The sequence below is a fragment of the Hemibagrus wyckioides genome, linkage group LG04 (assembly GCF_019097595.1).
Source record: "Hemibagrus wyckioides isolate EC202008001 linkage group LG04, SWU_Hwy_1.0, whole genome shotgun sequence".
Lineage (NCBI taxonomy): Eukaryota > Metazoa > Chordata > Actinopteri > Siluriformes > Bagridae > Hemibagrus > Hemibagrus wyckioides.
This window is the reverse complement of record NC_080713.1, coordinates 16,006,517-16,116,295: the sequence shown is the minus strand read 5'-3', so window position 1 is coordinate 16,116,295 and position 109,779 is coordinate 16,006,517. Positions and strand designations below refer to the sequence as shown.

General features: G+C 38.9%; 2 protein-coding genes across 7 annotated transcripts; one reads left to right on the top strand and one right to left on the bottom strand.

Annotated features, from left to right (window-relative positions):
- Positions 1–1,229: 1,229 nt before the first annotated feature.
- Positions 1,230–15,039, bottom strand: hsf4 (heat shock transcription factor 4). 4 transcript variants are annotated; one of them, XM_058387147.1, is made up of 13 exons: positions 14,184–15,039; positions 12,445–12,553; positions 11,943–12,070; positions 11,698–11,822; positions 10,667–10,742; positions 10,495–10,562; positions 9,596–9,695; positions 8,730–8,848; positions 8,408–8,590; positions 8,222–8,330; positions 7,407–7,472; positions 7,129–7,274; positions 1,230–6,855 (listed from the first exon to the last, which is right to left on the bottom strand). In XM_058387147.1, exons 1-12 carry the CDS (start codon positions 14,307–14,309, stop codon positions 7,176–7,178), a joined length of 1,308 nt encoding a protein of 435 aa, XP_058243130.1. In that variant the 5' UTR covers positions 14,310–15,039; the 3' UTR covers positions 1,230–6,855; positions 7,129–7,175. The 4 variants fall into 4 exon arrangements, with proteins under 4 accessions (XP_058243130.1, XP_058243131.1, XP_058243132.1 ...); XM_058387148.1 differs by having other exon boundaries at positions 1,230–3,779; XM_058387149.1 differs by having other exon boundaries at positions 1,230–3,051.
- An 18,670-nt stretch (positions 15,040–33,709) lies between these two features.
- gnao1a (guanine nucleotide binding protein (G protein), alpha activating activity polypeptide O, a) lies at positions 33,710–108,503 on the top strand. 3 transcript variants are annotated; one of them, XM_058387484.1, is made up of 8 exons: positions 33,710–34,255; positions 34,434–34,476; positions 49,614–49,755; positions 79,721–79,881; positions 89,856–89,984; positions 95,259–95,388; positions 99,854–100,007; positions 106,043–108,503. In XM_058387484.1, exons 1-8 carry the CDS (start codon positions 34,138–34,140, stop codon positions 106,228–106,230), a joined length of 1,065 nt encoding a protein of 354 aa, XP_058243467.1. In that variant the 5' UTR covers positions 33,710–34,137; the 3' UTR covers positions 106,231–108,503. The 3 variants fall into 3 exon arrangements, with proteins under 3 accessions (XP_058243467.1, XP_058243466.1, XP_058243465.1); XM_058387483.1 differs by lacking the exon at positions 106,043–108,503 and adding an exon at positions 100,600–103,559; XM_058387482.1 differs by lacking the exon at positions 99,854–100,007 and adding an exon at positions 103,833–103,986 and having other exon boundaries at positions 33,712–34,255.
- Positions 108,504–109,779: the final 1,276 nt, after the last annotated feature.

The following is a 109,779-nucleotide window of genomic DNA, read 5'->3' as shown; positions in this document are numbered from 1 at the left end:
TTAGCTCTAATACACCAGTGAGTGTCCTTCAGCTGTCAATCTTGTGAAAAAGACAAATTTAACAATGAATTACAAAAATTAATACAGTTTTATTCATATGTTTTACATATAATTGATTGGTTACCAGAAGTTACAACACATCTTCCTTAGTCTTCTAGTATTTGTGGAAAGGGTGTGGCCCAATTCTTTTTCTTTCTTTCTTTCTTTTTTATGCCAACTTGGAAAAATCCAGAGGGAAGCTAAAAAAAACTTGGCCATAAATGTTAAAAGAATTGTCCTGATAACAAATGCAAAAATAACACAACATTTAAATGAAATGAAATACACACAAATATTATACTGGACTTTTTCTAGTCTGGAGGTTGGAAATCTGCTCCAAATCTTCCTGTCAATCATCTCTTCAAAACCTTATTATAGATAGAAAGTGCTAATGTGATGTTCACACTACTGGACCTCACATCTGATCATTTTCCTCATATCTAACCCAAACATCTGTCTTCTCCATGACAGTGTGAACAGCAAAACTCACTGAATTTGACATTTTCAGCAACACTTTGGGCCATATTCATATGTGTTACTAAAATGTGATACAGATCTGATGGCAATTCAATCTCAGCCTGGACTCCACATTTGGCATTGTGATAAAATAAAGCATGAATCCTGAGAGATACTCAATGATATCTAGGGTTAATTAGTGGCATGCAATGTGTTTACAAAGCAGCCAACTTTATTGGTTAAGCTCTCACAGTGATCAGCCAAAAAAACAAGATAAGTCTAGGAGTGTTGAAAAATTGGTATGTAAAGCTTGAAAAGATCATTTTCACTTTTTCAGCACTTCACTTCCTAGGATCCTCAGTGATGTCCTGCATCGGTCAGTAACACAAACCGACTTATGAACTATAGACTACATCACGTGTTGACACATGACCAGTATCCCTGTTTGGAGTTTAATAATCACACTACCCTTTACATAACCCAGACGTTGTACAGTTCCTTGCAAAGTCTCACTCCTGGTTTCTGCCAGCACTGATGTGTAGTCTGCAAGGTTGCACTAGTATTGTGAATCCAATCTCCAATCACCCGAGCATGCATACTTCACCCTCTGAATCTTTTGTTGCACATTCCATTAAAATGCATTGTGTGTTTTGACTAGTGTTAAAATAATGCATATTCACAAGATACTGTGGAAGAAACGTTTTATTTCAATAATTAACATAACATTTCGAGCCCAAAATAAGTGTCTGTTACAGTATGTCGGTATTGACATATCTGTTTTTTCATGTATAATGAGTACATGGCTCAGATGTTTAAACACAACACACTTTGCTGATGGTAATTACAGACGGAAAAAGTGCAGTGTGAAAATATAGCAGCAATAAATGATCACTTTTTTAAGCAGTCCTTTCATTAATGAATCCGGGAAAAGTGCATATATGAAACCAGCAAGCAGGATTGTTGAATTTCTGACCATTTCATTACAGTAGAATACATTTATCAATTACACGTGCAATTCATCAAATGAAAAAGAAAGGAAAATATCAACAGTGGATGGAAAGAAAATGAAAAAGAAAAACACTCTCTTCAAAACCAGTGTAAAAAGCATCTTAAAGTAGAACAGCTGTAATAAACATGAAAACAATCCATGCTATTTCTAATACAGTAACCATTCTTAGTGCAATTATTATTATTATTATGCCAGCCATTTTTTTAAACAATTGTTTATCTAGGTAATATAGCTGGACTACTGTGTGTCTGTCCATACATACCCGTGGTTACATATGTATTGTGTCTTTGGCAAATAATACAAATCACATATCGCACTTTTCAGAAATAAATACTTAAAAGAAAAGAAAAAAAGCTTGTAAGAGATCTAGGGTTTTCTAGGATTAATAAGGCTGCCTAGGAAAGATCCTTTTTTAGTAGCAAACACTTTCACTTTAGACTTATTCAGATGGGATTAGTTTTACTGGTTGATGGCTATACTAATTTTTAATCTTGTGTCCAGATAGCTGTAAAACCTCAACATTTCTGCCAGACTGGAGTTGTATCACATATGATCAGATGTAAATGGAGCTGTAGTTATAATTGATCCTTTAATAAGCTTGTGGGATTGCACTCTTTGTGTGCTGTTCTGACTTTTCTGATTTTATATTCTTTCTCCTACTAAAACTACGTTCACACATCAGTGGGGGCGCAACTAGCATTGCAAATGAGTTTTCCTGCTGCTAAAATGAAACATTCTGGAGGAAGAGTGTATATAAATTCAGCAGTGTATGCATGAATCATATCATACAAGATAATGAAAACTAAGCTGAATTTTGTTCAAAAAATGAAATCAGAGCTTTTCCTAACCTGTGAAGTTTTAAGAATAATAACTTACAAAGTCACACAAGTACAATGTTAAATATATCACATTCAACTGTAAAATCTTTAGTATATTAATTGATTTTGAATATTAAGGGCTTGGAAAAACTGTTTCAAGCTAAAATAGAGTATACTGTATCACTTATCAAATAGAGTATACTGTATCACTTATCAAATAGAGTATACTGTATCACTTATCAAATAGAGTATACTGTATCACTGTATCCAAGACTAACAATGACATGTACCATAAAATGGAGCTGAAATGGAGCATACTGTATATCATAGACAATGATGCCTCTGTTGATTTCAGATATAGTTTGCTAATAAGTAAAAAAAACAAAATGTATTTGCATGTATTTCACACTGAAAATCCCTAGACCTCTTACGATAATATAGACAAAAAAGGATTGTATCATTGATTTCTGTAAATTCTATAAATATATAATTAAATACAAATACAGAGTATATGAAATGGAAAAAAAAAGAAAATATATAAATTTATATTTACAACTAAGTAATATTAAGGAAAAAGCCAACTCTACATACAGCAACTCCAACACATAGTAAAGTGCATTCAACTTTGGACCACATTCTTATACAATAATGCATATCTCCACACTGGCAGCAATGTGGTTCCCTCAGTGATAGGTCCTACCACTTGGGGTAATGGAACTTTGCTGCTCCCTAAAATACAACATGGTGCTATCAATGCCCTGATTGCTTTTGGCCTTGTATTATAACTGCATGTGGGACAATTTGCTATTCAACACCAATGAATTAATCTTGATCTGTCCTGGAGAAATGCACCTGTGCGTTATTGCTGTGTAACTACGATATACTATGAGAAGAACAAAGTATTTAGGCACTTTTGTTTTGGTTATTTAATATATATGTTTAGTGCATATATCCGGTAAAAATGTACACACACTTTGTACTTATAAATATAAACAGTAAGGTATGTATGTATTTGTAAGCATAAACAAAGATATGTTTAAAAATTGAAATGACAGGTGAAAGTATTTTGAGACTGATTTTATAATATATATATGTAAAGGTCACATTAATATAAAATGCAAATGCTGCTGCTGCAAATAAAGTTCTCACAAATTATACTGGGTGTCTATTAAAAACTGGTCAGGAAGACACAAAAAGCAACAATCATGGTAAAGATTAAGGAGCTTCCAAAGGGACAACAACCCTTCAGTAAAAAACCCTACAGAGCCATAGCCAAGATCCTAAACATCCATGTCAGTACGGCTGGTTCAATAATCTGCAGATCAAAATCTTATGAAACCACAGCTAATCATCGCGGGATAGGTGCGCCATGCAAGATTTCACAACACGCTCTCACACTAATGATAAGGAAGGTAAAAGAGAAGTCAGCAGTCACTCAGAAAGATTTGCAGGATGACCTGAAAGCAGCAGAAACAACAGTTACACAAAGAACAACAAGCAATGAACCACACTGCAATCATCGCTGTTCCTAAACCCCACTTAAAACTCCTCTGCTAAAAAAGAAGCACAGAAACGTGCAGCTAATGTTTGCACACAAGCACATAGACAAATCGGAGCATAGAATCCAAATAACACCATAGCCACTGTGAAGTACAGAGGAGAGAATCATGATATAAGGCTGCTTCTCTGCAAACTGGACATCTTACATCATGGACACATGGATGGAATGATGTACAGGAACATATTAGAGGAGAATTTAATTCCAGTGTCCAAATAATTTGGAGAGAAGAAGAACTGTTCAACAAGGCAATAACCCCAATCTTACAGCCAAAATGACTCAGACTCATTCATCAAGAAAAAAGAAGAAGCTTGCATGGCCTAACTAAGACTTATGGAGGATTATGAAATCGTGAGTCCATCACTGGGCCCTTATAATCTTGGATATTTAAAAGACAATTCATCAAAAGACATGGGTCAAAACTGAAAAAAATCAATTACATCTTACCAAAGAAATCTTGAAGATGTAATTGCCAACTATGGCTTTGCGTTGTCAGCAACACACTCTTTAAACGTGCCCCTTTCATAAAACAGTGCCTCAAGTCACATTTCTCTGCTAGCTCTACTCCAGTCAACTGTAAGTGATGTTATGATGACATGGAAGCATCTAGGAGTGATGTAAAGCTGGTGATGTAAAGCTCTGGACTCGGGAGCAGTAGAAACATTCTCTGGAGTGATGAATCACGCTTTATCTGGTAGTCTGCTAAACCTACCAGAATGTATAGTGCCAACAGTAATGCTTGTCTGGGCTGTTTTTAAGGGTTTGGGCCCCTTAGTTACAATGAAGGTAACGTTAATGCTACAGCATACATTTTAGTGTGCTGGCAATTTATGGCAACAGTTTGGGGAAATGGACATCGACCCCAGTGAACAACTTGTGGGATGAATTGGTTAATTCAATTACAAGCAAGGCTTGCTCATCTGATCAGTGCATGACCTCACAAATCTTCTTTGGACTGAACGGGCCAAAATTCACACAGACACATGCCAAAATCTTGCAGTAAGCTTTCACAGTAGAGTGGAGGCTGTTACAGAAGCCAAAAGAGGCCCAACCTGATAATATTCTCAATGGTTTTGGAATGGGATGTCCAAAAACTCATAACTGTGACTGTCATGTAGTTTGTAGTTTATAAATACATCTTTTTCATACACAGTCAAAAGATATTTTGTGTGCAAATTATAAATAAATATATAGATACATATACTGGAAGTACATTGAAATAAACAAAAACAAAAGTGTGTACTTTCCCCTCAGTGTATACCCTAAATATCTATAAAAGTAGTTCTGGAAAAGTGCAAGTGCTAGCCAGATGAATTTGCACAACATGTAACTCTGCAAAGGACTGCCCAGTGTTTCAGGACCAGAACCCTTGTCTCGATACTGTCCATGAACTACACTGCACAGTAAGCTGTCTGTCTGTTCAGATCTGGTGCTCTGATTTAGCAGAACCATCTTCGTGTGGATTCAACTATCCACTGTCCGTTGGCCTCTACCCTCAGTACTTGCTTGACTACCTGAATATAATTTGTAATTTTGTGCCCCCTTGCTGTTTGAAGTAGAACACAATCCTAGTATTGTCTTTCCATACTAATATATATAAGCGACTTAGAGGTTCCTGGAAATGGCATTAGCCACACAGCACAACAGCCACACACAATGATATGCTGATATCAAGCCCTGTTCTCCTCTATCCTTCACATTCAGGTTTTTCCACTCAAGACTGCACTGACTTTTATTAAAATTTTCTTGTGATTGCTTATTAGCCATAAATCCTCTATATTTAATATCGGGAGCTCCATCTGTCTTGTTACTTGTGCTATACTGTCAGTATCACAGGCAATACAGATAGGAAGGTACACATCCACTTAATTAACATCTTGGGCACTAGAGTGAAGGGCAGGTCTCTGCATGGTTATATCACCTCACTTATGTTGAAGAAGAGATGTGTGATGTGAAAATATGTTCCACAGCAATTAATGTGGAAATATGCACCATTCAGCTGAATGGACATAAACGTTTTTGTTCTAGTTTACAGCCTGTATCTGGTGTGCTCAGGATATGGAACGCCATTTTAAGAAGACATGGTCTTCTTAAGGTCTTCTTCAAGGTCTCTATGGGATAGAATTTGACTCCTGTATTTGGTGGTGGTGGACAAGGCAACTGTACACAAAACCCTGTGGACAAAGTGCTCAGTAGCCACAGATCTGTTGTTACAGAGCACCACTGATTTAATTTTAAAGGGATAAACCATCCTACCACTGACCACATATTTTTCAAGACTCCAGCACTTCTGGTGAATCATACTTTGGAGGTTTGGTCAGTCTGTGTCCTGATTTAAACATAACTTTGTGTTTTGGTGCACTAAAATGTATCCTGCATAACTCCTTCTGTCTATCTTGTGGTCTTTGAAGACCACTTCTTTGAAATAAATTAAACTTAGTAAAGACTCCCACCAATATTAACCAAGGAAAGGAGATCAGCCAATGCTTCCTGAAACTTTCCCAGGTGGTTTTATGAACCTGGGCAAATGCATTTGAGAAAGCTAAGCTTCCCTTCCCATTAGTTTCAACAGACCAAATCATTTCATGCTCCATTGATATGGCTCCTATAACTAGAAGTCTGTAAGATCTCTGTTCCCAGGGAATCTCGTGTCATGGACATTTTCTCTTTAAGGGCCAAAAGCAACTGCACCATGGTGTTACAAAAATGACTTGCAATATATTTCCTTTGCAAACCTTTGTTATAGTTCTCTTTTATTTGGATTTAACCACAATGCTTTTCCTACTGTACTGCTATCAAAGCCACCAATTTCTATACTGGTGACACTGATCTCCCACTGCAGCCATTATCCTTTGCACCTTAGATCACATAAACAATTGTGCAAGAAATGTATGAAATTGGTACACTGTGGAATAATCCAGTGTTATACCACAAAATCGGTCAGAAATACTCCAGAAGGAAACTCCCCCAGCAGCCTGGAATGTATGGAATTAGAACTATGTGAAATAGGCATCTTTTTCTACCAGCCACACAAAAATATGTTATTTATACCAGTAAATCCAGACCCATCATGTCACTGTGGCTATTTTATTCACTAGATAGAAATGTTTGCCTTAAACTTCGCAGATTCCTCCCTTCCCCAAACCAGAGCAGCTTATTTTAGTTTTAGTGCTGCTGCATAGCTAGACAATGCTGTCAGCTAGAATTAAAGCTATCCGAAATAAAATGTTTTGAACTGCAGGTAATACCTGACGGTCCAGGAAGAGGAACTTGTGCCAGATGCAATGTCAGGTTCTTACTGTTCCTCACAGCCATTAGTATTGCACACTTCACCCTCCTGACACTGGAACATGTACTGAGACATAGCAGCAGGGACAAGGATGTTGGCCAACTCCTACACACACAATACACAGACAGACAGGGTAGTACAACTGTCTAGCTGAATTCAGTAGGAACAGATTTTCAAGAGCCTTCAGTGGTGAAAGCTAATGTCTTCAGATGATCTGAAGTAGAGTAAGTTACTCACTGATTTGAGATTTGGGTCCATCTCTGTGAAGTTCCACTCATTCATGGGCATGCTAAATGTGAATGTCTTTAAGAGAGCAAAAACAGTTCATGATTTATTTAGATTCAACAGCACTCATATATATATTTATGTAAGCATATTATCACTAATATACCATTTACTGTAGCAAACAAAAACAATAGTAATTAGATGTTCAAGAATTAAATAAGGGCTGAATAATGGCTGAAATTTGTATGCAAGAATACAGCAAGTGAGAGCTGTGAAAACAACAGTCAGTGCCATCAACCTCCACAAGGCAGGGGTCAGGGTATCACTATCCACTGTTAGAGGAAGACTTTGAGAGCAGAAATATAAAGGCCAAACAAAAAGATGTAAACCGCTAATGAGCAGTAAGATCATATTATGAAAAAAATACAGAAATGAGCCACAAAGATTCTGGAAACAAGATTAAACTCTAGCAAAGTGATGAAAAGAACAAAGTGTGGAGAAAGAAAGGAGCTGCTCATTTCTGCTGCTCCAAGACATACAAGCTCATCAGTCAAGCAGGGTGGAGGTAGTGTCTAAACCTGTGTATTGGTGTGGTCAGTGAATTCCTAGGGCATTTATCACCATTATATTTTAAAATACTAGACTTGCCTCAGATGGCTAATTTCTAATTAGTTTTTCTTGCCTAAACACTTAAAGTCTTTTGAATGAGTATATAATGTACCAGGCAAGTTTTCAGCAATATTAACAATGAATTAATTCAAGTGGCCATTAAGAGTTTTTTATATCGATATTTAAAGAGCATTAATGTGTTTATATGTTGTACCTACATCCACACTGGCAGAGCTGGACTCTATACTATGCTGGTGGTTTCTCAGGAGCAGCTGTAGTTCTTCAAAGCTCATGTCCACATTTTCAACAGTTTCAGAATTTTCTGGCCTAACACATAGACACAATATTAGATCATACATAAAAATATAAAATTCAAAACAAACATATCCATCCACTACACCTACCTGTCCATGGTCCTCTTGGCCCTCCTCTCTGCAGCACCTGATCCTCGGCCCTCTAGGACGGATTGTACCATGGCCAAGGGGAGAACAGGAGGTTCAGTACACACACCACAAGAAACCTCCTCACTCCACCTGTGCACACCTGGACTCACTGGCTCTTCCTTAATAATCATTGGACATCTTTCCCTATATGAACAGGCCATATTGCAGTGTATATTACTGCACTATTTATTTAATATAAAATAAGAACATGTGATTCTTAAATAATGTTTATATCAAATTTTTTCACAATTTTTTTAAATTCAAAAACAACAAATATGTGTACCGTGCTTCCTCCATTTGAATAGCCATGGCACTAGGCTGTGACATGTCAGTAACATCAGAGATGATCGGCCCTACTGTCAAAGTGTTGCTAGTGGAACAGGAGACAGCTTCTGTGGATGGCTGACAGTGAGAAAAAAGGAATGAGATGCCTTAAAGGAGAATGTGAAATTAGCTTTTGTCATCCCATGGTGACAAAATGTACAATATGTATTAGGTCCACACTTTATACTTAAACTCATACTTTAAAATGCTCTAGCTATAATGATCTATTATTCCAATGTCTATTATTACCAAATAAAAGAAATGTGAAAAAAATTAACATAATGAGTTACTGTTTAATATTATTAGAACAAAATACATTTTTCAAACAAATAGAGGAAATATTTAAAAAAAAATTTTTTTAAATTGTTTGTCACCCTCTGTGTCCTGTAATTCAATTTTATTTGTATAGCGCTAAAAGCTATAGCAATTGACATTGTCTCAATGCAGCTTTACAATAATATAAAAATTCAGAATAAAAATGAAGGTAAATTTAAATAAAATTTATATCTATCACTAATGCAGAAGCCTGAGGTAACAGGGGCAAGGAAGAACTCCCTGTAATTTTGAACCAGAGGCATTCCTCCACATCTCAAGCTTTTATTCCTAGGTTTATGCATGTTGACTCTTAGCTCCTTACAAAAGAAGGACAGATGATGACTCTGGAACTGAGATCTGAAAACACACTACAATGACATTCAGGCATTGTATTTCTGCTAGGGCCTCTTTTTGGCAAAAAAACATTAAAATGCACTTCACCATACAAAGAATGACTTTCCATAAATCCTTTAAATATTGTCTATTGCTCATACTTGTATTCTGTCTTACCGATTGGATGTAGAAGGCCTCTTGTATTGACTCCATGGAGTGGCTGTGACTGAGTTTGGAGATAGGAGGAGAGGTGGAGCCATCATCCAACATCAGGGGCCTGCGGAATAGAAGGAGAGTCAGGAAAAACACACAAAATACAAATCTATGATTCAAGTAACATTATTATCCCAACAGAGTTTTGGACTGATGATATTTTTAGTCTATGACCTAATGAACCAGTATGAGAATGTATTTATTAATAGAGACTGAACAGCACTTCTGCTAGTCGCTTAGGATAGGGGCAGCTTGCCAAATGGCTAAAATGTAAATGTATTATAAAATATAGAATACATTATATATTATAATACATTATATAATATCATATATTATACATTATAGAAATGTAGTCAGAGATATTTCTTTCTTGGCATATAATCGGGATAGTGTTTCTTAAATGTTAGTTTTATGTCAGCTTGAATTTACTTGTATATGCTGAATAAAAGTTGTATTATTTTGAAGTATATTATTAGACCTCGTCCTCCCTCTCACCTGATTCATTTTCACAGGTCACCCTAGCTGACAGTGCATTTCTTCATAGAGGGTAGAGGGTCATGCGCTGTGGTTCAGTGGGTTGGTGTTTGTGTGTGTGTGTGTGTGTGTGTGTGTGTGTGTGGGCCATAGAGCTCAGTAGATCTGATTCAGCATTCAGCCCCATTCAGGGCAGCCGAACCAGTGAATTGTGTCACTTGACCAAATCCAGCTGAGTTGGCCATTCGCACAGCTGTGTTTATTAGGCCAGTATGTGTTGGTTTGCGATTTTCTATTCCTTTTTTGTTAATATGTGTGTGTGATAATCCAAGCACAGCTGCATCATCGTAGCGTGGGTAAGTAAAGTCTAGGTGAGAATGTGTACTCACAATTTTCTCTTCATTCCCACCGTGCTGGGAGGGCTCGTCTGCATCTGGCTGACCAGGAACTGTATCAGCTAATAACAAAGCCAGAGAGTGATTCAGCATTACCGAACTGCATCAAATGCCAAAATGTCTACATGCTCATATGTGGTGTTTTCATGTTGTTGTTTTTTTTTACCTTGTTCATAACTTTCTGCTGCTGTGTGTGGTTCTGTCTCAGTGACACCACCTCCCTCCACAGTACTTCATTCTGCCTACACAACCAGAGAGATGTCCTATTAATGCTTAAAGAAATTCAAATTTATCATAGCTTTGTCACAGTCTATTGTCACTACTGACACACAAGCCCATTGATCTACCTGAGGGTCCAGTACATAATCAATGCACATGACCTTCACTGCAAGCCACTAAAAGGTCAGGAGAGTTCTATTCAAACAGCATGCACAAAGCACAGGCACAGAGAATAGAGACCAAATGTAGGTGAAGAATGAGAGTGAATGTAGGGAAAGGGTCAAATCATTTAGGGTTGAGAATGCTTTCTGTTTGTTATTACAGTGGAGAGCACAAACACTCACTCAATTCTCATGTAGAAGCCTTCACACCTATATATAAAATCATTAGTTTTAGTTAATTAATAGTAAATGTACTACTACACTTGTTAAAAACTACCACGTTGGATAAAAAATGAAGGTCCCAAGATAAAACTGTGCAAAAATTCATTCATTTTCTTTCTACTTTTCCTACTGGGGGTTGCACTGGTAGCAGGCTAAGAAGGTAGGCGCAAACTTAGTCATCCCCGGCCTTACATTCCAGCTGTGAGATATAATCTTTCCAGTGAGTCCTGGGTCTGCTACAGGGGGGGTCTGTCTCAGTCCACTGGAATGTTCTAGGAGCCAGAACTAGGGGCAAACGTGTAAGGTGCTGGAACCATGTCATCTGGCTTCTCCTAATTCAGAGGAACAGTAGCACTACTCCTCGGCACTCCCAGATTGCAGAGCTCCTCACCCTATCACAGAGAATAAGCACAACTTCCCTGCAAAGGAACCTGACTTCTTCTTCCTGTCATCTTCACTATATTCTTGTCACTATCCACAGCTCAGGACAAGGATGTAGAGCTTAACTTTAACCCAGCTCCTGCTTCACTAACACTGCAAATAATAACAAATTCAAATCATGTATAAAATGGGTGTGAAAAAGTTGGGCTCTCACTGTTTCATATCTTGCATCTGGCACTCCATGTTCTCTTGTTGGCTGCGAAGCACCTGTACTTCATACAGAAGCTTGCTTAAATCCTCCTGCCTGAATTTAGTCTCCTCAGTTTTTACTATAGACACCTGAGAGAGAACATATACACAATCAGCTGGAAGAATCAGGAGGACATGCATGCCAACAAAACCACTGTGACTAAGTGTAAGACTAAATTGTGTATGCATACAGTCATGCATTAGTCATACCTTGCGCTTGATGTGCTCTAGCAGATGCTCATGGCCTTGGAGGAAGTACAGGTGCTGAAATTCTGTATCATCTCTCTCTGGCTTCACCAGCCCACTCTGTTCAATGTTCACCACCTTCCTGAAGCCATCTGAAATAATAAGATATGATATGCACATATACTTACATATACATAAATATACATACATACATGTGCAGGATCCCTACACATTATTAGTTTAATTAGAGGTTTGAGTGACACCTATGCTACAGCTTGTGTAGTAAAAAGCTACAGAATCAAACTACTGGGTAATAGTAAGAATATATTGTGATACAAGCTGCTGTTGAAAATGAATAATGGAAATTATAGAAAATTCCCCACATTTTATTAAATATGAAGGATGTTTTCAGTTGCTATAATTTTAGTTTTAACATGGCACCATGGTTGGAATTATAACTAAATACAACTCAACCTTTCAAGTGTCAAATAGCTTAATTTCTGCTATGTTGTGTACCAGTACATACACATGTTGAGTTGGCGCACAAAGCTGGCCATGTTGTTGTGCTTGAAGTACTTGGGCAGAACCTCTTTGGCAAACCTGCCTTGGTCAAACACATGGAAGCTGGTACCAGTCTAGAGAGAAAAGACCAAGCAAAAAATAAGTCTGTGTTTTAATGGAATATCAGATATATTAAATAAATTATATTTATGTAGGCAAATGTCATGGGTTTTTTTTTTTTTATATGTAAACAAGTAGTTGTAGTTTAAGTTGTAGGGTATATGTGGAAATCTAAAAGTGGAATAATTACATAAGATGTAATTTAGTGTTCAGGTGGCAAAGAGAAAGAACACACAGAAACGCTTCAGGCAGCTGTGTGAAAGTTTTGATGTGTCACAGAGACCCACTGCAGTGAAAATAACAGTTTCTTTACTTTGAAGGGGTTGACAAGCAGTTTCCTTTGATTTACAGGGTTATTTATGCTCAAATAAATTATGTATAAAGTATATGCATTCTCAAATATTTCCAAAATGCAAGAAGAGGTCTTAGATTATGCTTGTCAGTTGATCCTGGAGATTAAAAGCATATATAAAAATAAGCAAAGGACACAGCAAGAAAGAGGACTGTGTCAGGAAATCTGGCATTAAACGAAAGACTAAAAAACCAACACTATTCCGGTTTGCTTAAGTCTCAACCTGTTCTTATCACATTCCCTTTCTTGTTGGTTTCCTTAAAAGCCCAAATAATGAAAGAGAATTCTATAGTGACCTTCAGGTCAGAAAGCAATGACCCAATACATTTCTTTAAGTGTCTCCTTCCTCTTAAAAACATAAATCATTAACCCATGACTCACCTACCACTAGTCAACCTTTAATCTACACCTTGGTTAATACTGATTATATATTAAATAGCATTTAACCAATATTAGTTGGTTTGATCTTAATATCTCTGTTTTTATTGCACATCAGAGTGAATCAGGATGTCAAGGCCCAAAGATTACCTGAAAATTCTGAATCTCTTACATGTTTAGGTGTCTATTGCTGACTATTTATTTATATTAGATGAGGAACACAGACTTATTTACTGACCACATTGGTCTATTCATGTAAAAATGTATATTGTACATAGTACATCACTCATTAACATTAGAGATTTATGACCAACATCCTCATAAAAATTCGTTTTTTATGTAAAGCAATGTAATATTTTTAAGGGTTGTGGCAGGATCTCAGCTTTTCTTCCAAGGCATAAATCTTTAAAAAATGCCTCAAGCAAAGTTTTAATGAGATTTTTGCATAGTCATACAGAAATACAAAAAAAATCTCACCATGCAAACACAGAACCTCAAAAGTTTTCATTATAATAGCAGCATATAATAAACAAAGTCGCTACTAAACCTTTGTGAACCGCATTATTAACATCTGTAAGGATATTGTTCAGCGTATTATGTATGATGTATCCCATTTAATCCATATGATGTGATAAGACTATCTGTTTTGACAATAACATCATAAAATTTTTCTTGTCCTTAAAAATGTGTAATACATTTTTAAAAAATGACAGCTTTGTTTTACGAGAAAATTCTACATATACATTTTTAATCCCTCAGCAAAAGATTTTTACTGCTAGACCTATCCAATGCCTACATGAGGTTTTGGTTCTTTAAATAAAAAGCTGAGCTAGAGAATGTGTTATTCAAAAAAGATTGAATTTCGGTGCTTAAATGTACTCTTAGCTCAATAGGAAGCATAACAGCTGACTCACAGTGCTCCAACAGATGAGATGGTTGGTCTCCGGGTCTTCCACCAGTGTCCACAGCTTGGTGAGGAATGCTGGCACGTTGTTGGCATAGCCTCCATCCACACCTATGGAACCTGGTGACTCCTGCATATCTGTTCTCAGCCCTGGGCCTGGGTTTCTGTACTTGAGATGTGTGTATATAAATGTACATTTGCTAGCCAAGACTGCTCAGTCCATTTCTGGTCTCTGCCCTCCCGAGCTCCTGATCCTGTTCCTCTCACGTTCTCTGTATCTCTTGCTTGCTCCCTCTCTCTGGCTCAGTCATCTGGCCATATCAGGCTTGTGTCGTTCATGTAGGCTTGTGTCAGCATAAAGAGAGGATGCAGCCTCATCACCACCTCTCCAACAAAAGAAGCCATAGGAACAATACATGGTCGTACAAAGCCTAGAATAATACTGCACTGTTACACCAAACACAATGCTCCAACAAAACCTGTGCATGAGTGTTGTGAGTCATACGCGTGTTTGAATTGCTTTTTCGTCTATTGTTTAGCTATATGACTGCAGATATTTGAATTCTTGAAACATACAATTATATTATATTAATAAAATATCAGTCTACCCACAAGTACATGTTTTTGTTCTTATTTGTTTTCATTGTTTTAATAAATTATGAAAAATGCAGCTTGAAAAAACTACTTACTAAATGTAAAATGACTTTTTAAATCAATATCCATAATAAAAAAGTGAACATCAAAATTTACACAAAATGCACAAGGGTACAAAACTCCAATGCTGGCAAAATTATATATGCAGTGTATAGAGTACCATATACAGTGCTGCCTCTAATAATATAAGCATCATATTGAATGTTTTTTGGACATTACTGAAATGGAATATGAAGTGATAAAGCTCCTGATATACTGTACATAAGGATTGTGCATTTTTGAATGATGTACATGTATAACAAATATGTCCATCGTCTAGGACTGCTGTTTCACTGTAAAAGTCATATTAGTGATTAGTTATAGCTTGATTGCAGGCAAATTGAGTACTTTCCCTTATTAGGTTCTTTTTACACAAACATAATATTAATACAAATTCTGGATATTTTTATTTGAAGCTTGATCTTTCGAGGAGCTTTTTCTTTGACATTGTCTATTTGCAGATAATCTTGCTTATTTCAAGCATTTATTTCTAGTTAAAAAAAATTAAAAAACTTTTTGCAAATGTCCCTAGAGATAGATTAATGGTCTTAAATTGGTTACAAAAAATATTACCTATTCAAAATATCTTCATGTGCACAAATCCCACTTTACAACTCTGTATTGAACATTGATCTCATTTGAAGAGGCACTGTTCATCATGAAAGCATTTCACAAGACAACAAGCAGAGGGAGCCATCCTCAAGGTTGATATCAAACACTGTTCATCCAATAGTGAAGCACAGCTCACTTATAGAAATAGTGAATCTATCAGGTAACTAATTTTTAAGCCTTTTCTATACACATCTCCTGCCAAACTGCTGAACTGAGATCTTCGCTTATTTGCATGATTATTAGGTACACCTTGTACAAACTCATGTATACTGTATGATCAGTGTAAATTTTATCAGGTAAACTTACTATGCGGTGAGGTGCGCACTTAACACACAGGTATAGAAATAGTGACAGCAGTCCACAGAGCCATACTTCAAACCCACAATAAAACAATAATCCAAGAAAAACCATGTGACCAACAATGTGCTGAGTTATAACTCGTAACCAACTGGTATTTTTATTTGTTTTTATGTACAATAATGTTTTAATGTTGATATATTATTAGATTGTTAGAATTTGTTTTAAATAACCTAGTCAGTACTTATCTTATAGTCTAATAAGTGTTTAGATGAAGCGAGCTGGCAGCATGGTTACAATTAAACCATTATACATATTATATTTACATGGGAAAGGAACATGGGATAGAATTAGCCATTTCACTTTAAGTCCATACGAACCCAAAAGTTTACATAGTTCCAGACAAAAGGAATTCAAACTCACTTTCCTATCTTAAATCAATTACAGCATTTCCTTTAATTGCATAAGAGTTTATTTCAAAATAATAGCTGAAAGGCATATTTATTTGAACTTTTATTTACTGCATCCGTCTTTTTTCCACATACACTTTTATAGTATTTGATAGCATTGCCTCTTAATTACTCAAACTTGAATTAAACACTTGCAGTAGCATTCCACCAGCTCACCACTCACAATACTTTGTTGGAGTTTTTTTTTTTTCATAACCATTTCTCCTAAAGAATTGGTGTAATTCAGTCACAGTTTGTGTGCTTCCTTGCCAGTATTGCTTCAGTATTTCTAGATAATCTTCCTTCCTAATGATGACATCTACTTTCTCAAGTGCATCATTCCCTTTCCCAGCAAGACACCACACAACATGATGCTGCCACCCCTATGCTTCACAGCTAGGATGGTGCTCTTCAGATTAAAAGCCTCACCGTTTTTTTCTCCATGCATAGCACTTATCATTATGGCCAAACAATTAATTTTTTTTTAATCAAAGAAGAAAACTCCTTCAAAATGCTTGTGATGACCTGCAAATGTCAGTCTATTTTTTATGCTGGTCACTCTTAATGGTAAATATTGTACATACACTGGTTCCTCTGATGTCTACATCAGTTATTTTATAATTCTAGAATAATTCTGGAATAATTCCAGAATTATTTTATAAATCAGTTATTTTATAATTCCCTAATATGGTGCTGGTAGCCACTGAAAAGCAGTGGAGAGAACTTAGCAATGAGGTTATTTAATATTACTTGGGATGACTGAACACATGCCTGTATTCTAGCCTGTATTCTAGGGAGTTTCAGGGGAAGACCTGCCAAGAAGCACTGTTCTAATTTTGAGAAGAAGGACCTGGGTGGCCTTCATTGACAGAAATAGAGAAACGCTTTTAAAGGAGAAACCTACATGACCTAAGAGTCAGATTCTTTGACCAGGGTTTGGGTCGTTGAGGCCCCTGCCCATGACTGATACCCAAACCATATTGCACCGACCCCTTATGCTCCTTCCTGCGAGTGGTGAGCCTGGTTCTTGACCGGAAAAAGGTGGCTTGTCCCCTCCAGGTTGGAGGGGTGTTCCTCCCTCAAGTGGAGTTGATTAAGTATCTAGGGGTCTTGTTTATGAGTGAGGGAAGGATGGAGCGTGAGAAAGGACGAGATCCCGGATACAAGTGGCCGAAATGAGTTTCCTCTGTAGGGTGACTAGGTGCTCCCTTACAGATAGGGTAAGGAGCTCTGTCTCCCGGGAGGAGCTCAGAGTAGAGCCACTGCTCCTGGATGTCTCCCTGGGGAGATGTTCCGGGCATGCCCCACCGGGAAGAGACCCCGGGGAAGACCCAGGACACGCTGGAGGGACTATGTCTCTCGGCTGACCTGGAAACGCCTCGGAATCCCCCTGAAAGAGTTGGAGGAAGTGTCTAGGGAGAGGGAAGTCTGGGCATCCCTGCTTATACTGCTGCCCCCGCGACCCGGCTCCGGATAAGTGGGAGACAATGACATGACATGACATGACTTACATGACCAGGTCAGATTAACATCAATAGCAGAGAATGATAGTTAACTGTTGAGAATGACAAAAATGGTTTGTGCATTAGATGGTGTAATTAGAGAGCTCTCCTGGGACACAAAACCTTGATGTGGGAACCTTATATTGCCAAAGATTTTGGGACACCCCTCCATATAATTGAATTCCGGTGTTGTTTTTTAGGGGTTGGCTTGGCCCCTTAGTTCCAAGGAACTCTTAATGCTTCAGCATACCAAGACATTTTGGACAATTTCATGCTCACAACTTAATGGGAACAGTTTGGGAATGACCCTTTACTGTTCCAACATGACCGTGCACCAGTGCAAGGGTCCAGAAAGACATGGATGAGTGAGTTTGGTGTGAAGGAACTTGACTAGCCTGCACAGAGTCCTGACCTCAACCTGATAGAACACCTTTGGGATGAATTAGAGTGGAGACTGCGAGTCAGACCTTCTCATCCAACAACACGCCTGACCTCACAAATGCGCTTCTAGAGCAATGGTCAAAAATTCCCATAAACATACTCCTAAACCTTGTGGAAAGCCTTCCAAGAAGAGTTGAAGCTGTCATAGCTGCAAAGGGTGGGACAACTCCATATTAAATTCATATGCATGTAAAAGTAGACATCCCAAAACTTTTGGCAATATATTGTATCTCCAGGAATATACAACATCTTAGCCTTGGTGAGATTCAGGTGGTTAGTTGACATCTATGGTGAGATTACAACCAGACATGCTGAGATACAAGTCTATGAGTATCTGAGAGAGTGAAGGTGAAGATAAATCTGAAATGAACTTCCATCCAAGTAGGTACTACAACTGGGTCTTAAAAGCAGAGCTGTTATGAACATATATATTACATACAAAATAAATGTGTACATGTAAAAATGTGTGATTAATGTTGGCCACAGCTAAGCAGGAAAATATAAGAGTAGAATACTTGTAACTAAATAAGCCCAGTCAGCTGATATGGCTCCACCATGTCAGTCCTAAATCATGCTCCATAGACTGTTCAAGCCACAGTCTATCAGCATTAGTGCCACTACAGCACAGAATACATAATCCTAGTAGGTACATTTAGACAGTGTCGAACATTTATAGTTTGTTGTAATTATTTTAATGTTGTAAGTTGTAATCTATCTATCTATCTATCTATCTATCTATCTATCTATCTATCTATCTATCTATCTATCTATCTATCTATCTATCTATCTCATAGTTGTCTGACTCTTTTTTAAAACCTAATGATAACTGAAATCAGCCAAACAAACCTGATGAAATGTTTACACAAAAGTGAGTACACCCCTCACATTTTTGTAAATATTTTATTATATCTTTTCATGTGACAACACTGAAGAACTGACACTCTGCTACAATGTAAAGTAGTGAGTGTACAGCCTGTATAACAGTGTAAATTTACTGTCCCCTCAAAATAACACACAGCCATTAATGTCTAAACTGTTGGCAACAAAAGTGAGTACACCCCTAAGTGGAAATGTCCAAATTGGGCCCAAAGTGTCAATATTTTGTGTGGCCACCATTATTTTCCAGCACTGCCTTAACCCTCTTGAGCATGGAGTTCGCCAGAGTTTCACAGGTTGCCACTGGAGTCCTCTTCCACTCCTCCATGATGACATCACAGAGCTGGTGGATGTTAGAGACCTTGCGCTCCCCCACCTTAGGGTTTAGGTCTGGAGACATGCTTGGCCAGTCCATCACCTTTACCCTCAGCTTCTTTAGCAAGGCAGTGGTCATCTTGGAGGTGTGTTTGGGGTCATTATCATGCTGGAATACTGCCCTGTGGCCCAGTCTCCCAAAGGAGGGGATCATGCTCTGCTTCAGTATGTCACAGTACATGTTGCCATTCATGTTTCCCTCAATGAACTGTAGCTCCCCAGTGCCAGCAGCACTCATGCAAGCCCAGACCATGACACTCCCACCACCATGCTTGACTGTAGGCAAGGCACACTTGTCTTTGTACTCCTCACCTGGTTGACGCCACACACGCTTGACACCATCTGAACCAAATAAGTTTATCTTGGTCTTATCGGACCACAGGACATGGTTCTGGCCTTAGTCTCCTTATCTTCAGCAAACTGTATGCGGGCTTTCTTGTGCATCATCTTTAGTAGAGGCTTACTTCTGGGATGACAGTCATGCATACCAATTTGATGCAATGTGCGGCGTATGGTCTGAGCACTGACAGCAGCCTTCAACCTCTGCAGCAATGATGGCGGCACTCATATGTCTATTTCCCCAAAGACAACCTCCGGATATGACGCTGAGCATGTGCACTCAACTTCTTTGTTCGACCATGGCGAGGCCTGTTCTGAGTGGAACCTGTCCTGTAAAACCGCTGTATGGTCTTGCCCACCGTTCCACCGTAAGTTTCAGGGTCTTCTATCTTCTTATAGCCTAGGCCATCTTTATGTAGAGCAACAATTCTTTTTTTCAGATCCTCAGAGAGTTCTTTGCCATGAGGTGCCATGTTGAACTTCCAGTGACCAGTACGAGAGGGTATGAGAGCGATAACACCAAATTTAACATACCTGATCACCATTCACACCTGAGACCTTGTAACACTTACAAGCCACATGACACCGGGGAGGGTAAATGGCTAATTGGGCCCAATTTGGACATTTCCACTTAGGAGTGTACTCACTTTTGTTGCCAACAGTTTAGACATTAATGGCTATGTGTTGAGTTATTTTGAGGGGACAGTAAATTTACACTGTTATATACAGGCTGTACACTCACTACTTTACATTGTAGCAGAGTGTCAGTTCTTCAGTGTTGTCACATGAAAAGATATAATAAAATATTTACAAAAATGTGAGGGGTGTACTCACTTTTGTGATATACTGTACATATCCTTGAATGTTTGGCCATTATTATTATATTATAAACACACAGGTTGACAGACAGAGGTTTAAATGGCTATTAGCACCTGTGACTCATTGTAACTGTAATTAGCGTCTGTGCATAAATAGTCACTGAGTTTCTCAGCTCCTGAGGTAATACACTGACTTGGCTGGATACCGCACCATGGGGAAGACAAAAGAACTGCCAATGGACCTGCAAAATAAGGTAGTTGAACTTTATAAAGCAGGAAAAGGACATAAAAAGACATATCAACTCTTGAAAATGCCAGTCAGTATTGTTCAAACTCTGATAAAGAAGTGGAAAATGAGAGGTTCTGTTGATACTAAGCCTTGGTCAGGTAGACCAAGAAAGATTTCACCCACTACTGCTAAAAGAATTGTTCAGGATGCAAAGAAAAACCCACAAACAACTTTGAGAGAAATACAGGCTGCTCTGGAAAAAAGTAGTGTTGTTTCAAGGAGCATAATAAGGAGGTACTTGAACATAAATGACCTGCATGGTCAGGTTGCCAGGAGAAAGCTGTTACTGTGCCCATGCCACAAAAAGGCCTCCTTTCAGTACACCAGACAGCACCTAGACCTTTAAGTCTTACAGTTTTCTGGAGCAGAGTCATTTAAATTGATGAGTGCAAAATTGACCTTCACAAAGTCGAACCATAAACACTATGTTTGGAGAGGAGTCAACAAGGCCTACGGTAAAAAGTACACCATCCCCACTGCAAAGCATGCTGGTGGATCTCTTATGTTTTAGGGCTGTGTAAGCTCCAGTGGCACAGGGAAGTTAGTCAAAATTGATGGCAATACTGGTAGACAATTTGCATTCTGCAGCATGAAAGCTGTGCATGGGAGGCCCTTAGATGTTCCAACATGACAATAATCCATAGCACAAGGCCAAGTTGAGTGGTCATCACAGTCTCCTGACCTCAATATTATTGAGCCACTTTGGTGATACCACTTGAGAGAATTAAGGACCTCATGCACAATTATTACAAAAGACTGCATGCCATCATTGATGCTAAAGGGGGCAATACATGATATTATGAACTAAAAGTATGCAAACTTTTGAAAAGGGATTTGCACACTTTATTTGCACACGTGTGTGTGTGCAAATAAAGTCACTGTTATGAGGGTACAGCTGCATTTATCCCTAGATTTATGCTAGATTTGCACTGGCTTATGAGCAATTCTCATTACTCCTATTATGGCAGAGGCAATGATGTATGAAAGTAGTTAACGAAAGTTGTTAATGTGGCACCTAATTTTTCTATGAAAGTAAAAAAAGATGTAGATAAGTGTAGAGCAAATTTTCTTTGATAATGTACATGGAGCTACTGCGTTTTAGAATTCAAAAAGTCCACATTTCATTCAGAGAGATGGAATGGCTTATATGTTTATGCTGGTTTTGTATAATACAACCTCTCAACAAAGCAAAATGTGACTGTTTTAAAGGGAAGTAGATTTCAGTATTGTATAATTAAACCTTTACACACTACATGTTAAGAGCTTTCATTGCTGCTTTGTGCTAATGCATTGCCCAATTTGGCCTTTTCTTGCTGCATTACAAGTCAAATAAGTAATTCTACTGTGCTGTGTATTTCAGCCAAATACAGACTCTATTCCAAAGAGTGTGTTACTATCACAGTTGAACTATCCTGAATGTCCCTGTAAGGATGCAGTTACACAAAGACAGCATGCCCTAGTGTCTCTGATGGGATTGTCATTCTTTACTGCTGAACTGAAGTGTGCCATGGGTCTGTTTTTAGCCACAGTCTAATGGACAATCTTCTATCCGTCAGCAGTGTGGTAAGTGAAAGAGAGAGAGAGAAAGGGTGTGTGTTTGTGTGAATGAGTGAGAGACAGAGAGAGGGGGGGTGGATAGGGTCAAAGATTGGTTGGTTTAGCAAGCATTCTTAGCACCACTGAAACTGCTTCTCTAATTTCTCATTCCTTCTTCTGCTCTTGTCAGGGAACAATTGTGACATTTTCAGTGTATGACTTTATTTTAATGTCATCTTAGCCTTATTCACAGATTGTGCCTCCAAAAAGGTGCAGACAGTGTCAGTTCAGTGAAAGCAATATACAGTACAAAATAGCATATTACATAGTACACATAGTACACACTTTTTCATTATTTCATTTAATATTAAAACCACTGAGAGGTGAAATAAATAACATTATTATTTCATTATTTTGGCACCTGTCAAAGAGTAAGAAATATAAGTCAGCATGTGAAAAGTCACTTTTCAAAGTTGATGTGAAGCAGGAAAAATGGGCAAGTTTAAGTATCTGAGCAACTTTGACATGGGCCAAATTCTGCTAGCGGTCTGGGTTTGAGTGTCTACAAAACAGCAGGTGAACAGGGTCATGGTCGCCAAGGCTCAGTGATTCGCATAGGTGGCAAAGGCTATCCCGTCTGGTCTGATCCCACAGAAGAGCTACTGTAGCATAAATTGCCGAAAATGTTTAAACAGTATGTTAGAACACACAGTGCATCACAGTATCACAGCATACTGTGTATAAGGCTGCGTAGATGCAGAGTGGTCAGAGTGCCCATGCTGACCCTTGTCCACCTCTGAAAGTGCCTACAATGGACACATGAGCATCAGAACTGGACCATGGAGCAATGGAAGAAGGTGGCCTGATCTAGTGAAGCACGTTTTCTTTTAGAAATAAAAGACAAGAAGAATAGAAGATGGCAAGCCAGCTGAGGTAATGTGATGGTCTGCTGGGAAAACTCAGGTTCTGGCATCCATGTTGATGTTTCTTTTACACAAACCACCTACCTAAACATTGTTACACACCAAATATCATCAAAGCAATAGTATTTCCTAAAAGCAGTGCTCTCTTTCAGTGGGATAATGCACCCTACTGCCGTCTAGTAAAAAAATATTCAGGAATGGTTTCAGGAACATAACAAAAAGTTCAAGGTGTTGATTTGGCCTTCAAATTCTCCAGATCTCAATCTGATTCAGTATGTGTGGGATGTGCTGGACAAACAAGTTCAATCTGTGTAGGCCCCTCCTAACAACGTACAGGACCTAAAGGATCTGCTGCTAACATCTTGGTGCCAGATACCACAGCTCAGCTTAAGAGGTCTATGCCTCTAAGGAGTACATGACTGATAGGAAACTATTGTCTGCCGGATTCTGCATGCATGACATACTTGCCTATTGTTGATCTGCTTGACAGGAGAGATAATAATGGTATTAATTCATATGATTTTCCATTCAGTTTATTTCTTGATTAAGTAATTTAATCACACAAGTTCTGCTAATTTAATATTATTGCAATATTTTTTATTTTTGATGGTTGTGGGCATAGCCCATATTATGTGCGGAAGACCTAAAGACTTGCAGCAGTTTATTGGTTAGCTGTAATGCATAATCTGCAGTTGAGGATGGTGTAGCAGTAGAGGACAGGGCAGTGCGTTGGTGGATAACAGTATGTTGGTGGGCATTCTAGTTTCATGGCTATGTGTGAGGAAATAAAAGAACAGTGAATGCTAAGCAAAATACAAATCACTTACCCCAGTCAGGGGCATAAATGACCAGTGGCACATTTGTTGGGAGACTTGAAGTCTGCAGAAAGATAACCAACAACATGGCCTGCACCCACTGAAGCAGTTTGAGTACCTTTTCCTACAAAGCAGAACAATCTTATAGTCAATGAGCTAGAATATGTACTAATTACTATTTTCTGAGCAGAGCAGACCAGGTAAGTCAATTATTTTCTTTCCAAAATGCTCTGTCTATAAACAAATGCTTTTGCATACACAAATACTGTGGTTTTTGAACTCAAGCGTTCCTCTGTCAGGAATGGGTCTCCTTGTTTCCGTATTGTTTTGTGAGCTAAAATAAGTAACAAACTGAGTTAAAGCCAGTTTGCTGTTTAGTCTGAGTGAAGATAGTTTTAAAGAGCTTAGAATCATTAACATGAACATAGATGTGGTGTGATGTGGCAGGACTTCAATGACAAATAATGCCAGATTTATTGAACATAGCCATTTAAGTGACAGCAGATAATTCATTGCCTTCAAAGTTGGCAAGTATTTTAGCTGAAACTGTGCCATTAGTCTATGAGTCATATGACACAAAGGAAGAGTTGATAGTATGATTGTGTGGCTGACCATGTGCACTTTTGTTAGGGTTCAACTCCCTGACTCTCCATGAAGCATGACTGGGACTGCATTGCAGACTGTCACCCTCCACATGTAGATTAGAGAATAATGTGTGCTCTTTAGAATAGTAGCAGGACAGTGCTTGTGGCAGGGTTCGGATGTTCTGGCATAATGGTTGTTAGGTGAGTAAGCCTCATGAATGATGTGTGCTATCTGATTTGGGGTCTGAGGAAAGGTTAGCAAGAAGAATTCAGCTGCATTGCAGTGCATGCTCTTTGGCTTGGGCTGGCAATCATAACAGCTTCTTCAGTATAGTTTGCACCCATCTCACATACCTTTGACTGAAAGACTAGATCTAACCTGGCTCTTACAAAACATTTTTGTGTGTTGGATTTACACCAATCAGGCATAACATTATGAGCACTGACAAGTGAAGTGAATAACACTGATTATCTCCTAGTCATTTTTTAAGGCTATATTAGACTATATTATATTAGGCAGCAAGTGAACATTTTGTCCTGAAAGTTGATGTGTTAAGATTTGAGCTAGTTTGACAAAGGGCCAAAGTGTGATGGCTAGATAGAGCACCTCCAAAACTGCAGCTCTTGTGGAGTGTTCCCGATCTGCAGTGGTCAGTGTCTATCAAAAGTGGTCCAAGGAAGGAACAGTGGGGAACCGACGACAGGGTCATGGGTGGGCAAGGCTCATCGATGCACATGGGGAGTGAACTCCTGACACAAAGAAACTGGATGGAGAAGAACTGACTTTCAGCAGGTTACTTTATGGGCTCCAGCTACATGTATGCCATACAAACAGCCCCTCTGTGTTTCCAAATAAAAACCTGGATTTGATGGATCTAAAATGTCCTCTAACTGTCAAATCAGAATAGAGAAAACAAATACAAAAGTTAACAAGGTTATTGGGACTTGTGTGTTACTGCCATACAATATATAAACTTGGCTTTTTTTTTTTTTTTGTTTCTTTTTAAATGTTTTTAGTACCAGGCATAGTGGTGAGATATTTTAAGGACTTGAGCACTACTGATGTTAACTCTGAATCCTAATCACAGGAATTTTGGGTAATGAGAGCAGCCTCATGCAGAGTAATTGTAGCTCTGTAGTCTAACTGGCACAAAATTACCAATGACTGCTGGGAATAGCCTACCATATTGTCCAAGACTAAACTAGTCATGATAGACAAAAAGGTGTCCTAATAATCATATTTCACAGGCCTATTCAACTTATTTATGGCAAAATGTAGCAAAAATATGTATTGTATATTGATGTTAGGTTATATAGCTTTCTGACAGTTTCTCACTTTTCATGAATTTCCTGGCACAACAAAATTTTCTAAAATTAACTAAAAATTAACTAATTGGCATTAACTTTTCCTGCCCTGCTCTTTGCATTATTTAGGTGACAGTGATTTTAAGAGCCTTATTTGACTTTCCTTCTGCTTCACAGGGCTTTTTCAGTCCCCCTGCATCCACAACCACCACTAACACATGTGCATACAAAAATACACAAAGCTCAAGATCAACTAACATGAAAAAATAGTTTCCATGCTCTTTTATTCATATTGCTAGTAAAGGGAGCACTAGGAGACTTGTTGAACCAAAATGTTTGGACAAATGTATTTACTGACGGCATTATATACGGCATTATATACAGTATAGAGTCATTTTTATTTGTTTTAGTGACCATGTTGAAGCAGTGGGGATATTTGTATAAAGTGGCTTCCTGTGAATCAACTAGAAATCAAACAGGCTCTAAGACATCAGCAATAGAGCCTTTAAATTCGTAAGTTGTGAGGTGGGGCCTCCACTGATCAGACTTGTTTGTCCAGTGCATCCCACTTTGAGATCTATGGAATTTGGAGTCTAAAAAAACACCTTGAACTCTTGTCCTGTTCCTCAATCCATTACTGTTGGTAAACCTTAAGTCTTGACATTCATGTCAATGTTACTTAGAAATGTATTTCTAACCTAAATGTTGCTGCAGACCAACCATATCACTTTATCGCACAGACCATGTACATCGCTTCAGATCCCCTGAATGTCACCTGATTTAACATCCCTGGTGGCAAGAAGCAATCCACTGCCACACTGATGAAATATAATGTTAGGCTAAGGCATAGGGCTAAGGCTATGTGCCTCAAATTTGTGAGCCAAGTGCTTCACCTTACAGCACTCTACAAAGGTCAACCTGCAGAACATTCCCTACTGTGCCCAGTACATGCCTTATGGGTCTGTTTGAACTAAACAATAATATTCGTTCATTAGACCATCTGTCCTGGTGCCACGACACAAGGTGCTTCCCTGAGAGACGCTGGTTGACAGGTTATCACCATAGCCTACCAAATGGGCTGGAAGCCCAGTTCCACTGTGATATGCTATTCCATGAAGAGTGTTTTATCCTGGATGTTCCCATTTAACTCCTCAAGCTCTTCCTTACCCCTCATAGTAGTGTGAGCATGGTGATCATCTCAGAACACCTTTCCAGTACGCAATTGGTGATTAGGTTCCTCATTATCATGTTCCAGGGGTATTCACGTGTTAGTCACCACCCCTGTCGATTAGAAGCGATGAAACAAAAATGTGATTCTTTGTACACCGAAAAACTGCCAGTGTTCCCAGTCATTCAGCACTAGCAGCAACCACAGACACTTAGCGAGAAGGAGAAAAGTGATGAGATGTGAAAGTATTTGTAACAAATACTATGTCACTGTTACTTTGTGGAAGGTTTTAGCACATATGCACTTATGGACATGGGAAGACATCAGTTTGCTTATATATGAAATTCATCCAGATATACATATAAAAATGAATAAAACATCAAAATATAAAAGGCTCTGGGTTACTGATCAGGCAGTCATGGGTTTAAACCCCAGCACTCACTGTTAGGCTCCTGAGCAAGGCCCTTAACCCTCTCTGCTCCAGGATTAAGATTCTGTGGTTGGACCCCAACTTCCTAATAAGCTGGGATATGTGAAGACAATAATTTCACTCTGACCTAAGTAATGTGAAAAAAAACGGCTTTTACTTTTATTTCAAATGACTGAATAAACAAATAATGCAAAACAATATAATAAATGTGTTTTCCTGTCATCTGTAAAGTATTCTCACTGTAGTTGATTAAGCTTTTTCTTTTCTTTCTTTTTTTTTTACAAATTTGTAAAAACTTGACTTGGATTTGAAGTTATGGTAACTTCAAATTAAACTCCTTGATAAGGAGTTTTTTTTCCAGATAGTATCACTTCTTTTGCAGTCCACATTATAAGCAGTTTTGGAAAGACTCTTCAGCTAAGCAGTTCCATTAACCTTGGTCACAATTTAGATAAACAAAGTCTCATGAAATTAAAATGCATTCAGTATGTATTTTGGGCCTATGTAGTCTTGACTCACAGTGTATACACTCACCACATATGACTTGAGAACTGAATAACTGCATCATGTGGTGCAAAGCATGCTGAGAAATTAATGATTATTCAGCTAGGAGCTACCAGTATGTTTATGTCTCTGTGATTCTAGCTTAATCATAAAACACCAGATTCCTTCAGCCTATGAATATGAAGAACCCATGAACTCTGTCTGAGGACAGACTTTTTTTTTTTTTTTCATTAGTCAGTATTCTGGTGAGTCCAGAATGGTTTGTGTGTGCAATCAATCTTGCCTGAATGGCAGAAAGGTCGAAGACAGGCCCAAGTTTATTTCTGTATGTATATGAATGAACACCATGAGAGGGTGCATATGTAATTACTCCTTTGTGGTTTTCAGGGGTTGGTCTTTAAATTCCCTTGCTTGCAGCCCCACTCAGACTATCACCTATGAACTGAAATAAAGTACAAAAGTGTGAAAGCCTGTTAATGTAGCCTGTGACTTGTGAACATTGAAAAGGAGTGTGAATTAAATCCTGCCACGTCTGCCAACGAGTTGGTGTATACACTTTTTTACTGTACATCTTTCTGCAGACATTTTTTCGCCTGTTTGTCCATCTCTCTCATGTCACAGACTGGCTGCATTGCTAAAGGGGAAAGAATGTGTCCGTGTCCATTGTGTCGGGAAAAAACCCCCAAAACAATTCCAGACCATTTCACCCTAAGGAAAACATTAGGTAAATTAGGAATTGTAAACACTGGATTCCTAAACAAATTATCATTACCCAACCAAATATAGGACTGAATGTAATGATCAGGTTCTGTTTCTCTGCTGTTATAAATGCTCTCTCAATGTGGAGGAACAGCTCGAGATCTCTATTAATGCTCTGACAAGGAATAGCATGAAAATTATTGCTTATAAAATGTGAGAGTCTTCAGCAGGAATGGCCTATGGATATAATTTTGATGTTATAGAACATAGATGAGTTAATGACAGGTCGAAGGGACAGTAAGATGATAAAAAGGAGCTTTTTAAAAAACTACTATATCAGTTTTTGCAGGCACACCTTGTCACCATGTTTAAGATGCTTTATTTAGCATAGTGCTAACAACCGAGGAAGTCACCATGAGATCAAGCAAATGTTTTGGGTTAACCTCCATGGTTTTGCTCATGCATTCAATAATAAGAGTTACCAGGTCTCCAAAATCTGTCTGACAAAGTCCACCCAAATGTCAGGAACAGAAAAAATTGGTGCTGGAGCAGACATTGCTAAAAAGAATCAGATGACAGAAACTGTAAAGGTGATACTGGTGAGAGTGATGTTCATAAATCATCTTGCTGTCTTTCTTTTAGCCATATCATTGTGTACACTCCACTCTCTCAGGCACCACACCCCGGCAGTCATTAAGGCCAGATCACTGCAAGCAAGACATTACAGCTAATCATGTGCATCACTAGTCAACTGAAAAGAAATTAGACAGGAAAGTGAGAGAGAGAGATGTCGCTGCCCTTGTCAGCAACAGAGGCTGGAGCAATCAAGGGTCCTTTTTCTGATCAGCCCATGCCATCTGCTAGGCTGGATGTCTGTGTTTAATTGGCACACTAAGTAGATCTCTTTCTCTCATTCTTTGTTTTCACAAAATGCTTGATGGAGCTTTTTATCTTGCATCTGTATTTTTGTAATAGCCGGCTACTTTGGATGAAATAAACAAATAATAAAATGAAATTAAAAAACATTAATTAAAGTACAGACATCGTATACAAAGCTATAATGCACATCATTTAATAAGTGCCATATTACTACCACCACCACCAACAACCAGCACAAGCATTGCTACTGGATCCCATTATTGCTGCTACAGAATAATGACCATTCGAAAATTTTAGGTTTCTGCTTAAAGAAACATGAAAGGCACTGTGCATATGTCATGCTGACATGCACCTACCAGTGGTCTTAAATAAAAAAAATTTTCTTCCAAAATCCTCAAGCTTTGATAACATCAGTAGATGCCACTTTTCTCAGCTCTAGTGTAACATTAATGGCATGAGTGTGCAATTTCCTTCAACTTTAGCATCAAATCTTACTAAAATTTTGTGTGCATTGAAGAAAATATGGGCCAGTATACACTTAGCCCATCAGCAAATCAGACACACCTTAATTTATTCTGCAGTATATGTGAGTAATATAGCAATGACAGTGAAATGAATATGTAAATAAAACAATGAAAATGCACTGAGGTGTAAAAGAGTTCTACATTTGGGTCGCCCATAAATTTTCATTTACATCTAGTATGTGGGTCATGACCTTCTATGGCCCTTTCCTTTTAACCATAATTATAATAGTGTCCATAAGTATTTGGACTGTATGCAATCAAGATGTGATTAAATTGAAGACTTTTAGAATTAATTCAAGGGGTTATATTGCATTATAATTATATTTAACAGTTCATGAATTATAGTCATTTTTACAAAGTCCCTCCATTTTCAAAGGTCAGTGGACAAACTAACAAAAAATGAACATGAGGACTATTTTTAATATTTGGATGCAAATCCTTTGCATTCACTGACTGCCTGGAGTCTGGATCTCATGGACGACATCAAATGCTGAGTTTCCATCCTTGAGATGTTTTGCCAAGCCTTTACTGCAGCAGCCTTCACTTGTGGGTCTTTCAGCCTTCAGTAAGTGAAAACATGCTCAGTTGGGTTGTGGTTAGATGACTGACTCACTTAAGAACAGTACATTTCCTTGCTTTAAAAAGCTCTCGGTTTGCTTTCACACCATGTTTTGAGTCACTATATCTGTACTGTGAAGTGCCATTCAATCAGTTTTGCAGCATTTGACTGAATCTGAGTAGAATGTATAGCCGTATAGATTTTATTTTTGCAGTCACATTATCAGTAAACAGCAGAGACTCAGCTCAACTGGCAGCTATGCATAACCATGCCAAAACACTTCTCTACCATGATGAAAAATGATGTATGGTTTGGATCATGAGCCCATCCTTTCCTTATTCATATTCTTCTCTTCCCATCATTCACGTTAATCTTGGTTTCATTTGTCCATAGATAGATAGATAGATAGATAGATAGATAGATAGATAGATAGATAGATAGATAGATAGATAGATAGATAGATAGATAGATAGATAGATAGATAGTAGAAATTGTGCAAATGAACAAGTGCAGATAAATATGTAAACATGTAAATATGTATGTTACATGTTTTTACATGTTTACAAGTCTAATTTGGCTTTTCTGGTCTTGATGGTTACCAGTGGTTTGCATTTTGAGGTAAACGCCTTCATGTATTTACATTCATGAAGGCGTCTCTTGATTGTAGACAATGATACACCTACCTCCATGAGAGTGTTCTTGACTTTGCTAGATGTTGCACACAGGTTTTTCTTCTGCAAGGACAGAATTCTACAGTCATCCACTTGAGTTGTCTTGCATGGTCTTCCAGGCCTTTTGGTACTGCTGCTTTCTTCTTTATAAGAATGCACTAAGTAGTTGATTTAGCCATTTCTATTATATCTCTATTTTGTTTTCTCAGCCTAATAATGACCTCATTCACCTGCATTAACATCTCTTTAGAAGACATATTAAGAGTTCAGATTCAACATTTGGTGGACCCCTTGAATTAAAGCTGAAAGTTTATTATTCAATCCCATTTTGATTGCTTCATTTCAAAGACACCTTGGTGGTTTTCAGAGGAAAAATGACAAAATTTCACTGTCTGAATATGTATGGACCCAACTATTTCAATAATCATTTCAATATTTTGATAATCTGGTGACATACACAGTAAAGAGGCTGATGCAACTGTATCAACTGCAACACAGTGCACAATATAACGGTTGTATTAAGGCTGTAAATGTACATTTCCCTGAAAGAGGTCAAAGTACCACTTAAAAACTGAACTGAAAATGGAAAAAACTTCATATGTTTTGTCACAGCTGCTGAAAGAACTTTTCAGAAATCACTGTAAAATGAAAATAACACATAACAAATCTGTCAGAATAATGAAAGTGTTTTAACACTGGGGACCTTTTACTTACTGCAGCTTTACTTTTAAAACATTCATGCAGTAATTGAAAGTCACCTGTGGTTATTAAGCAGTTTGTTGTCATTTCCGTTATAAGCCACTTTCAGCTTTTGGTTTCAGCTGTTTTACTCTAAGTGAGCTGGGATGTTTGTGCTCATGAGTTTTCCCAACCTATCTGTGACAGCATGACAAATTCCTAAAATTTGTCCCAACATGGTGAGACTCACTTCAGGCTAAAAATCAATACCTGCTACAGACTATTGTTCCCTCTTTGGCTTTAGTTCAGACCTTGGGTTACAAACATAAACTATTAAATTAATGTTGTGTAACATTACGGGCTAATGTGTGAGAAATACTCAAATACACACAGGATCCAGTAATTGCATGTGCAAGAATGGTACCCAAAAATGGTTTCGATCCATAATGATGGGCATTATCTGTGAAAACACAAGCTCAGGCTGACTGGTGTAATGGAGCGTGGGTGTATTCAATCAGCTCTTTCCAGTCTCGCTTTGCTCTCTGGCCTTTCCATATCTAGCACTCCCACCAGGACAGTAACATAGGTCTTTTAGGCTGCTAAACTTTCAGCTTGAACCACATTTTTTTCATCACATCTGCTTTATGCATGCTGGATTCATCACCTGACACTACAGCCTAGCAAAATATTTTATCTCAAATTTAAACAAAGTCTTTCGGCTTAGCAATTGCGTTTCTTTTTTTTTTTTTAAACTCATTGTGGAGTGTTTCTAACCACAAAAAGGCTAGTTTAATTTGTATTTAATATAGTGAAAGATTACTAGGGTTTATTTGACATGTCTGTCCCAGTTTAACCTTCTGTGTGCTCTTATTACTTGGACATTATTGATTTCTGTTCCTTATTTCTACAAACTCTTCAATATTTACTGTATATGGTGCCACACAGAAATAAAGTGACTTGCTTCAGAAAAACATTCAAATCCAGTATGGTACAGTAAAGTGTGTTCATGTGAAGGTCCAATTTAATTATGTGAAGAGTTCATTTCCCTGCATTATCAACAAGTGTTCTAATTGACTGTGCAGCAGGAAGTCAGGTCCCTTCATCTAATGCTTTTTAGTCTCTAACTGTGGCTCCATCACGTGAAAGCTTCCTGATGCTGAAACACAAACGCTCCTTCACATCGTCAAAAGAAGATACTGCACTTTTTTTGCTAAACGAGATGATCAGCTGTCGAATTTAGGGTAATTTTTGTTATTTCTGTTTTTGTATATTGATGTTGCGGGTTATCAGCGCCAGGCTAGCGACCACACCTTGCTTGATACTGTTCCTCTGGGAACCAACGGCCTCAGTGACCACACTCATCATTTTCCTTCTGCGGTGTTGTCAAGTGAAACATAAGACAGCGGCTTACTCATTTGTATAAGGAAAACAGGATTCCGTTTGTATGTCCGCCGTGTCATAAATCCACTTTGTAGGCTGCTTAACGCCGCGCGCGCGACTACACCAGCCAGCGCGCTCGTGCCCTCCGGCGCATGACGTCAGCGCGCGCACAATAGAGCGGAGAGCCGGCGACGCGCGCGCGTTCCCTCCGACGCCGAGCCTCCATTTGTGAGCAAGCCGAACGATGCAAGCTCTCGCTCCTGCTGCCGCCGCCCAGTAACGAGAACCACTGAGAACCTAGAGAGTTCCCCGTTTACTTGACAAACCCAGGACCGTACCGAAATTTCGCAGACAACCCCCAGAGAGGGAGAGAGAGAGAGAGAGAGATACACAAGCTCTCATTTCCGATTTGTTCTCTCACACCGTCGCTCGCGGGATTTAATGCTCTAGCTGTAGTCGCCGAGAGAGAGAGAGAGAGAGAGAGAGAGAGAGAGAGACAGCCTAGGAGAGGGACAGGGAAGAAGAGGTAGCCTTTCGAAGGGGGAAAAACGGATTGCTCGCTATTTCCGCCGCACCTTTTCACTATTTTGGACGCGAAGAGCCGAGGTTGGTCTAGTCATGGGATGTACACTGAGCGCCGAGGAGAGAGCGGCTTTGGACAGGAGCAAAGCGATCGAGAAGAACCTGAAGGAGGACGGAATCACTGCGGCCAAGGATGTGAAACTGCTCCTGCTAGGTAATGAAAGCACCGCTTCCCACGGAGTGGACATGATCACTAGCCACCCGATGGTTTTATCTGTAGGGTTAACCTACACAATTCTCATGGCTCATTTTTTCATTTATAAAGCAAAGAATCGTGCTGGACTTCCATTACAGCAGACTGTCTCATTCCCTTGTGTCTCTTGTGTCTGCAGGGGCTGGCGAGTCCGGGAAAAGCACCATCGTCAAACAGATGAAGTAAGTGTCACGGTTTCTGAATGCGATTTCTCGGTTAATGTGTACCGATCGCTACGTGTACACACGCACTCTCGCGCACACACTTCTTGCCCGATGGCGAATCCTAAGGTCCGCCATTTTTTTCAAGTAGCTAAGGGGATGATGCTACACGGTAGCTGTGCCACGATCCATTTTGACTCGATCGCCGGAGCGTTGCGGTTTTAATGATCATGGACGTGCTGTTCATGAATATGGTGCTGAAAGCCCGGTTCATTGGCGTTCATTGAGCGGGACCGTGTGACCCCCTTTTATAAGCGGTCCTGGCTTGCCAGAAATTTGCCTTTTTACGTGTTAAGTAACCGTTATGGCAATTAAATTTCCTTACAGATCTGCACCTCCTGTCCTAGGGTTTGGTGAAATGTAGCCTATAAGCGGCGCCTTGTAGCTTTGAGATTTTCAGTGCGGCATTTTAGATGGCCGTCGTTTCTTGTTCTTTTCTTTTTGAACCATAAGCTTAATGTATTTGGGGTCCTTGTGCGTCAGTATTCCCCTGTGATTTTTTTTAGATCTATAATAGCAAATCTCTACTAGACATAATGCTGCAGGCTCAGGAGCGTGAGCCAGGCCCTGTATGAGCAGGTTATAATATCATTTTTTTTTTTGGGTGTGGAGGGGCTGGGATGGTGACAACACCCGAATTTGTTCATCCATTTCTGTTTTCGAGTAGCCATTACAATAAAAAACATTTAGCTAGAAATAAGCCTACCCTTAAATCAGAAATGCTATGGAGTCCTAAAGATGATGTGTTATTGCATTTTGGGAGCATTTCCTAGTCCCCTCCCTCCATCTCCATCTCCATCTCAACGCTGTCATGTACTGAACAGGTTTCAATAGGCTGCTGCAATAAACTGGATAATGGGCTCGCAAAATGTACCATTTCCCATGTTTATGGGTCCAAGTAAAGCGCTTTTAGTAGGCCGTCGTTGAAATGCACAGTGTAAGAGAAAGAGCTGGTTAAATGTTTTCATCTGGTGGTCAAGGTTCGCGGGAAGCTGCCATTTTCCAGTAGTAGCCCACGCTGTGTAAAACAGCCCATGGGTTTTGCCGGGCTTTTTAACACGATTCTGCTATTAAAACACGACTGTTTTAGTGGCCACATCGTTTAGTGGAGTTCACGTAACCATTTTTGCAAATGTGTGGAGATGGTCAGCTTTAGTGAATATGCGAATTTCAGGCGCCTTGGATGGTGGACAGCGCCCAGTAGCGCCTCGTCGTTTTCGTGCTCCTTCGACTCTCTTCGTTTGTTTTCGGCTTGTCGGGTCTTGCCGTGTACGGAATTATTGGAAAGAGAGAGAGGAGTGGATGTCCTCATCACTTCTTGTCGAGCATGTTCAGCGATGGCAAAAGGGAGGGTTTTCCTTCCGAGATTTAGATATTAATAATGTAAAAAAAGAGAGAGGGCTGGGTGGGTGGGGGAGGAGGAGGATGTCTTTAAAGAAAAAGCATGTGGCCTCTAGCATGAGAGCAGCCTGGCTGACATCCAGGCATACACTGTGAATAAGAGAGTAATCTTATAAAACACAAAATTTTATATATATATAAGTGTATACTTTTCCAATAAATATTTCTATAATTGCCTAAACTGCATCAGATGTTATAAGTCCAAGGGATGCTCATGTGAGTGTGGCTGATGTGAAAGTTATTGTTATATAAAATGAGAGTAACGTAATATCTCTGTGAATCTGTTGTCTAGGGCATGTGATTGAATTTGCAGTCAATTTCAGCGCTTGGCAGTAAGTGACAAGTCAAAGAATGAGATGTGATGACTTGGTTGTTTCAGTAGGAAGCAGAACTGTTCATGTGACGTGTCTGTGTGCAAGGCAGTCATGTTGGTAAACCCTGTGATTATGGTGCATTTCTCCAGGCAGCATGGCATCCATTTGCTTTATTAGCCCAGCATGGGACAAGAGTGTTTAACTTGAAACTTATTCTTACTTATTCTTACAACTTACACACACACACACATACACACACAGTCCATATTCCTCTCTCTATAGCTTTTTACATAATTATTGCGTTTCCGCATATAGTAATCCGTGGGGAGTTAAAACTCATTATTATACACACAGTATATTCCTTGTAATATTACCACTGCTACCATGGGAAAATCAAATGTCAAATCATCATATTCTCATCTCAAACCCTATCTAATATGCTATTAAGCCTTTTTTTGCTTTGTCATCTATATGTCCTTTGCCAGTAATCTAGGTCTGGTTGATTTTCTGTCCATTGAAAGCTGAACTGTGTTGCTCATTTAATACAGTAGGCTAAAATTTCAAGTGTTTATTTTCATAAAGCAGCTTGTATATCATGTGCGTGTTTTAAACACCCGGCCTGTTGTGGCCTGGTTGGGTTAATTGAAGTAGCTCAGGCTCTGAGGAGGACCCAGGTGTTCGACTAGCATTTATTTGCACGCCATTGGATATCGGGTCTCTCTATGAACTGAGATTTGCTTTCATTTGCAAGTTGTTTAGGTCAATGTTAGCATGTAGCAAGCCATTTTAGATGCTAAACCAGAAATAAAGTATTATATTTAAGTACTTTTTTTTTTTTCCAGTAATCTAAATATAGTGTTTGTGTTTGCTTGTGCAATGTCAAAAAGCATTGTTAAATGCAGATGCTTGCCACTCGTGTGACAGTTTGGCAGACTGCAGCTTTTGTCATAATTAAATAGCCTTTGGAGGTCAATAGCATGACAGTCCTGGGCACATGTGATGTGAAAGCACTTTTACTTGAAGCCTATTCATATGTAAGAAGGCACTGAGGAAAGGAAGACCGCTGTGAAGAGCCCTGACGCTGTTCTGTCGTAAAACACACTTGGTATTGTAATACTGTGATGTAACAGCAGCCACAGTTATTTTAAAAAGATACGAGATTTTGGAGTACACTTTTTCTGTCAGAAAGCAGAAGAGTAGAATTGTGGTGTTGAGGTATGACTGAAGAATGTCTAGAGTGATGTGAGAAAGGCAGAGACGTGGTAATTTCTCATTTCCCATAACTGTCTCTCTTTCTTTAGTGAAATTTGTGAGTAAATAGGCAGAAACTCTATATTTCTGCAGATGGCCATTGAAGCTGGTTACCTTTGCTGTTTCTGTTTCTCATTTATGAGGAAGTGTTTTTCCCAGAAGTCAGCATGTCAATAACCACAATAATGATACCAAGGCATGCAGCACAGTAGCATGCTGGGGAGCCTTGCTGTAGCAGGTGCACTCCAGTGGGTTTTTTTTTTTTTTGTTCATGTGTGAGGGTGCATGTGCATGGGTGTGTGTGAGAAGAAGAAACTGAGAAGAAGAATCATTGTGTAGAAACAGAGAAGGAAGCAGCTGTATGATGAAACATCCAGCTGTTGTGAAAGACAGGGCCACTATCCACATAACATTGACAAACGAATGGTACTCTGTAGGATGCTTTGGTCTTTGTCTCTCGCCCTTCCTCCACCCACCCTCTAATTTTGGGGGTTTCATGTGCACCCTAGTTGATGTAATTGGATTTGATTAAGCCGAAGCAGAACAAATGCCTCTGCTGTGTTTTTCCCCCAGACCTTTATTGCAGTATCCTCAAACTGAACATATCCTGCATGACACTCATTCTCTCTCTCTCTTTGCCCTACTCTGGAATGTGGATTAACACAGGGACACACTACTCACTGAACTTTCTAGAACATATGCTCCTAATGTTTTGCATTTGTTTGTCTGTTATCTGGAGCGTTTTGGGCTTTCTCATTTACTAATACAACTACACAGAGGTGTGTGTGTGTGTGTGCACGCACACGTGTGTATATTGTCTGCTTCACCTGCCTTTTTGCATTTACTTTGCATCAGGAACAGTTGCTCCCAGGGATGCAAAACGTGTACAGTAACGGTGCTTCATTTACAGTGGAGTGGTGTGAGATGAGTGTAGATAAAACATGAGTATTTATGTACAGATACCACCAGTAAAAATACCTTCCATGATCTATGGATACATTATAAGAGGACACTAACATTTTATAGGTAAGAGCTTATAATCTTATTAACCACTGGGCTGCTGCTTTGTAGATTATTAGCTAATAATAGCTCACTTTGCTTTCTTTAAAAACACCCATGGTCTGTGTAATCGGTCTATTCAAGCTTTGGGTTATTTGCTTTACTTATATATGTGCCTCTCTGTTTAGATTTAGAGTATTTAGCAATCACATACTGTGGGAGTTCATTTAGGGGGATGAGTGGTGTGGATTGGGTTGGGGGGTTGGGGTCCTTGTTATTTTCTCTGTGGTAGATGATTTGTCCATCCACCGTGCGCGTTCTCTCTCTGCTGGTCCACATGCTTTCGGCAATACAAGGCTCCTTTGTCTAATTGAAGTGTTTGTGTTGGGTGGCATAAGCAGATCTCAAACCAAACCCACACAAAAGTGCTTTATTTATTGAGGAGGGTACATGTGTCTGTTCACTGCTCTGATTTACGTCTGTGATGTGTGAACTGTGCAGTGTCTAATCAACCACGACAGACAAAATGCATCTCTATTCAGTCGTTGTGGAAATGTAATTTTAACATAAAGTGGTATTCAGGACTGTACAAATTTTGTAAGCCACTTTGAGAGTGTCAGAATAGCATAAGCTAATGTAAGTACACCCTTTGTAGTGCTAGTGTGCCACACGGTGAAGTGTAAATAACAGGTTTGCATGTGGGTGTTGACGGCACCTGTTAGCTGGTATTATATGTGTGCTGCTGTAGATGTGCTGCATGGGGGTGTTTGAAGGGCGTTAATTGCAGCAAGTTGTGATTGTGTTTTGCTACGTGTGTGTCAGTTACGTTTACCTGGAGAGCATGTGTGTGGTGGTAATTTGGACCTCATATCAGCTGCCTCCCAGTGGCTCTTAACCCTAGGGAAGCCTGCCTGTGTACATATACAGTGCCTACACACATACACGTACACAGACACAGAATAAATTAGGCTTAATTGAAGTAAAACTACTCTGACTACTTAACTCTAAAATGCATACACACACATTCTGTGTATTAGACAAACACAAGCTTAAACTGATTAAAGCAGAATTACTTGTCATAATACTTTGCTATTCTAAGCCATTGTTCTGAAGGAAAAACCAAAAAGAAGGCTGAGATGAAACATTTCTGCTTTCTGCATCTTCACTTCTCTATTTTTGCAAGAGCCAAAAAAAAGTCAGCTCCACTAAGCCCCAGCACAAAAAGTGTGCACTTTACAGGAAATGGTGTGTAAACTGTGGATAGTAGATAAATTAAAAGAGATGGTACCTGCTGCTCAAGCAGCTTGCACATTCTTTTGGGTAGTGCTGAGGGGGTGCCTTCTCAGCCCATTTATCTTCTCTCGTACTTATGCTGTACATCGACTCTCTGCGTCCATCTTTACTACCCCCATCCTCTTCCACTTGCTTGTTGTCATGGAGATGAGAATGTCTGCTGTAACTGCTGGAGGATGACAGGTATGCAAAATGTGTATAGGGGGAGCAGTAGAGATGGAATAATGTCAATAAAGGATAATTTATACGTCCTTCTGAAATAGCCACCACAGCATTTAGTAGGTTGGAAATACTTTTTTGGCAGTTAGAGGGGATGTGACTGACTAGCAGTGATGTAATTTACTGAAAATATTCGGTTAACTGTGTTCCTAGTAGTGAGGTGTTGGCTTCATTTTGTTTTGTTTTTTTTTTTGTTTTTTTTTTGTTTTTTTTTGTTTTGTTTTTTTTAAATCAAGTAGCTTATACATTACACCACATTGTATTCTGATCATTACTGCCCGTTATTTGGAGGAACTTTCCTATTTCCTTTTTTCTTTTGGGCAACTGGTAAAATTTTGCCCAGTGAAATTGTTCATTTAGTAATAAAAATGCTAACATTTTTGTGAGCATTCTGCTTTTTAGTAATTGTGTAGAATTAGCAGAAAATGTCCCAACATTCTGTCGTACCACTTTTTTGATTAATTGCTGGAGGTTTTAAGGTACAGGATCTTGCACAGCACTGCCTGTGTGATAGTATATCTTTGTCAGATGACATGCGTCCAGCATTTGTCTCCAGTGAAGCATGTGGCCAATGTGTGAACAGGAAACAACCCCTTGTTTGACAGCCAGCCAGCAAATAGCTTGTATCCTCCTACTGTTTGGGGGAAAAACAAGAACATTCCAGGTTTTTAGGAGCTTATTTTGGGGTCATTTTTCCAAATAAAAGCATAAGCAGGCTTAAGTGCTTAAAGTGGGCGTGGCTGAGTGGATGTCTGTGTGTATGAAATGTGTCAAGAGTTGAACATGACTGGATGAAAAAAAATATACAGCTGACAATTACAGGTTTGAAAGACTGAGAATTCTTAGAGGAATATATATAATACTGTATATGAAGTGTATGGAGCTTTTCATATATCTAGAGTTTTGAATACTTAAAATGCCATAAAGGTAGCACAGTGGTTAAGACTTTGGGCTCCTGATGAAAAGGTTGGGTGTTTGAATCCAATTTTAGAGCTTAGCTTTGGAAGAATATGTAAGCTAAAGAAACATAAAGATGTTCCTGAAGTACATGACCCAGTTAACCAGGTAGTATTTCTGCCACCCCACCAAGAGGGTGCATGAGAATCACATGCTATGGGTCAACGTGATGTAAACCTAGGCTTGTGGTGTGGTGGGTATAGCCTAATGACCTTCTTTGACAGTCATGCCACATGTTCAGCTTCTGATCAGGACATATTCAGCTGCTGTGGTTTGCTGACCATCCAACTTCTGATGGCTGGTATATTGGTCGGTAATTCTGACCACATGAGTAGCGGAGGTGGATGGCCGAAGATTTGTACATAGCAGTGGGTTAAGATCCATCGAGGAGTGTGTTCAGAAAGCTGTTTTAGTGCTAACTTGGCTGTTGCTTTGGGTACAGGGCAGCAGTTTTGGAGTTCTTGATATCAGGTCTTTAGCTCAGTGTAGGAAACGTATGAAAACCCATTAATGCAGTGTTGTCATATTTTAGGATCCGGGGGGACCATGAAGTAAAGCCAGGAATAAATCACAGAAATTGGCAACAGAGGTTTGGGATGCAGTATTTCAGCAGCATATAAATTTCACCTGGGTTGTTTTTTTTTTTTTATAATGAAGAATAAACTGTCTGCAGTTAATGCACATATGTGTACCCACCTAAAATTCCTAATAGATAATTCTGATTCTGGTTCATCATGATTCTGGATGATTTTTCGTGACATGGTTACTCTTTTATTAACAAGTTTAATGCACAGTCCCACAGCAGATATGTTGATAGCTTGGCTGCTGCGGTTTTACTAAACCTTTAAAGAGAGCTTTTATATAATGGAGCAATATACACTGTCCATTTTAGGGTCTGTCTAACATCACATCTAGTCAAACGCAGGATTATAGGATAAGGCGAGATGAAGTACTGCAGTGTGCTGATGTGGCAATATATCCACCACATGGAACACATTCCAGTATCCAGTATATATGCAGCATAAAAATGACATATCATTAAACAGTACACTATTTATATAGAATATAATTTACACATTTGGGTAAGGATACAGTGTTTGTACAATGTTTGAGCTGAAATGTATTTACATAGCCACACTGTAGATAGATTTATAGCATTTCCCCATAAGGGCTGTATAACTAGCTTGTCTGCTCTCCTACCTCATGGTATTAATACTCACTGGTCTGTTTATCATTTTTGCCTTCACACAGGATGAGGGGAAGTGAGGGTAAAAATGAGTGCAGGTATACTGGAGCCTCCATGACCCTGGTGTTACATAAGACACCACAGAGCTAGGGGTTATAGAGTCAAAAGAAACTTAACCTATTGACATAAAGTGCATGTGTCGCGTCTAAACACTAATGCTATGATCTATACTTTGTGGCTGTCCTGTTAACACAGTCCATTGCTTTAAAGTTTTACAACTTTCTAATTACATGTAAAATGGATTTTAGTATACTCATAATACTCATAGTATCTTATGTATATGCCATTTATTAGCAATTTAAACAGTGTATGAAGCATTCACCTATTAATAAAAGGTGGAGGAAATTTAACAGGTACTAAAAGAACCATTTTTTTTGTTTATAATGTATGTCTACAGATCTTTCTACTAGGACACAGTTCTCACATTTTGTTAGCTAGCAAACTAACATGAGCAAACCGGACATGATTTTTGGGAGTGTTTTTAAGACATGTTCTTAAACTGCTTAGAGGTTATCACATTTGCCTTGTGCTTCCGGGGTTGGAGGTGTGTGTGTGTGTGTGTGTGCGCGCGCGCGCGAGTGTGTGATGATTGCGAGTGAGAAAATGGATGGATGATTTTCTACACATTTAACATGTTCACCATTGTTAATGACAGGAGTCACTTCTAGCTTTGCACTTAACAATAGACGTGCTGTTAATCAAGGCAATGTATTTAGATTTTAAGAACAGTACAGTTGTGGACTCTGGGGTTGACGGAGTACGTGATATGGAATATTTTCTCAGAGACTCAGATTGAGGCAGTTATTAATAGAAGCACTGCCCTTATGTTCGGGCGGAGCAGAAGACAAGATAAGTAGCTGTGTCCTGTGGGAGTGATGACAGGAGTAATGCTCAAACAGCCACTCAGGACAAAGGGGGTTCTTACCAATGCCACATACCAGTGGCTGAGAGATAGGAGTGTGTGTGTGTGAGAGAGAGAGAGAGAGAGAGAGAGAGAGAGAGAAAATCGTTTGATATTCTTTATTCCATATACTGTACATCTGTAAATCGTCACGTTTCAGGTTTTTGCCTGCTGTTTACACTGTGGCTTTCTGTATGGAGGTGTTTTATATAAAGTTAAATTAACCTCATATGAATAATTCTGATGTGTGCCTGACTATTTTCATATTGTTTTTTGTTGTTGTTGCTAGGTATCCATACAGAGAGGCTGAAATAGGAGGTTCAAGCACTGTGTGTCTTAGTGGTGTGTGCGACTCACTATAAGTGACTTTGAGAGTGTGTCTGCTCATGCAGCAAAACACAGTGCCACTCTAATAACTCTTTGTGTTTCTTTAGTAACTGTCAGCAGGATATCCCGCCAGTCAGCTTCTGCTCTGTTTGGGGGACAGATAGCTCAGGGATGAGGAAGATGAAAGTCTTCATGAGTGAACAGGCTCTCCAAATAATCAGAGATAAATAAAAAAATCTCTCTCTCTCTCTTTCTCCCCATCACAGACACCTCATCTTCTTTTTTAAAGACCTGCTCAGTAATAAGCTCCTTTGAACTGGAGGTAGCAGTAACGATGTCTCTCATCCACCCACATGTCACCATATTGAGATGCCGCTTCCTCTGCTCTCCTTTCAAAGAGAAAAGAGTGAGAGAGAGAGAAGAAGAGTGCTCGCTATACACATACTCCCAATGGCCCTTAAAGAGCTCCTGCGAGCCTTGAGTGTGAAACTTGTGGGTCGATGAATGAGGCGAGCTCAGTTGTGCGCAATTAATTTTCTGTGAATCATAATCAAGATATTTGCCTTCAGAAATTTGAGAATACAGCTGAACGATCATGGCATAGCAAATATCTGAGCAAACAAAATGTTGGTTAATGTTACATGAGTGATTGGGTTTGTGAATCACAGGATAGCGAGATGGGAGTGCACATGACTTCTGACGGGTGTTGCGGCAGCATTAATTTCGGTTCCTTATGTTTATAATTTTCTAATCTGTTGCTTTCTTGCAAAATTTCACAAAGTTTTTTTGGGAGTAGATTCTTTAGCCAAAAAAAAATAGTTTCAGTGGAATCAGTAGACTTTGACTGTAGATATTCAAATACACTTTAGTGAACACAGAAGCGCTTCGGCTTCGCTGACCTCTGAAGGAGGTAGTCTTTTATACTGCAGTTCCATGGAGGAAGCACTAATGTTAGCAGTGTGCAGGAATAAGATTTTATGTAATAATTCCCAGGACCACTGTAATATAAAAAATGCAGTATAATATAATCCTGCTCTTATGTGGTTTTACTTTTTTTTTCCATTTATGGATGGTGGTTTAGATATTTTGCTAGTAGCCAGTTCAGTTGGCATGCAAGGTAGATTGCAGGGAGGAAAAAATTCCCAATGTACAAAAAACATGCACAGACTTGATCAAATGCCTCTAGATTCATTTAGGAAAAAAGGAACAGAAAGCAGCCACAGACAACTTGTAAACCATCCCGAAATAGAGGACTTTTCTTTGTCACCAGGCTGCAGCTACCACGTTGGTCATGCCTTTTTAGGAGAAAGATGTGAACAGTACATTTCTAGAGTGAATGTGACTTTATGCTCGGTTTTGCTCAGTTTTTGGAGTAGACATTTGAACGCTGTCTTGTTGGCTTGTGTTTGTGTCTATTGCTAGAAAAAGCAGTAGTGTCTCATTCTGTTCAAAAGCATGCCATGTTATAACAGGAAACCTTCTGTGCCACAACCAGAGCAATGGGGACATTTCGGAAGAAATACACTATATTGCCAAAAGTATTTGCTCACCCATCCAAATGATCAGAATCAGGTGTACCAATCACTTCCATGGCCACAGGTGTATAAAATCAAGCACCTAGGCATGCAGACTGTTTTTACAAACATTTGTGAAAGAATGGGTCGCTCTCAGGAGCTCAGTGAATTCCAGCGTGGAACTGTGATAGGATGCCACCTGTGCAACAAATCCAGTCGTGAAATTTCCTCGCTCCTAAATATTCCACAGTCAACTGTCAGCTGTATTATAATAATGTGGAAGTGTTTGGGAACGACAGCAACTCAGCCACGAAGTGGTAGGCCACGTAAACTGACGGAGCGGGGTCAGCGGATGCTGAGGCGCATAGTACGAAGACGTCACCAACTTTCTGCAGAGTCAATCGCTACAGACCTCCAAACTTCATGTGGCCTTCAGATTAGCTCAAGAACAGTGTGCAGAGAGCTTCATGGAATGGGTTTCCATGGCCGAGCAGCTGCATCCAAGCCATACATCACCAAGTGCAATGCAAAGCGTCGGATGCAGTGGTGTAAAGCACGCCGCCACTGGACTCTAGAGCAGTGGAGATGTGTTCTCTGGAGTGACGAATCGCGCTTCTCCATCTGGCAATCTGATGGACGAGTCTGGGTTTGGCGGTTGCCAGGAGAACGGTACTTGTCTGAGTGCATTGTGCCAAGTGTAAAGTTTGGTGGAGGGGGGATTATGGTGTGGGGTTGTTTTTCAGGAGCTGGTCTTGGCCCCTTAGTTCCAGTGAAAGGAACTCTGAATGCTTCAGCATACCAAGACATTTTGGACAATTCCATGCTCCCAACTTTGTGGGAACAGTTTGGAGCTGGCCCCTTCCTCTTCCAACATGACTGTGCACCAGTGCACAAAGGAAGGTCCATAAAGACATGGATGACAGAGTCTGGTGTGGAGGAACTTGACTGGCCTGCACAGAGTCCTGACCTCAACCCGATAGAACACCTTTGGGATGAATTAGAGCGGAGACTGAGAGCCAGGCCTTCTCGTCCAACATCAGTGTGTGACCTCACAAATGCGCTTCTGGAAGAATGGTCAAAAATTCCCATAAACACACTCCTAAACCTTGTGGACAGCCTTCGCAGAAGAGTTGAAGCTGTTATAGCTGCAAAGGGTGGACCGACGTCATATTGAACCCTATGGATTAGGAATGGGATGTCACTTAAGTTCATATGTGAGTCAAGGCAGGTGAGCGAATACTTTTGGCAATATAGTGTATCTACTGACATTTAGCAGATACATGAGCAACTGTCTATTTCAAGCATGAATTTAATGTGAGGTAATGCTAACTTTAAGATAGCTTCCGGCTTTGTCTTAGCTTTTTGTCACTGTTCCAGAAGTCCAGAAGTGATGATGCCCACTGGATTACTGTCTGGATGATAGATTTATTCTTCTTCGAAGAAAAGTGACATGCTGAACTAACAGAGTAAAAAGGCTGAAATCACACTACATTACTTATATTGGACATTGTAGTGTCCTTCATATCCCTACATGACTTTTTAACAGTTCACTTCTCCAGGCCCAGGCATATTTTGAGAGAATCAGGGCCTGAATGTTGACTGTAAACAAATGATGGTGTTCTCAGGAAGTAGGGCTGTAAATATAGAGGAGTGTGTTGTGGCCCTCATAGGAAGCTCCCACACACAAAGTTGCATAGTCATAAAAACGTGCATGGCGTGTCCTCTAGGAGTAGTGACTAAATGTGTGAGAGGACAGGACCGGAAACAAAGCTGTCAGTGAAGCTCTTCATTCTTTCTCGTATTTAAACCAGATCGAGTTTCTCCCTTCGTCTCCTGGGACTGTAAAACCAGTGGCTCTGTGTGTTATTTATATTTTGACATTTTTAAAAAGCTTTAAACATCCATTTATTTCAGCTCCTGAATAATAGAAGAGTTACCTGAGAAAGTTAGCATTGCTGTACTCAGTGAGTTGAGAGGAGAGAAACGGAGACACTGGCAGCTGGAGCTCATGCAGCCATCTTGGCTCTGATCTTTTCTCTGCAGCTTTGATTGAATACCCAAATGCAATGTATTTTGTTCAGAGTAGAATGTATAAAATGCTAATGTAACTCTAGTCATTTTTCATATCATGTCTTTAAAGTGTGATATAAAACCATTATGCTTTTATTAAAAAGGAAATTGCATTGAAATTTGGCCTAAATAAATTGCCCTAGGTCTCAGCTCTGCTGGTTTTGCCTTAAAAATAGAACACACAGTTTTAAAGTATGCTTTAAAAGATCATTCAGCACATTCTAGTATAAAGTTGATATCGATAGTGATGTTTAGCATTGATTTTATTTTCATCTTAGAATTTCTGTTAGTTTAAAGAATGATGTACAAGACCTGTGAGACGTGGAACATCTGGATATCAGAAGCACAGTTATCTAGGCTTGGGGAATTCATGATGTCAAGTCACATCATGTTCACAAGTCATCATCAGTTTCATCTTCATTTCTTACATTGCTCCATTCACAGAATGTGCCAGAGATAGTTGCTGTTGTATGAAAGCAGGCCAGCGCTCAGTGGAAACTAACTGGATGACAATTATTATAATATTGTTGCTTTTTTTTCATTTTCCCTCCTTTTTTTCAATATACTAAGGGGCATGCATTAAAAGTATGACAGAATTTGAGAAGGTTGGTTGATATTTAACTTGTCCTTTCTGATTATAACTTGTGCTAATGTTTACGTTTTTTTTTTCTTTCCCTGAAAGTTAAAGTAAGGCATAGAAAGCAGCATCTTGTAATCTGTATGGCTTATTGTGTAGCATGGGGGCTACAATGTTAAAAACAACACTGATTATGAGACTAGACTTTCCATGATTAACACGCGTATCTTTCACATCTTTACATCTGTACTAATCACTTCTTCTTTGACTGTCGTCTTCCTGCAACTGAAGAACTGCTGATGGAAGAAAAATCTACCGATTATTCTATGCCATGTTGGGTGTCATGCTCATGAGGATGAGCGCAAGTGTAGACCAGTGCGTTTTACGCACCACCTCTGTTACTGACTGGACATACAACCTTAAATAAATTTGGTCTCGCTTTCTTCATCTAGCTACACCCCCTGCATTAGTTTTGGCCGTCGCAAACACCTCAAAAGCTGGTGATGTGGCTGGCAATTTCCACCCCACACCCGCGCATCCCAGTAACAAAGTCTCTGATACGATTTTCTGGATACCCCAGTTGGTTTAGACGAGAGGGAGGTAATCCTCTTCATTATAGACAGATAAAACCATTATTGGATAATGGCACAATTATTAAATCAGACAGCAAGGGAGAGAAAGAGAGGGAAGAAGAGCGTGAGAGAGTAATGCACTTCAAGTGCAGTGGTGTATTATGTCGAGCTATGCAAACTAAACTCTATAATCATAAACAGCCTTATAAACACACATGCTGCGGATCTCGCTGACTTGCATCATTTCTCTGTGGTAGATAGGTGCTTTTAGTGCTTTTACAGATTATTATCAGAGGTCACAGGAGCAAATGACAGCTCAAGCGAGCATTTCTATCTCACTTTCTTTCATTTTACTGCCAATTTTGTTCAGATATCCTCCCAATAACAGAAAGATATAGGGATGGAGACCTCCCAACCTTTTCTTTAATTCTTGGATTGCCTAAGACTGAACACACACACACTTAAACACTATCTGGCTTTGGAAGAATATTTGGGCTCATGAAAGGTTAATGCTTTGGATCCCTTTCCTCAGTGAACATCAGATCTTGTCTTATTAGCAAGAACCAACATTCTACATTGTTACAGGTCTGAAATTACAACTTTTCACTATGTAGTGGAATTCTGGCATGGAGCCGTGAATGCAAACAATAAGCAAAAATCAATCTCATACAAATGTAATCCGTGCCTGTCTTCTCCTAGTGACATTTTAATAAAATATATCTCAATTTAAGCAGCAGGTCACTATACAAGGGAAAGTGAACTGATATGCAGAAGAAACATAACAAATAATTAGCCCCAATATAAGGAGTTAAGACTGGGAACGTAATTTTACTAATCTTTTCATTCATCATTTCATTTGGCTAGTTTTTGGCATGCCATTGACATCAGAGTATCTGTCGATACCAGATACTGATCTGATGCTGACTTCCCCTAAGCAGTCATGATGATTCTCTGTAAGCGTCTGCCATCATATTGGGGATATTTTACAATATGACATCCATCAAGATTGCTTGTGTCCTGTGTTCATGTGTCAGATCCATGTTGTCAGACCATGTCCCATTCATTCATGTATAAAATGTAGAAATTCTGGATTTCAGGTTAATATCCAGTGCTGATATTTAACACATTTGAATATCCCTAGTAAATTGAAGTGCTGCAATAATATATTAATGCCATTTAATATCTTGTTTGAGCTAATTTAAATTAGTGTAGGAATGCTATAGACCATGACACTATCTTATTAAAAAGATTAGGATTAGCATTGTTTTTTGTTTCGTCTTTGCTTCTGTCTTTTGCTAGAGTACAGAATCTCGGATGTCTCAGTGTTCACATGGCCATCGCAACCAGGAAAGACAAATACTGGCAGAGAAATAAGACATTAAGAAGCATTGCTATATCCATGTATCTCCTGGAATGTCTGTTTTCTCTAACGTGTGTGTTTGTGTGTGTGTTCGTAGGATTATCCATGAAGATGGCTTCTCTGGAGATGACGTGAAGCAGTATAAGCCTGTGGTGTATAGCAACACTATCCAATCCTTGGCTGCTATTGTCCGTGCCATGGACACCCTCGGCCTAGAGTATGGGGACAAGGAGCGCAAAGTGAGTGTGCTAAAGCTAATGCTTCCACAAATACGCACAGTACAAACTATTCACAAGGCATAGAGAGATGGAAAACTAAAACAACATTACCAAACAAATGAAATTCATTGAAGCTAAATGCATTGATTCTTCAGATCTGTCTCCATTATTAGTCCGTTGTCATGTTTGTAGCAATAAGAAGGTGTTCAAGTAGCAACGCTGAATCTTTTAAGAAATTGTGTTGTAATGTTTAGATAATAGAAAAAGAACAATCCACATACACTGACCACCCTTCAAACTATTCTATCAAGCCACACCCACTCATGCCACGCCCATCTCACATTACATGCCTTTAGACCAAAAAGGTATTTAACATCATGACCTGGTGTGAATATTTTTCAAGGTCTATAATTTTTTATCTCTAAAACGATGAACTCACAATGTGAGTTTTACGTTCTTTCTCTCCAAGAATGAATGAATTACAAAAGACTCTCTTATTAGACACATTGTACACTAAACAGGAAATATGACATTATTTGATGCATTCTAATGCACTTATACATGCATTATAAGGCCATTTGGGATTCAGCCTAAATATAGATTTAATGAGGACAAAGCTAGCCTACATTAGCCTACAATATGCTACAGAACTGTGCTGGCATTGTGCCTGATCTCTTAACCAACTATAGGCAGCCGTGTAGTGAACTGGGAATTTAGGGTTTTTTCCCTATTTGAATACACATTGACAGCTGCTCTCTTCTGATTAAATTCAGCTGTAGGCTAATAGTTTTGCACCAAAGATAAAGAATTTTAGTTCTTCATATTTTTTAGGACCAGTTCATTTTTATGACCTATAAAAATAAATAAACAAACAAAACAACATAGCCATTCTGTAATAGAAACTAATCCACAACAGGATGGCATGATGCAGCTCAGTGTCTAGTGAGCTGACCACCTCAAATTTGATTACTTTCCATTAAGAGTTCTATTACTCTTATATCACAGTGATTTGGCAAAAGTTTATTAACAGATGTTTATTAATGATGATTAAAATATTAATATATAAAACACTTTAACTACTGACAGTAACATTACATGCTATGGAACATCTTAGAGACAAGTTAGTTCCTGTTATCACTTGCATTAAAACAGCTGTAAACTATCCAGGCTTTTTTTTCTTCGCTCCATTAAAGTTAACATGATAAAAAAAAAATGCATGTTCATGTTACCAAGAAATCTGAAAGCAAAGATTCTTCTGTCTTGAATAGTCATCCATGACTGACAACTTACTGACTATGACGAAGGTCTGTCATCTAAGGCTCCTAACATAAATGTGTTCATCAGAAAACTTCACTGTATCAACAATTACCACTTTTTCTTTGTTAAATAACAGCCCATTTGGATCAAACGACAATAAAAGTCTCTGCTAATATGTAGTTACTATACGAATGATGATGTAAAAGAATGAGTGAATTAATATAGAGTTATGTTACAGCCTGAACTACTGCCAGAGCCAAGCTGATTCAAGAATTAAACAGCACTGTGGTATAACAATCTATAATACAGAACTTATTGAATCACAGTTTATATTATCACCTGCTATGAACATGCATGTTTACAAAAAGTCCAAAAACCTACCAAACATGGTCAGTGTGTTGAGTTACAGGGACAGCAGTGAGGGAGTATGTTATGTATGTAGTGTCTTTAGGCCACAAAATGCCTGAATATGGAAATGGTGACCTTAACTTTTCCTCTGCCCTTCAATCTTCAAACCCAGATTTAACCTTCTAATACTAATATTATTAAATATTTGCACTTCAAGTTCAGTAAATAATATTAATAATCAATTTAGACAATTTCTAGAAGTAATACTTTATAACATTCTGACAGTCTTGTGAATGTACAAAGTGTATAAAATTTGATGATTCATATCTAAAGGTTTAATGACTAGATTTCCACAAGTTATGGTTGTCGCATGATGAGGACAGTATGACACACAGAATGACACTCATCCATTATCTAGCTGACTGCTGAGGTACACCCTATAAGATCTGTCTGCTTACCCAGTGCCGATTGACCAATATAAAGGACAAAGGGCAAAGTTCAAAGATCACAAGCCAGTATGTGGCACATTGCCTCCAGCATTGATTAAACCAACCACTGGCAGGACACTTAATCCCATAATTTCTTTCTTGGAGAGCCATACTGCTATTTGAGTTGAGTGGCAAAGCCCTTGTCTGACCTGTGCAGGAAGCAGCAATTTATTTTAATCGAAAGCGGTATCCAAAATATCTTGTGGTTATTGACCAAGAGATATTTTCTCTCAGGAAAAACTAAAAGTAGAGGTTCTTTAATTCTGGATTAGTTTACTGTGTTATAGCGAAGCTTTGATGGACTCCAGAGCCCTGAACCCCACACTGTGATGTGACTGATAGCAGTAGCATTGTGTGTGTGTTTCATTGCATCAGGAAGTGTTTAAGTGTGAATTTATGCAGCCATGAGCAATTGTAAATCTCTTCACACCATTGTTATCAATAAAGAACGAGTGTCACAGAATTGTAGCCACATAGTTCCTCTATGTGACACTACAGATTCCTGGCTCAATGAACCAAAAGTGAACAATACACCTCCATCAGCAGCAGTGTGTGTGTGTGTGTGTGTGTGTGTGTGTGTGTGTGTGTGTGTTTATGTGCATGTTGCTAATTTAGACAAATGTAGTCATCAAGACTAAAGGGAAGCAAACCCATGCTGACACGGAAAGCACATGTGAAACTCAGGAGTTCAGGATCGAACCTGGGACCCTGGACACTTCCTGTTGCACCACTGTGCTGTTGAGGAATAATTCATTTATTCATGCCTTCATCTTCAGTAACTGCTTTATCGTGATTAACGCTGTGGTTAAGACTGCTGACTAGCCACAAAAACCCCTGCATTTAACTCTGTAACACCTGACAGTGAGTAATTGTGGTGGTTTTAGGAAGATTTTTACTCCATCTGCATTTGAGCAGGAGTAGCCATTAATCAAGGTTTTTCAACAGGTGTGGGGTAGCCGCAATATTCAGAGTGATGGTGAAAAATCTGCCCTCCTGCACTCAATACTCTCCAATATGAGTAGTTTTCCACCAATTTAGTAAAGAGTCATTGTGCTAAAGGACACTGCAGGGTGAAAAAGTGAAGAAGCTTGTTGGATGCGTCAAGTGACTCTTCACTGGTGTTCCAAGTTTCGTGTCAATCAGATGTACGATGTTTGACAAAGCAGCAGTCTTAGCTGTGAGGTTGCAGTGTCTATTGACACAGAACACACTACAGCTTTTAAGGCCAATGGTCTATGGCTGTGGTGGCCAACCGGCTTACACCTCTTTAATCAGGTGTGAAACTTTCACTGGCTCTTTCACTGACTCGCACCATTCCTGTATTCATATGACTGTCTCTCTCTCTCTCTCTCTCTCTCTCTCTCTCTCTCTCTATCTCTCTCTCTCTCTCTCCGTTTCTCCCCCATCCCCCAAGCACCCGGTTTCCTCTTTTTGCACTTTTTATACTATTTCTTGTTTTCTATTGAGTAACAGCTTATTCTATTACAACCTGCTTAAGGAACTCAAGGGAAATGAGTTAGAAGCTTGGTGGTCCAGCTCAGCTGATTTCTTTAACATATATCTGCAGTGTGTATACTCTGCCATGGAAAATTGTGCATTTAATGTAGGTAAACTATGCTATCGCATAGCGACTCAAGTGGCTAGAAGTGGACATACCAGACTGCCATGGATGGGGTGGTGGGGCTCTGTGCCCAGCTCCTGGCCTGCATGCCACACCAGATGGGTTTCATCACGCTAGCCCTCGAGTCCTACTGAAGCTCTATGCCAGAGGACAACTCCAAATCCTCCTCAGTGTCCCATCTGGGAATAACTGTGGTGCTTATTAGCCCAGTGCAATTGTGATACAAAAGTTTCCCAAAATAGAAGTGAGAAATGGTATAGGGAAATGATCCTGTTGTGTGAAGATTTTTTAATTAGTGTGTGTGTGTGTGTGAGAGAGAGAGAGAGAGAAACAGAAAACTAGTGAGAGGAGGGCAGGTGTATAACAGACTCCCAAGCTTTATTCTGTTTGGGGCCATTTTTTATCCTAAAGGAGTAGAGTTTTCACTTATTTTTAATACCTTGGATTTTTTACTTCAGAAGAAACAAAAATGCACTGCTTAATAAATGAGCATTTTCACTTTGTCTAGAATTCCCTGTATTTTTACTACAATCTCATCTGGCAGATGTCTTTGCTTATTCACTTTAGAGTACGATTCAGGGAATAGAATAAATAACTAGTCCACCAGGCAACCACCAATTTTACCTAAAAGTATGATGAGCTAATTATGATCATTAATACAGACTATGGAGAATATGCCCTGTAAGTCCTGAATCTGTGGGATTGGTGACCTTATGTAAGCCATTCTCTTCATCCTCTCCTGATGTCACTGGTGATAAAACAATTGGGACATGTTATGTTTAAACCAACATATGAGTCAATAGGAAGAAGCTTTCTTTGTGGATGGATGACTGAAGTTTAAAAAATCTAGCTTTATAGAGAACCTGTCTGTCTTCCTAATTACGTATGCTCTAGCCTTTAAATTACAGCACGGTCCTATAACTTGTTATAGTTAGGTAATGAGCACAGGTTTCATGTATTCCAACATGCTTAAATGTCATGATTTTACCAAACAGATCATAGCCTAGAATTTTAATTTTACCAAGCTTTTTTACTTGAAGTGTGTGGGAGGAACAGTCTCCCCGATGGAGAGTCAATTTTTTAGTTTGTTGTTGAGTGATATGGCAGTGATGGATGTGAAAATAGTGCAGTCATAGATATAGATTTTTTTTCTTGCTCTGTTAGCAGCATGAGCCATTTGAGAAAGAAAGGAGTGAAAGCCACCAATGTATTATGCATCACTGGTTTGTGTGTGTTTGTGTGTGTGTGTGTGTGTGTGTATGTATGTGTCAGTCGACCCCCGAGCAGCAGCAGCACACAGTATGGTATGTGTTGCCATGGTGATCCTTTGTGTTTGGTGTGATTTTTGATTTGGTGTGTGTGTGTGTGTGTGTGTGTGTGTGGTTTGGTGTGAGGTGTTTGCTTAAGCAGTAGAGGGAGAGCAGTCGGTGTATTGAGTAAAGGGTCTTGGTGCCAGAATATTCCCCGCAGTCCAGGCAACGCCCCAACTGCATACCCTCCTGCTCGTTACAACCAGAATCTTCCTCTTCTTCCCAAGCTGTTCATCGCTACTCTGTGGAAAAACACAAACAGGCAAACAAAAAACAAATACAGTGCTGCTGCTATTTTTGACAAAATATCTAATGGAAAAAGTCAGCTGCAATAAAAGAGGTTGTAGGTTGTAGCAGGAAACCAGCATTGTGGTTTCTGCTGCTTGCTTATCTGAGTATGCATATGTCAGTGTGATGTATTCCACACATGTGAACTTAGCACCGTGTGTGGGGGCATGTGTGGCTGTAGGTCTGAAACTTATTGATGAGAAAACACAATGCTTTGATATTGTTTTTTTCATGTTTTTTAACCTACAGTGACCTTCAAATCAATGTAAGAGGAAATTCATTCTGCTTCCAGAAAGTGCACAGAAAGCAGTATACACACTTCAGCTCATTGTACATTAGTTGGAGCTACAAAATACCAAATCTAACAACATAATAAGATGTGAAGAGCGAATTGTAGGTATAAATGATTCAATCATGTTATAGATTTACAAAATCGATTAGGAATATGTGATTCATAAAGTCCCATCTTCAGCGTTGCATTCACACATGATTGCTTTAAACCACAGGTGACAAATTTGCTGTTGTCAATTTCAACCATTTACTTCATAGTTTATGGAAGGAAGAGTTTGTTACAGGTATGAGAAGAGGAATTTCAGACATCACAGAGAACATGAAATCATCATATCTCATATCTCATACCAAAGAGTATCTGGTATGAGGTTGTTGTTTTTTTTCAATGATAAAAAGGCAATTTGAAGAGAAGCCATATGATCTAGGATTGTAAGAATAATCAGGAATGATCAGAATGTTCGCTTAAGGCATTTAAGCACAACTGATAAATCAGCTTTGACCATTCTGAAAAAAAAAACAGCCTGCCCTCCAGTGTTTTATTTATTCATTCTATGAATATAGCTAATCTTGATACAAGATAAATGACACATGCCGTATTTTTTGTCTGTGCAATGGTATTGATCCAGGAAAATACTGTATTCCTGAAAATACAGCACATTTAAAGCTATTGCTTAAAAATACATTCACATTTGGCTGTACAGAATTGTCAAAAATTGATTAATGAAACTCGCAGGATTTGTGTGTGCTCATTTCATGCTCACAGATGTGATGATTACACAACACCGGTACAGCTTTGATGAATGAGGACTAAAGTGTTCATTGTGCTCAAATCAACTTGGATAACCTCCCTCAATTATTTATTAGGAATATACAATCCAGTATTAGTAGAGTGCTCTTTTTATTTTGCCGGTCGGACTAAAACGTAAGCACCCAGGGGCTTTATCACTCTGCTAAATAAATATTAATGGAAAAAGAAAATCCTACAGGAGTATTAAAAGACTTCTATAAATGAATATCTCTAGCATTCTGGCTCAGGCCAAATGACATTTGGTCCCTTTTCCATAATCACAACCATTTTCAATCATCTGCACACAGATAATTATTTCTGCTATATCATTCATTATGTTAATCCAAACCAAATACACTTTTCAATCCATTTTGGTGTTCTGCAGAGCCGTTTAGATTTTATCTATTGTTGTTGGTATTTTTTATTTTTTTATTTAATTTAATTCCTTCCACTTTTTTCTCCTCCATGCCACCTACATGATTCCTTGTTTGCCAGGAAAGGATGAGTTAGCTAGGTCATACAAATGACCAGCGATGCATTGTGTAATGAGTCAGTTCTGGCCAAAACTGCACCGCTGCTACTTCCACTTTCCCTGAGACCCAAGTGTCACGTGCTATTAATTAAATGGCCAAAAATAAAGTGATCAGACTAACAAACAGCACCTCAGCCAGATGGCACCCTGTTAGCCTGCTCTTCCCATCCTCACCACCCAGGACTTTGTCATTGTCATTTGTGTGTGTGTGTGTGTGTGTGTAAGAGAGTGAAAGGATGACAAAGAAGGGCAGTGTGAAGTGCCTTCATCCAGCTGACAGGTGTTTGATGCTGTGAAAGCCTTATAACAGGAGAAAGCAGGCAGGCCTAAAGACAGTGACAGATTTTCCCTGACAAACCATGACTACAGCTGAGACAAACCCTTACCATTACCCTACTTAAATTGGTTTGTAGGGGTCAAAGGTTAGACATATTTGAGTGTTTCTTTTGTCTGCTGATGGAATGGAACATTTTGTGCTCTCCAGAATTATTGGCATACTTCATGAAAAAAGAAAAAAAAATATTGTGTGTGTGTGTATATATGTGTATGTATATATATATATATATATATATATATATATATATATATATATATATATATATATATATATATATATGTATATATATATATATGTCTATATATATATATGTATATATATATATATATATATATATATATGTATATATATATAAAAAAAATATATAATCAACTCCTGACCTTTTATATCCTTAAGTTGTCGTGAAATAATGAGGAAATGGGCCACACCCGGCCATGAAACTGCTTATTGGGCAATTGTCCAATGACTTTTGAGCCTGTGAAAATGTAAAAACGGCTGCAATTCCTCATTTTAAAGAAATATTTTTGTTAAAGCCCTTGGATTTAAGCTGAAAGTCTACACTTGTGGACTTTCATTTTAATCATTTCATTTTAAATCCATTGTGGTTCAGTGGTGTGTCACTGTTCATAAATACTTATGAAACTGACTATATATCAAAAATCAGTGATTTTTTTTTTTTTTTAAAGATCACAGACATTGTATAGTGGGTGGGTGGGGGGGTGATTTAGACAGATAGCACTGTTGTTGAAAACCCTGTCCCAAATTTAAAGTGATGTTTTAATTGGGTTTTCAGATCAGATTTCCTTGGAAATTTTGGACTGCTATTAAAATATGACCACTTGGTAGGCTAACTTTTCTTGTAGCCACACATGCTTGGCCATTTTCTCAGGGCCAGTTGCCATCAATAAGCACTGTTCTAAGATTATGATTCCTGACTCTAGCTCATCTGTTTATACTCTAGTGAAACCGCTATTAAAACTCAATGGAAACAGACCTCCATAGAGCCACCGCAGACCAGTTACTTCTGATCAGCTGGGCTGAGAATCCTGCCAGAACTGTGCTAAAGGGCTATAAGCTACTTATACCCTAGATATATCTATCTCTCTAATCATATATTAGATCGGTAATGCTTTTAGATAGTACTTACTTATTTAACAATAGAGATTGTTAAAATCCGGATGTGGATTTAGCAGATGTACCAGAATTATGCTGACTACTGCATCTGTGCATCTACTGCTGCGGTGCCAAAAATGATCCGCACCTCAATTAAGTCGTTACGTGTTGGTTATAGATTTTGCTTCCAGATTATGAATATCAACATGGGTTACAGTCAGTAACTCCAACCTGCGATAAAAATTCACCTATATGGCATATGCACCTGATAAAATGGCTGCTGAGTAATGCATGTGTACAGAATACAGTCATCATTGAGGCTCTGGGTTCTGTGTTTGTCCACATTCAATCTCCTGCTATGTTTGTGGATTTTTGAGAGTGCAGGATTTTCTTGGCTCTGTTCTCACTTGCAGCCTTTAAATACCAAAAGCCTTGGGGCCAGTGTTTTTTGATTTGAATGAGCTTTGACTTGTTTTTGAAAGTTCCTTCTTCACTGCTCCCTCTAAGCTGTCTTTGTCTTGGTTGCCAGTACTGACCCCTTGGCGTCATATGATCCGCTCTATGAAAGTCAGAGCTACTGTCCAAAATGGATGTTCTGGCTAAAAACAGGTTCATCACACCCTGTTCGTGTCTGATCTCGTTTGTCAGAGCCAGTCTCCAGTGGCAGGTTGTAAGAGGATGAACCAGAGTGATGGTGGGGGAGCAGCATTCAGGTTCTGACATAAATTGAATAAATGGCCATAATGTTCATGAGAAACTGTTCTGGCATTTAACAGTGTGAATGATTGGAAAGCTTGACTCTAGGATAAGTGGATTGTGCTCTGAAAGAGAGACATGCAAATTGTGGCCCACTGACAGGAAAAATAAAAACTATTTCTGACAGAGGGAAGCAGGGTCATCATGCAAACTAGATGGACACAGATCACAGATTCTACTTTTTTTTTTTTTTTTTTTTTTTTTTTAAATATTTGTATTGAATTTAAAGTTGACTGGCCTTGTTTGTGTGTTTAAGAAACTTTTTAATGATGTGCCAGTGTGTTAGTGCCAGATGGCTGATGCTGAGATGCACTTGGAAACCTCCTCTGCATTTCTGCCATCTTGCTGTGTTTCTGTCTCGTTGGCTGTCCTCTGACGTCAGAGGAGCAGTGGCTGGAGGCATGAAGGTGAACATAAGAATCTCAGCTTATGACGTTGCAGATGGCCATCAGATCTGCTGTTCAACCTATATGAATAGCAGTGTTGGTGTATGCGCTTTAATGTTGACTAAGATGGCATGAACTTTCTATACTACCATCTCCATATCTGAAAGGAAATATCTTTTATTATAGGTGTGTTGTATGTAATATGTTTTTGTCAGAATAAGCAGGAAGGTGACTTAGGGCATACTCACACTAGGCCCAGTTGCTTTTACCATGCCCAAGCACTAAAGTCCTGCCTCACCACCCCTCCTCCAGCAACAGTCAAAGCTCTCTTGCACAGCACAATGGAGTCCATCATTGTAGTGTCACTTATTGTGTTGCTTATTTGGAGTTTTTGAGTGCAGTGACATGACCCTCATTCAAATAGATTTGATCATTTTTGCAGCACAGAGAGTTTCACGTTATCAGATATCAGAAGAGTTATATGGAGACAGTTGCCCCTGGCTGCTTGAAGAGGTGCAGTTTATAGTAATCAAACAAGTCGAATGAACTGAACTTTGGTGTTCTAATGTGCTTGGACATGGTACAAATCACCTAGTGTGAGTGCACCCTTAACCTTTGCATTTTTCCCCAAGGAGGCAATTTCTTCATTTGAAGATTTTATTAACTCAGACAGCCAAGTGATGTTTGTGCCTCTCCTTTCTTCATTCATGATCAAAGTCACAGGCATTAGCCATCACTATCTATCTTCACTTTGGTGCTGGCTAATGCTTAATTATCCACCAACTCTTCCTATCTCTACAAGCATGAGGAGGCTGTGAGGGTTTACAGGACACTCTGAGAAGGACATTAATAGGAAAGTGTGTGTTTTGAAGTTTAGTTGACATGACGGTATGTTTTTTGAGAGCTTCTGTTGACATGGCTGTGTTCTTGCATTTTATTTTATCCTTATTCCCATATTTTTTTTTTTATTTTGTTGTTCATGCAAAGCTGATGGAATGTCAAGGGAGTCCTCTTTGGAACAGCAGGCTGAGGAATCAGGAGGCCATTAAAGGAGTTTTTTCCTCTCCAGTTGAGAGCTGAAAAGCCACAAGCAAACAGGGATTCTAGTCTTACTTGATGTTGGCTGTTAGTCTTTGCTGTTATTGTGAATGTATTGATGCTAAGCATGATGATAAACACTGGAAGTAGGCCTTGATTATCTGTTTTTTGTGGGTAACCAACATCATACAATCTCCTATCTGACTTTTACCGAGGTGACAGGATTGTAAGGACTGTTATGTTGTGACAAATACTTGCAGGAACAGGCAATGTCCTCTCCTGCTCATTGGGGATTACAGAAGAGCTTCAGTCTCTTATTTGTCTGAACACACGCCCATGTTTGTAGCAGCCATAGCAATATCCTGCTGCATGCCTGGATTACTACTGTGAATATAAGCAGCATCTTTCTCCTCTCTCTCTCTCTCTCTCTCTCACTCTATCTTTCTGTCTCTCAATTGGAGCCAAAACTGACAGGTCAGTGAGAAGCAGTGTGTGCGGTGAACTAGACTAATCCCTCTAGAAAACAGCTGAGGCTCAGCCGTGCTTCTTCACCAGAGCCGACAGGACAAGGGGGCCACAGTGCTCTCTTAATGGACATGCCATGCACACACACTGAGACTGCAGCACTGGCTCTGCTTCTGAGTATGGGAGTGAAATGGAAAGCAAAGGATAAAGAGAGTTAAGGGACAAAGATGCGGGACATGAAAGAGGGACAGGGAGTGAGTACGGCCCATAATGAGGAAGGAATGAGATTGAAAAATTAAAGTACGTGATGTGACTGTGAATGTACTGTACTTGCTGCTGAGGGGGAAAAGCATCGACCGGGCATACTCATGTGGAACGTGTGTGTGTCTGTGTGTGTTGTGCTATTGTACATCTGTCAAGTCACGAAACATTCCTACATGTGTATTAGGATTTTTTTTCCTGCCTTCACTCTCATTGTCAAAGTAGTATAGAGATTGAGTGAGAACTGACGTAGGTCAGAGATGTGTGTGCTGCCTCGAAGATCAGTTCAGCCCCTAGCTAGCTTGCACGTTCTAAATATAAAAGCGGCATGTCATTATGAGCCCCAGTTGCAGTCTTTATTTATGAGCCCTAATGATAACTTTCAGCACCTCTGTGTGTGTGTGTGTGTGTGTGTGTGTACATATGTGTGCACGCATTTGTAGAGGAGAGATAACATGCCGTGCTGTGGACATAAAAGTATAAAAGAGGTTTAGAAAGAGCTGCACTTATCTTGCTCCAGGCCCAGCATAGAGGAGAAATGAGGGGAGTGGCGTCCCCCTCTCCTCCTCCTCCATCTCTCCCTCGGTGAGTGTTTTGTACAGCCAGAATGGACCAGAAGGAAGCGGCGGGAAACTTTCTCATGCCGCCTCTGTGGGCTGCCCTACTTTCATCATCAGTAATGCATTTCTGCCTTCTCTTCCATGTTTGTTTCCTTAATAAACTGCCAGAGGAAGAGCATTTTGAGTGTAGCTCTAAATAATAGAAAAAGATTGCATTTATAATTGATGAGACACTGTAGGACTTGGCTAAAACTTTAGGGAATAGTGAAAGAAGGGTTGGGGGAAAGGGTGGCTGGCAGGTTGGTGGGTTTACAAGGATGATGAGGGATCAGCATGAGGGATTTGATGAATCAAATCACCCAGGAAAAGGGAGGTTAGTGGCTTCATATTTTTTTGATAATCAGCCATGTACAAGTAAATGTGTACAGTGTATGTTTTAGTATAACCTTTTGGTAAAAAACATAGCAGCATAGTGCATGCGTGTCACATTTGTGCGCAGGATTTTAGCCCATTGTGCGCACCATATAGCCCTATAATAGCAACACATGACAGTTTTGATATGGGGAGGACATTTGCACATCATATAAATATAATGCACATTAAAAATGTTGTGTATGTAAAAAAAAACCAACAAAAAAAACCAACTAAATCTAAATAACATTTTGATCTAGATACACATCTAGAGGAGGCTACAGTAATATGCAAGCAAATGGAAATGGCTTACAAAAATAGTAAAACCACCATGGGAGTGGACACATGAGGAGCGCTGAAAAAGCTTCTCATGTAGTAAAACAGGGTTGGACTGCTAAAATGACTTTGAAAAGGATGCTGCTGATTAAGACTTTGCTGACAGGTCCTCATTTGAACGACTATATTTTCTTTCTGATCTTTAGTCCTTTACAAGGACAAACCTATCATGATCTTAATAGGTCAGCATAATCTTAACCTTTTCCTGCCCTTTTGAAAGGGTATCTTTAGTTTTTTAAATTGATATGCCTGTTAGAGCAGCAAGTCCTCTGTGCCTCTCTGATAGAACTCATCCTTTCCATTTAAGCTGGATTGCACAGCCTCACTCCTTTTCCCACCAGAATCAGATTAATTAAAGTTACCTTAAGTCATTTTTAAGACTGAACATGTTTTGTACTCTTTTAATTTCTCTTCTCATTCTGGCTGAATAAAATATCTGGTGTCTCTTATGGTAAACAGGTATAAACAAACAAACAAACAAAAAAAAAAAACAGTAGATGTGGACTAACATCAAACCAATCATGGCAAGGATGTGTATCTGCATGCCTGTCAATCATATTCCTATCCAGTCAGAAATCATTCAGATCTTTTCATTCAGATCTTTTCACATAGACCGTGTATGTGTGTGGTAGGTGTCTTTAGATGCTCACTATCTTAAACCATTCAAGTCAATCATGCTACTTTAGTTCCTAGCAGCACACCAACACTTGAACAGTACTGACGTGATATCCTTGTGAACACTCTATAGATCAGATGGCAGCAGTGCTGAACACGAAACTGATGATTAGATAATTAGATGATGAGCCGAGTTGAGATTTTACCAGCTGATATGGCTGCAGCTGTCTGTAGGCTAGACGTAACATGTACATGTATAAGATATGTACATGTACTATCTGATTATTAACAAACCATTTACATTTCTTGTATGTAAATAGCTTTCATTACCAGAACAGAATTAGTCATTGACATTGGCAATCTTAGTTAACTAGCTTAATCCATTTATGCTTTGGTCATCTGTTGGTTTAATTAATTTTAAATATTTATATCTCAGCCGTACATTAAAGACCAAATTGGATGCTAATTAAAGCATACAGGATGAAATGTTTTCATTTTCATAATTAGTAGGCTTGGTAATGAACGTAATGCTAAAAAAGCTGCTACTTTTCTCTCTCCTGAGCCAACTAACTAGCTAACCATCTGAACAGCAGCCAGAACACCAAAATACCCTTTATCATATAATAGTGCTACATTTTTTCCCTTCCTTTTCACAGTTCCCTTAATTTTTCTTTATTATCAGTTTCACATTTAGAATTAAATAATCACCACTGAAAGGTTTTTTTTAATGAACCAGGAATAAAGGCTGTGAGTAAAGGCTAAGATGATCATCAGTTCATTAGAAAACAACCAATTATCAGTTATCAATTCTTTTTTTATCTTAATTGGCCATACTGGTGAGATCCTTAATCAGATATGTTGCCCATGATGAGTCCTCTGCCGTGGGGATCCAAGCAGCCACTTAGTTCACTTAGTGTAGGGCCAGCCTTGTGCAGGTAGCTGCAATTAAACTGAAATACACCTGAGTTCACAGAACTTTATCCATCATAAGACAAACCACAAAAAAGTTCAGATCTTCACACTGTCTAGCTGGATATTGAGTGTTGGCAGATTGGCATAGAATCAGTGATCGGTCATATTAAGAGAGCTGAGAGTGCTTTTTGAGGCTTACTCACCAACATTTTGAATAATGTCCCTTGTAGCTTGTAAATGGCAAAAACCCATCTTGCGCTCTCGCGCTCTCTCTCTCTCTCTCTCTCTCTCCTCCCTTCATTCAGCTCCCTTGAGCTGTAGCCTTTAAACTTCTCAGAGCTAAATTTAGCCTTGACTGCTGTCAGAAGCAAGATATTTAACAGAATACATGAAAAATACGATAAGAGAATCATTTATGAAGACACGGTTCTGAATTTTATTCATTTATGCCTTTGTGTTCATGTACACTAGACAATGTGTAGGAAATGTGTGTTAGAAGTATATATTAAACTAAGTAAGGAAGTGGAAGGATGGACTTTAAATTCAGGTGTCCATAAAGCTGATTGTAGATTTATTTGTGTGTGTGTGTTGAAGTTTAATGGACCATAGCCACTGCCATTAATAAAAAAAAATCTAACACTGTCTTTTGCAGGCGCAAGCTGCTGCTCTTCTCTTTCTCCATCTTTGGTATGTTGTGAGATATAGTCCAGGACATCTTGTAAATTTCCAAGCCTTCTCTGCAAATACTGACAAAGCTACAGAACTCGATTGAGAGCATGGCTTACTATAGCTTTAGATAGATAGAATCTGATGAATCTGATAATTAAGAAATAATAGGGGGTATAGCATCCTGTGTTTGAGATACACATTGTACTCTAATCTGGGCAGATCCCAGCTTCTTCATTAGTTTGCTGATATATTGTGTGCTTTTTTTTGGTTGTTTGGTTGGTGTGTGTGTGTTTTCTCCAGATGTGTGTGGGTGTTCCTTCCCTGCTGTCTGTGAGCTCTCCTCACTGTAATTAGCCTGGCTGCTCTTCAATAATGCATGACCTGACGATGAGGTAGCATAGTGTGTGTGTGTCTGTGTGTGTGCATATGCTGTGTGCAGTGTTGGCATTTAGCGCTTAATCAGTGCCCAGCACTGCCAGTGGCCTCTAATTGAAGGTTACAAGCAAACGGCAGTACTGACAGAGCAGCGGGCCATGCCTTTCCCCTCACCGCCTGCTCTGTAATCCTCTTCTGAAATCAATACACACCCAACACTCAACCAGCATCTACCAGCATCTGTGCTTTGGGAATTGGAGCTCAACTAGCACTATCTAACGTAAGACAGCAACATAAATCTTACACCCGCACTATAGAAATGTCGTGCTATGCCATGAAACAGTGCTCTATATAAATAATGTACTGTAGAATAAAGTGCTATACCATAAAGTGTATGCAGTATGCAAGCATTTTTTCAAAACTCGATGTCAGGGAGAAAAATGTCAACCAGACTGAATTACTCGAACATTCGCTTATCAGACATATAAAGTGCTCACTTCCAAAGGAACAAGTTCACACAGATGTTGCTAAAATTCTGAGAGAATTGTGTGTACTGTATCAGTTTCAGCATGTGCAACAGATCATTCTATATCTTTTTTTTTTTAATTATTATTATTAACTATTCCAGAATTTAAACCAAGGCTTTTAGTTAAGGCACTTTCTTCTGCATTTGAAATGGTAGTTGTCATTCTTAACATGAGGTCACATTCATGTTCAAGTCAGTGTATAGCACAGGAGTACAGATGAGAGAGAGAGAGAGGATAGAGATGGCTGAATTTCAAGGAGTTCATCCCTTTTTATTCTATCCTCCTCACAAAATTAATATTTTAAGTACATTCTTTTGTGTTCTATATCCGTTCTTGAATCATGCTGTAATTCGATTTCCAGGTCAGGGGTAGTTAATACAAATTAAATAAAACCAGTCCTGAAGCAAAAGACGATTGACCGGAATATGATGAACTAGATCAGGCTGCCACTCACACAGTACAAACTATTAATATCCGTGTCATCTTGGGAAAACTACAACATGTGTATACTTTTGCTATGTTACTGAGACTCTGGCCCTCGAAACATTTTGCTCTTTCTATAAATCTCTGCTAACAAGTGCAGTCTTATGGAAAATGCCAGTGTTGCATACCATTTTGGCATTCAGAGCCTTGTATGTTAAACACTGGAAATTTATGATTCTAAGATGTGTGTGGTATTTCTGCACATGCTTGAAAATGCAGTCTTTTGACAGGGCTATCGTGACAAAGCGAGTTTGTAGAAACTGCTGTTTATGCATGTTGTTGGATTTGTGTGAGCGTGGGTGAGAGAGAGAGAGAGAGAGAGAGAGAGAGTCTGAATTATATGAATGTGGGTGTATCGCCCTTGAGTGCACAGTTATGTTTATACACACACATTTGCACACACTTGTGTGTACACTCATCATTGTGACTCACAACACAAAGCCCTCAAGCTCACTTGCTTGAATCAGCAGAGTTTGACTAGGAAACACTCTGCACATGAACTGTTGTGTGGTGCAGTCCCACTGTGTGGAAATCTCTCAAATCAGAAATCATGTACCTTCTGTGAGAGTTGATTTACTTCAGTCAATGAGGTAGAGCACATCATGGCCCTAGGGAAAGTCGATTACCTTCGCTTTCTCACATGGCTATGCTAGTGAGGCGACCTCCCTGCTCTGACAAACCCTGATCCTGCTTTCAATTATTTACTTGATAAAAAGCTGCATCTGCATGTAGATGAATTATTTAGCCTTAAAATACATCTATTTCGAGGGCAAGAGGGGAGGAAATGAAGCATTGGCTGTTCCGTTGGGATCAACCCCATATGCATCTGAGTGAGTCCTGAGATTGCACTTCACAGCTTCTGCATGTTCACCAGCCTGTGTTTCCCCTCTAAAAGAAGTACAGAATGTTCTGGAAATTCTCTCTGGGAGCTATGCACAGAGTTGTTTAGCAATCCTATCCCCTCTTTAGCTATATGTTCCTCATAACAGATATTAAATTCTTCTAAACCTTAATTGAAATTTGGTTTTGGCTAAATGCTGATAGTAAGTGAGGGTGCAGGATCCGATGTCATGCTCAACAGTCCCTCGCTGGCTTTAATAGCTGTTAGAGTTCAAATCCTTTAAATTCCCTTTTGGTGCAAAACATTTTGTGCTTCCTTCCCTTATATTCCTTCCCAGTGTATTGGAGGTGAAACATGGCCACATAATCCCTGGCTACATTCACATCATTCTGTATTTTAACTGTAAATGTGTGTGTTTCCCCATTGGAATTGAAACTGGTAAGATCAGTGTGTGAATGCAGCAGCAACAGCAGCAGCTTGTGTGAGATGGAGAGTGCTCCCTTTGCTAGGCCCATTACAGGCCCTAATGAGCAGGCCTCTGCTCACCCCCTAAGTGCTTCTCTATTGATTAGAAAAACGGAGAGTGAGACGGGAGGGGTAGCATGAGATGACATAAGTAGACGGCCCCAATGTGTCTGGACTCTTAATGGACTACTCCTCCATAATCTCCCTCTCATTCCCTCATTCTCTCGTTTACTTTCTTGCTCTTTAGATGTCTCAAAACCTCACTAAACTTCTCCCTCACACATCTCTTGGTCCTCTCTGTCTGTCTGTCTGTCTGTCTGTCTGTCTGTCTCTCTCTCTCTCTCTCTCTCTCTCTCTCTCTCTCTCTCTCTCTGTTTTCTCTCCTATATGACTAATGCATAAGCACAGCATCATGCATGAAGCAGAAACCCTAAGGTCTGTCGAATAGACACTTAGAGATAAGCAGAGGAAGAAAAAACACAATGAATTACAGAAGAACCATGACATGGCAAATACCATAGTCACTTTTAGTGTTTAATTAAAAAATGAAAGTGTTTTCTTATATTTGCAGAATGGTACAGAACATCCTTTTTTATTTAAATATCTGATGCTTGTATATTCCACTTAAAACACACAGGTCCATAATCTTTCCGATTGTAGCTGTTTCTATGATTCTAGAAAAGGCCATAAAACACCCTTGTGTGTGTGTGTGTGTGTGTGTGTGTGTGTGTGTGTGTGTGTGTGTGTGTGTGTGTGGCTCTTATCGCCATCCATGCAAGGGGCTATTGTGTGCTTACGCACATCTGAGGCTGAATTGCCATGGGGGGTGTCTCAGCTACATGGAGTATGTATAGGACCCTTGCTAGTGGCTGTTGGTTGGTGCACTTTTTTCTTCTTTGTCCACTGTGCACTGTGAAGAGCTGGGAAGAGAAAGGAGGTTTGAATAGAGAGTGGTCCTGAATGCTGGTAATGGTTTGGGGGTGGGGATGAAGTAGAGGACAGTGGAGAAGGAGAAAAAGATGAAGTGGGAAGATGTGGTTGGAAAGTACCTTCATGAGGCAACTAGTACAGCACAGCTTTTACAGCTTTTACTTTTTACAGCGTTTACAGCACACAGAGCTAAGTACACAGCTGTTCTTCAAAGCGTATCAACTCTCCATCACTTTTTTCCCAATACAAACACTTAAAATCCATCTCATCTCACACTGGCACATCTATAAACAGCATTGTATTAATGGAGCTGTATCATCTGTTGATGTCATTATTCCAAATGATCAAACCCTCATCATTCCCAGAAGAACAATTACATGAAGACATCAGGGAAAACAAGTGAAGCAGTCCTGATTGGTATCATGGCAACCAAAGATCCTCCCACTATTCAGCAGCTGAAAGAGTCTGTAAACCGGGAAACGCTCTAATCCTGCATTCCATAAACCTATTGATTGAATGGATGAGTCCGGCAGTCGTACTTAATCTGGACCTAACGTAATTTCATATAATGGCCTATAATTTATTGAGCTAGATTTCCCAGTTTAAACATAGCAGTGCAAGCTCAGCATGTGTACTGAGTGCAGCGTGGTGTCGCTTCACTGACTCGTAGACCAGCAGGTCCGTTTTAATGGAAAAATGGAGTGTGCCTGTGTGTACAGTAGACATTTACTAAGTGGTTGAGTACATGGACTTTCTGCTGCCGCACTGGTAAACACGAATGCACATGCAGGAGGATAACAACACATATATAAGCAGGGTGTGCTTTTGGAAATGCTGTACCATGCAGACATAGCCCATACACATAATGTACACCATTCAACCATCATTTGTTGTGAGTCTGTTGATTAGATTTGACTGTATTTTGATTAGCTTGGTTATTGTTGCTGGCTTTGCTACATGCAAACTGTTAATATTATATAATCTAATTTAGCAAGTCTTATTTTACCAGCTGTTCTCATCAAACAAATGCAGCCAGATTTTATATATAGAGAATCTTTTATATTTAGATTATCTGTGGAACAGGCTGCACCTCCCAGGCAAGGTGTGTGTGTGTGTGTGTGTGTGCGCGTACGTGCGTGCGTGTGTTGTGTGTTTCTGCCTCATTCATATTCCATTTGTCTCTAAATGAGGAAAGAAACAGACTGTATCCTCTGTTTCAAAAAGCTGTGATACTTTTGCCTTGTTTTAAATTTCTAGTCTCTCTCTGGGTGTTTTGTTTCTCAATTTTTAAACACCTTTATCTTCAGGAGACACTTTTTACTGGTCAAGGTGACAAAGATGTTTGATTAAATAAAAATTAATCACCATTAGACCAACTTTTACACCTTAATAAAAAAAAATGTTAAAAAGATTTTAAATTGTAGGATTTTATTTATTTTTATTTTATTTTATTTTATTTTATTTTATTTTATTTTATTTTATTTTATTTTATTTTATTTTTTCTACTTTAACAATCCACATAAAGCTGGCTAAAGAACTGCATACTGTGTGTCTTTTTTCCTCTTTCTCTCTGGGAAGATTTTCATTCATTTTTCCATAGGCTGTGTTGTGCTGCTAGGAAACCATCAGTTGCCACAGAGACAGCTCATTGGCCACTTGGACAGAAGTAGTGTCTTGCCCTGTGCATGCATGCCATTTCACCGCACCTCCTGTAGTATTAAACACATCGGTATCTATGATGGCCTTAGCACATCTAGCACACACTGTTTCAGTTCACTACCGTAGTTTGGGGTCATTTTTACAATTAGGACAAGATCAAGCAAATGATGTCTGGTAAAGAAAGCAGATCTAGTAGCCCAGTTAACATGCATTGATTTAGCTCATGATGGGAAATGATCTTACTGTGGCAGTCTAGAGTGGCTCACCGGCCTCTGTATAGAAACCTTTCTTAGCTCTTCTTTTTTTCCATTTCCTTTACCCCTGCATGTATGTTGAAATACATCAGAAAAGGAACATTTCCACAGCTGATGGTGTCATACTGGCTTCCACACTAAAGCAGGTTTACTGTTGCTTTATCACCCTATCCCTCTCCACTTCCGGCATACTTGTACATTATACTTATACACTTCACTCCTCACTATAAGTGCACATTTTTCTTTAGGAGAAAAATTCTTTAGGTTATTACAGTGCTTCAGAATGAACACAGAATTGTTATTCCTCATACTATCACTTACTGTGCTTGAGTTAAATCAAACTTATTACATACTGGAGAATTTCATGATATATATACTAGGCTTGGAAGGGAGGAAAGAGGGGAAGGGATCACACAAAGCGGATTGTGGAAGATTAGAAAAAAAAAAGACTTCTTGAGCTGTCCAATTCCAGTGAGTCTGTGCCAGTGATGGTATCATATTCTTGTTCTTGGGTGTCAGGAGTGTACGTTATTCTACTGACAGACATCCAGTTTCATTTTAATATTCTGTTTGGCTGAGTGGGTGTGCTCTATGGCCAGGAAAGTGAATAGATAAATATACAACATCTGGTCCATTATCATTCAAATAAAGCAGTTTGCTTTGGTAATGAACTACAGCTTCCATATGTCAGGTTCATCCAGTTTAATCATGGTCTAATTAATGGATTAATTTTTGAACTTAAAAACTGACATTGTTTTAGGTAAATATTGGCAGAACTAATATAGACAGCAATGACTATGATCCTAGTTAAGGAGATGCAGGATGGCCTTGATCCTGTCAGAGAAGCAAGCACAGAACTGCACACAGATATTAATGGTAGGACTCAGCATACTCCACAGAACCCACATACCACAGTGGGGAGCTGCTGATATGGACTGATGCATCTGCTCTCTCAGCTATACCTAGTCTGTTTAATTCATCACCCAGGAAAAAAAAAACTAAACTTCTTTTTTTCCCCTGTTCTCTGTTTCTGTTTGACACAGAAAAAAAGGCAACCATGAAGTAACAGCACTTTTTAAAATTTTCTTCTTCTTTCTGAGGAAGTGTCTTACAGGGTTAATGTTTGTTCTCTATTTTAGATCTTAGACATTCTTTTGTCTCTATGAGCTTTCAGGCAGATTTGTATTGTGTGAAATAGACATTAATGATAAGTCCATTTTTAATGTCATCCCATTAATGTACATCTATACAATGAGTTGAAATATATAATAAATATGCTTATAGGGGCAAGCGTAAGATAAAAGAAAATGTACTGCACACTAGAATAAATAAAGCATTAGTAGAAGCAGCAGTCTCAGTATCAACATGGCACCATGCGTCACGGGAATATTATGTTGGTTGCTCAGGGTGGGCGTGGTCCCCTGATGATAGGTGGTTGGGAGGGGGTGATTGAGAGGGCACAGACGCCTGGTGTACCCTCTGGGTTTCAGGGCCTGCCATTAGACCACAACTGGAGTGCTCAGCGGTCTAGCAGAATAACAGCTAAATATTTCATCAAATCAATAATTCAGCAGCTGCCATGGAAGGGAGAGAGCAAATGAAAGGAGAATATGATGGTTAGAGTGAAAGACGGAGAGAGGGAGATGTGCAGAGATGGAAAGACAAAGAGAGCTGAGGAAATTGAGAGAGTGGAAGAGCAGGAGATGAGAGATTGAGAAAATGTAAAAGAGAGAGACTGGATGATGTAGAGAGAATGTGACAGAGAAGGAAAAGAGAGAAGAAAATGGGGAGGGAATGTAATGAGAGAAATGGAAAGAGAGAGCATCAAACCCACAATCGCATTTCCCAGGAAAGTCACGGTAACCATAGGAACTAGAGCTGACTGTCACATGATGCGGAGGAGTGGTGAGCAAGCGGGGGAGGGAGGCTAGTTGTGTGAGAGTGAGTGACAAAGCGAAAGAGAGCAAAAGAGAGATGATCATCAAGAAAGGCAAAGACAAGACTTGTGTTGCTTTAATCCCGTTTCGCTTGAAAGGATACATGAAGCCTTTCTATCAAACGTCACATCTGATTCCAGTGTGTGACATGAAGAAAGCAATGAGGGGAAAGCGAGAGCAACGAGGACCCAGTTGAACATGAGTAAGAGATCTGCTGTAATGAGATTTTGTGGAAACGGAGGTCTGGCCTTTTCCTCTGAACATGTGCGGTATTGACTGCGTACACTGACCAACACAAACCCAGCTCTGGTTTCAAGAAATATTAATAATAGCCACAATGTATAACAACATACCCTATTGTATTCAGATCATTCAGCTGTTCTCCTGTCAAACCTTTGGAATATGATGCATTAAATCCTATTACGTTGCATTTTTTTCCACTATGGAGTTCCTCTTATTCACACTCATTTTACTACCATTTTTTTTTATGTATTGATTTCTCTGAAGATTATTTTGCTTCTGCAATTTTTTAGCACAGTGTGTATAGGGTGGCTGTGTCCTAGGAGACGGTGCAAAAAAGAAAACGTTGCAGAGGAAAAAAAAAAAAGTCAAAAGTATAAAAAAAATTGCAGAAGAGTAATTTCCAAAAAAACATAAAAAAATAAATACATTTCTGATTCTCACACACTTATTTATTTTATTTATTTATTTTTCAAAAGTGGTAATTAATTAATATTTTGCTTGTGGAATTGTTTCATGGGCCTAAATTAATTCCATAAACTTTCCATTGGCTACATTTTGTGAGTTACAAGCAGATTTTGCTTGTTCTTCTAGACACACCTTTAGCTTACTCATTACATCATTTTTGGGCTAGTGTGAGGATATGTTTAAGTAGTGGTTAAATTGGAGAAGGCACAGAAGAGTGATGCCACATTTAGTTTTATATAAGCAGCAAGTGGAGCTGAGCTCCGGGACTAGATTTAATGGAAATGTAAATCATATAGCATGGCATAATGAAGATGAACTGTTTTCATTTCACAATTGTAAAATGTATTCCTTCAGTCACATCAAATTGATGACTGATGTGTTTAGCACTTGATCATTAAAGCAAAATGTCTTTAAAGGTGAGGGAACCTTCTGATATACACTCACCAGCCACTTTATTAGGAACCATGTTAATACTGCTCTCAGAATAGCTTCAGTTCTTCATGGTACAGATTCGACTAGGTGTTGAAAGCTTTTCTATGAATTTCCGGTCCATGCTGACATGATTGCATCACGTTATTTCTGCAGATTTGTCAGCTGTATGTTCATGCTTCTTCTCAAAGCTGCTCTGTTGAATTTAGATCTTGTGACTGAGGAGAGCAGTGATGTACACGGCATTCATTATCATGTTCATGGATCCAGTTTGAGAACTTTGTAACATGCTGGAAGTAGCCATTATAAGTTTGGTAAATTGTGGCCATAAAGTGATGCATGTGGTCAGCAACAATACTCAGACTCAGTAGACAGGCTGTGGCATTCAATCAATACTGACTTGGTATTAAGAGACCCAATATGTGCCAAGAAAACATACCCCATACCATTACACCACCATCACACCACCAGACTGAACAGTTGAAACCAGACGGGTTGGGTGCATGGATTCATGCTGTTGAAGTTGGAACCTTGAGGAAGGAACCTGGTGTGGTTTTCTGCTGTTCTAGCCCATCCACCTTGTTCTGCATGGTGATGTTATGCTAACCACAGTTGTAAAGAGTGGTTATTGGTTACCAAAGCCTACCCATCAGTTTCAACCAGTTTGGTCATTCTACTCTGATCTCTCTAATCAAGAAGGCATTTCTCCCTTTAGTAGTGTGCTCACTGCATGCTTTTTTCACAGTTTTTTACTCTACAGAATTTTGCCTGAAAATTCCAGGTGATCAGCAGTTTCTGAAATACTCAAACAAGCCCATCTGGCACAACCAACCATGCCACAGTCAAAGTCACTGACATCTCATTTTTCTCCATTCTGATATTTGGTGTGCACATCACCTGAAGCTCTTGACCTGTATCTGTGTCATTTTAAGCATTGAGCTGCTGCTTCAGGATTGGCTCATTTAATAATCCCTTGAATAATCAGGTAAACAGGTTTTCCTAATTATGTGGTCAGTGTATTTTGGATGCCTGGAATCATCAGAAGTTATGGCTACCTAGAGAAGATTAAATTGAGGTTGTAACACAAAACAGTATCTAACTGATGTAAATTTGTTGGAATTGATCTATAAATTTTCCACATTATTAGTATTCATGAGAGAATTAGGGCTCCCCCAACTCATAAATCCTAACATAACCCTCTGCCTTTAAGAATGCACGGCTGTAGAAAAAATATAAAATAATAATGTACAACAATGTAATATCTGCTTAAATAATGGTGATTATTTTGTTTCTGGTCACACTGACATTGATGTTTTAAAAATTTTTTAAATGATTGTTCTCTTCAGTCAGCAGCATCTTTGGCCAAGTAACAACCAACAATGATGTGGTGGTTTTTTAAAATGGTGTGAATGTGAAATCAGTCTATTTCAAAGCTGAAACATCTTGGTTGCTGTTCAGACCTGGTTTTAACATCCATCTCGGGTAATCTGAACTGATCAGATTGGAGAGGAGAGGTGGGCTGGGACACACATGACCACATTACATTTGTAGTTTGAATGTCAATGAATCCTGCTGCATCCCTGATAACATCAAGGTCCCCGATCTTTCCCACTTCTTGCATACACACTTTCTCTTACTTTCTATAAGATATTTTATGTTACCTCATGAATGTCGGATGTTTGTGCCAGTAAATTGCTTTATTGGTCTAATCCCACAGCTATGCTTTATTTATGACAACATATATAATAGTAAGGGAAAATGTCAGCACGGTGATGAGTAAATGGTCTCTTAAATAAAATTTGCAGGTTTTAATACTGTTTCATTAAATATATGGTACATGTAAAGTGAATGTTGTATGTAATATGGCATGTTTCTTTTAAACGCATTTTAAAGATTTTAGTGTTAGGCTTTTAAATACAACATAGCATTTGGAAGGGACAGATTTTGAGATTGGCAGTGTATATTCATCTGTCAGATGGATTTGTTTTAGAAAGATTACATGGCTGGATAGTATTTGCTACATTTAAGCCATCAAATGCAGTCAGCAAACACACAAATAAATCTCTACACTTGAGGTTGAAACTGCTGTCGTTTAGCCATGTTACACTACTGTCCAAGCTGTGCTGAAATTCGTCAGCACACTGAATCAGATTTGGGTATTCAGCAGCACTGTGTTGTGTAATTGACAGTGTAAACTTCCCTTTCTTTTCATTTGTGCCCTTTGTTGAAAATACATGAAACATGATTAGATAAGCAAATGCTGTAGACAGTGCCACACATCCTGATGACAGCATTTGGTTCAATTCAGTTTTATTTGTATAGCGCTTTTCACAATGTGGCTTTACTTCTAGCCTTATGATGAAGTCTAAAAGCCATCTTCATTGTGCCATCTTCAAGTGGTACCATTCGCATCTTGTGGGCCCATGTCGTCAGCAGCAGAGAGCAATTTCCAAGTGATGAGACTCCCACCACAAATATAGACCGTCAGGATTTTTTTGTCAACTGATCTGGGTGCCTAACAATTTAATTAGGTGAATATATCTGATGGCTAAATTTAAACAGTCACTGGTCAATGGAGATGCTTTTGATACAAGAATAAATGTCTTGACTGGTTACTTGTGATGACCGAAGAAAGATGCCAATACCAGTCCTGAACAAGGTTTTGGTTTACAATGCAGACCAAAACACACCATGATATTGTACACTTTCACATACGCATATGGTCTAATTGCTGATTATGTGATTTGTGATGAGGAAGGAGTTGGAGGTCAGTCAGGTGCCTCCAAGCTCTCTAACTACAACCTCCTGGCTAATGTGTGAGTGAAGGCAATCTTTTTCTCACTGCTCTCCCTAGCCAGCCATTTTCATCCTGATTTCCAGTTCCTTTATACCCACATCAGAACTTGTTTCTGTAGAGAATGGGCATACAGCCTTATTCATTTTCCAAGTGCTTGACCTGTATCAGCACCCTTAATTAGCTTGTCTCTCATATGGGACTAGAGTCGAGGATCCTCTGTAAAGGTACTGAGAGAGCATCAACTGTGACAGAATTGACTTGGTGATGAGGATTAGTGGTGTAATGCTGAATAGATTCTGTAATCCTTGTCTGAGTAGTTTGGACTCACACTTTTGGTCCAATGGTTGCACTGGACTCATGCATATTAGTAAGTCGAGCATTTTAGGCTTTGTTGGAAATAAATCACTATGAACAGTGTTAAATTATGACCTACTGCCATATTGTTATACCCTGCTGGTCACAGACATGGAAAATTCTGTCATTCCTCGGAACAAACTAACTTATAATAGACATAACCATAAATGTGTCCTTTTATATATATATATATATATATGAGACAGTTCTGTAATGGCAAGTCTGATGTGACAGCCAGCTCAGAGCTGATATGTATGAATACAGAAGGATAATGATGGCTATGAAGAGTGAATTGAAATCTCTGCAGGCCTGTAAGTGCATCCAGCATCAGATTAGTTTCCATTGGAGACACTTGCTTCCAGGAAACTGAGGGTAATATCAGCTCCATATTGCAGCAGTAAAAGTCATAACTGATTTCATGACATTATTGAGTTCCCCAGCATATAATAGTACGTAAATAGGAAGTGTATCAAAGATCATGGGATGGGTTGTTGTAAAATGTATTTTTCACACATAGCAATTATTACCCTGGTTGTGAAAATCTGCTGTGTGCTGAAAGCCGAGATAAACAGGGTAGGTTAGCGCAGTGCTACTAGTCTCAGGGATCCAAATCTCTAAAACCATGAAACCTCTTACGCCTTGAATAAATGAATGCTGATGAAGGACAGGCTCCATTCTCTCTTTCCTGCGCTTGGCCCTTGAAGAGCTGTTACATGTTTTACTAGAGCCTGATCACAAATTCTATAGACAATCACATGCCTGATTCTTCTGTTGCTTCAATGGCATGCTGAAGAAAGAGGCGTGGCTAGGGTCCTAACAGCAACAGAGCCAGCCTTCCTGCAAGTTGAAAAAAACCTTTTTGCTACAACCTTTTGCTCTGGCCCTGATAAAATTGTTAAAAAAGATAAATAAATGAAACACCTATGGATATGTTTCCATTTCAAAATTATGTGAAGAGAATTTTGTAGTCATTATTTATACATTATTTGCATTTGGTAACATGAAGACTATGATTTGAAATTGTTTGTACACAGCATTGACTGAGTAGAAATTGATTTAGCTGATTTCTAGTGGTATTGACCCATTCGCTGGAGAGAGGTGCTGTATTAAAGTAAGGAGCAGAAGCTGTATTAAGAGCAGGCTTTAGTGAAACAGAAAAATAGTTACATGGTCTACACGTAATAGTTACAGAGGTCAGTAGAATAAATAACCTTTAATTATTCTCTGTTGTTGCCCATTATTCCACAGTACCAACACTGTTAAGTTTTAATCACTCAGCCACAGCCTCCACATTTACTATTTATAGATGTTAAAAGCACCTTTATAACACCTTCATGTTTTTGTTAAATTATGTTTGCTGACCTTGTGAGTGTATTACAGTAATTACAGCTCTACTGTGGCAGCTGTTACCGTTACTGTTGTGCATTGGACATGCTGTGTGTGTGTGTGTGTGTGTGTGAGAGAGAGAGAGAGAGAGAGAGAGAGAGAGAGAGATACATAGGAGTTCTAGAAGGTTCAATCCTGCTGAGTTCAGAGGACCTCCTCCCAAAGGTCACTCTCACCAGGGGAGGCGGAAAGAGAGCCTCGCCCAGCCAATCACGCGGGCTCCTGCTGACCATGCCACCGCCTGTGGCATTGCTGTTGAGATGGTTGCTCTATCAGAAGCTGCTGATGACTAAAACGATGGACTCACTTCTGGTCACTGTAAGAGATTAGAGCATTGAAATGATATCATAATCTAAGGATTTATCAATTACTTTAATGTTTTACATTAATGGTAATTTATTCAGTGAGAACTGTATGATTCCCATCCCCTTGTCCTCCAGTCCTCTCTTTCGTGTTTGGGCAATCCAGTTTTTCTCACAGAAAACAATGGAGAAAGCAGAGACTTCCAACTCCCCATCCTCTCTCTTTTCTTGCCTTTCAGTGTGAGGCACTCACCCCCTCTCCCACTCTCTCTTTTCTACTGTGTGTTTCTCACACTCTTTGCATTGGTCTCTGAATTGATGGTTAGATTTGAGGAAGGAGGCTCAACCCCTTGATCGCAATCCCTTGAGGGCTGTTCTCATCTTATAGCCACACAGAAGCTAAAAGCTAAATGCTTCTTTCATGGGTCAGGGTTGTACTAAAGAAGAATAGCAGAAACTAAAGGAAGTGTTGCAGCAAAGCCGCAAAGTGTTATTGAGTACAACCCAGGATATGTGAGTGGCAGTTAATGGAAGCAGGAAGTGAGGCAAAAGTTTAAGAGGTGAGTATGGATAATATACTGATTTTACTCACCTTAAGTGGCTTATGTACACACACAGGGTTGTCAGTGATTATACTGTATGAATCAGTAGATAGAGGTGAGTTGAGAACCTGTGTTGACTTTATTCCTCCTCTTGTCTACACCCCCTGACCTATCTGCTGCTGGTAACTAGGCCCCTGGGATTTGAGTGGCAGGTAGGAGGTTATAGCAGCAGGGTGTTGAGACATCCAGCATAAAATCTAGTAGATTGTTTGTGTGGATCTGCAGAGCAACAGATTAGGGAATTAGTTAAAAGTGACAGGTCCTGGATTCCTCTGTTCAACTTTCCTTTCTTTGGTCTTTTTTTATACATATAATCAGAGCAGACTTAGACTGACATGCTCAGCCTTTTTTTTTTTTTTTTTTTTTTTTTTTTTTGAGTCTGATGGATTGTGTGTGTGTGTGTGTGTTTATGTACGTGAATATGTATCAGGTTCACAACACAATATGGGCCTACAAAAAGCATGTGGGATTAGTGGACTAGAAAGTAATGACAGGCATCTCTCTCTCTCACACACACACACACACACACACACGCGCACACACAGGGCGGTCTTGGCTTTAATTGCCTTAATTCCTGGTGCTGCCTCTTCTTTCTAGTGGGACTCGACACAGAGCATTAACGTTCCCAGCAGCCATGCTAAAAGGGCAAATTTATAATGATGATTGCTGAAATCTGTTCTAAGCTCAGCTGTCCCTGTTCTTCTACTGCAATCATCTTTATGTATGAAAAGACCACACCTGATCCAGCATCAGTGGGTCAGCATGTGCTGTACAGTGTTAAAACCATGCCCTCTTTACTGTCTGAAATAGAACAAGAAGGGTGACGTTGTGCCCGGTGCTGAGACTGCTGTTCATGGTAACTCAGTCAGCACTACCTGATAAGATCTGTGTTATATCCAAACAGGAATAGAACCGTTGTATTACTTCTTCCAGTGATACGGGTCTTTGTTTGGAGTAATCACTGTTAGATGTGCAAAATTGGCCATGTAAGGCATTGTTTGTTTAATGCAATCAGTTTCTTTTTGTTGTGTGTAAGGACATTAACCATTTCCCTCTCCATTTCTAGGTATAAAGGGGGCTATTCATCAGGTTGTAACTAGGTTGTGCACTGTAATGATCACCGGTTTAAATCTGGGTGTTTGTGTGTTCTCTACAGGCTGATGCAAAGATGGTGTGTGATGTTGTGAGTCGCATGGAGGACACTGAGCCCTACTCTCCTGAGCTCCTGACCGCCATGATGCGCCTGTGGGCTGATTCAGGCATTCAGGAGTGCTTCAGCCGCGCCCGTGAGTACCAGCTCAACGACTCAGCCCAATAGTGAGTATTTCCCTTTAAATTCTCCTAATTAATGATTTATGTGCTGAATAAGGACACCTGTTTTCAGATAGAAATGAGCTATACCAAACGTCTCAAATGTTTAATGGGCTTCTGATTTCTCAAAGCACAGATCATGCACACTTCAGTTAATAGAGTATGGGCTAATTGTGATCTTGGCTGTCGCCTGGCATTAAACAGCTCCACAGCGAGAGATCTGTGTGTTAATGTCAAAACAGCAGATACAATTACATCCTGCGCTGAAGAAACCTGATTTAGTGTGCATGTGTAGGGCAGCGCGTTTGAATAGAATAGTGCTGAAAGATGTGAGTCAGCAGTAATTTTCGATCAGGCGCTGTGGTCTGCTTTAATGGCCTGGGAAGTTGGTGCTTATGGAAAGCACTATTTAGAAGAAGACAAATTACTCCTTCATAAAGATGCCGGCTGAGATGGTGCCGATAAGCAGGAAATGGGCAGAGGACCAAGCATGGGTGTTCAAGATTCCTAAAAAAGGACCTTCATTTTTCAGCTTTACGCACATGACGTTCGCACCAACCATTCTTCAGAATCTAATCATTTTTTTCTTTATTGTGGTTCATTTTTTTGTGTTTTCATCATAATATTTAGGAATAAACATTTGTAATGTATAATTTTTCTCTGTTACTCTCTTCTGAGTCACCTAAACATACACTGTAGCTCTCGCACTGCAATTGGACCTCTAAAATGATCCTAATTAAGGATCAGTGTTCACTTTGTTAGTTAGCTGTAAACTACACAGTATTAGATGTTATGAAAATTGTAATTATGTGCAAAACAGCAGCTTGTGTGTCCTTGACAGATCTGTAGCAGTGCAGTGGCAATTAGCAGCGATAAAATTGAGATAATGGTGATGTGTAAATTATGATCACTAACACCATCCAATTCTGGAAATTTCCCTGCACATTTGCACAATAGTGAGCTGTTGAAGGTGAAACCATTTGATATTTTTTTTAATCCAAAGCATTTGTTCACTTTAGACACAGTTGCACCACCATACAAAAAGATGGTGGAACATTATATACTGACTAAACGTGTAGAGTGCAGCCAGGTTTCTGATTGGTCAAGTGACACTGACACTGACACTTGCCGGCTTCCTGTTTGCTTTTTTGAGTCGGGTGAAAATAGAACAGAGCAAAATCAATGATGAGAACATAATAGGGCAGTGCATCTTTTTAATGCAGCCCATTTTAGAGGTAACAGCTACCCAGTATATTGATTGACTTCTATTGTAGATGGAATTCTTTTCATTCTGGTCAGTGAACATGGACATGTTTCTTCGAGACAGAGAACACATTCAAATAATCAGCTTTCAAGAGTCCTAACACTGTTCATGCTTAGCTCACTTCTACAGATCTACAGGATCCTTATGAAAAGTTAACACTAATTAGTTAACATGAACTGATTAGTCTAGTTTATTTTTATTTCTTCTTTTATCTCAGACAGGAACCAGCTTCTGTGGTTACATGTCTGGTTCCCTCTAGTTTGTTGACACAGAATTTTCACTTTATGCAAAAAACAAACAAACAAAAAAGAAGGTCATGTTTCTGAAATATGCCATATTCAGTATATTGTGCATGATTGTGTTTTCCAAAAACATGTTTTTTTAAATCCCATAATGCACCATGATAGGCAATATGAAAGGCAGCCACCGATAATGACCACCCCAAATGCCCATAATGCTTTAAGTCCTTTATATTGATTTGGACAAGCCTTCACTGAAGAATACAGAGAGCAAATATGGCAATGCTCTTTATAACTTCTCAGACTACTTACAAATGCAATAAAAGTCAATTAACTGCATGAAAGTATTTTTTTTTATTGTGGCACACAATCAGTTTATAGTTGTTCTTATATTTTCATACAGCTGATAGTTATGTGTACTTCTGAGATGGAACATTACTGCTGTCACTGAGTGGTGAGCAAACCTGTGTAATCTGTACAAAATTGTTCACATCACTCACCACAACGGTTTCCTGTTATAGTCTTCCATCTAATGCTCCTGAAAATGCTCAGTGTAGGGGAATAGTGAGTAGGGAACAGCTTTAGAGTCTGGAGAGTGTGTTCTAGGACAGTGAGCCTATGAAAGCTCAGATTTTCATCATAGCCAACAGCTGCGTCTTATAGATACTGTTGGCACTCTTAACTTTCAGCAGTCTGCATTTCCTTAATAAAAAACAGACATGAGTATGGGACTGAAAGATGATGAAAAAAGCAATCAATTTTTGTAAAAATTTTAGAAATTTTGCTGTGACTTAGCATTTAAATGGTGACTGATGTTGCCAGCTTTGTAAAACCAATTTGTTCATTTATCTATCTTCAGTAAGCGTTAAAGGGCCAGGGTGAATTCTGCATGAGTAATGGAAAATAGTACAGCAGTCCATCACAGAGCAGCATGCACACATACATTCACAAGGACAATTTAATATTAAAACCATATTCACATGTTTTTGGGATAATGGGAGGAAACCAGATGAACATGCAGAGGAACCCCTTGCAGATATGTGGAGAACATGTGAAACTCTTCACAGACCCAAGCTTATGATTCTTCAGTTAATTTATATGGGTAATGGGTCAAGTCAATGTGTACTCAAAGTTTAGCACATTCATAGATGGCCTTGCCTGTCCCTCGCCTGAGCTGGTAGCTATCCCTAGTTTATGAAATAAGTCCTAGTCGGACTGATGTTAAAATGAATGCTTCCTCCATTCCATACTTGGGTGCTACAATACAAATGATAGCTACCTCAGATTTTAATGTATTTGAGCCGGAATCATCATGCAAAACAAAACTGCTGCTTATGGCTGAATTTCACTGAACTGAGTTTCATTTTGCTTCTGAAGTTTCAAGAATCATGTTAAGCAGTACATCTATAGGTGCCTGGAAAATGCTACAGCCAATAGATGTGTAAATGAGAGTATGGACAATGTGTACACACTGTCAGGAAGGTGCAGAAAGTGGTCTTATAGAGAAATGAGTGCACACAATTTTCCCCTTCGGTGTCTTTCTGGCTTAAGTGCATGGAAACATAGCATATTTCTCCTGATAGTCCATTTAGTCACAATGGTCAGGTTACACTCTACTGTACGTTTGCATGTGTGTGTGGTGAGGTGGTCTTTAAGACACGGTTGGTTGAACCTCCATTACATCCACAGGATGGCCAACGTGATTGTGACAACCCAGTCTTTAACACTGACCTTCATATGACCCCAGTCTGTGAGGCCCTGTATAGAGGTGTTCCTCCTCCACTACGAGGCTCTAACATTTCTGCACCTTTTCAACTGGAGCTGTGAAATATGGTTGAAGAAAGTCAGTAGATGACTCGGGCTTGCAGCTGATTTCCCATTTCCCACAGGATGTGCTAGAGAGTTCCAACAAGATGTCTCTGGCTTGATGCCCTATTATCATTTATCCTCCACAGTAACTTTCCATTGTTATCGGCAGTAGCTCATCTCCAGCTCTGTACTTCACTTTCCATTTGCACCTTTGAGGCTCTGCTGTCTCTTTTTGTCCCATGCTATTCTTGGTTCCTCTTCTGCTTTCTTTGGTATCTGTAACCAATTATCTGTCCATCAGAATAACACTGATATGGAAAATCTGGAACGATGCCAGCATCTGAGATTCGTCATGTTTGTTCAGAACAGTCCAGAAAACTTATGTTTTGGACAAATTTTGTAGATGTATTTTTTTGTAGATCTTTTATATAATTGGTCAGTAAGCATTACTTTTCAATCCTAAAGGATTAAATGTTAAAGAAAAATCTTTGTGTGTCAGTAAAGATAGCAACATATTACATAACAGACCACTTTCCTGATAGGAAAAAAATGAGACTCCTGATGCTCCTGAGACACAAGGATAATAGTTATTTTTTCTTTCTTTTACATGAACAGGGGTAACATAAATGTTCACAAATGCAATAGAGGTGTGATCAAATACTAAAATTTATATTACAGGTTAAATTTGTTCTGATTGGTGGACTTAACAGACTTTGTATTGTTTCCTATAATTCTTCAATGTTTTTGTGCTATCCTTTCTCATTTCAGCTTCTATCCAAATCTCGTCTGTTGCTAATCTTTTACTCCCTGATTCAATAATCTGCTATTTCTCTGATCTCAGGGAGTGCTCTCTCTCTCTCTCTCTCTCTCTCTCTCTCTCTCTCTGCTGATGGGAAGCAGCAGACAGCAGGCTGGCTCCCGTTAGGTGTTGCCAGGCAGAGCACTCAAGAGGCAATAGAGGGAGGGAGGAGGTAGAACAGAGAGAGACTGAGAGAAGAGAAGTGTGTATGTGTGAGTGTGTGAGGGGGAGGGGTAAGTGCTGGCAGGCAGCCTGACTGGAGAGCCATACAAGCTTCCCATATTAAAAGGAGCGGGGTCAAAGAATAAGCACTGCACCCAGCCCCTCCTCTACTCCACATCCCTGCTATACCCAAAAACCATCAGCATGTCCTCCAGACTTATAAAGTACAAAATAATGCTGTTTACACCTCAAATTCAAATTAATCCAGGATGTTTAAAATGTACCCAGGGTTTCTTATAGTCAGGTGATGTATAACGTAGCATGAGATCAATGATTTCTGATGGTTGGTTATACTTGAAGAAGCTGTTAGGTTGTTATTGGGCTGTAAGTGATGTCCGGTTTTCCACAAGAGCTTGGAAAATTGAATTGAGTTAAATATAAATATACAGTATATACTTGATATTGGATTTTTGAACCACCCAAAACATTGGTCCATTAACTAAATAGTGTTATATCAGGCCATAATCATGTATTACAAGCTCAGTAAGAGAATGAGTGGCCATTGTTGACTTGACATCAGTGATGAATATCATCAGCTATGGCCCACAGCCAGCCTTCCACAAATGCTGCATCATAGGTCAATCCACTGTCTGCAGATGTTTCTAAAAAAGGCATTTGGTTTTAATCTTTTTTTTTTTTGTGTGATGACCAAAGGCCCATTGTTTAACAGGTCGTCTGGCGAATAATTCAGATATAGCTAAACAATCAATACTGTGCAAGACCACAGTGCTGGAAACAATACTTGTACCTGGTGGCATGCATGAGTGTCATTGTAATTGGTCCATTAGTTTTAACGTGTAATCCATCACAAGCATTCACAAGAGCAACAACATACCATTTACAGAAGCATCTAAATTGCAAAGATCTTCATTGTTTCAGCTTGCCTCAAATCACTGACCTGAAACATACTGTTGAATTTGTTCAGGGCCAAAAAAAGTAACATTGTTGAAAGGCTAAATCACCTGACCTGAACTGCACAGAGTGTGTTTCACTGGAGATAGGGCTGGAAGGATAAACCCCTCAAAACAATAAACAGTAACAAACCACAAAGTGCATCACAGAGCAGGCTAAGTGCCCACATGTGCACACACACACACACACACACACACAATGACGATTTTTGCTGACAGATTATGCTTAAGGTTATGATGTGAGTGATGAGGAGGAGGGTGAGCCACACATTAATCAAGAGTATTAAGATCTAGTGATCTAACAGACAATATATTATGTTTGTGCATGAATCTCATTTATCTTCTCAGCCTAAAAAAAGTGCACATGAGAGAAAATCCAGCCAGCATGATTTTTTAATAGTTACATTGCATTTGCTGTGAATGTAGGTCTGACCAGTGCCTACAAGGAGTGAAATTTTGCATACTATTTCTTTAAAAACAGAACATGACCCATAGCATTATTGCTCGTCTGTGTGTGTGTGTGCGTGTGTGCGTGTGCGCGTGTGTGTGTGCATAAGATGATTGGTACCTGTGTTGCCTGTTGTACTGATCTTTTTAATTTATCTTGTGAGGGATGCACTGACCAATTTGCTAGATCATATTTAGCACAAGCAATGGCCGGAATGCATTTCATTGCTAAATAAATATGATTATTAGCAAATAATTGAAGATGGGTCTTCTTAATTATGGCTTTGGCAACTCTTTAAACTGATATTTATTCACATAAATATGAAAATGCACACACGTTGTGCATACTGATAATTTTCTGCTGGTCATTACCATAGCATTTCTGTGTCACCTCAAAACAGCCTTGGTGAATCTTCTCTGACCTTTCTCATCAACTAGGCATTTCCGCCTGCAGAACTGCTGGCCACTGGATGGTTTTGTTTTTGCACCATTCTGTCTAAACTCAGCAGATGGTTGTGTGTGAAAATCCCAGTAAGTTCTGTCACCAACAGTGATGGCACAGTCAGTGAGACATTTCTCTCTCTCATTCAGAATTTTGATGTGAACACTAACTGAAGCACTTGACCTGTATCTGTATGATCATATACATGGTCATGCTGTCACATGGTTGGCTGATTGGATATCTACACAAAGCTGCAGGTGTATGTGTTCCATTAAAATGGCTGTTTAGTGTGTCTATACAGACCCCATAGCAAACCATGTTTGACAAGTTGATTTTTTTGTTTGTTTGTTTTTCACAGAATTGTCCTCGGCAGCACTCTAAAAATAACTCTATTCATGGAAATTCAGTATGAGTTAAAGGGTTAATATGAATGACCAAATACCTCATGCAGAGTCGAAAATAGCAGCAACCAGAACAAAGGGCTTGCTGTCTTTGTAGTACAGTGCAGTGGAAATTTGTCTTTGGAGCACTTATTTGTTAATAAAAAACATATGCTAAATGACATCAACTTCAGGAAGCCCTGCCATAAATAGAGTAACAAGAATGCAAAATAAAAAGGATCAGTGATCTAAAGGACGTGGAACAGTCCTGTCGCTGTCATTAATGCTGGGATGTGTAATGAGGAGCAGAAAGGAGAAAAGTGGAATACAACACACTGTGCAGTCTTAGGCACTCTCATTTCTTTAATACAATTTTTTCTTAGCTGTTTATTTAATGGCTTCTGCATTATCAGGCCAGGAAAAACATTTTTGATTTCTGAACTTTACTTTTGCAACAAAAAATAAATGTTGCAGAAAAGTATTTGCCTGCCTGAAAATAATGCAGCATTATGCAACAGATGACTTTACAGACAAAAACGCAATGCTGGCTGTGAGGGATTACCTACAAAAACAGAGGTATGCAAAGTCTCCTGAACTCTGCAGGTTCAATAAGGCACTCAGTAAAGCACTTCTAACTCTGCAGAAAGTGGACCTGAGACTACTGATGCAGTTAAAGATTTCATGTCAAATATTAACTATATAGTTTAGATTATTTTACTGTTTGCTGCTTTTTGCAGTATATTTTCTTAATGTCAAATACATTAAATGTACTTATTTTTAAAGACATCTTTGTGTTATAGCATTTCTTTACAAGACTTTTGCACAGTACTGTATGATATGACAGCTGATCCTCACAGTGTGAAATGCCGTGTGTTGTGGGCGTCCAGCTTCTGTCATATGAGCAAACTTCATGCTGCAGTTCTCGGGTAGACATGAAAGAGCCTGTGCCCTTATGCAGCCCTTTAGGACACAAGCTCACAGATTAAACATTAATGATTTCAGTTTAGTCACAGGCACACTGCCCTCTGTGGTTGTTGCAGTGCATAGCAGCGCTGATTACGGTTGCTCAGTGGAAGGCTATTGCATTTACAGGAAGATTTTGCTCTGTGTAAGCTCAAGGCCTTGGGCATCAAAAGAACCTCCGTCAGCCATTTCACTCTCTGCCTGCTTCTCCTGCCCCTTTTGCATTTCCGTCAATCTGCTTTTGTATCTAGGCAGGCCAACTCTTCAGGGGCCGAAACTAATGAGCTGCAGTGGGGCTATTGTGGCACGGTGCAGCTGCAACTGTGGCAGCATGTCATGTTACCATAACTGTTATTAAACAGTGATCACTCATTTATTAATGACTGATATAAACACACACTCCCATAAGTGGCATTGGGTGTTGTTCAGCTATGCTACACATTACCCTGGCATTTTTAGGGCAGGGTGCAGGTGGATGAGGTGTCATTTTGAGACAACGGTGCTGGTGGAATGTTAGCACATGCCTGCCAAATTCTGCATCTGCCCCAGGAGTGCATGGCTTTAAAACAGAGAACGACACTAACAGATGGAGAAGGAGGAAAAGATGTGTGGATTGCACTCTGTGTACACTGCTTGATGTTTGATACTGTCAGTCTTAAGTATATACAGTATGTTTGTTCATCTTTACTGCTGATGGGAATGTGAGGCTTGCCAATTTAATCCTATTCAGTTTTCCATCACCTTTCATAATGAGTGAGATACCAGGCACAAATCCAATGAGATGGACATAATTTCAATAATTATACTTTATTTCTTTAATTCTTGAGAACTGTTGTAGGATTTATAACCAGAATACAACAGAATGAATATAAATATATATATATATATTTTGATCCTCCAATTATTTGTTAGAAATTATCAAATATTTTCATAACAAGTTTTCACTTCCCATATTTAAATTATCAACTCAATTCTACACTGCTATCACTTTTGTCATTTTTTCTTCATATATTAACTACTGCATTGAACATAAAGATCCTGAGATCATGAAAAATTAGTGACTAATTTAGTGTTTTATTGTCAGAAGAAAAGGTATGAACATTAACTGTGCCCTTAATCATTGCCTTATCCATCATCACCTTTCATCCACATCATTCTATGATTGTTATGAATTTCAGTGTAGTCTTTTCAGACTAATTTCATTGAAAACTTTTTAATGAATGTTTATACACAGTATGCTTAATCACTTTCTAATTATTATCATCATTAACATTATTTGTGCTTTCCATTTGACACTTGTAGGTATGTTTAATATACTTGGGTCAAATTCTCAGCAGTTTTTTTTCAGTAGCATCTGATGTGAAATTGTATATAATTAAAAATTTACACTGAAATGGTAAATAGAGTTGTCTAATGTTAGCTGAATTACGAGTCGAGAGCACATGAGATGTGAGAATTGTGAGCTTCCAGGAAGTGTTGTTTGATATTGGAGAGTTCAAAACATCTGCAGATTTATATGTGGCTCATCTCCTGTTTTATGGGGAGAAAAGTGCTTTTGCTTTTTGAGTGATAACCCATACTAGTGTGCTCCATGGTTGGCAGGTCTGGTAATCTAATATAATTGGCATAAATGTCACTAGATACTGTGGCAGTGTAATATTGTGTAGGGATGATAATATTGTTATATCATACAAACCTTGGTACAACACTTCTGTGCCGATTATTCTTAGGCTGTAAATGTTGATCGTGGCATCCTTCTCACAGTAAAAAGCAAGTCAATTACTTTATTTTGCAAACACTACAGAAAGTTGTGACTATTTGTTAACACCTGAAAACAGAATTAAGGATATGATAAATACATTACTATTTTATGTAACCATAGTTATGATCTTCAGCGCTCTTCGATTTGTCAATATTGTTTTATTAAGAAGAAGCCCTTATCACCACACATAGATTACAGCACAGTGAAAATGTTTTCTTCGCATTTCCCAGCTGAGGAAGTTGGGGTCAGAGCGCAGGATGGGTTAAGGACCTTGCTCAATTGCCCAACAGTGGCTCCTTGGTGGTGCTGGTGCTTGAACCCTGACCTTCCGATCAACAACCTTAACCACTTAAGTCACCACTACCCCTAAAACACCTAACCGTCTGCTGGTCATCAGTTGCCTGTTTTTTAAGGCTAAACCTCTACATCAATTTTGTACCAGTCCTATAAGTCAGATCTCCCAATTTTGTGTAGATTTGTCTGTAACTTACTACTGTATTCATTCTCAAACACTGCATTGGAAAGTGATCTGTTCTATTTAGTGCAGAGATTGCAAAGATATGGGCCATCAACAAATGACTGTTGTAAATGGGAATTTAAAGATTGCATAGGGATATGTGTCTCTCTAAATTGATGTCTTTTAGAGTCAGTCAAGATGCGTGTTGTAATTAGTGCCATGTCAGAAGTCTGTCATGATTTTTGACACCTCCCTCTTTCTCTGTGTGTCTCTGTCTGTCTACAGTTACCTAGATAGTTTAGATAGGATTGGTGCTGCAGACTACCAGCCCACAGAGCAGGACATTCTGAGAACCCGAGTGAAGACCACTGGAATCGTCGAGACCCACTTCACCTTCAAGAACCTGCATTTCAGGTGTGTTGCTCCCTCTGTTTCTCAAACCGTATTATCTAGCCTTTATAACAGAAAGACCCTAAATTCAGTAGTTACACTTATTAACAGTTTAGCTTATTAAATGCTGACACTGTCCTGTTTGCACACTCTAAGCTCCTTGTACCTTCAGTGAGCTGGACCAAATTTGTATCTTGCCATTTTATAGCTTTTCCTGAGGGCAAAACAATAATCTAAACTAGGTGACCATAACGACCTGGAAAATTGCAAGCTTTTGTATATTAGATCTTGTTAGACTGAAACTGATTTGCTTCTGAGTTACATTATATAGATCATTATAACCCGCCCAACAAACCCAAAACTGGGGTATTGTACAGCACTGCAGTGCAAACTTTCTTTAAGAAAATCATTGCATCAGATAAACAAGCATGCAGAGGAGACTTTCTGTTTATGAGATCTTTATTACCACTGAGCCAAAAGCCTCTAGAGTGCAGATCACTTGTCTTATTAACAACAGCTCTGGGAAAATTGGAATTAAGGGCTGTAAACTATACATGTACTCAACTCATTTTTTTAAATTCAAATGATGTGAACCGTAACACATGCAATGATAAATGCTTGCCTGACTAAAATGGACACTCGGCTTATTCCTAAGATCAATCTGTGGCCAAGACTTATCATCCTGCTAGCGACAAATAGTACTTGGACTAAAATATCATGGCAATTGATAAAAATCCTGATCTCATTGGACTCTCTACTGTACAAAGACCCTAAAACACTTTGAATTGATTTGAAACAAAGTAAATTTAAATGTGAACAAACGAAAGTGTGTGCTTATTACAAAAATGTGTGTGCTTATTACAAATTGTGTGTAGTCTTTAAGAAAGCCAAAATGTTTGCATTATTAAACACTAAACTCTTAAGGAAATTTAGGTTAAAGGTAAGTTTCATTTCACAGGTTTCATTTCAACACGCTGTTCCTAGCGTCTAATCCAACATATGAAGCTTGGTTCACACTTTGTTTTGGTTCAGACAAAAGTTCTTTATAAGCTGTGCAAGTGCTTATATTGGCTGTGTATATGACAGATCACTCTTATGACTATTAACAGTCCCAGAGTCATAGGTCTTATGGCAGTGTTGGTAACTGTTACATTACATTTATTAACACTTGTTACACTTTACATAAAATAGACCATTAACCTCAGCAGTAACAATGTGAATATCATTGCATATACATTACTGCTGCTTTAAAAAGCTTGTAGGCATTAAATACAGTATTATATATAACCTAATGTAATGCATTTTATTAGGAACAGATGTACACCTACACATTCAGGCTGTTATTTAATCAGCCAGTCGGTGTAATGCATAAAATCACGCCCAGCAGCTTCAGGTAATTGTTCATATCAAATATCGGAATGGAGGAAAATGTGATTTTCACTGTGGCATGATTGTCACACAGACTGATTTGAGTATTTTTGTAACTGCTGATCTCCTGGGATTTTCATGCACAGCAGTCTCTAGAGTTTACACAGAAAGGTGGAGTAAACATCCAATGAGCAGCAGTTCTGCTGATATAAAATCCTTATTGATGAGAGAGATCCACTGAGAAGAAAAACAATGGTTGGATCTGCCTGAAAGGGTACAGTAACTCAAATAACCACTGTACAGTTGTGTTGAGCAGAAAAGCATCTCAGAATCTCAGTATTCACAACACATTAAACCTTCATGCGAATGGGCAACAACAGCAGAAGACCAGGCTGGGTTCCATTTCTGTCAGTAAAGAACAGAAAGCTGAGGCTGCTGGACAGCCGAAGACTAAAAAACGTGCCCTAGTCTGATAAATTCATCCTGAGGCACACAGATAGATGGTAGGGTCAGCAGCATGAATCCATGGATCCAGCCTGCCTTGTGTCAACAGTCCAGTCAGGAGGGAAGTGTGTGATGGTGTTGATGACCAAGTGTGTACTTTCATGGCCACAATTTACCCATCATCTAACGGCCATCCTGTGTAATTCTGACATGTCAGAAAGCAAAGTCACATCAACCTGGTTTCATGAACATAACAGAGTTCTAAGAACAGGAAATTCAAAGCATAAAAGTGCACCTAAATAATCAACAGGAATTACATGATATCAGCATTCACCAGAATTTCAAAGGAATATTTCCAACATTGATAGATAGATACAACTTTATTGTCATTGCAAAGTGCAGGTACATAGCAACGAAATGCTGTTTAGCATCTACCAGAAGTGCAAATAGTAGAAACTGTGCAAATGAACAAGTGCAGGTAAATATGTAAATATGTACGTCGATATATAAGGCTATGTTAGAGTGGAATCCATGCCATGACGAATTGAGGCAGTTTTAAGAGCAAAAGGAGGCTGAACCCAGTGTTAGTTTAGTTTATACTATATCATCAAACTTGCCTTTGTCTTATTTATCTATGCATAAATAAAAAGTTAAACCTGAGTAAGTTTGTATGAGTAATAAGTATGCAAATGTATAAGAAGAGAATAACTGCTCTATACTGTATTTTATTTGTAGTCTTTAATCTAATGAGTCTGAATACAAATATCAATTTTAGTTAGTTATTTTTAAAATCTTTCCTAAACTTTCAATATTATGCAGTTTAAACAGTTATAATATAACAATATAAATAAAAACGGTGTTCCTATTGCTGTCTACTCATGTACCTTATTATTTTGTTACATTTTCATACTTTATTGATTCCAGCACATGTTTAGTCATTGATCCATTTACTAAACTCTGTACTGCCTTTAGGGTAATGAGAGGGGTTTGTTTTATTTACCCAGGGAGCGTCTGATGCATTATTGGCTAATCAATGTGTGTGTGGTTATATTATTTTATTGTGTAAGAACATGGCACTATTAAATATTAGTGAGACTATAGGTGTGACAAAGTATTTTAGAAATGCTGATTAATTAGCTCAAAACATATCTATATGCAGTGTAGTTTTGTTAATTCTGTTTAATTAAGCATTGAGCAACAAGCGCTATTTCATATAGATCGTCCCTACAAAATTGGTAAAATAGAAACATGGAATAGGTACACAACATACACCACCTGCATATTTAAGTATTACTTAATACTTTATTAATCCCACAGCATTCATAAAGCATGGCATTAAAGCACTTTCACCCTGATTGCAAGAAGTTGCAGAGCCACAGCTCAAGCCAAATCTGTTTGAACCAGAATACTGTATATTCTCCGCAGTCCATATCACTTTATATGTAGTCCAGAGCTATGTTTTAATACTGCAGGATTACTCACTCACTTGCAGTAATCACTTTATCCTGGTCTGGCTCGTGGTGGATCTTGGAAACTCTGGGCATCAGGTGGCAATGCACCCTAGATGGGACACCAGTTCATCACGGAGCACAGTTATTCATACCTTCAGAGGCTTTTTATTTCAGGGGCAATTTATCTTAGTGAGTCTTTAGCCATGTTTTTAGGAGGTGGGAGGAAACTGTAGACCCAGAAGAAACCAACGCATACAGACAGTAACTCAAGCTCAGGATTGAACTAGGGACCCTGGAGCTGTGAAACAGTAATGCTACTCACTGCTCCAGTACACCGCCCACTGTAGGATTACTAGGCATTTAGGCACCTAGTTAGAAATAAATAACTAGGTTATTTATTAAGGCATTATAATACGTCATGTATTATGAAGGGGGAGACAAATTATGAAAAATTGCCAGCAACTGGCAAGATACTTCTTAGACATCTTTTTTAAGAAACATAAACATTTTCACTAAAATGATGCAGAAATGTCTTTATCTAGGTTAGCTTTTATTTAGGTTAGGTTTTATTTAGGCATTCAACTGCTGGGTAAGGAGCTAGTTCAACAAACACAGTGATAATTACAGCCAGTCTGATAAAGATGTCAAAAACTGGTTAGCTATGTTCAGTGAACTGAGCTGGCTTGATACCATAGCAAAACAGACATACAGTAAACCTTATCTGTTTGTAATCAGTCTGCTTGTGATTCTCCTGCGCAGGCACATCATCATCAAAACATAGAAGACTCCTTTGTAAAAAGCATTACAACAGACAAAGTAGAAAATGTTTAAATGACCTTATAAAAAGATATTTTTTACAAGAACTGTATTCAACAGAACAAAACAGATTGAATTAATCAGCAGTTTCCCTACTGATGTTATTCTGGACAATTGAGTGAAGAGAGTGTTTAAAACCTCAGGTGATCAAAACAAGATCATCAAAAACATCAAAACATAACTCATTTCCCATCATTCCCATTATTATTCCTTAATATTTGGGAGAAATATTGTTTGTTTTCGGTGGAATTGGAATAAAATCTTTAAATGCTATAACTTTACTAAAGAGAAACATATTTCATTTCAGGAGACCCAGTTGAAACTTTATATAATAAAAAAATGTTTTCCCATGCTGTAACAAGTATTGTGTATTATTAAATAGTTTATTAGTAATCCCACAATAGTAGAGCAGCATTAGTCTGTGCGAAACACAAAATCATCAAAGTCAACTACATGTTACTGCTCTGTCCCTAAAACTTGTGAGGAAATGCAAAACGAGGAAATCATCCTGCATTTTCTGATAGGCGTGACGGCGTGCAGTTTGTCTGCACACTTTTAAGTCATAAGACATGCCCCAGCTTTTCAGTGCTATTTAATACCGCTTTAAAAATGGAGGAGACTGAAATAAATCTGTTAATTTATGCAAAGACTGTATCCATGCCACAAAACCCTTGCTGCAACTCTGAAATGCTGAGATTTCCTCTGTATGGGTGTAGAATTAGGCTTAGTGTACCAGATTGTCTCCACTCTGAGAAATCAGATACGCTTTTCATCAGTATGATATTGATAATGCTATGAAAAGCTGTTATTGGAAACAAAATTGGTTGGGATCTAATTAGGTAAATATGAACTGATTTGCCATCTTCAATACATGTCTGTTAAACAGTATCTCAGCGTCTTATTAAGTATAGAGTAAATTTCTTAATTGCTTTCTTAATATGCTGGTTGAAACTTGAGTTGTGTTAGAAGCTTAGTTACGTAGAGGTTCAGATGAATGACTCTGATGTGATTAAACTCATCATGTAATTATGAAATCCTTTGGGAAATGAGTCACATGTATGTGGGAAATTACACAAAATATCCCGAAGATTGTAAATGATCCGCATTAGGTTAGGTCTTGTTGTAACACTACCAATGCTGAGATGTGTATAAATGCTGGAGCTACCATGTACAGTTGTTGTGGGTGAACATGAGCTCATGATGTGTCATATCTTCACAGGCTGTTTGATGTGGGAGGTCAAAGGTCAGAAAGGAAGAAGTGGATCCATTGCTTTGAGGATGTGACTGCCATCATCTTCTGCGTGGCTTTAAGTGGTTATGACCAGGTGCTGCATGAAGACGAGACCACGGTGAGCGATATTCTCAACACACAGACACTTCAAGCACTCTCCACTATATTCACAGCTACAGATCAAAATTCTGTCCTTCCTTTACATGTTTTACAAGACAGACTACCCCGAAGCATGCATTATTTGATTAAAATAGTTATTTCAACCAAACAGATAACTCCACACTAACCAAAAACACCTGATTATTTTGGATTGGCTTCTGTAATAAAGTATTCATTCATGTTAAAATATAGTACTGAAACAAAATATATCCAGTAACACATATAAAGGCATGATTCAGCCACAATACATTGAGAGTTATATAGCTGAGTGCAAAAGTGTGCATAACCCTATGTTTTTTAAATAGAAGGGTCTCTAATAAAAAAGTCAAATGGGTATATTCTGTAAATTGACAATTCAAAACACAAAACAAAATCAACAGTGGGTCATTTCATAAAGATGTTTTGTTGGAACCTGTTAGGTGACAGGACCTGATTTGTAAAAAGGAAGAACACTGATCAACCATATTAAAAAAACTGAGAGTTTAAGTGAAGAACATTGAATAGCTCTTTACATTAGCACCAGTTGGAGAAGAAGGGTATATTAGCAGCAAGTGAACAGTTAGTTCTCCAAATTGATGTGCTGAAAACTGATGGAAAAATGATGGCTAGATGACTGGGTCAGAGATTTGTCAAAACAGCAGGTCTTGTGGGGTGTTCCCAGTATGCAGTGGTTAGTACCTACCAAAAGAGGTGAACAGAAGAACAACTGGGTGACAGGGTCATTAGTGCCCAAAACGTAATGATGCACATGGGGATTGAAGGCTATATCATCTGGTCCAATCCCACAGAAGAGCAACTGTAGCACACACTGCTGAAGAAGTAATGCCTGCAATGATAGAAAGATGCCAGAGCAATTTTGTTTAGAAACAGTTCGAGGAACATGACAAAGAGTTTGAGGTGTTGATTTGGCCTCCAGATTCCCCAGATCTCAATCTGATCAAGCATGTGAGGGATGTCCTGGACAAGCAAGTCCGATCCATGTAGGCACCACCTCACAACTTACAGGACTTGAAAGATCTGCTGCTTAGGTTGTCTTGTCAGATACCACAGCACACCTTTAGAGCTCATGTGCAGTCCATGCCTCGACAAGTTAGAGCTGTTGTGGTGCCACAATATTAGGCTTCGAATATCAGGTTTAAATGTTTTGGCTGATCAGTGTATATAGCAAATTTACCTGCCACAATCATAACAGAGATATGTCGAGAAGACTGGACAAAGCAAAGTAGCAGAGCTACAAAATGATATGGATCAAAAAACTTAAAGGATAAATTCAATTGGTGAGCATAAAAGACATTAAAGATAAATTAAATTTGAGACACTCCTTTTCATCAGTTAAAGACAGACGTGTACTGTTTAATAATGCGTAATAATGGTTAAATATATCTAAATTGGGACTTGGTGAACATTTCTCAAAAGAATGATAATGATCATTGTTTCGGATTAGATATTCCCTTCACATACACAAACCCAGTGTCGGTATTTAAAGTCTTTGGAAAGAATTGCATTTACATTTATCTTATGAAAATAATGCACCCTCATTTATTTATCTTTTCAACCTATGCCTTTTGAGCCATGTCAGTTGTATACTCGAGTTTCAGGTTTTCTTTATCTGTTCAGTTTCTGATATCTGAACTGACTGTGACCAATGGTAACATTTAGTGCACACAAAAATCTCGATTGCATAATGCTCTCTCCCCAAACTTTGCATGTGACATAATTCTCACAATTATTCTTTGTAATTCCCAAGCAAACTTCCCATTAACTTCTTTTATTGCACATGTGACTTAGCGCTTGTTATTTACAATCTTAGAAAATCTGTGCCTGTCTTGATGCTATGAATAAGATTTTACTTTGTTCTGAGAGTATGCAGACAAATATGAGTCTATATCCTCACACTTAGGCAAGCAACTGTTAGATTAGTTGATTTGGGAGTTTCATACGTGTTAGTCAGTTTGCTTATTCCAAATCAGAACCACACTTTCTAACTTTGTTTGCTCTTTGTTTTGGTTTCACAAATCCAAATAAGCAATAAAATCCAAAAAGCAAAACAGAATTAGCTGAGGCGTGTGTAGGAGATGATGGGGCTGCAGAGCTACAATGCTATATATATATATATATAGCTTAAACATGACTATGTAACATATCCAGGATTTATTTTATTGTTTTGAATCCAGATCTCCAGCTGTGTTTCTGTAGCACTTTAACACTCTTCTTTGGCCTGATTTGTGTCTCGGAAATCAAACACACAGCCGTGTTCAGTTCACTTCCTGCAGCTGGGTCAAACTAGAGTTGCATCATGTGCAGTTATAACACACTAGAGTTCATTGGGAAGTGGACCTTCCTCAAGCAAAGTCAGAAATGTTATTTCGTTCACACACTAAGGTTTGATTTAAATGGAATATGCACTCTAAATATATTCTATATATATATATATATATATATATATATATATATATATATATATATATATATATATATATATATATATATATTTATATATATATATATATAGTTATATATATATATATATATATATATATATATATATATATATATATATATATATATATATATATATATATATTCATATATATATTCATATATTCTGTATGAAAGCACCCTCAATTATATGCTGCCTTGATTGAATCCTTATAGACCAGTCTTCAGATGTCAATAATAGGCCAAAAGGAAAAGAAATGAACTAAACAACTAAATAAAAATGTAATAAACAACAATGTTTTAGACAACAACTGAATAAGAAAATGAAATAAAACCTCTTTCCTTAGCATTACTTGTGAGCTTTTACTACTCATTGAAGGCATTAAGTCTATATCAAGTTCAATCTAGAGTCAGTTTTTCTGCAATCTGAAAATTCGATTTATATTTATTGCCCTCACTTTCAGGGAGAAAACAGATTGATTGTGTCAAAGCTACACACGCCTTGAAGGCACACATTTTGATGACAGAACATCATAATATTTTAATGACTTCTGCTGCTTAAGGGGAGGAAAAAAAACACCTGAATTTATGACCTAATGGATCGTAGCAGAACAGCATAGAGCTGTCCATTAGTCATAATGCTGCTGTATTAAAGTGGTGGATAGAAGCCGAGACCATGCAGGAGATGGAGCATTCATTATAAATTGTGGTTATTTATACAGAGATGAAAATGTAGGGTGTGGACAAACATCTCTCATACTTGTGCTCACATTATGCAATTGTCTTTTATTTCACCTTCTGTATGAACCTGATCCCTGGCTACTGTCACAATCTTATCTTCCTTTTTCTGTATTTTCTCTTCTTATCGAACACACACAAACATGCTCAGCTACACCGCTTCATACACTGACACTGTAAACTCTTCTTCTGCGATGTGCACAAGTCTGTGACTTTTGCGCTGTTTCTCTGTGGAACCATGCTGTTCCTCACACTTTGGTGACTGGATCTGCTTAAGCTGTTTTTCACGCCAGCCATGCAGTGTGTGTATGGTTGTGACTGTGTGTGCGGGTGTGGATGGGGGAGGGTGGGGGGCAGAGCTGTTGTGAAATGACGCCTGTCTGGTCGTGCTGATCTTCTTCAGTGGCCTCATGCCACCTCCTCTGCGTGTGCGTGTCTCCCTCCGACCATCTCAGCTCCTCTTCTGCCGTCTCTCACCACGGCTCTGCTATCTAACCAATCGTCAAATGCTAAAAAGCAAAACTGGCTCTTCAGATGGCCCATCCACCAGAACATAACCACAGGTATGAACCCCAACACCACCCCCACCCCCACTGCCACTGGCAAAGAGCAATGCAACAAAGCAGCACTTTTATTTTGCCCATGTGTGTGCACATCCTGTTTGTATTGGTGCGTTCTGTTCGTTGTAGTTCCCTGTTCAAAAGAAAGGGAAAAATTAATTTCTCCTTAAGATGATTGTAAAAAAAAAAAAAAAAAAAAAAAAAAAAACTGCTGCTCTAAATCATATCCTAGCTGGATATAAGTTGTATCCTCGCTCATTTATTCTATTACTACTGAAATTATGGTCAGTTTCCAGCTATCATTTATCTGAGAAATTGTCCAATTCAGTAACATGTACTTAACATAGACACACATGCTGAAGAAATAATTATTGTAAATGCTCCCACTCTGTCCTCATTATGCTGTTATAGCTAACATGATAATGCATCACTTTGCCTGGGGATGTGGCTTTCTCATTAATTAATTTACTTGCAAACTGGAACATTTCCTCATTTTTTCTGATTTCCTTTCTTTCCTTTCACTGCTTATACTGCCATATACAGTATTATAAGAATATCCTATAATAGCCCTGATAATTGTTTCTGATGATGATTATAGTAATGTTTGATTTTCCGTGTGTGTGTGTGAGAAAGAGAATGTGTGACTCTGAGCAGACAGTCTGACACATTGTTTTTTTGATTTCGCAGAACCGCATGCATGAGTCCTTGAAGCTGTTTGACAGCATCTGCAACAACAAATGGTTCACAAACACCTCCATCATTCTTTTCCTTAACAAGAAGGACATATTTGAGGAGAAAATAAAGAAATCACCCTTAACTATCTGCTTCCCTGAGTACACAGGTAAAATTGTCACCCTGACAACATGCTGTTCTTTCATTCTGCTGCGAATGGGACTTTTAGGCGAAGAAAACTACCCAGGAGTCAATAGGTAAAAAAAGGAGTACAATAATAATTTAAAAAAAGCAATAGAATTGTAGGGAATTACTATTGCTAATCTTCCACACGATGTTATTTTATTCAGATGGATAGTCCTCTTTTAGCTGTAAAAATGTTTTCAGTTCACTTTTGGAGAAACGCAGCCAAGTCCAGTGCCCTTTCTGCCTATCCATTTTCATAGTATACAAGCTCCTTCTCACTTATCTTGCCACAGCATCAGTGTACTACCATATTTCATCAGATGGTCACAATATCAGGCCTTTAGCCCCACTATGTGATCACTATGTGGCTTATATTTTTACAGCCTGGTATTTCATTACATCCTTTTTGTTTCCCTTGCATTGCTTTTTTTGCTGCTCTTTCACATTTGTATACATCCAAACTTCTGCTCTTTTGCTGTCTGCTGGAATCTGACTTCTCTGTCTTCTTCATCATTTCATTCTGTGCTTCTACACTCTACCTTTGCCTTCGCCTCCTGCTTTGTGTTGCACTTCAGGGCCGAACACGTTCCTGGAGGCGGTGTCTTACATCCAGTCGCAGTATGAAAGCAAGAACAAGTCCTTCAATAAGGAGGTGTATGCACACATCACCTGCGCCACTGACACCAACAATATCCAGTTTGTCTTCGACGCTGTCACTGATGTCATCATCGCCAACAACCTGCGTTTCTGTGGTCTTTACTGAGCCTCAGGCCTGTTCTCAGATCAGTTATATGCCCTTGTTTTGTTCTCTATGTCTAGCTCTCCAGTGGTGGACAACAGAATGAAATCTAACCAAAGAGCATCCTTCCTCTACAGTCACAAACAAGGGGATAAGCTCAGTTTAAAGATTAAGACCCAGCTATTAATTCAGACACAGTGTGTTGTGAATTCTCACATCTCATTTTCTTACATAATGTTTATTAAATGTTTTAACAAGCTGGCACAGGGAAGAGATAAAATTGAATTAATTTAAATACCTGACTATCTTTATCCTGTAAATGTTGCCTTTTCTGTCCCTGTAGTTATTTAATTTTAGAATGATGTCCATTAATATTCAAAGGCCAAGTTAATTAAGTAAAACATGGACAAATAATCAGTAAAATCTTGCTGTCTTGAACTATTTTTCTTTGGCTATTTTTGAAACACAAAGCTTAAATGCCTTAAATAGGCATTATTGCTGTACTGCATGTATATTACAGTCTTTCAAGACTGTCTCATATTTACAGTACCATAGGTAACATTTTTATATATTGTCAAGACTTGAATTTTGATTAAACTCATTAACTAAATGGCTTTAAAAGATGCATTGAGTATCTCTATTGCAGGAATATTGCTGTCTCACATTATCAAAAATTATTTAAAAAAAAAAAAAAAAAAAACACCTCGAATGGTTATGGTTACACTATCAGTTTACACTATAACTGTTTTTCTGGTTTATTGTATTATTGCATTCAAGGTCTAAACTCTAAAAATACAAGGTTTTATTTCTAGCATGGGACGAAAAAAAACATTCATTTGTTCATGGTGTATATAGTCAAAACTGTAATGACACATTGATTTATTCAGCAGATCACAGATATTAACAGAAACTGAAGATTAATTAGGAATGATCAAACCACTTTTTATTGTCCGGTGTTGTGCTTTAAGCTTATGCATCCAAAGCAGCCAATGCATTGGCCGTATGTCATTCTGTACAGTTTAATCATAGTGGCAGAATTGCTCAGCTAATACGCCTCAGGTTGTTTGCTGTTAATTTTGGCCCTTGTCTGTAATTTAGCGTGCTGAAAGCCTCCAATCAATCTCTCTTTTTGAACCCCCCTCTTCCAAATCTGGATTTGCGGGGGCTGCTTTAAGAAAGTGGAATACTGAATCAGAAGACACTCTGCACATACAGGACTTCTGTACCTATTATCTGCATGGATGTGTGTCAAGATAGGTAGCTGTTTCACTTATGGATGGCCTCAGAGCTATATTTACCATAGATGTTAGGTGTCCTAATTTTCCCATTACTCCTTGATTGTACAGCACCACTGGGAGTATCATCACTGGGTCACCTTATGGAACTCGACAGTTGCATTTGTAAGCCTTTAGTAGACATTTGTTCCTCATGCTGGAAACTCTATAACCAAAACGGCAGCATACCCGGTTAGTTGCACTGCTGTGTTTCTGAGTAACCAAATTTGGTGCAGAAAGTACTACAGTGGGGTTGAAATTGTGCTTTTTATTAGAGCCAATTATTTCCCCCCGATTAAGGGAGCAGTCTTTTAGTGAGCTGAAGTTTCATGATAGAGCGTTCAGCTGGTGATGACGCAAGCTTCTCCTGCTGCTGTTCAAGTACACATGAGTGTGAGTGTGTGTGTGTGTGTGTGTGTGTGTGTGTGTGTGTGTATATAAACATCAGCTTGGTGACAGATGAGCACTGCATACTGAATCAGTGATCTCTCAGCATCTCAGCTGGAAGGTGATTATGTATCTTGTAGCAAACACAAAACAAACTCTCCACCTTCTTATCCAATCAAAATGAAGAGCCTTTTCATGTTGTCACAGACCTTCTCCCAGCTCTTCATTTCTCTTGTTTCATTTTTCTCCACTGCATGTCCAAAGATGCTTAATGAGCATGGCCCTTAAAAGTAGTCTTTCTGCCAGAGTTGTGATCCATAAGCTTTGTCCTGCTGGTTAGTTGAATGATAGGCATCAGCTTGCATGACCAAGGTGCTGTGTTGGTCCAGAGACTTATGGGAAATGAAGTTTTTGGCCACGTAAAGAGATTTGTGGGTAATTCAATCAGTGCACATTGAGTGACTAATGGCTGATTGTTCCTGTGGTTTTATATGGGATACAACAACTGGTCCTGTGGCCAGACTGCTGTCAGCATGGGCTCTGATGTATGATTGGATAGAAATAATCCATTTGACATCACATTACCTGCTGGACTGAGTTTTATGGCCAATGGAAAAAAAGAGAATGTTGAAAGAGGACTGTAAAAAACAAAAAAGTCAGTAAGCAGTGTACTGTTTTTTTGTTGTTTCATATTTGTTTTAAAGGTGTTTCAATATCTTTCACATAACGATCTTTTTTTCTGATTCATTCAGTGCTAGCGGCATTAACACTACCATTAATTGATCTTTAGCCAACACATGATTAGTTATAAAACAGGACAGTTGGATGGTGGTTTTAAATAAAGCCATCCATGATTGGAAGAATCTGGACTGGAGAAGCAATTTTATTATAGTTATAAGTGCCAAGTGCTGGGTGCTGGTTTATAGTGCCATCTGTTCACACTTTCATTGCAAACCACCTAGATGTAGTGTATTCCCCTGATATCTGATCACAGCCTCACTGTGTCTCTGTACATTTTGTCTATCTGCTGTAGTTGTGTCATTCACTGCTCTTGATTATTTATTCAACATTGGATGTGTATTTGTGTGTATTGTATGTATTTATATGAAATGAATAAAGTGCCACTTAAAATTGATTGTGTGGGGCTTGTGCCTTGTGTCTCTTTCTCTGTACAACAACAACATCCAGGTCACACCCTTTTACTCTCACACACACACTCACACTGAATCAGTTTTAAGAATATGACTTATATGTGAACAGGGTATAGACATCTGTTTCCCTCGTGCTACTTGCTACTGTTGTGGGCCACAGCTCACCTCCCTTGGCCTTAATCACCTTTTCTTTCCTATTTTTCTCGAGCTAACCTGTTCTGCATTCTTTCTCTCTTTATTCGGTTCTTTCCCTGCAGAATCGCATGCACGAATCTCTTATGCTGTTTGACTCCATCTGCAACAACAAATTCTTCATTGACACTTCCATCATTCTCTTCCTCAACAAGAAAGACCTGTTTGCTGAAAAGATCAAGAAATCACCCTTGAGTATCTGTTTCCCAGAGTACACGGGTAAGAACACACACAGATGCTCCCACATTATTATTATTATTATTTTTATTATTATTATTATTATTATTATTTAGGATAATTGTTGATCATTTCATGTAACACCCACCAAAGCTGGAATGAACTTAATGGAAATGTCTAAGCTGAATTTTGTCTGAGATTGAAATGAAAGAAATGGTTCTGCAATGAGAGTTATGCTTTTTTAATCAGGCCTCCTAAGAGGCTTAAGTTTAATTTGGATTGCTTTTCTCCTTGGTTTGATATTCTACACTGATCTGGCATAACATTAAATCCATTGAGAGGTGAAGTGAATAACACTGATTACAGTGGCACCTGTCAAGGAGTGATATATATTAGGCAGCAAGAGTCAGTTCTCTAAGTTGATATGTTAGAAACAGGAAAAACAACCAGTGAACAGGTGACCATTATGAGTGACCAAGGCTCAATGATGCCTATAGAGAGCACAGACTAGAACGTCTGATCCAATCCCAAAAAAGAGCTACTGTTGCACAAACTGCTGAAAACATTCATGCTGGCTATGATTGAAAGGTGTCAGAACACACAGTGCATCACAGCTCACTGTCTCTGAGGCTGTGTAGCAACAGACTGGCCAGAGTGCCCAGTGCTGACCCTTGACCACCTCGGAAAGCATGTGAGCATAAGAACTGGACCATGGAGCAATGGAAGAAGATGGCCTGCTCTGATAGATTACATTTCCATCATGTGGAGGGCCGGGTATATGTGTTTTACTTAAATTAGGGAAATGTACTATGGAAAGAAGGCAAGCTGGTGGAAGTGATGAGCTGGACAATGTTCTGCTGGAAAACCTTCGGTCCTGGCTTTCATACTTTGACACATACCACCTAACTAAATATTTTGCAGACTAATTCCAATAATTCCCCACTGGTAGAGGCTTCTTTCAGCAGGATAATGTGCCCTGCCACTCTGCAAAAATTGTTCAGAAATAGTTTGGGTTTAATGATAAAGAGTTCAAGGTGTTGACGTGACCTCCAGATTCACCAGATCTTGATCTGATCGAGAATTTATTTGATGTGCTGGATAAAAAAATGGCCTCACATTGCAACTTACAGGATTTGCTGCTAATGTCTTGGTGCCAGATACTGCAGCACACCTTCAGTGCTCTAATGGAGTCCAAGTCTTGAAGGGTCAGACCTACACAATATTAACAGGTGGCTTTAATGTTACGGCTGATTGGTGTATATAGCCATATTAATCTGATATAAAGGTCTGAAGGTCTGCTTCCTAAATTTTATACATGAAAAGAATAATAGGGAAGTTATTGGATTTTTGTGTCGCATCAAATCATATAACAGCTACCAGCTACCAAGCATATCTTTTCGAACTGAAGCTCATGCAGAGTTACTTGGCAGCAGAAGACACTCAGAAGAAAGCTCCATCCACTGTCTTACATCATGGACAGGTGTTGATTGACTAGTGTGGCTTTGATCTGACAGGAGAGAGAGTACGACACCACTGCACCCAGAAAGCACGGCCAGTTTCGCTTTCTTGGACTCCTTGTGAACCCCGCACCGTTCTAATAGTCTCTCATGCCTGGAGACAGGCTATTATACCGAGTTCTTGTCTTACAGCCGGATAGCTTTCACATGTGATACAAAATGTCTTCGCTTAGTAATGCAAGGAAAAATAGCATGAAAGAAGAGACCAAGTAGAGTTTATAAATACACTCAAGAAAGTGAGAGCCCCAAGAAGGCATCTATACAGAAAGATTTTAAAAATCTTGATAGCATACAAGGACGAGCCTGGGTCACTCTGGAAGAACTTCTTATGATGAAAGGAGACAGCAGGCATCTCTCCTTCTCTCTCTCCCTCTCCCTCTCTTCAGAGATCCATCTGACCTTTTCTGCTTTGTTTTCATGACACTCCTGTGCAGGGCACAACATTATTTTAATTCAGGTGAAATAATATTTGTCCGTATTAAAGATGTGGATGCCATTCATTTTCTTTCCTTTTTATTTTCTTGTTCTCTGACTCCTCCACTGTCTCTTCTCTCCCACTTACCTCACTGTTCCCTCCACAGGCCCTAACACTTACGATGACGCAGCTGCTTACATCCAAGCACAGTTCGAGAGCAAGAACCGCTCACCCAATAAGGAGATCTATTGTCACATGACCTGTGCCACGGACACAGGGAACATCCAGGTGGTGTTCGACGCCGTCACCGACATCATCATCGCCAACAACCTGCGAGGCTGCGGCTTGTACTGAGGCCACTCTTACTCTCTCGAGCCAATTCCTTTGGAAATGATTATTATCAAAAATGCAAGTTGGTAAATAATAATGATGATAATTTTAAAATAGGCATATATATATAAATATATAAATACTATACATAAAATGTTTTTAGTTTGTCAAAGAGCTGCCAACAGAACTGATTTCTTATAGAAACCCAGCCTTTATGGTTTTAGAACAAAGTTGGGACCTTGTTTTTTTGTTTTGTTTTCTTCTTTGCTGTTTAATGTTTTGTTTTTCCCTTTTTTCCACTGTGTCTTTTTTCGGTTTGAACTAAACTTATTTTTGTCCTCAAAAATATCTTTCTTTTACTATATTTTTATGTTTTTGTTTATTGTCTGTATATTTATTAAGTGTATATCAGTCAGGGGGGCTGAGTGATACACGTTTTGCCTGAGTATACAATGTTACGCTAATGATGATGTAATTATTATGTATGCTAATTATGACGTAATGGGGAAAACATCACAAAAAAAAAAAGCTGTATCAATGGCTTAGACAGTTACTCGTGAACACCAGGGATAAAAGTCAGTCAAAGCCAAACTGCAGTTGTAGCGTGTTCCTGTACTTTGGGTTTGAATTAGATTGGGTTTTCATGGCAACATTTGTTCTGTTAGCTGGTCAATGTTATGGAGAAGGTGAACCCCCAGGACTGCACCCTACACACTTCCTTTTCTCGTTTTGTTGAGTATTGTTCAGTCTGTGTGTTCTGTTACTGGCGAGTGCCAGCTGAATTTGCTGTTGGTGTCTGGGGCCATGCTGACTATATGAGTTTGTGCCCCTTGACTAGTTCCTGGTTATTAAAATTGTCATATCAGTGCCAACCTTGTGAGAACGATGGGTCTGGGAAACTAGCAACACTAGTAAACTATAATGACAAGCTTATTAACACTGTTGTATAAGGAACTTCTACTTTTTTTTATTGTTTTATTAATTTATTAATTTATTTATTGATCACCCGTCCCGCACACTTCGTTCCCACTGTCCCGCCTTCCCTCGTTACTCTTTTCCTATACTTCCTGTTTTATTTTGTCCTCAGGCTGGGTAACAGAGTCAGTCCCCTCTGACAGGTCCTGACACACATAGCATGACCCTTTGGCCTTTGTATAAAGAAACAGCTACCTGCTTCACTTAGATAAAATCAAAGAAATAAAGAATAATAAAAACCCACAAAAGGCAAAAAAATAGCAAAAAAAAAAGTAAAGAAAATGTAAAAAAAAGAAAAAAAAACAGCAACAAAGGGAGAGCATTGTGTAAGCTGGGTTTGGGGGGAGGGTGGGTTTGGGACAAATACCCTCATAACCAACAATATGGTGCCGAATGGATGAAGGCCGACGGGCTGCGTGTCTTTATAGGAGGCTGTAGATCCTCTGGTTCTAGATTCTTTTCACGTAGACTTAATCCAAAATAATAATTGACGAGAATAAACAGTGATAATGAAGATAATATAAAAAGATGACAATTCTGTAATATTAAAAGTATATTACTTGTGCTTTGTAGCTACAGAACATTTTTCCTCCCCCCCCCCCTTTTTTTTTTAAAAAAAAGACATGTTTTTTCAAGGGTTCCTGCAATTCACTCTTGAAGCACTCTTACTGACCAATGTTGATGTTGAACTGTACCAATTCCCTTTTGCCTGTTTGCCCTGCATTGCAGTACTTAGCCAGAAAAAGAAAACAGTATATGTATCTTTTTATTTTATTACATTTTTTCTGTTGTTTTTTTTTTTGAATAACCACTTTGTGGTGTGCAGGCCCAAAGGGGTGGATGCACTAGGCTGTACAGATTTCATGCGCTTTCTCTTCCTTATGCATTATTTCTTTTTGGGGGAATTGTATTCAAGAGAAAATAAAAAAAAAAAGAAAAAATAAAATCCTTTCCAGGTCTGCATAGAAAAGCACAGCTCTCACTTGACACACGTAGATTTGGAATGATGTATATCACCTCCCTCCACCTGCCGCCTTAGTTTGACTCATGGAAAAAGAAGATGAAGAAAAAAAAACACACTCAAACCCTGTGTATAATAACATATACCAGTTACGCTTTGGGATATTCTTTTCTCCACATGCCCCTTCCCCCAATTTTTCCTTTTGGCCTTTCTTTTTCCCCTTTCCCAGTGAATGCTTTCTGTGCTGCTTATTTCTCCCTCTACTTTAGTGAATGGTTGTTCTTTCATGTGGGATGTTCGTGCTGGAAAACCAATCGAATGTAGTGTTTACATTAAAAGCCACAGTTTTCATGACTACAAACCTCTAGCTGTCAGGTTTTGATTATTGTCTATCTCTCTTTATTACAAAAGATTATTTGTGCATACACATGACCAAGCACCTATGGGGAAGAAGTCAAGCTTGTGTTGAAACAGAGCTTGACTTATTTCACATTTCTTTTGTGACAAAAAGCTCAAATGCTTGTAGAGATTTATTAGATAAGCATTAACTAAATACTTTAAAGCTTTCTTGTTAACGCACTTGTATCATGGGTTACATGTATCAAACCTGCCCCAGGATACAAATGCGGATCGATAATCAAATGCTTACTTTCTCCCTGCAGTCACCTGACGTCAGAGATGCTCCAAGATATAATACATTCTGAATTCAGATCCATTTTTTCATGTCCTTATTTAGTTATTTTTAGAGCCCTACTCTAATCAATCTGGAAAAATATACATAACAGAATATCTGAAAGCAGTTTTGTTTAAATCAGTCATCAATGATAGATTTCAAACTTTATTTAAGTTTGTGTGTTAAACAAGTTGATTAGACATGACCTGGAAAGGCACACATCTATAAAGCCCCACAGCTGCTGGTGCATGTCAGAGCAAAAAAACAGGCAAGCGATCAAAGGAATGGAAAATAAACCATACAGATCTGGGGAAGGAACCAAAAAATCTAGAGCTTTCAATGTCCCAAAGAGTGCAGCAACTTCTTAAATTAAAACAAGTTCTGTATTGGCTATCCATACAAAATTTAGCAAAAGGGAAGAAAGACTTTATTCAGGAAGGTGACCAAGAACACACAAGTCACTCAAAACACACATGTTTTGAGTGTTTTCTTTTAGATATGTTGGAATCTACCAGAAAGAAAAGAAGATTGGAAACATGGTCTGATGAAACTAAGACTGAGCCCATTGACCTAAATGGCAAGAGATGGAGCTGAAGAGTACTGCTCCTCACCGTCAATGAAGCATAGTGGTGGTGGCCTCAAGCTGTGGGGATGTTTTTTAGAATCGTGGACCATGAGGCTTGTCGGGGTCAAGAGAATGATAAATGGATCAAAGTACAGACAGATTATTGTAGGAACCTCCTCAAGAGTGTTCAGGATCTCCGACTGGGGATAATAAATCAAAATGCATTGCCAAGACAAGCCTCTCCTTGTCCTCTCCTTGGCTTTGGAACAGGTCCATGAATAACTTTTAGTGGCCCAGCCCAAAGAGACTTCAACCCAAATTAACATTTGAGGGAAAAGACCTTATATTAGCCGTACAATGATGTTCTCCATTCCATCTGAATCAGTTTGAGATCTAAAT

What these genes read in the sequence shown, in the direction of transcription:
- hsf4 (XM_058387146.1), bottom strand. Translation starts at nt 14,309, where the DNA reads ATGCAGGAGTCACCAGGTTCCATAGGTGTGGATGGAGGCTATGCCAAC. An exon ending in CAGATGCAAGATATGAAACA is followed by an intron (nt 10,743 to 11,697) that starts GTGAGAGCCCAA and finishes CTGGTTGTGTAG; the next exon opens with GCAGAATGAAGTACTGTGGA. An exon ending in ATTCAAATGGAGGAAGCACG is followed by an intron (nt 8,591 to 8,729) that starts GTACACATATTT and finishes CTGTTCATATAG; the next exon opens with GGAAAGATGTCCAATGATTA.
- gnao1a (XM_058387484.1), top strand. Translation starts at nt 34,138, where the DNA reads ATGGGATGTACACTGAGCGCCGAGGAGAGAGCGGCTTTGGACAGGAGC. An exon ending in CTCAACGACTCAGCCCAATA is followed by an intron (nt 79,882 to 89,855) that starts GTGAGTATTTCC and finishes GTCTGTCTACAG; the next exon opens with TTACCTAGATAGTTTAGATA. An exon ending in TTCAAGAACCTGCATTTCAG is followed by an intron (nt 89,985 to 95,258) that starts GTGTGTTGCTCC and finishes ATATCTTCACAG; the next exon opens with GCTGTTTGATGTGGGAGGTC.